We start from the raw sequence: 136,889 nt of genomic DNA, 5'->3' as shown, positions 1-136,889 counted from the left end.
CTCAAAAAAAATTTGCCCTTAAGGGACTAAAAAAAGCGACAAGCTTGTTTTATGGAACTAAAAACCCTATCCAAAGAAAAAAATCGGCAGTGCCAATTTTTGTATTTTTTAACAAATATGTCGAATTGGTGGAAATTATATAGAGTTAATACATAGAATTTCACTCTCTAAATTTACCTTTCACTCGTCTCCTTCTCTTGTACAATGATGCCCATGTTTACAATATATATATATATATATATATATATATATATATATATATATATATATATATATATATATATATATATATATATATATATATATATATATATATATATATATATATATATATATATATATATATATATATGTATATATATATATATATAAATACAATATTTTTTTAATATCACAAGATAAAAAAAATAAGTAGAAAATGCGTCACGTATTTTGGAGCTTGCCATCATGTAATTATGTTGTTCACGGATTCTGCCAATACTCCTATGGCTCATTCACAAAAGTTTCAAAATTGTAGATTTTTCAGTCCAATGGGTCCATATTTTTGGAGAGTGAACTTGTATTTGTAATTCTATATTATACTATCCAGATACTTATTAAAAATACAAAATTGACCCCACATATTTTTTTCTTTGAATTTTCTGATGAAAGTCTGGTCGGAAATTGGTTTAGGGTGGAAATTGCCAAAAATTTTGTATTTCAAGAATGCTAATTACCCGTCTCCCAAACACAATTATTTTCCGAACTAAATTTTGCATAAAATTTTCTTTGTAAGGCTTCCAACAGTGTCGTTTCGTCATTTTTATATTTCTATATATGGACATCAATTCATAGTTATATAATATATGGGTTTGATTGCATTTTGAGTTCCATATATATTTTAGCATTTCAGTCATGTAATTTGTTAGGATTGTGAATTGGTTCTTCATCTCTTTTAATTATACAATTTTAGGACAAATTTGGCTTTTCAAATTTAGCCAGAAAGTGACATAATAATTTTCGCCAACTTAAAAAGTTCTATCCAAATTTGTCCTAAAATGGTCGAATTAAAAAAAAAAAAAAGATAAAGGACCATTTTACAACCTTACACTACAAAAAATTGCGGGATTTGTACCGGATTTAGAAAGGAATGATTTTTTTTTTTTGCGCTTTTGGAACGGCCTGTTATAAGTGGAATTAATTTGAATTGATATTTGGAACGATTCCTCTTCCGTCCTTATAGACGGTGTTCCTAATATTTAGGAATGGTTGAGCGTGGACCATTCCAAGGGTGAAATGTGTTTTGTAGCACATTGTATATGACCGTTCCTAATTGTGTATTTTAATAGAAAAATATGATTTCTTTGCTTGGAACATACTTTATAGATTTTGGAACGGTTGCTTACAAGAATTCATAACTCGGAACGGTTGCTGGAATATGTTTCACATAAATTTGGAACGATTGTTGTGTCTGAAGGTGATATATTTTAGAATGGTCTTTGGAATTAAAGATTGGACATGCTTTGGAATAGCTTTAGGAATGATTTATTATTTATTTTATTCACATTGTTGTAACTCTTTTAGGATGATTGTTTGAAATGTATCGTTGAATATGCATTAATTTGAACTGGAATATGTTTAGGAATGATTTTCTCTTTTTAGAAATATTTTTTTAGAACTATTTTAGTAATGATGTTTAGAACGGTTTGTTTTTTGAAAATTATAATAGTTTTTAATAGTTACTAAGACCGTTTCTAAATTAGGTTTTTTAAAAATATTTATTATTAAATAATAATTGAATATTTATAATTATTTATTAAACTTAATTATGTATACTAGTTTAATTGATTGAATTAATCTTAATAATGAAATACAATGAACATTATGAAACATGGATAATTACGGAAAAAGTTACTATATTAATCTAAAAATTATCCAATTACAATAAAAAAAAAACTTAATACAACTCCCCTCTCAATCAGCAATATCCATATAGTTATTGTTTGGTGCAAGGGGTTCGGAAGTTGTGCTGGGGCGCTAGTGGACGCTGTCGACTGTGACGGTTTGTCAGTCGAGGAGCTAACCTGCATGGACTTCATCATGGTGACCATCATTATCTTCAGCCTCTCCATTCGATCCTCCATGTCCGGAAGGGGGGGCGAAGGTGACGTGTAGGTTCAGCTAGAGATGTGAGCCTTAGGACCAAGACAGAATGCCCAACCTTTATTCTTAACTCTCGATCGCTGTCAGCCACAACTGTTGCTCGGTCATCACTACCGAGGCCTCCGGTTCGGTCGGGGTATTGTGGTCATCGATCGTGGCCTAAAACTGATGATCCTCCATTAGCTTCTTGAACACCTCCTGCAAAACAAACAAAACTATCACAACTTTACCCAAAAATTATTTTAAACAAAAATAAAATTTTTATTATTATGTACTGCCACCTCAACTGCATTCTGGCCGCTGTTGGCCTTCTTTTTGTAGTGTCTGGCAAATAATTCCATCTCCTTAACAGGCCGACGAAGCTCTGCCTCTTGTACAAGAATCAAACAATTAGCATACTATTTGTTAAATAATGATAAAACTTTAAAATCAATCTAAATAGTATACGATTTTAGGCATCACGTTCGACCTTCTTTCATCCACCGCAAGCTTATATTACATATGATCTTTAGGTCCTTCGGCTTTCAAATTGTTTTTTATTTTTTCTTTTATGTCTATCACGATGTTGAATATATTGTCAAAAACTTCTTCTCAATGTGCATGATGTCAATATTGTGCCGTATTAGATAGATCATCCAATACTCGAGCTCCTAGAAGATGTTTTTCTTTATCCACTTATGCTTGCAACTGTAACTAGGTGGGAATGTTAATGGTACTTCAACTGTAGGACTTAACTCTCCTGTCAATCTCTGACGTGCAATCTTTTTTTTCTACTAGGTTCTTAGTGAATGGTTTCTTTTTTGTGCGGTACTGGTTTGGGGGGTGGAACTATCTGTGGCAATTAAAATAGTACGCATTCCTACCATTTTGCAAATGGATTGCACATGTGTCATCCATACAAATTGGACACCCCATAACACTAGCGGTACCATCCAGATATCATAGCATAAGTGGTTAGGTCGTTGACGGTCCACATCAATGTGCACACATCGTGAATGTCTCGTTTTTTGCATTGTCGTGCGTCAGTACACCCACATGCCACAAATTCTGCAACTCCTCGATTAGCGGCTCCAAGTAAACATCTATGATATATTTCAAATTGGAAGGACCAGGGATCACCATTATCAAGAACATGTACTCAAAATCATGCACATTCTTGGTGGGAGATTATACGGTTTAAGTATAACAGGCAATATGAATACGTACGACTGCACTACCCGTGTAGTGCGAACCCATCCGTGCACAAATCTAGTCTAACATTACAAGGCTCCGTAGCAAAATTATGATATATCAGGTCAAAATGTCTCCATGCCTCTGCATCAGACATATAACACATAGATCTCTCCTCCTTTCGATGCTTGGCATGCCACGTTATGTGCTTGTTAGTCACTTCTGAAGCTTACAACCTCTGCAGGTGAGGGGTAAGCGACAAGTTCCTCAAAATGGCATACAGGGCCTTCTTGCTGTTAGGATATCGCTCTCTGATCAGCTTGTACCTAGCTTCTCATAAAGCTTGTAGTAGTCCAGATCATTGTCGTCCTTCCAGTAAAACATGCAACCATTCTTACACACATCAATCTTCTCAATAGGTAAACACAAATCTCTTATCAACTTCTTCGTACTATACTAATTGAGGGGTAGGGTGTGATTGCGGGGCAATATATTATTAGCACATTGGGATATTTGATCATATACTCGCTTAGAAAAATTGGCATCGATTAGCAACCGATGCCAATTGAGATTTGGTGCAACCGTTTCATAATGGCTGAGGTAAGCAGCATGAACTACATCATATAAATAATTCGACAGCCTAGACACATAATCATAGGGGCCCCCGTCGTAATATGAATTAGGTCCAACATCAGTAGAATAAGAGCTCGTACCAACATCAGGAGCACCCTGCTGGTTATAATTAGACTAGAAAGCCTGCCTAATGGCATCGAAAATCATCCTATATGCCTGATCCATCTGCGCCGCATCACCCCAGTACGTACTAGTACCCTCCTCCTCATGAGTAGCGGGAGTTTGCTCCTTATGCAAAGGGGGCGTGGTGACAACCTCAAAGTACTTCTGCACCCTCTCCTTGCCATGGGAATCCCAATTATAATACTCCTGCAAAAAAACTTTCATAAATAAGTCAAACTTACCTCGTTCGGTGTTTCGAAAACTTAGTTTGCACTTTCGACATGGACACTTAATTTTCTTACTGTCCATGTATGTATATCGAGACTTGACCTATATATTTTATAAATGCAATAATACCATCCTCAAACTCCAGCGTAAGACCCGTCTTACCCAACAAGTTCTTATACATCTATCTTCTAAACTGTCTTAACATGATAAATCCTACACATGCATATAAATATATATATTGTAATATTAATTTTAATTGACAAAAGTACAACAAATATAACCAATTGACAAAGAAATGTTCAAGTTGTTACATGATCAAAATAACTTAAAAGATCAACAAAAATTCTAGAGATCTTGAGGAAAATGGAAGAAGATAGTGAAATTAAATGCAAATAAAGGAACATATAGATAGAAAAATTTGGAATAGGCTTTGAAACAAAAAAGTAGCCGTTATAATATAGTCATTGATGCATAATAAGGATTGGGCCTCGGAACACCATGAGGACGATAAAGTATCGGTTAAAATATAATCGTTGTATCATTGTTGCAACTGTTGTTGTAATACCATTTTATTAGTACAGGAAAACCATTCTAAGTTGTAACAGTCTTTTTCCACGACACTTGTAGCACATTCAAATTCTAAAAATCTTACAATTAGGAATGGTATTTGTAATATTCGTTAACCTAAGTACTAAAAGTGTCTCAAATTGTACCTCAGTTTGGAAAGGATTTCAATTGTCAGCTTTTCATCACGTTCTGGATCACGTGTAAGAAAAGTATTTTCTTGTCTATTCCTACTTTTCATAGAGTGTCCCAATATGAGTTACAATACTTTACCGTTACAAGTTTGGAATGAAATTAAGAATACAACTTGTAACACTAATATTGGAAAAGTATTGGTAAAGATCGTGTCATCCCAAAGTTACATAATGTAAAAAAAAAAATGAGGATCGTGATGTCGGTGACCTATCTCCATTCCTCAAGAGTGCCAATTATCAATTGCAATGAGGAATGATGTTTCTGACGGTCAATCAATCTGCCCCAAATTTCATTATTTGTTTTTGTAGTACTAATAAATTATAGAACTAAAATGCCAAATGACTGTAACTAATAAAGGACTAAAAATCCAATTAAGCTTAAATATGAATACATACATATATATATATTGATAAAAAAACTAGTATATATGCATTCTTGAAAATTGAAAAACCTTAATTTGAATATGTCTAGAAATTGTTGCATTTGGATTGAGAATTAGAATCCGAGATTTGTTGTTAATAATTTAAAATAATTTTAATGGATATAATATTTTTCTCTCCCTACATTTAGTTCTACAAAATTTTTCTCAAATGTTAAAACTGTACTAATTTGTCACTTTAATTTATTTTTAATATGTAATATTTACCTCAGTACAAAAAATATGATATTAATGACAAACTATTAAATGATGTGCAACTGATCATAGAATTTTTGATAAAGATGGTTGCAGATTGTGTTAGTAGTGAATTATTGATGATTAGTTGTTATACAATATTTTCAATGGATATGCAAAGTTGTGACAGATTGCATTATAAAGTTCACCAATAGATGTCGATTATTTTAAGAGACTACAATAATTAAGACAAGATAATTTGCAATTGATTTATTAAAACACACTGCTGAGACAACATGTCATAACCAACAATGAGTTCTCGATGTTTCACAATGAATAATATCTCTAAATACAAACTACTATATCCATCTCCATTTTCTTTGCACTAAATCATCAATGCATCATCTCAACGGCTTGTGCAAATTTTTTATGAATCATCTAGCAATTTTTGGCATATAACATCCACATTGGAGCTTGCCAAATTTGCATTAAGGTTAGGGTAAAAAACGTTGCAAGTGATTAATAGTAATGCAAACCACCTAAATTCCCTTTTAATGCACTATCATGATTCACTTAAGAAGATATTTGCTTAGTTTGGTTGCTAATGATCGGCCCTCTAATCCAATCTAATATTTTGTTTATATATTTATTAAGTCCTTGCCTACTTTTTGATTAGTCATATAATAACATTATTTGTGAGTTTGTCAATTACACCTCTATAATATGATACATCATGACAAAATCAATTCTTACCTAATTAAAATATTACCAAAGATAAAAAAAAAAAAAGATAATGGTTTGTTTGACCGAATTTTCTCCAAGTCTTTTATCTTCCAATTACATCTAAGATCTAACTATTTTTTTGTATCCTAATGGTTTCTCCTCTTTTTTGATTATCAAATACAAATTGTGCAAAAATAAATGATGATGGTCCCAACAGGACTCGAATCTGCGACCTTCGACTCATATGACCTAATGACAAAATCAACTCTTACCTAATTATAATATTATCAAAGAAAGAAAAAATAATGGTTTGTTTGACCGAATTTTCTCCAAGTAAGAATCTTTCAATTACATCAAGATCTAGCTATTTTTTTGTATCCTAATTATGTTTTCTCTTTTTATTGGTATCAAATACAAATTGTGCAAAAATAAATGATGATGGTCCCAGCGGGGCTCGAACCCGCGAATTTCGGCTCATAAGACCTAATGACAAAATCAATTCTTACCTAATTATAATATTATCAAAAACAAAAAAAATAATGATTTTTTGACCAAATTTTCTCTAAGTCTTTTACCTTCCAATTATATCTAAGATCTAGCTATTTTTTTGTATTCTTATCATGTTTTCTCCTATTTTTTTTAGTATCAAATGCAAATTGTGCAAAAAATAAATAATTATGGTCCCGGCGGGGCTCGAACCCGCGACCTTCGGCTCATAAGACCAACGCTCTAACCAACTGAGCTACGGGACCAAGTACATATTAATTTCTCATTAACATTATCTTGTCTCAAGTTCTTGTTTTTTTATTTTTTATTTTTAAAATTTGTCGTTAAATTGACCTTAAAGTTATCTTATTTGATTTAGTGTTGCATCTTGGCTTACATCAATTCTTTGGTTTTACAGTATTTAGTTGCAATAGTAACCTTAAAAGAATTTAATTTTATTTTACATCTGAATTAAAGTTTGTAGTATTTTATTTTTATTTTGTGCTACACTAATAATTTGATGTTTGTTTATATTTATACACTGATATAGCTCATTATTTTTCTAGTTGTGTAACTGCTTCGAAATTATTTCTTGTTGCATCATAATATTTAGAGAACCATTGTAGGTTACTCTATGTAGGAAATCTAGACATGCATTTCTTGATTTAGCCGTATAATTTGGCCTACTTCAAGTTTGTGATGCAACATTTCTTTTCATTTAACAATTATATGCTTCCAAATTCTTAAGAAAATCCTATTCACATATTTTTTTAATGATTTGAGCAAGGTGTGTTTTTTGTTAGAGATATAAATATATAACTATACAGAGGTCATGAAAACAAATGGGTGACATATAAATACGCTTCAGAAACTCACTTCACCATTTGATCAATTATCTTGCCCACGGGCTTGGAAAACACTTTGAATAGAGAAATAAAATAATTAAGATATTTATCATTATCTCATGTTGAGTGATGGATCTTATTATAGAACTCACTAAGGTCCATGCGTAATCTGATATTTGAGATATGTCTTTTTACAACTGCAGATGTAATATGGCATTTGAGATATGTCTCTTGGTATGAACAGTGCACATTATTTGTTTTTGTATTTTGTAGCAAAATAATTTTGATTATTTAGTCCGTCTTTGCGATGTCTGTTTGTTACAATGTTGTTTGGTCCAACAACATTTCATTTTTCACCATGTCATTTCTTTTGAGTTGTGTTGTGCATATAAACAAGATTGTTTTTGTTGACTGAGCGATATAATAGTGTGTTCCCAATCAATTTGACTTTTTTTTTTGTAATTTCACTGGTTAAATAAGTGGTAGGTATTACATTACTTTAAAGCAGTGCACTTCTCATTTTTATTTTCATTACTTTGCAATATAAATCTGATACCATTCGAAAATTAATTGGCAAAAGGAAGAGTTAAAAATCAAGGAAGTAGAAATTGTTTCGGTCACGATGATGTTTGGCTAGGAGAGCACATTTAGTGGGAAGAGAAAAAATCGAAGAGTGCCAACTAACCTCAGGTCGCATCCATATATCTGTGTCCTATTGATGATATTGAGAAATAATTAATGTGTTTGTGTTTGTAGATTAATACTTTTCTTGTGTGTTTTCGTGGTGGTAGTTATCAAATTGTTTCTTTGGTTGTATGGTGCATATGTGAGCATTGATTTATGTGTATGTTGTGTGTGTTTATGTATGTCGTATAGAAATCTCATTATTTTGTAGCTGTGCAGAAGTTCAAAGGCAGAAAGCTATAACTTAATGATAGTGCAAAGTATACCGATAATGGTGTACCAAGGTGTTGATGTTTTGAAATAAAGTGAAAAATCAAAAATATGATAAGGGAGTCCCACAGAGTTTTGGTATGTTGTTTAGTCTTCAAGCATCTATTGTTCAAAAATCCAAGATGATGTACATCCTCGGTATTTTGATCGACTTTAGAGTTTAGTAATTGAAACAAATTAAAAATGAATACTGTTGGCAATTATTTGTGTTTTTTCATCGCCGAGAATATTAATTTGGCATCGGGGATGTTATAGTTTTGTCAGTTTGGATTTGAAGATAATGACTAGGAATCATGAGTCTTTTCTTAGCGGGCGAGAGAAGTTGGTAAAATGTTCTCTTTCCCACGTGTGTTGTTGTTTCATTTTGGCTAAATTAGTTATCGAGAAGACTCCTATGTGTATTTTGTGTGTGTTTATATGTAGCATTTAGAAGTTTTATTATTTCATAACTATGTAGTGATAGGACGTGGGAAACCCATAACTTAATCATTGCGATGAAGGAGAGAAGTGCGTAGTCCACTAATAACAGTATACAAAGGCGTTGCTATGTGGAACGAAAAAAAATATTGAAAGTATGTCAGTGGAGTCCATAAGAGTTTCAACATATTTATTTGGTGTCTAAGCAGCCATTGATGAAAAGTTCAAGATGGTGAAGATTGATGTACTCGGTATCTAGGTGGGGTTTAGAGTTTAGTACTGTAGGACAAGCACAATTGAACATCGTCACCATTTGTTTGTGTTGTTCTCATTATGGAAATGGGAATTTGCTCTTGGAGAGTTGGGGAGATGGTAACATATGTTGGTTTATGTTAATGTTGTTTTCGGTTTATTGTGGATAGGTCGTGGCTCAAACGCACGCTGTTGTTTAACAATGATTGACCGGTTGTTGATTATTTTTCGATGCACCAATATTACCTTGTGGAATATATGGTGGTGCAAATGACACTGCTTAAATATTCTAGTAGTTGGGCAAAATTTTGACTGCAAAAAACCTAAAACTTAATCACTGCGATTTATGTACCTAGTGTCCAGGTGCGGTTTTTAGTTTAGTAAGCTTCGATAACTTTTCGCATTTTCAACGCACTCATGCGTCTTGTTTCTAGAAAAATAACCGCTTAAATTCCTTTGGTATGTTATTATTAATTTAATTATGTATAAATGAACACAAAGTTACTGTGGTTGCCACATGCGTTACTGCTCCAATTACTCAATTTTTTTAATTATTAGGATTTTCATTTGATTTATATATTATTTTCCTCTCAATAAATGGAGTATTGTTTTTATCACCACACTACCTACACTTTTTTTTTTGTTGGTCTACGAACCAATTTACGATGAACTCAAATAAATTTTAAGACTAGGCTAAGATAATTCGGTATTCATGGAGGCAATGTCGTGTCAATCTATGAATTTCTTTCTTGCTGCATTTATTTGTGGTCACTTCCTTTTCTTGATTCTTGGGGCTAAATTCTCATAGTTCGATTTGTTAGTTTTCACTGTAATTCAGACTGCATGGTCAATAAACCAAGTTCAATTTGTATTTTGCTCTCTCTATATTTTCATCATAAATAATCTAATTTATGAATGATAAGGCCTATTATTCATGTCAAGAATATATTTTCCTAATCAATTGGACTTGCAAATTCAAAATTATTTGTGTAGTCCAACACAACATAGTTCATTATGTCGTAGTAGTGATTATGTTGTGGAAAATGCATAATCTCGCTTAAATAAATCCTTATTAGAATTTGTTGATTATAATTAGGTCTTTATGATTCTTAATATTATTGGTAGATCAAATCTTGAAGGCGTTCCCATGGTAGATTAGCTCATTATTTTAACATAATTTAGTAATTGATTGATCTAATATATTAAAGGTTAATTATATTTTGCCATCCGAACTATGACCTTTTTACACTTTGCCATCTAATTTTTTTTTGTCCACTTACCATATCAATTTTACAAAATTTTGCACTTTACCATTTATATAACTATTTTTCAATCATTTTTTTTTATCGAAAAAACATCACATGCTCTATACATGTGCTATTTAATGGTTATGAGATGTGATATTTTTTATATATGCACAACATTTGATGTTTTTACGATAGAAATTCAACTAAAAAAATAATCATATATGTAAATTTTGCAAAGTTAAGACTGTAAGTTGATACAAAAAAAAGAATTATTACAATGTGTAAAATCGGGCATAGTTCGAAAGATAAAAGGTAATTTACCCCATGTTAAATATTCTTTCCTTTTTCTTGTTGTTGTTGCCTCTTCCTCGGTGCTTGTACCATCTTCATGCCTTTGTTGTTGACTCGTTTCTCTTGGGAAGGAACGAGAGCAATGAGAGAAAGAGAGAAAGAGAGAAAGAGAGCATAAATTGGAGTGTATAATTTTCAACAATGGCCCTCTATTTATACATCTTAATCAAAGGCAAAGTTCAACTTGTCTTCTTTTTCATGCTAAGAGGAAAACAAGTTTGATTCTTCTTCTTGCAAGAGGAAGACAAATTTGATTCTTCATTTTTGCAAAATGATAAAGTATTTTGTCATACTATGAAGAGAAATACAACTTTGCTTCTTCATCTTATGAAGAGGAAGTCAACTTAGCTTCTTTTTCTTATAAAGAGAAGTTCGACTTTGTTACCTCTTCTCAAGAAGACAAGTTTAAATTTGTTTGTTCATCTTAAAAGGAGAAGTTCAATTTTACTTTTTCATCTAACGAAAAGAAGTTCAACTTTGCTTTTCTATCTTATAAAGACAAGTTCAATTTTGTTTTTTCATCACATGTTCATCTTGTGGAAAGAAGTTTAAATTTGCTTATTTATCTCAAAAGGATTTGATTTTGCTTCTTCTTCTCAAGAAGACAAGTTCAACTTTGCTTCTCTATCTTCTCAATAACTAACCCAATTAATTATTTTCAAAATTTTCATCATGGATTTGTGTGTGACCCTTTTGGTTCACTACTCAATTAGACTTGGGCTTGTATCACATATACAATATAATTAGCAACTTATTTGCATTAGATTAATTAAATCATATCATAATTTATTATCCTCAATTAACTCCTTAATTGGAGGATAAGCGTTATCATGGGTGGTCATCTAGCAATGGTCTGTGACACTAAATAATCGGTGAATTTTTGTGAACCCACAAGTTGTGCATGTCGTACACACAGGCTCCCTTCATCAAGCCATCTATCTATCAAAGTTTAAGGCACAAAATTCAAACTCGGTTCCCATCCTAGACTTCGATATCTATCTATATATTTTATTGGTGTGTCTCTTCAATCAATATAGAAAACTCTTTTTTCTATTTGATTGATAGTTTCGGCTACAGACTTGTGGAGAGTACACAACATAGAATACAAAGAAGATCACCATCATCTTATGGTGGGCAACGGATCCTTTATTGGAAAATGATAACCTCCACGTACGTTATAAATGCACTAGTATAGGGTGTTTTGATAATTACATGTTTATGTAGCCACATCAGCCAACACCAAGACATAGTCGCCCTATACACAGGGCTACTGTGGCTCTTCAAGTCAAATGACTAATTCATGCACTATTACATCTAAGGAATTCTAGTCATACCAATCAATGCCTTATTATTGTTATCCTATGCGTGACCCAACCCCATATTATCATGATCTAAGGGTTTCAATCAAATGCATACAAATATTATATAAAAAATGATGAAGATGACCAAAGAACAATTCTCAATATTAACATTTTATTGAAAAAAATCATTTAGGATTAATGACAATAAACCAACAATTAACTTAACAGTCACTTATTTTAACAAAAGATGTATTTATAATTTTTCAAAAAATTATTGCATACTAAAAGCCAAAGAAGTTGCTCCTTTCTTTAGAAAATAGATTTCAAAAGTTTTGGGTGATTTCTTTTTCATATTTATAGATGTAATTTAAATTGAGATTTATTTTTGTGTTTTTGGGTAATTTTAATCCGAACTCATTCCAAATTGCAAAGTTTGGTAATTAAACCATTTTGATTAAGATTTCCGTTTCACTTAGGAAATTATGGAAAATACATTTTATCCCTAAATTATTCTTCATATAACATTTAATCTTTAAACTAACAAATGTAATATTTACCCTTTTCAATGAACAAAAGTACACCTCATGTCTTAAATAATTATATTATTTTTAGTATATTTAAGTATAAATTAATATATATATATATATATACATATAGTAGATACATAATAAATATAATAACCAACAACTCAAATATACTTCTTAAAAGAAATTGACAAATATATATATATATATATATATATGCTTTAACCAAAATTATAATATTTTTTAATAAATAAATAAATATATTTTATCATAATTTTAAAGAAAATATATTAAAAAACTGATATTTAAGTATTTATTTTTATCTAAAAATAAAATAGTTAATAACTTAATTTTATCACCAAATTAATAAATTCTTTTCATGAAAATTTCTTGTGTATTTATTGTATTCATTTATTAATTAACTTTGAATTGGTAAAAAAATAAATTCAAACTATTTAACTACTAATTATATTTTATTTTATTATAAATAAAAGATATTTTTTCAATTAAGAAAATTCTAATTAAACTTATAATAAAATATTACTAAAAAGAAGAAATTCTTTGAACTAAATATATATATATAATATAAGGATAATATTGTTACCTAACAGATAATTGAATGGGCAGAGTGTATTTTACACATAGATCATTTTTTTGGTTTGTGAGAGGTAACTGAACCAATCTAATATTCTATTTGTTTCACATTTTCAGGAAAACTGTCTTTTTCTTATCCCCATATGTAATAAACAATTTGTTGGATTAAGACGTCTCCTATGTATACGTCATTGTAAAATTAATTCTTAAGGTCAGTTTATTTTGATATATAAGTTTGTATGAAAAAAATTAGTATATATTTAAATTGATGTATGAGGGCTTGATATGAAATCTAAACCCTATACTAATTATTATTATATTTGAATAATTAATACCATATATGGAGGTGGTATAAAATAGTCCCAAACTTGTATTAAAAGAAAAAATGATCATTATACCCTTAATATTTGACTGAATAATAATAATAATAATATTTTTGTCTATTAAATTTTTGTAAACAACAGTTTAAAGGTTTTTGTCCTACAAAAAATATGTGAAGTCATTGAATAATTCTACTAGTTATTTAATTCGATGCTCGAAGTAAATGGGTCTAACTATATTATTTATAATATTATCAAAGAGGAAGAAAAACAATAATCAACGACGGGTTGACCGGATTCTGCTCGATGACATTCGCCTTCCAATGAAATCTAATTAGTTTTTTTCCTATGTATTTTATTTGAAAAAAATACCACTGTGCAAAATATAATTCGGTTATGATCCCGGCGAAGTTGAAACCCGTGACCCTTGATTCATAAAACTACGTTCTAACAAACTGAGATACTGCACTATGATAGTTTAAATTTAAAGTATTCTATAAATTTCAATACAACCTAAATAAATTTGAATATTGATGTAAGTTCGGACTCATATTTCTCATTATTTCTTCAAAGTGGGTAGTTCTCATGAAATCATCTTCCATTGCAGCGGAATATTTAAGGGAAAAAGAAAATTTTCTTCCTATAATTGTGATCTGAATTTCTTTTGGTCTTATAGCTTTGGTAATATTAAATTTAGTTTTTTATCTATTAATTTTTTGTAGATCTAGTCCATTAACCTAATTTCGGACTCTTTTGCTATTTTGAAAATAAAACTTAAGAATCCATCATTATTATGCTCTTAAAAGACCCAATATGCTTTCAAAATAAAATTAAGTCTCCATATATTCATACCTTCTAGTGAGCATTAGTTATGAAATGCAAAATGAATGAAAATGGACTAAATTTGCTCTTTAAAAAGTTCTGTAGAGGTAAAATTGTCCGAAATTAGGTTAGAGGACTAACACATTTCTAAAAGTTACAGACTAAAACTAAAATACATAGGCTAAAAAGGCTAAAATCAATAGTAGGCAAAGTTAAAGAACTATATAAACAAATAATTGTTTCGGATATTTAGAGACGTTCTCAGGTTTGTATATATGGATGCGGACATATATACAGTTATTTCTTGATTTTTATGATGTATTTGGCAAAGTTTATTTAAAATATCTTATAAGTTATTATATTTAATAAAAGATTTTAGAATCTTTTAAGACGTTGAATTTTATTTTAATAATAAACTCTTAAAATATTTTAATAGAATAAAATATTAAATCTTATAAGAAAAATTTCCCATTTTAGAAGATGCTGTGGTTTTTGGCATAACAAACTCTTACATTGGTAAAAAGTCAAATAGGATATTATATCATTAGAATCAGGTAAGTGGTCGTATCATGACATGTTTTGCCTCTAAATCTTTTAAAATACATTCATAAATATTACACAATTAATTTAATTCCCAAAAAAATTAAATGATAATCATTTTTACAATACATATGAAAAAATAGAATGATTATTACTAAACTTTTGCATCAAAATAATGTACATTCGCACTAGACAAATATATATTAATATAGATGAATAATTGATATTTTCTTTGTTAATTACAATAACTATTTTTAGTTATATACTAGTGTAATTAAGTCTAATTACAGAGTCAATGCATTTGTAAAATTACAGGTACACTCCCTAAAAGGTCTTAGTATAATATGCGTCTGCCCTATGTAAAATTAGAGGTGCACACATTGACGGGATGTTAGTATAATTTACTTTATAGGGTATTTGTGTAAAATTTTGTTAGTGAATATAGGAGTGTACTTGTAATTATAACTACAATCTCAAGAGAGTACTTGTAAATTTAGGATTAATTACATTTTCTCATCCGAATTATGATACTTTTTACACTTTGGCATCTAAACTTTTTTTGGTATTAACTTGTCATCTCAACTTTACGAAATTTTGGACTTTGTCATTTATAACTGTTTTCCGTCCAAGTTCTTTGTGAAAAAAAGATCACATACAGTGCACATGTGATATTTAAGGGTTATGTGATGTGATATTCTTTATGCACAACATATGATTTGTTGGGTATAAATGTCAACAAAAAACCCTCATACATGGCAAAATGCAATTTCAAAATATTTCACAAAAAAAATATATATTATGTAGCCTCGTATTCATCCTCGTCAGTCTCGTAGTCATCGAAGCTGTATTCATCATGCTCTTTATCTTCATTATTAGTTTGACCAGCTTGAGTTTGTGAAGTACCTGTACCTTGCTAAGGTGCAATCGAAAGATCGACCACAATTTGTAAACCATTGGGATCACGTAGATCGTACGACAGATTGTACTGAGAATGCAATTTTAGGGACTGGTACGACTTCCTCCGGCTGATATGCGATCACAGTCGACTTGGACTCATCAACAACTCTCCGAGCTTTGGTTTTGCAAACAACCATCCAATACGCTTTGTCACTCTTCATACTTGGGTACTTAGTGTAGTATACTTGAACTGCTTGTTGTGAAAATATGAATGGCTCATCCTTTTGGTACACCTTTTTTAAATTTATATCAACGAGGTGATAGCATTGACCTTCATGCCTCTTACTGGATGAACCGAATGACACTTAAACAGAACGAGATGCAAGTTCAGAATAAGTGGATATGTCAATTGAATGATCCCTTTGATGATTCCATAGAAGTCATTGTCTTCGTTTGTATACGATGAACTTTTAACACACCACACAATTCATTGTTGACTTGCTGATATTGTGACGTTCTGTGTGGAAGTTGTACTCGTTCACAAAGTAACAAGGCACCGACATCACTTCTGCACTTGGACCCCAATAATAACACTTGAGGAGCTCGTTGTCCGTGTATTTCAACTTGGGATGTACCTGCATGTTCATATATTAATTAGATATTTTGAACTTAGACACAACGTATTTTTAAAAATTCAAAACAAAAAACGTATTAACTTGCACGTCGTTTGAACCAAATTCTTGAACTCAGTCGATACAAGTCAATCAATAATTGTGTCGGTCGAATGGTGATGCAACTGTTTGTGGCAGTCAATCTAGCACGCCTTCTTACCATGCTGCAGATAGAATGCCCATATGTCATCCATACAAATCGGGCAACACATAACACCGGTGGCACCCAGGAGCCATCCTACAGGAGGATAGGTCGTTTAAAGTCCACATCAACGCTGCCCACATGATGAATACGTTGTCCGTGGCATTATCGTACGTTTGAACACCCACATACCCCAACTGTAGTAGCTCTTTGATCAACAATTTCAAGTACACATCGATCAGATGATTTGGATTAGAAGGGTCAGGGATCACCATCTTCAAGTATATGTACTTATAACTCGTGCAGATACCAGGAGGAGATTGTACGATGTAATAATAACGGGCTAACATGAATAAATACAATTGTACTGAGCGTAAAGCACAAAACCGTGTGCAAAGACCCAGTCAAGCATTATGCGGCTCTTTCACAAAATTGAGATATGCCTGGTCAAAATGCTTTAAAGCCTCAGCATCGGATGGATGACACATTGAACCCTCATCCATCTGATGTGTGGCATGTCACATTATGTGCTGGATAGTTTCCCTTGAAGAATATAATCTCTGCAGATGGGGAGTAAGCAACAGGTACCTAGGACGGCATACGGGGACTTCTTGTGGCGTGGGTTTTGCCCCTAGGTCGACTTATACATAGCGTCCCCACAAAACTTGTGTACTCTATATCGACATCGTCCTTCCAGTACAACATGCAACATTTTTACACGTATCGATCTTCTCAAAGGGTAAACCCAAATTCTTTATCAACTTTTTCGTGCTGTAGTAATCTCTCGGATGAGTGTGACCCGGGGCAATATTTTACTAGTCCACTGAAATATTTGGTGATATGATCACTCAGAAATATGGCTGTTCACCTTGATATCCACCAACTCATCAACAATTGTCAATTGAGATTGGGGGCAACCGTTCTGCAATGGTTTGTCGGCAGCATGCACTACATTATAATCATAGGGGCTACCACCATAATAACATAAAGAAGGACCAGCATCAACAAGGCAGGACCTCGTACCATCATCAGGCACAACATCGTGAGAAGAAGAAAAATAACTCGATCCAGCTGCATAAAAAACCATTCGTTGCACCAAATTCATATGTTGGTGTTGCTCCTCAGGCACTAGAGGGACAGTCACAGCGCCAAAGTACTCTTGCACCTTATTCTTGCATGAGAAGTTCAATTATAGTATTCTGGTATAAATCCTCGCATACACAAGTGATAACTAACATCGTCGGGTGCTCTAAACTTTGTGTTTTTGCATTTTTGGCTAGCGCATTTAATTTTATCTCCATTCATATATCCATACTGACCATTTGCCCATTCTATGAAAGTTTTAAGCCCATCCTCAAACTCCAGTGTCAGACTTACCCTCCTAGGAGATTCTTATTATATATCCATCTCCACAATTCTCGTAACATGATGATATATATATCACTGTATTAACACATAACTATATATATCTAACTAATTTTTTAATTTGACGACCTACATATTTATAAATATTACAGTATTACATACACTATTTAGGAGAATACATATAATTCGCATGATATAAAATTAATAAAAAATTATAATATTAAAATAAGTAAACTACAATTAATTTATTAAACACAAGATTAAATTAGTCTCTATTACCTGGTAAACCAACTTAAGCGATGATCAGCATTAGTTGACGGTCCAAAATTCAAGTAATAATCTACAAGCTAGTCAAATATATATGCACGAAAATCAGAGTGTTGAGAGAGTGTGTAGTTATTATAAGAATTTTCACAAATGAAATGAAATGAAAGCATATACCTTTGGAACGCCCTAGATAGCCGTTGAAAATAATTGTTAGAAATATACTCGTTATTTTGTAACGGCATTTGGAACAACTCTTATACAAAAAATTGTTTCTAATGTGACAGTTCTTGTAACAGCGTCTTTTCGTATACTTTGTAATGCTCTTAGCCATTGCCATTGTAACGGTTGATTATTTGACCAAATATTTATTATAAAAATAGATAACCATAGCAGAACAGTAACAACTTATAAATTATAATGGTTTTAGTCACACAAAAAATTTATAACGAGTTTTGGTTGTTACAAAAAAATTCATTTTTATTATCCTCTTAATAACATCAGCAAGTCTTCTCTGTTATAAAGTCGTTACAAAGGCCGTGTGTATTGAAATGACCGTTTTGTCATTCCAAAAAAAGCCGTTACAAATTTTGTCTATTTTTGTAGTGAGATTTTCTTACATTTAGTCCCATATATTTTAAAAAATTCTCAATATTAGTTTCAATTCACTTCCATTCAATTTTTAACGAAAAAGTCACTTGTTCATTCAATTCACGTCACTTTCCGTTAAAAATTGGACAAAAAAGTGATTTGGGATTAACATTGAGACTTTTATAAAATAAATGGGACTAAATGTGAGAAAAGTCTAGCAAATGGAATTAAATTAAAAATGAGCTTAATATATGGGACAAAAATTGAGATTTTTCCTTCTTTCTTTTCTTATAGTTTGTGGTCGAAATTGAAATACTTTAAGACAAAATAATAATTTAATCATAAAAAATAATAAAAAGATCATATAAATTATCTGACATATAAATAATATATTTTGAAGCTATTTTATTATATATATATTAATATAAAGTTTCTCTAATATTTTTATTTTTTTAAGAAATAATTATTTTTCCTTATAGTTGTGGTTAAAGTTGGTCAGAATATTGTTTGGTACCATTAAATAGGATTTTGAAGTCAAAAGTAGCCAAAGTGATGTTGACTAATGACAATTAATGGCAATTAATGGGTATATGCGACGCACATGACTTTTTGGGACTAAAAAAACGTATTTCATGTTTTATGGTATCAAAAGCGATACTCGCTAGAATAGCGGTACCAAAAGCGATAATAACCTTTTTTAATGGTACTAAAATACCATTTTACCCTATGAATAATGTAAAAAGTAATTAACAAGAGTAAATATGTGTAATGTGAAAAGTTGTTAATAAGAATTAATAAGTATATTATTTTACATTTTTATCCGTTAAAAATAATATTAGGATTAATTTAGTCCAATCAATAAAGAAACTTTTTTAGATGATTTGTACTTTTATAGATATTTAGATGTAGATAAACCTTAATTTTTATTTAATCATTCACAAAATAGTTGGTCATGCAAAGCATTTGTGTATCAACTCTTTTTATGTGAAATCTCCTGTGGCTGAAATAAATGTAATTTTTTCGTTATAATTAATTAATATGATAAAAAAAATTACGATTGTGGAATGATTATTAACTATTTTTTTTTTTACAAATGAGACCCAAAATTAATCTTAACTAACATTCATGACAAAAATTATTACAAATATTCATTAATTGTGGTCATAGCTAAAACTATGATAAACACCATTTAATTGTGGTCAAAATATAAGTTTTCACGTTCATATTTTCATATTATTTGACCTTGGAAAATACTATGAACTTATCGTAACCTTTACAATGTTGTTATTCTAATTTAGAAAATAATTTATTTTTTAATAATGAATCATCGTCACTTTATAATTGAGAATTTTTTTCCCCATTTTCCGTAAATCAAATTGAAAACACAAAACAAACATAAAGAAAACGATAAATAGCCAAGGAATTTTTGTTACTGGAAGATAACTTCCGCAAATTCAGCCATGTCAGTAAATCTGGATCTCCTGTTGTGGTCCAAAACCATAATTTGTCAGTATAAAATCCAGCCTTGTTAGGAGGAAAACGAACCACCAGGGGACGAAATAAAAGAGATCCCCGCTCAAGAATGAAGATTTCATCTACAACTAACTTGTTGAAATCTCTGGTTGTTCTGTCCCTCCTCTTCTACTATGCCACCGCCGATGAGGTGAGTCCCCACACCGTCAGCCGTTACCGGAGGAACAACCCGAAACATCGTTCCGAGAACAATGGCCACGAACCAGGCGCCACCAAGACTAGAGGTTCAAAGGCCAAGAAAGGGTTATTTGGCGGTATGGGATTGGGATTCTTGTTTGGCAATGACAGACAACAGACAATGGAAGGAAGCGATGAAGAACTGGACACCAGCGACATTGCCTCCACTGAATACCGCGGCTCGTGGAAGATCGACTCTGAAAATGCTGGAGTTTCTGCCATGCACGTACAGTTGATGCCCAATAACAAGGCTGTTTGGTTCGACTCGACGAGTAATGGTTTGTCAGAAATCCAGAACAACCCTCCTTTCTGCAAGCCAAGGTTCGGGGGAAGACAAACAGATCCTCCACAGGATTGCACAGCTCATGGAGTAGAGTATGACATTGAGACAGGTCAAGTCAGACCCCTCAAGGTTTGGCAATTGTTACTTTCAGTTCTATTTATCATTTTATTAAGGTATATATGTTCATGCATGGGATGAGTAAAGAGTTTATGGTTTTCTACTAATACAAAATAATGAACCACTAAAATCAAATCAAACAAATATGTGAGAAATCATGTGAAATTATAACTGTGGCGACATTTGTAAATTGTCCCAATACACTGTAAAAGTCTTCATGTATGCATTAATATGTGAAGCACGTCTACATCTAACAAAACCTATTCAATAATTGGTTTACTTGCCCCAATATTTTGCGATGAGGTTTGATAAATTCTAACCTAGCTAGGTTGGGTTTATCAGACGTAATTAACTACATCAACAAATGCAATACACGTGCATGCAATGTATAGGTGTATAGTTATAGAAAGTGACTAATGACATTGCAAGTTAATTTCACTTGCTCGGTGATTGATATGATTTAACCAAACTGGTTTCTTTAACAACTTTTGATTTTGTTGCTGGAAATAACCATGAATGAACCCGTTATTGATGACCAATGTATGCATATCTATAGTACCACTTCTGAAGGTCAACTTGAACTTTTAGGCTTTATATATAGCTAAAGTGATATGGTGGAAGGAGGTGGATTGCATTTTCTGACCATTCCCAATTTTCTAATTATTTCAGGTGGGTTCCAGCCCATGGTGCTCATCCGGAGGCCTGGGACAAAAAGGAAACCTTGTCTCCACAGGTGGCGATAAGGATGGCTTCAAAGCCGTAAGAAATTTGAATCTATGCCCAAACTGTGACTTCGAGGAAAATCCAAGAGCTCTCTTTGCCAATAGATGGTATGCTACTCAGCATACCCTGGAAGACGGCAGCTTCATTGTAGTGGGCGGCCGTAACGCATTCAACTATGAAATCATCCCCTCAGACAGCCTGCAATTCACGCCTAGAATGACAGAGCTTGCCCTCCTGGAAGATACTACAGATGATGGAGGAAGAGAGAACAATCTCTACCCCTTTGTCAACCTCCTTCCCGATGGAAACCTCTTCGTTTTCGCCAACTACAAGTCCATTGTTCTCAACCCTAATACAGGAGAGACCATTCGCAATCTCCCTGATTTACCTGGCGGCTCACGCAACTATCCAGCATCAGGGATGTCGGCCCTCCTCCCCATCAACCTCGATATTGATGAAAATTCTGTCCCTAAAATCGAAGTGCTCATTTGTGGAGGCAACACGCATGAGGCATACACATTCTCCGACTTACAGCAGCCAAAGAGAACTTTCCTCCCTGCGTTGAGAGATTGTGGAAAGCTCAATCTCAACGAAGAAAACGCTAAGTGGGAAATAGAACAGATGCCTTCAAGGCGTGTGATGGGGGACATGCTGCTTCTACCCACTGGAGATGTGCTAATGATCAATGGAGCACAGGCGGGTACTTCAGCCTGGAATTCTGCTGACATTCCCAATCTCACTCCGGTTCTCTACAGCCCCAACAAAAAGAGAGGTGAAAGGTTCCAGGAGTTGAACCCAACCACCATTCCCAGGATGTACCACTCAGTTTCCGTAGTTCTGCCCAATGGGCAAATTCTGGTGGCAGGCAGCAACACTAACGCCTTCTACATGTTGGAAAAATACAATGATGATTTTCGGTTTCCTACTGAACTTAGGGTTGAGAAATTTTCCCCTCCATACTTGGATCCGGCATTGGAGAAGTACCGCCTTGAGATATTGGAAGAAGAATCAGACAAGCAGTTGAAGTATGGAGGTGAATTCAATGTGGCGATTGGACAGACCGAAGAAAATGTTAAGCAGTCGAATATCAAGGTCACGATGTACTCCCCGCCCTTCACTACGCATGGATACTCTATGAACCAGAGATTGCTCGTTTTGAAGATGAAGGAAGTAGCGAAAGGGCATATTTCAGTGGTGGCTCCACCATCCGGGACGCTGGCACCGCCTGGCCATTATCTTCTGTTTGTTGTTCACCATGGTGTTCCAAGCCACGGGATGTGGGTGCACATTGCTCAGTAGAAAATCACTTGTTACATTTTGGGGGAGGTACATGATTTTAATAATAGGAGAGGATAGAAAGTTACCTTAATGTGATATGTATCACATGTGGTTGATCAATATATATTGTGACCCTCTTTATTAAACCTGTCTTATTAGCTATCATGTATCTTAAAATTAATTTTATTGTGTAGTTAATTATTTACTTCATTTCATTTTAATGGAAAAACAAAGCTATAATTATTTGGTATGTAAGGAAAAGAGTAAATATTAGACTAACATATCTTCTATTATCCAAATTTACATATACTGCAAAAAAGTTGTTTTATTGAGAAAAAAAAATATTACCATGGAAAACTTGTCATAATTGTGATGGAATTCGCCACAAGTACCCACAAGCGTACCAATATATACTGCAACAAAATATGTCTATTTCCACATCCATAATTTGAAAACTCGACTATTTTGGTCCTCTAATATACATGATAGCTAATAAGACATGTATAATAAAGAGGCGGTTAATATATATTTTTTCATTGGAATCCCAGCTCAACAGGCTGTCGAAATAGATGGAAGTCTTCTCCAAATGCTACAAAAATAAAGCGAACGACAACTAGAGCAACCTGAGGGCGGAACAGGTGGCAGTAAGTACCCGTGCCTACCATATAATTTTTATTTAAAAAATAATTTCATTAATTATTTTTTTAGTTTTTATTTTAGGAATATTCCAAAAACTGCTTGAGGACCAAGCTGCCCATGCCTTGGATTGGGGGATTGAGATCCCGTCATCAGTAGTCTCAATTGTTGAGACCTAGTTGTGGGTCATTGTAATTGGTAGCTGGAACAAGAGTTGAATCTTCGGTCTGGACACAAAGGTCCAACTCCACTATGGCTCCACTGCAAAGAATCGGGCCACCGACACCGACACTATCAGCTACACCAGATTTAAAGACCACTGGACTCAGACTGTGGATGGCGTAGATGGAGGGGATGATGATGTATATGATGTCTCATTTAAGCATCCCACAAGTACCCTTAATAGGCCCAACCTCGATTTTGATGAACCTACCCAGCCAACAATAACAATGTAATTAGTCAGTTGATGAGAATCAAGAAAACACTGCATTAGATTAGGAATTTTTTTTTGGTATTTTATACTTAATTTTTGTACAATTTTTTTACTAATATAATTTTAATTTATTACTTTTTTCTTTAATATAAATGAATTTAATTTTTTTAAGATTAAATTTTAAAAAATTAAAAACTATTAGAAAAAAATAAATTAAAAAAATTTGCGACTAATTTTTCGATGTCTCTTCCATTGTAAAGTAGAAAAAAAGAAGTAAGTCTCATTGGAAATCGACTCAACCATTGCAAGATTCTGCCTCATTTGCGACAAGGTTGGTTTTGTCGCTAAACCGGTCACAGAATTTGTAACGTCTCTCATCGCAAAAGTTCATCCCAAATGAGTCACATGATTTGTGGTAATTTCGATGGATATCCGTCGTGAAAATACATTCAATGTGGTAATCTTTCAAGGATGTTGGGACAGCATTTCCGTCTCAAATTTAATCCCAAAATATTTACATGAAGTATCATATAGTCATCCCAAATCCATTGAAGGGTCCATTGCAAACTTAATTAGAACGAATTTCGTCCATTTGACACAACTTGCAACATGTGTTTCAAAACCATCCCAAATCTTCAGAAGGGATGTCCTTGAGGAAATATTTTCTGACCCTACTATCTTGATGGTACTTGGCCCATCTCAAATGCGTTGTAAAATAAGAAGTATCGTTTAAATACTAGGCGATTCAGTTATAGTTTTCATTTGGAAAATAATTTTTTTTTTGTAATGATGTCTCATTTAATTTTTCTCATAATTTATTATAGAAGGGACAGGAACCCCAAAAGGTTCCTTCACTTCTTAGTAGTTCAAAACAAAAAAAGAAAGCACAAATATCAAATAGAGTAGGCTATAGTGTCAGGGATAGAAAATATGCAAGAAAATTCTACAACACTTCATTGTAGAACATGTTATTACCTAATATGAGATAATTGAATATTATGTTAGTAATGATCATCTGATGATGCTTATTATCTCTTGAAATTTTGTATTTATTTGATTGAATTGGATTGGACTCTTTATGTATATATAACATGATATTGGTTTGAATGTTTGATTTTCTGTTTCCAACAACCCCTTCAAGAGGATTTAAAAAGCTACTTAATGATTGAAGAACAATTTGAACAGAATTGCTAATGCATTTACCAATGGATAAATTATATTTTTGGTCCCATAAGTGGACCTGTTTTTAATTTTAGTAGCACACTCAGACCAATTCGTTCATTTAGTCCCATATGTGAATTTTTTTTTCAATTTCAAGACCAAAGGGGGGATTCCGTTAAAAACTTAACGCCACCCTCAATTTTTTAACGGAATCCCCCCTTTGATCCTGAACTTGAAAAAAATTTCCACATATGGGACTAAATGTGCAATTGGCCAGGACTAAAATTGAAAACAGATCTACTTATGGGACCGAAAATGTAATTTACCCTTATATATGTTAAAATTTAGTTTCCTCATATAAAATTAGTCACAAGAAAAGATACTATTTTTTAGTGACTCCAATTATAATATATTTTTATATTTAAACTATAAATTTTTTATATACTTTCTTAATTATACATATTTTAAAAATATAATATAAAATAAATAATTCAATTTATATATAAAAATAAAACACAAAATAAAAATAAAATAAGAGGATGTTGAAAGACGGTGGAATGATGGACCGAAAAAAGGAGGAGAAGTCACCAGAGGAAGGGAGGTTGAAGGTGGGTGATGGTGCAGAATGACCGCCTGAAGTTGGCTTTCAGAAGTGGTCAACTGGGAGCTAAAGCGCGGTGGCCGCGACGGAGACAAAAAAGTAGTAGAAGACCAGAGCGCAGGTTAGGAGATTGGTGAAAGAAAAAATGAAGATAACTCGCTGAAGGCTAAATGGTGGTGGGTGGGCTGTTAAAATACTCGTCATTGGACGGACTTTCCAATAGTCGTAGACCAACGTCTAGAGGTCATCAGACGGTGGAGAAAAGGTGACAGAAGATCGAGGCGCTAGTTAGGATTTTTTGAACAAAAAAAATAGAGATGACTCGCCGATGTCTAGGATATTGGCGATGGGTAGGGTATTAAAATACTCGTTGTTAAATAGGCTTTCTAATGGTGGTATATTGGCGTCGAGAGGTGATCAAACAATGGAGATATGGGAGGACAAAGAAACTAATTTAGAAATATACATATGGATATAAATATAATATATATTGAAACAATATATAATTTTCTATATATTAAAATAATATATTTTTAAATTATATTTTTGATCCATAAGTGGACCCATTTTCAATTTAGTCCCACACTCAAGCCAATTGCACATTTAGTTCCATATGTGGATTTTTTTTTTTAATTTCAGGACCAAAGGGGGGATTCCGTTAAAAAATTGAGGCTGACGTTAAGTTTTTAACAGAATCCCCCTTTGGTCCTGAAATTGAAAAAAAGATCCACATATGAGACTATATGTGCGAATTGATCTGAGTGTGGGACTAAAATTGGAAACAGGTACATTTATGGGACCAAAAATGTAATTTACCCTTTACCAACATCATAAGTAGTTGCAGTGCTACAGAAGTAATATACTCAAATTTGATAAAGAGTTTATGGTAAAAGTGTATTGTCGAACATTACAATTTTTATAGGGAATAGAAGGTAAGTGTTATTAATTATTGTAGCACCTACTAGCATACTGTACCTAATTATCACTAATTAATATACCATTTCTTTAATCACAACTCTTTTCTAGAATAATTTTTTATTTAATCCGTCAAATAAATTCTATTTTATCAATATAATATATAAATATTGCAAGTGATAATAGAAATTGTCAAAAACTTATATTTACTTTCCCAAAAATGTACACAACCTAAAAAGGAGATAACTAACCTCCAACTGTACAAAAACTTCAATGCAAACCCGACAAACACTGGGATGTGTAATATACATAGCCCAAAATTTTTGACTTCGGATGTCACGGTTGATCCACATATTCAGAGTATTTACAAATCCATATATATCCTGACGAAGGAGCAGAATAGGAGGATATGTGAATGGATTAGTCATCTTAAGTTTCTGATGGTTACGCATCTAATTTGGCCCGTTGTGTCAATATGAAAGAGTTGAGGATGCACGACATGAAGAGCCATGATTGTCATGTATTCTCGCGAAAGTTGATCCCGATTGTCTTTCATGAAATGCTTCCTAAGCATGTGTGGAGTGCGTTGAAGGAGGTTAGTCTTCTATTATAAATTCTATGTTAGACGACGCTAGGCAACCTCGAGAAAATATTTCCGCCAGCTTTTTTTGACTCAATAGAGCACGTAATTGTTCACCTGTCATATGAGGTGCACGTGGGAGGGCTCATGCAATATAGGTGAATGTACCCATTACAAAGGTAAATACACGACATATTTGGTGAATTTTTTTTAAGTAGTTCTATTGTCATCTGTTTTCTAATAACTATTCGTATAAATAGATTTCTCTGGACTTGAAGAGGAAGGTGAATAAAAGCACATGTTGAGCCGTCAATTGTGGAGGCATACCTTGAAGAAGAATCGGGCTATTCACTTCTGACTACTTTGAGCTGGAGATTCTTTGTAAGTGAAGCAGACCCTTAGAAACGACGATCTCACAACAACCGACAATCGTATCCAAGGGTCTTATTTCAACCATCCTGGCTAAGCAAAAGGTACCTTGAAGAAAAGGTGGCTCAGTGGTTCAGAGCGTCACATCATTGAGATATACATCTTGTGCAACTATGAAGTAGTCACACCATACTAGAGTATGTATATACATAGCAATAGTTTATAAAATTCTTATTTTGAGTTCGAACCTATATATTGATATGTATTCTTTATTTTTTAAATACAGGTCATTTTTTAATGAACTCTACGAGTACTACCATTCAGAGGACCCCAACATTGATCTACTAGTAGCAACTGAATTCAATGATTGGTTCAAATATCGTGTAAGTAGTGTCTTATGAATTGTGTTATAACTATGAACTGGTCAGTCATCAATTTTCTCTACTATGTGCATTACAGGTGAAATTAGAATTGAACTACACGGACAACAAGCTGTTGAAGTTGCATTGTTGGGGTCTTGGTGCGGAGGTCAGAACATTTTTTTTTTACTTTGTGAATGGTTACAATTTTCGCATTGAACGTTATAACATAGGCCAGTTAATTATGAATCGTGGGATGTGTGTTAAAAGCTCATCATATACATACATGGACAGTGACTTCTATTGGATGCTCGAAGAGATAATTCAGTTAGATTATCGTATCTGGAACAATTTTTCCTATTTTTATTTTTTTTAGTAAAAAATGAATATATATTTTTCAGTTAAATTGGAACAATTAGTTAATTATAGGAGCAGTCATTTAATTGTCCTCCATAAACGACGTTGTATTGGGATAAAACGACATCGTTTTGTATATGGTGGAACAGTTGTAAACCGTTTATTTAATTAATCACTGTGCCAATGTGACTCCAAGATGTTATCAATCCACACTACACGAAACGATCTGTTTTGTTAACTTAGGAACATTCTTGGTAATGGTTATTAAATTACTGGCCGTTCCAAAATTGTTCCAAAATTTTCATATATAAGTGACACTCATCAATTTTTTTCTTAACTTCTCTCCTCTCTCTCCCCCCCTCTCTCTCTCTCCCTAAACCCTAAACCCTAAACCGCTTGTAAGTTGTTCCACCCCCAGCAATCCCCCCACCATCACGCACTAGTATATCAATCTCGATGACACGAGGTAAATTTGTTTGAGTTTATTTTTATATTATTTTGTTTTGAAAATCAGTAATTAATATGCCATTTCATGTCTGACCACAAATTTCACAAGCACATCAATGTGGTGGTGCGAGCACACATTTCCCCATCCTTGGGGATGTTTGGAGCACCAACAGTTTTGGTTCGAGAGGCTGAAGGTAATGTATTTTCACAAAATTTTGTATTATATTATAATTTAAATTTTGTTTCAAATTTTACTAATTAATTGTTCTTTTTACTTGATATTATGTAGATGACCTATTGGTGTGACGACCAGTCTATGTTTTAGGTCTTTTACATGTGGGCGGACAAATTCATCTAGAAACGGTTCGCCATCACCCGGAAAGAGCTTGGTCAAGCCACTTTGGCTAGCCAATAAAGTACGGCTCTAGCTCCAGGCATACTGGGACAACACGGACTTCCAGGATGAATCCGCAAAGAATAAATTAAGCCGAGGCGGTCAACGCGGCGTTCTCTACTGTGTACCGCCGGAGATCTTCCTCTGTTGCCATGCACAAGAGAAGATGGTAAGTATTTTATATTATTTTTAAAATTTTGTCATTATTTTAATTTTATTTTGCTAATTGTTTGATTCTTGTACAGGAGCAAAGCTCGGTCGGTCAGTCAAGCAGATGGAATTATTTACCATATGCTAAAAGAAGAAGGCGGACGACGGCTAAAATGGCCCGAGGGCAGCTGAGGTAACAGTAAGCAAAAGTAACAATTTTATTTTTGTTTAAAATAATTTTTGGGTAAAATTGTAATATTTTTATTTGTTTTGCAGGAGACATTCAAGAAATTGATGGAGGATCATCAGCTTCAGGCCATGACCGAGGACCATGATACCCTAGCCAAATCGAAGGCCTAGGTTGCAATGCTCGAGCAGCAGTTGTGACTGGCTGTAGCAGAGGGCAAGAACAAGGACCGTGTATTCTGCGTTGGCTTTAAAACCCACGTCTCTAGCAGGACCTACATGTCACCATCGCTACCACCACCGCTATCCCAAATCCAAACATGGAGGATCGCATGGTCTGACCGGAGACTATGATGGTGATTGGGGGACCATCACAGTCGATCGCGTCCACTAGCGCCCCAACATAGCCTCCAACAAACCCCCTGTCCTGAACAATGACAATATGGGCGTTGCTGATGAGGGAAGTTTAGATTAGGTTTTATTTATTTTTTAAAATTTTTTAATTGGATAATTTTTATATTAATATAATAATTTTTTCGTAATTATTTATATTTCCTAATGTTCATTGCATACCATTATTTAATATTTATTCAATTAATTAAACTCATACATATAATCGAATTTAATAATTAATTATAAACATTAAATTATTATTTATATTATATATGTTTAAAAAAATTAAAACGGTCATAGGAAGTTTTAAAAAACTATTACAATTTTCACAAAAGAAACCGTTCCGAGCACCATTACAAAAACAGTTCTAAAACAATATTCTTAAAAAAAGGATAAAGTGTTCCTAGACATATTCCAATTCAATTTAATTCATATTCAACAATGTATTCCAAACAATAATTCTAAAACAATTACAACAATGTGTTCCAAATAAATGATACATTGTGCCTAATTTCAAATCATGAACAACATTCAATTCCAACGACAATTTCTAAATATATCACCAGCATAAATAACAATTGTTCCAAAATTTCAGCCAAACATATTCCAGCCACAATTTCAAAATTATTCCGAATTTTATTAGGCAACCGTTTGCAAACTTATCAAATTTCTTCCAATCAAAATAAATTAAATTTTCATATTGAAATACACTATTACGAACCGTCACCGACAATTGGGTACAATACCCCTTTCACTTCAGGAATGGTCCACACTTAATCGTTCCTAAATATTGGGAACACCGTCTATAATAACGAAAGTGGAACCATTCCAAATATCGGTTTAAAGTAATTTTATAATAATTGGCCATTTCAAAAGTCAAAAAAATGTATTTACATAACTTAGCCAGCAAAAGTGAACAAGTAAATCAATGAACAACAGAATCATGTATTTACATAACTTATTCAGTTACAATGTTGTTTAGCTTTAGAATTCTCATTTAAAAGAAATCTCTTACAATAATTTTAAAAAAAATATTGAAATATATTAAGCTTAATTCATATTTTTTCATATATAAAATACTAATTAAATTCAAAATTATATTTCTTAACTTATAAAATACCTTATATTTTTACTCAATTAAATTTAAAAATAATATCATCTTTCGATTTATATTTACATGCAACACTCGTGATTGCTACTAGTCCTGGGGGGAGTTTTTCCTGCGAATCCGACGCTGAAGGTGAAGAAGAAAGACTGAAACTGCGTTCAATGTCCTGGAGGAGTTTTTCCTCTTCAGCTATTTAATTATCTTAAGCAATTTATTAATTTAAGCAATTTATACATTTTCAGTCTTTCTTCTTAATCTTCAACTTCGGATTTGAAGGAGAGAGAAAGTCATTATCACTTTTATGCACACTGTGAGGAGGAAATGGAAAGAGGGGCCTTAATACTGACCCTACGTCCGCATAAGCTGCGATGTCAATTGGTCGAGAAAGATCCTAATACCCAATTACTCCCACTAATTTTTGAGTCATTTTTTGTTCACAAAATTGTCATTAAATTAAATTTTTTAAAACTATCAATACTTGGACTGCCACCCCTTGTATACAGGATCAATTTTGCAAATTTCCAATTGAAAAATATGCTGGTTGAAAAATAATACAGGACCAGATGATAATTCATAGTTAATGATGTCAGAACTCAGAACAGAACTTCAAAGGAAAGAAAGTAGTTTCCATTTTTAACGAAAGGAACCTTTTTATTTTGTTTAAACATTCACTAAAGAGTTGGTCATGCAAAGCATTCGCTAGTACGTATATAGAGATATCACATTATTAGTGCATGCATTTGAGTATAAAACATTTTCTCGGTGAAATATATCGCTCAAAGGAATGTATTTTTTTTTTTGTTATAAATAATTAATATGATAAAAAAAAATCCGGCTGCCCAATTGTTAGTAGCCATTATTTTTACAAACGAGATCCAAATATAAATTATAAATACAATTTATGGTAAAATTATTGTAGCCAAAACATAGCGAAGTAGTCTTGTTCATTGCGTTTGGCCTTGATAAATAGTATCAACTTATCATAATTTTACTGTGTTGTCATTTATATTCTAGAAAATAATTCCTATTTTTTATTTTTATAATGACTCATCATCACTTTATAATTTGAGAATTTTTTATCCTAGTTTCCAGAAATCAAATTATTAAAACAAAAAAAAAAACAGAAAAGAAACGAAAGGTAGCCGGGGAATTTTTGTTACTGGAAGATAACTTCCGCAAAATCAGCCATATCGGTCAATCTAGATCTCCTTTTGTGTTCCAAAACCACAATTTGTCAGTATAAAATCCAGCCTTGCGAAGAGGAAAAACGAACCACCAGGGATCGAAATAAAAGAGATCCCCATTCAAGAATGAGGATTTCATCTACGACTAACTTGTTGAAATCTCTGGTTGTTCTGTCCCTCCTCTTCTACTATGCCACGGGCGATGAGGTGAGTCCCCACACCGTCAGCCGTTACCGGAGGAGCAACCCGACCCATCGTTCCCAGAACAATGGCCACGAACCAGGCGCTACCAAGACTGCAGGTTCCAAGGGCAAGAAAGGGGCATTTGGCGGTACGAGATTCGGATTCTTGTTTGGCAATAACAGACAACAGCCAACGGATGAAACCGAAGAAGAACTGGAAATCAATGAGATTGCCACTACTAAATACCGAGGCTCGTGGAAGATCGACTCTGAAAATGCTGGAGTTTCTGCCATGCACGTACAGTTGATGCCCAATAACAAAGCTGTTTGGTTCGACTCGACGAGTAATGGTTTGTCAGAAATCCAGAATAATCCTCCTTTGTGCAAGCCGAGGTTTGGAGGCAGAAATACAGATCCTCCACAGGATTGCACAGCTCATGGAGTAGAATATGACATTGAGACAGCTCAAGTCAGACCCCTCAAGGTTAGAAAACTGTTTCTTTAAGTTATATTTATCATTTTGTTAGGGTATATGTGTTCATGCATACAACACTATCATTCATGCATGGGATGAGTTAAACAGTTTATGGCTTTCTACTAATACAAAATGATTAAACACTAAAATCAAATCCAGAGAAATATGTGAGAAATCCTGTGAGACAAATGTCTCAATACACATGTATGCATTAATCTGTGGAGCACGTTCACATCTAACAAAACCAATTAAATAATCCGATTTACTTGCCCAAATATTTTGCAATGAGAATTTAATACATTTTAACCTAGATCGGGTTTACCTGACCTAACTAATTATACGATAAATAGAATACATTTGTAGTGCGATTGGTGTATAATTAATGAAAAGTGATCATCATATCTCACTTATATGATGATTGATTTGGTTCCACCAAACTGACAACCAATATATGCATATCTACACCACCACTTCTAAAGGTCAACTTGAATTTTTAGGCTTTATATATAGCTAAATTGATATGGTGGAAAGAGGAGGACTACATTTTCTGACTATTCCCAATTTTCATATTATTTTAGGTGGGTTCCAGCCCATGGTGCTCATCTGGAGGCCTAGGACAAAATGGAAATCTTGTCTCCACAGGTGGCGATAAGGATGGCTTCAGAGCGGTAAGAAATTTGAATCCATGCCCAAATTGTGACTTCGAGGAAAATGCAAGAGCTCTCTTTGCCAATAGATGGTATGCTACTCAGCATACCCTAGAAGACGGTAGCTTCATTGTGGTGGGCGGTCGTAACGCATTCAACTATGAAATCGTCCCATCAGACAGCCTGCAATTCACGCCTAAAATGATAGAGTTGGCCCTCCTGGAAGATACTACGGATGATGGAGGAAGAGAGAACAATCTCTACCCCTTTGTCAACCTCCTTCCCGATGGAAACCTCTTCGTTTTCGCCAACTACAAGTCCATCGTTCTCAACCCTAATACTGGAGAGACCATTCGCAATCTCCCTGATTTACCTGGCGGCTCCCGCAACTATCCAGCATCAGGGATGTCGGCCCTCCTCCCCATCAACCTCGACATTGATGAAAATTCTGTCCCTAAAGTCGAAGTGCTCATTTGTGGAGGCAACACCCGTGAGGCATACACATTCTCCGATTTGCAGCAGCCAAAGAGAACTTTTCTCCCTGCATTGAAAGACTGTGGAAAGCTTAATCTCAATAAAGAAAACGCTAAGTGGGAAATTGAACAGATGCCTTCAAGGCGTGTGATGGGGGACATGCTGCTTCTACCCACTGGAGATGTGCTAATGATCAATGGAGCACAGGCAGGTACTTCAGCCTGGGATGCTGCTGACATTCCCAATCTCACTCCGGTTCTTTACAGCCCCAAGAAAAAGAAAGGCAAAAGGTTCCAGGAGTTGGCCCCAACCACCATTCCACGGATGTACCACTCAGTTTCCGTAGTTCTGCCCAATGGGCAAATTCTGGTGGCAGGCAGCAACACTAACGCCTTCTACAAGATGGAAAAATACAATGATGATTTTAGGTTTCCTACTGAACTTAGGGTTGAGAAATTTTCCCCACCATACTTGGATCCGGCACTGGAGAAATACCGCCTTGAGATATTGGAAGAACAATCAAACAAGCAGTTGAAGTATGGAGGTGAATTCAATGTAGCGATTGGACAGACAAAAGGAAAGATTAAGAAGTCGAATGTCAAGGTCACAATGTACTCCCCGCCCTTCACTACACATGGATACTCTATGAACCAGAGATTGCTGATTTTGAAGGTGAAGGAAGTAGCGAATAGGCATATTTCTGTGGTGGCTCCACCATCTGGGACGCTGGCACCGCCTGGCCATTATCTTCTGTTTGTTGTTCACCGTGGTGTTCCAAGCCAGGGGATGTGGGTGCACATTGCTCAGTAGAAAATCACTTGTTACATTTGGGGGTTGGTACATAATTTTAATAATAGGAGAGGAAGGGAAGTTACTTAATGTGATATGTATCACATGTGGTTGATCAATATAAATTGAGACCCTCTTTATTAAACCTGTCTTATTAGCTATCATGTATCTTAAAATTGATTTCATTGTGTAGTTAATAATTTACTTTAATTCAATTTAACGAAAAAACAAATCTATTATTTGGTATGTAAGGTAAAGAGTAAATATTAAACTAACATGTCTTCTAAACCAGTCAATAGGCCAATGTTGCGCAGGCCCCGACCCATTTTAATGGGCCTAAATTCAGATACAAATTCATAATTTCATGAGTTAATTACACTTAGGTTTTAAATTACACTTTTTAAAATAAAAAATTGAAATTATATTTACATCTTTTTTAAAAATTCTCAATTTACATTTGACTTTCTTTCGATATGGTCTGGACGAAAAATGCTGACGAAAGCAAAGAGAAATACATAACTTTTAATTTGTCACCTCATTTAATATTTTCATGTATATTTTTGCACTTATAAAGAGATTAATGTAATATATATATGGATTGATGATAATTAATATCATTATTTTTTTTTTCATAATTATAAAATTATTATATGAAAACATTGGATGATGTGTATAATTGAAAATTATGCATTTTTTTTTGCTAACGTCTGCATTTTTTGTTTAAGTTCTAGTAAAAAGAGTGTTAGGTGAATACAGTAAATTTTTTAAGAAGGTGTAAGTGTAATTTTAATTTTTTTTTAAACTTTCGTATTTTAAGCTTGATTTAACCCTGAGTTTAAATTAAGCCCAAACCCATTAAATTAAATTCATTGAATCTGTATCGGGTAAAATACCCATCGTTATCCGTTCATACCCAAAGCCTAGTTTTCATTCTTTCCCAATTCAAACACTAAATGCCGACCTATCGCTCCCAGACTTTCCTCTCTCGAGTCACAAGTCTCAACACTCCGTCAGTCTCACTCCGCTCTCCATTGCACCCATCTCAAGAAAGAAGTGTGTTATGTGTCCAGATGTGCTAATTCAATTTTCTTTTTTCTTTTTTTTCCCCTTGAAAATGGCATGTAAAATGGGGAAATACAGTCTTGTGCTGTTCTTCGGTATTCTCCTCCTCTTTGGTGGTGTCTGCTCTGTTTCTAATCTACCCTCACCTGTCACTAAGTGTCTATGCACATACACATGCGCTAATTCATTATGGGATTAACATTTAGTCTCATAATTTAAAAAAATTAACACTTTTGATCCTCATACATTATTTTTATTTATAATTTAACGATATAGATCACATGCCTAAAAACCTTGCTATTAACTATTTTTGGTTGGAGGAAAAATTGGCCCTTTTTCAATATAGCATACAGATGCTTCATTTGGCCTACTTGATTCACTTGTGGAAAATATAATTTTTTGTGTTGCTTCTACTTGGTTTCAACTTATAAAAAGGCAAAATTGTAAAATTAGTCCTATATGTATGGGGTGGTGAAATTGGTCCTGTAACTAGACTGGCAATTTTAGTCTTTTATATTTTTAATTTATAGCAATTTTGGTTCTTCCGGCCAAAAGTGAACAAAAATTAGCAAATCAAATCGGGGCTTAAGGTTTCGACAACAAATGGGCATTACTTATACAATGAACATCCTATGTGGATGCTGACATGGAAAGAATGGCTAGCTACCACCTAGCAACACCACTTCACGGCCGGTCGTCGAAATTTTTTTCCGGTGTGTCTTTGGCCACGCATAGCACTACTAAAATCGTCGTTTGACATTGATTTCAACCCTAAAATATGTGTCTCAATTGGAGTTCAAACATGTCCCCAATTACTGATTATACTTTTGCCCCTAAAACCTGGATCTATTTTCTCTCTCATCAAAGTTTGTGGCTATTTGACCTACCCATTGGTCGAGACCACCACCAATCAACTCTCCATCCTCCAGTGGGTTGATACACCCATGCCCTTCCATTTTTGTCCACTATCCGGTTTGTTCTCTCCCTTTTCATTTTCGCCACTTTTGTGCCTCACCCACAATTAGTTTTTCCGTTATATCTCCGCCACCAGCAATCATCTCGCAGGAGGACCAACACCCTTTTGTTCGCCTCCCCATGGCGCACACATCCATTCGATCAATTTCGGTCAATGGGACCATCCACATCGTGGCATCTTCATTGATTAACTTCTCCTATATATTTTAATTTAGTGACAATTTTAGTCAAATATATTTTAATTTAGTGGCAATTTTAGTCAAATATATTTTAATTTAGTGGCAATTTTGGTTCTTCTAGCGAAAATCACCCGTCAGAAGCCACGTAAGATGCCACGTGTTCAAGTTAACTGGAACTCTAAGCCCCAATTTTTTCGGTTAATTTTTGGGTAATTTTGGACGAATGACCAAATTTGGTACTAAATTAAAACATATAGGACTAAAATTGTCAGTTCAATAGTTATAGGATTAATTTTGCCACCCCCTACACTTACAGGATTAATTTTGAAATTTTGTCTTATGGGAAGGATAGTCAATTTTTTTAACAAAATAGAGAAATTGCTATACCTTTTGCCCTAATTTTCTTCTAAGTTTATTTTTTTTCCCTCAAATGTAGTTATATTTTTTTCTAAAAATGATCCCACACTTGAAAATAAATCAATATTTCTCCACAGCAAAAATATTTAACAATCACATACTAGGCATGTGCGCTACACAACTAAATTGTAGACAAAAAAGTGGTGAGGATCAAAAGTGCTAATTTTTGTAAGTTACAAGGCTAAATGTGTTAATCCCATAATGAATAGAACCAAAAGTGAAACGGGCCTAACTTATGGGACAAAAATTCTTTTCTTCCCCATACATAATTATAGAAGTTAATTATGGGAGCCAATTTAGAATTTTGTGCCCTAAACTTTGATCAGAAGATTGCTTGATGGAACTGGACTGTATCTATATGATATACACTGCTAAAGGTTCACATCAGTTTTACTTATTCTCTAGTTCCATGGGTCCTTGGTAGATGGTCACCTATGGTAATGGGTACTCTTGAATTATTGAGTTGATCAAGAAAAATTAATCAAATATGATTCAATTAACGTATAGCAAGATAGTTGTTGAATTAAATTGTATATGTGATGCAAGCTCATGTCTAGTTAATGTGGTATAAGGATCGCATACGAAATACTAATGATATTCTGAAGAATTAACTGAAAAATTAATTTTGATGGAAATTAACTACTGAAAATCCAAAAGATATAGATAAATTAATTTAAAAGAGTTTAAATTAATCATTTAATAATTGAATTTTTCAATTGAGGTCCTATGTGATAAAAAATCCAAAGTATTAATTAACTAAATTAATTAAATATTTAAATTTTGAGATTAATTAATCTAATTAATTAATCTTAGATCGAAAAATTAAATAAAAATTTGATATAGACTTGAAAGTAGTTGATTGGATCAATTAATTACTGCCTCAATAGACTCTCAACAGACCACGAGGACCTATCATTAATTTAAGGCCATTAATTAGGGACTTGCATCCTTATAAGTGAAGCTCACCTACCCTTGACTTGAAACAAGCTACACCCTGCAACTATAGAGGGAGTGGTTAGTTATTTGTGGGTTCTTGAAATGTGTGTTTATCTATAAATGTGTGTTAAATATACTTTTTCAAATGGTTGATATTCAAGTACATGGATAGCCCGATTGATATGTGATCTCGTATAATATTTTATTTATCGCTTTTGTTGCTCAATTTGAGTCTGAGCCTTGTACCAATTCCTTAGGGGGAGGGTTGTTGGTTGGGAAGGGAGATGAATTATTTCTTCATTTTTTATGTCTAAATATAATTATATTAGAAACTTAAACTTTCCTAATTGTACTTTGTTTAAATAATATAATTTTAAAATATGTTCCCCTCAAATATCTTTTTTCCCAAGTCCAAAATTAAGGAAGTGTGCCACCGCCAGGCAGTTCAACAGGCCTGACCATGATGACACATAAGCAAGGTATCCTATGGTATGTGTATTTTTTCTAACCTAGCAAGTCCAAAAATGGAATGAGATTTGGTACAATCGATCGATCTGTCCCAAATCTCGACTTTTTTGTAATGAAATATTTTACTTAATTTTTAGGAATATAAAGAGATAAATTATTATTTTATTTTTGACACGAAGATATATTGCTCATTCATTTAACCCACGGGTAAATTGCATTTTCCCCCTAAATTATTTATCAATCCGATCTAAACCCTGCAATCAAATATATATGATTTGTATTTTAGAATTAATTAGGCATGCACGTCTTGCTAACCTTCTTATTGTAATCAAAGTCCAATGACAAAATCTTATCACTCTCATTCATACCAGCTGGCGATACAGCCCTACGACATTAGTCTTACGCACGTCATCTTCCCACTCCCTCGATCCAGCCGAGTGAACGAAATATTTTATTTTCTCTGTATATAGTAAAAGACCGATTGATTAAGATCAGTTCTAATATATATGGGTTTTTCCTAACCAAATTATAATTATTTGTTAACTATAATTAACACCTTTCGGAAATACGGAATTACACATTATCCGAAGAAAGACTTTCGAACTTAAATTTGCACCTTATTCAAGAATTATCGCTTTACAAGTACTACACTCTCTCATTTTAGTGTAAACGAAAAATGTGGATATTAAACTTGAAATTCTATCTCTCATCCAGATAATCCATATAAATTATCGATAAAGATAGTCTAGTAATATATATTTTTATATTTGTCAGAAGACAAGTGTATTTTTTTTGTAAAGGGTGTAAGTGTAAGCTGCGAAAATTTTTCTTAGAAAGTGTAATTTAATATTTTTGAAAAGAGTTTAAGTGTAATAAATTGTTATAATATATATTTATTATAAAATTGAAATAATTCGATTCCAATCTTTTCTATTAAATATCAAAACCTAATAAATACAATTATAACAATCATACCCTCATCAACAATATAAATGAAATTTAAATAACACCTACTAACACCTCTCAGTGTTATTTGGTTGAGGACTCTCCCAATTCCTCCAGTCCTAAATCCTCATATGGGCTAAGGTTGGAATCTTGGCACATGATTTTTTCCATGGTTTTGTTCGACACTGTCATCCTAGAAAAGAATCATGACAGGTTTTCAGATGTTTGAAGCCTATCTGCTTCGTTATATTTATTCTGACTCGATTGAAAATCCATCCGTATCAGTTTCTATTTCTTCCTCATATATGCTTTCATCTAAAGAAAGATCTTCGAATTGGTATATATGTATCAAATCGTCATAGTGTCATCCGTGGCTTCCATTTTCGTAACTCACCACGTTTCTGCAGACAGACTGAAGATATATGACCTTTAGCTCCATAGGTCCAGTAGTTGCAGTACTTAAAACCTTCATTGGCTTGGGTATGGGCCTGTCTAAAAGTTCTCCTTGTAGGGGTTCTTTTAGATCTTGTATCTGTTCGTCTAGATCCTTGGAATGAAGGCTTTGTTGGTTCAATCTTCTATACAGATTTGTATATTCTGACTTTTGATTTGGATAACCACCCTCTTCTCCTAAAATAGGTTTGTTTGGAACTCATAGGGTAGGAGTCATTACTCTACTTCTTCCTCTTCCTTAGCTCGTTTGATTCTCCTATAATTGTAGGAAAATCATTATTATTTCAACAAAGAGGAGTTCTTTTGATCTTAGCTCTCAGCCTCTTCATGTTTTTTTGGATGGATGCACCAATCCTTCAGTTTGTCCTTGAGAAAAGACATCCTTCTTCTAACTGAATCCAGCTATCCTTCAAATACTTTGTATGACTGGATTAACATTTCTCTCCATGGACAGTAGATCTTTGCAAAGGACATTGGAGTTGTTATTTTTGTTACTACTCCACTCTGGAAGAATACTTGCGAAACCAATAGATATATTCATCTACTGGACAAATACTCCTTAGTTCAAGGCCAAAAAGAGCTTGTGGATATTCTCTAGCCTTTTATGTTGTACTTCCTTCAAAGTATCCATCTCCAATTAAGTGTTTCTTGATAAGCTTTCCTTGACAATCCATGGTTGTGCTTTTTGAATCCCCGATAAGGATATTGGCTTTGGTATCTTTTGGAGTATAGTCCATCCGATCTTTTTCTAAACCATTCAAGCTCAACTCCAGTAGTTTTATAAAGTTTTCTTTGTCGAGTTATAAGGTAGTTATTGCTATCTTTATAGCTACAACCCATTCATCTATCAGCTTCTCGATCTTTTGGAAGTCGATAACATTCAAGTTGACTATGGCACCGTATGGATGCAAGGCTGGAACATGGTCTTTGTTCAAGGTGTATTTTTAGGTGCCCACCTCGGCTTACTTCCTAGATTTTGTCTAAGTCTGGTTCCTGCATACATTGGTGTCACGTTGGCACAGAAACCCGTACTTTTCCTCATTGGATGAACTATGAAGGATCATTGGAACCTATGCTTCCCTCCTGCAGTACTAGTGCTGGAGTAATTTCATTAGTTTGAACATTAACTAAGTCTACAATCCCAAGTTGGGAAAAAGATTCAGCCAATTCCTATAAATTTGATATATCTGCCCTTGTAACTTCCATTATTTCATGGAGCTAATGACTTCTCAAATCATATTGTCTCTTGTCTTCGAATTTGGAATCTCCATTCCCTTTCCCTTTTTATTTAGAAGAGATACTATTCCAAGGGCATCCTTAATCCACTCCTGTTTGGATCTGGATGTCTCAAGACTCTCCCTTTGGTTTCGCTTTAGATTTGTAATTCATGACGTCGAATATGTAAGATTCTTGTGTAGATATAAAAGAATCTTAAGGATCTCGTCCACCTTTTGGCTCAAGATTTCTATTCTCAGAGATATATAAATTAACCTATGTCATACAGTCTTGAACTGTCATTTGAATTTCTCTCATCTTGCGTGATATTCGAGGTATCCGGCTCGAGTTCTTTCCAATCAACTCTATTAATCATAATTTATAGAATTGTGCTAGTAAAGGAAATCACCCGTTCCGTTGCATGTATGTTTCTCACCGTATTTCTTGGTAGCACTTTCTGATCAGTGGATTCTCCACCATTCTTCTTGTTCCTTCTCAGTAAGTAAGGTTCAAGATCCGGCTTTGTGGCTTTCTTTAGAATTCCTAGGACGAAATGCTTTCTTTATTTTTTCAAGATTTGAGAATATTCCTGATTGTCACTCGAACCCTCATTCGGTGTTTGGAGATAATCTTCTCCCTTTTCTAGAATTTCCATAAGAAATTTCATGTTCGATCTTTCAGAATCTGAAAGTATTCCCTATTGTAATTTGAACTTTCGTTCGCTTTTATTCTCTTAAAGAGTCTCTTCTGTTAGTGGAAAAAATATCTAAATACAATATAAACAAATATTTCTTCAATATACCTAAACTCTGATACCATTCTAGCCGAGCATGTGCAAGATTATGCATTAGGATGCAAAATAATTGCAAATGAATTAAAATGCTCATTTTAAAGCTGGGAAAGGGTAAAATTATCCATAATTCTGTCAGATTGGTGCAGAGGACTAAAATCACGATCCTTTTGGAACTTACGGAACTAAAATTGCTAATCATAGAGTTACAGGACCAATAACGCCACCCCCTGAGTTACAAGACTAATTTTGCAATTTTTCCATAAAAATAACCAAATAAATTCAAGTGTTGTGCGAATTGACCAATATTATTATTTTAGCTGTCAAGTTCATAACATAAGTACTGCACCATGAATGCACTTAAATTAAATTATAGTCCAAAGAATATTGAAGTATGTCTATCTGTCTATATATATTTCAACCACCCTATCACATTCATCTCGGTGAGGTGGTATTTGCTGGTCTTCAACTATATAATCTAGCTAGCTTGCAGGAATGTAACAAATATTCCAATTCCAAAGGAGAAGATTAGTTCTGTTTTCAGCTGGAAATGGAAAATATTCTTGCTTTATGCCTGCTGGTATTTTTCGTCTCGTTGCGTTCCAGTTTGGTTGAGGCCAATATCTTCAATAGCATGCTGTTGCAGTGGGGTGCTCAACATTCCGGATTCCTCGGCACTGGAGATGATGCGACGCTCATCCTGGATCAGATCACAGGTGTGTCTCGATAACGTTAAATCGCCGGAAATGAAACAGATATATAACATAGAAGAATGCTAATTCCTTCATTTCAATTTAAGAGACTCTTGTCAAAGTTGATACATTTTATAAGTCATTTTGAACTAAATATGGACTCCCATTAATTTTTTTTTTTCTCATATTTGCAAATTCTGTAAATTTTGGCCAACAGATAAATTTAGTTTTTAGACGAAAATAAACTTGATTTTTCAGACCATAACTGATATATGTGTAATTACACTAAAACTCAATAAAGGGATTTCGCAATTATCCCCTTTAAATTATGTCATGGGCTATAATTAATATTGATATGCAATTCTAAGTGCGAAATTCAATTAAGTTTGCTGATAGGCGGATCCATCTTTAATTCAGGATCTGGAATTGAATCAAAGGAATCATTTCTATTTGGGAGCTTTGAGATGCAAATCAAGCTGGTGCCTGGAAACTCTGCTGGAACGGTAACAGCATATTATGTAAGTGCATTAATACTAAGTTGATACTTTTGGAATATCATCAATCTATTTTCAAACACAGATAGTACAATAATACAAAAAATATATACTCGTGATAATTTTAAAATTATTATTAAAAATAAATATTAAGTGCTCATAATTTTTATTTTATCAAGATATAATTAATTCGGAAAATTTATTAGTGACAATAATTTTATGTAAATTATCGCTATTAAAAATTATTTTAAAATTAATTATCCCTTCTTTCCCAACCGGCCCCTCACCAACCCCACCACCATGCCGTCGTGTGCGGCACCCTCGCCCAACTCCACACCGCCTCGCCTCTGCTGCCATCTGCGCCCAGCCCCCCCTCCCCCTCCATCACCGCCCTCCGTTTCGTCGCCGTCATACCAAGTTCCAACATCGTCCCCCAACCCCGCGCCAGCCGTTCTCCCTCACCCCCTCCACGTCGGGCCGCCCGAAATTTCCCTAAGCCCCGTGTGTATACTCGTGTGTATATACATATAGTATGTATGCATGCTTGAACATATATTTTTTATAATAAATTATATACATCAATATACATATATGTGTATATACATTACATATTTATGTATACACATACATGTATATGTATAAAAGAGAAAAGGTGGGCAGGATGTTTTAGTTTGCAATTTTAATCAAAGGGCCGAAAAATGGTTTGTTGACTTTAGTTTAGTTTTACCTCACCAAAAAACTTAGTTTATTTTTAAGTGAATTTCTTTTTGGCCTTTCACCCGATAGGTAAATAAGGCCTTTTTTACGTGTGCCCACCACTTTTTCAATTGACAAGATTACTTTTTACAATAATGTAAAACATAAAGCTGATTTGTATAAATAAATCATATCTCATAAGATGTTATGATTTATATAAATAAATCATATCTCATAAGATGTTATTATAATTATTTCTAGAGTAAATCACAACGGGCTCTTTTAAAATTTGGTATAATTACAAACACCTCTTTACTATTTGAAAAATTACAAATACCTCCTAACATTACAAATACCCTCTTATGATGGTCTATTATAAAAAGGTATTTGTTAGGATATTTGCAATTTGAAAGGAAATTTATAATTTTTCAAACAATATTTAGGTATTTATAATTATGATAAATTTTAGAGAAGTCCATTGTAATTCACCCTTATTTCTATAATATTGTTATTTTTATTTTGAAAAGGCATGCAACTACACCTATGCAGCCGCTTAAAAAGCATAAATGAAGAAAAATTAATTTGGTATGAATCGAACAATGGCAGCTGTATTCAAATGGAGAGAAGCATGATGAGATCGACTTTGAGTTCCTAGGGAACGTTTCAGGACAGCCATACGTTATCCACACAAACATTTATACTGGAGGAGAAGGTGGCAGAGAACAGCAGTTCTACCCGTGGTTCGACCCAACCGCTGATTTCCACAATTACACAATCCATTGGAACCCTACACAAGTTGTGTAAGTCTCACCTTATTCATACGCTATGGATAAACTGTCATTTTACTGAAAAATTCCATCTTTTAATAATGAGTTTAATGCAAGATATTATAAATGAACAAATTACTCCCTATATAAAAATTATTGAGACGAAGGTAACTGAGTAATTATTATATATGTATTTACTTCAAGTTTTTAGAAAAAAAAAATAATTATTGTCTAACTTAATTTGTAATAAAAGAATAGTTCATTATAACAATAACTTGGATAAATTGCAATCTTAATTTCGTAATTATAGGGGTGAAAATTTTAATTCTGTTGCATTTGAATTGACAATTAAGCTCTCTAATTTAAAGAATTGGCAAATTAAAGAAAATCAGTCGAAAATTGCAATCTGATCAGAAGTTAGGGCCTTACATGAGGTGCACATGACGAATTCGGTTAGATTTGTAGTTTCCAGCAGATTGTGCCCTTAATGCACCTTTTTTTTTAAAGTCGCAGGGCATATTTGCAAAATTAAATTTCAATTGGACTAAAATTGTACTCAGTCCTATAATTACGATGTTGAAATTACAATTTTCTTCCTATTATATACATAATAAAAAGTTAAGTAAAACATATAATTACAAATAATCGCCAACAGAAAAGTCCACATTCTATTCCTAATATAACATTAGTGAAAATTCGATTATTGTTTTTGATAATATCCTAATAATACAATTGATAATATTATGGCATTTACTAGAGGTGTAAACAAGCAGACCTCGAGTCGAGCTCGGTAAAAAATTCTGGCTCGAGCTCCAGTTCAAGCTTTTGATTTTGAGTTCGAGCTTTTCCTTTTTTTAAAAGAAAAAATATTTATAATTAAAATAAAAAGTATTTAAAATATTTATTTATTTTGTTAGATTGACAAGCCGAATTATTTTCAATAAAAGTATATTCATAATTTTTAAAATTATTAAATAATTTAAAAAAGTAATAATTAATATGAAATAAAATATTTATAGTAATAATAATGCACTTACTAACTTTGATGATTAAGATTACTTTTGTATAGAGATTAAACATATAAATAAAATATCATATTTTATCAATATTAGCTAAATTTAAAAATGTGATATTACTTAATAATTATAATATATGATTAATTTTGAATATAAAGTATTTAAATATGGAGTTAAATATATAAAAAATAAAAAAATATAAATGTAAAAAAAAACTAAAAAGGTCGCGAGTTGGCTCTCGAGTTTATGAACAGAATGTTTTGAGCTCAAACACAAAATCGAGCCTCGCGAACCGGCTCAACTCATCTGTCACCTCTAGTCTTCACGGTGCGACCCAACATCAGTGAGACATATATATATATATATATATATATATATATATATATATATATATATATATATATATATATATATATATATATATATATATATATATATATATATATATATATATATATATATATATATATATATATATATATATATATATATATATATTGAATAACCATGGTATCATTAAATATTTTTAGATGACAAATACAAAAGAAGTGATACTTTAAACTGTGTACACATCCTAAAAGGGAAAAATTCAATCGATCTCTTATAATATTGTAAATGAGTATATCATCATCCTATAAAAAAAATATAACAATTTACATCCCTATATTTTTAAAAATACAGCAATTTTCCCCCTCTATTTTTTAAAATGGAGCAATTTACGTAAAGAGGTAAATTATTTTATTTTAAAAGACATAAGAAAATAATTTGCTCATTTACAATATCACAAGCAGGTAAATTGCATTGAACCCCATCCTAAAAACTGTATACTTGTTCCAGATGTTAGATCCACGAGCCAAAGACAATTGTATCCATTACAAGTTTCTATTGTTTCAGGTGGTATGTGGACAGCATCCCGATAAGAGTTTTCAGGAACTATCTGAGCAATGGGATTCCCTATCCGAACAAGCAGGCAATGCGAGTGTATTCCAGCATCTGGAACGCCGATAGCTGGGCAACGAGAGGTGGCCTAGATAAGATTGATTGGACAAAAGCACCCTTCATTGCCAGATTACGCCGTTTTACACCCATGGCTTGCCAATACAACGGGCCCGTCAGTATCCGACAATGCAGTGCACCTACACCTGGGAACTGGTGGAACTCTCCGGCAAACAGCAAATTGAGCAGCGTTCAACAACGCAAGATGGACTCAGTTAGAAACAAGTACATGATCTACGACTACTGCAAAAATTTCAAAAGATACAACGGGCTGATGCCGGGCGAATGTTTGATGCCGCAGTATTGATAAATGTTGATCAGTATCTCCAAGTCAGGAAAATGTTACAACCTAAGCTACAAGAAATAGGAAAAAAATACAAGTAACATCTTTGTAATATTGCAAATTCAGATTACTCCTCTATGAAAAAGGGAAAAAAGATTTTGGTCCATTAATTTTGTCTGCAATTAATTTTAGTATAGTAATTTCCATAATTCTCACATTTTAACCATTAATCTGAAAAAATATGTCAATTTGGTCCTCCAGCGTACGGACGTGCAAATGCTTTTCAATTTAGGAATTTTTAGTCCCATGTGGCACTATAGTATTACATGGCAATTGAGTTGACATTTTTAGAAGAAAAAATGTTAACTTTTTCCTCCTAAAGTCTTTTCCAATTTTCTTAAAATATTTTCCAATTAATTTTTTCCGTGGTTTAATTTGACACCACATGTGGCACTAAAGAGTATCTTAGCACTTAAAGTGGATATTTTTGTCCATGATTTAATTTTTGTCACATATAATAAATAATCTTACATATTTTAAAATATATTACAAAGTAGAATAAAATATATAATTTAATATATAAATTCAAAAAAGATAAACTATTGACCAAAAAAATATTAAACTCATAAAAATTGATTCAATTACAAAACTACACATATATCTATAATTTATCGGGATAATTAAATCAACACTTTCTGAACTACGACTTATTATAAATCACTTTTACTTTTAAAAACTATATATACCTATAAAAAAATTTGATATAATTTACACAAATTACTCTTATTTTTTAAAAAGTTACGTGTGCATCTCCTAAAAATGTCATTTTTGCTCGTCATAAATGATTTCTGTAATTAGATAAAAAAAAATCATGAAATTTATGTGAATAGATCATAAATCAGGAATATAAATATAAGGGTAAATTACAACCACCTCTCACAAGGTTTTGCATGATTACGAATGCCTCATGTTTGAAAAATTATTAATAACCCACTGATTTTAACGATCATCTAATAATTAGCCCAAATCGTTAGGTTTTCATTCATTTTTTTATGGTAAATTGACCAAAATGCCTTTGTGGACTAAACATTATAATTTTATTTATTTTTTAATTTTTTTATGGACTAAGTGTATAATTTCTACAAAAAATTCATCTACCTCGTTCGATTTTTTTATAATTTTTTAATTTAAAAAATAAAAAAATATAATAAGGGGAAAGTTGACAATTTCATAAGCTATCCAAAGATTATATAATTTTATCAAATATCAGGAAAATTTTTGTAATTTTTCAAATAATAAGGGGCTATTCATAATTATATCAAATCTAAAAAAATTATTGTAATTTACCTTAAATATAATCCTAATTTGTTTGGGGTTGGGGGGGGGGGGGGGGGGGTTCCTCCACGAGGTTGCCTTGTAGAATGCCCGGTGTACTTATCAGCCATGTCAGATAATGATATGGCTTATTTCGTTGGATAAATATGCAATTACCTAATTGACACATCTTTGCGAATTAGTGGTTAAAATGTGAGAACTATGAAAATTAGTATACTAAAATTAATTGTGGACAAAGTTAATAGACCAAAACAAAATTTTTTCAAAAAAATAGTAATTTACCTCCATGTGTTTTCTAAATACAATAATTTATCTCCTTAGACGCAACGGAATAAATTGCTCTTTTTTATTCATAAAGAGATAATTTGATCATTTACAATATCTCAAAGGGTAAATTGCTATTCACCCACGACAAATATCACTTGTTGCCATGACTAATTAAAAAGCTATGGCAAAGAATTAAATGGTGTGGCTACAGCCTAATAATGCAAAACCATTGCAAGAATGGGATATTGAAGCCATTGTCAAGAATGTGACATTAAAGCCATTTGTCAAGAATGGTATCACTTGTTGCCATGGCAAATTAGAAGCTATGGCAAAGAATTAAATGGTGTGGTTACAGCCTAATAATGCAAAACCATTGGAAGAATGGGATTATTATGCAAAACCATTGGAAGAATGGGACATTGAAGCCATTGTCAAGAATGTGACATTAAAGCCATTTGTCAAGAGTGGTATTACTTGTTGCCATGGCTAATTAGAAGCTATGGCAAAGAATCAAATGGTGTGGTTACAGCCTAATAATGCAAAACCATTGCAAGAACGGGACATTGAAGCCATTGTCAAGAATGAGACACTGAAGCCATTGTCGATGCTTATCTTTTCTTTTTTCAAAAATGAAAAACTTATGCAATTTTTTGTTTCATTTTCAGTTTTCACATTTTGAAATAGTAATAAAAAAATTAAATATATTTATTTATACGTACTCTTATTAAAAATATTTTACAATCATTCTTATTTCTATTATTTTATTTTTTATATAAGGTTAATTGCAATTTTTTTCCACTAAGTATAGGGGTTTGGCATTTTTGTCATTTAAGTATCCAGGGTAGCAAAATAGTCTTTTATCTTTTAAATTCTCATGAATTTAGTCCTCTAGTCACCGGATTGTTTTCACGTCGCCTGAAAAATGTCACATGGCACTCATATGTGGTATTTAATTTGGGGCATTTTATTCTATTGGTCTGCTTTTTTTATCGTGCCATCTAAGCATTTTTAAAAAATAAAAAATAGAAAACATGTTGGAAGTGGAGGAAAAAACATGGAGCGACGTGAGTCGTACAGACCAAAAGCCCTATTACGTAAACGAACAATCCCCCTAATTGCTAAATTCCTCTCCACAATCCTCATCTTCCCTGAATCCCTAAAACGTTTGGGAAAAAAATTGTTCGTTTGCTTTGCGGTTCCACGGAAGAATATACTGCAAAGATTCCAAGGAAAGAGTTCTATAATGGTGATGAAAAAGCCTTCGAGGCATCCCCACCACCCCAATATCGCAAGATCTCCATATTTTTGTTATTTTTTTGCCTTGTATGTTCGTATAATAAGTGTAGATGTAAATTGGGTTTGTTGTATTCCATTTCTTTATAGTGTATGTGGTCCCTTTTTAGAATAATATTCTTTTACTATTAATTTATGTGATATTGCCTTTTCCTCTTTAGTGACTGTATTTTTCTTTTTTTTATTATTGTACAAATTCAGATTATAAGTTTATAATAATTTGATAACAATCGCACGTTTTCACGAGGTACAAAAATCAAGTTGTATATGATCCTTTATCAGTAACATGTCTTTATCCATACCAACTTTTAGTAAAAAGAACAAGCAGTGATACCACTCACAGAACATGCTGGAGAACAACTAAATTATACCCGTATCTCATCAATAATATCTGGGTTGTGTGTGTAGTAGGTCCTTTCAGAATGTTAGGTGCCCAAAGTATACAAACTCTCATATATGTTCATAGCAATGCACACCATAACCAAACATTCTTTAGTTGATCTTAGATTACATCTATAGATATCCTATGGCGCCGATCAGGTCTAATTCAATTGGTGAAATTGAGATCTCATAAATTTTAAGGTCATGGGTTCAAACCTCACCAATGTATGAAATGCTATTCTATTTAATTGTAGATATTTGTTTAATTTCAATAATACGTGTTGATTGGATATAGTTACTTGTATTGATAATTAGTATACTATTGTTATCTAGTTGTTAGATATAAATAATATACTAATAATTGCAATCGACTTATTTAGAAAAAAAAATTATTAATTCACTTTAAAAAAAATTACTACTATTACAGTAAACTAATAATTAAGAATTTTAAAATAGATCAATACTTATATATTAGTAGAACTCAAACCCGTAATCTCTTGATCATGATCCTAAAAAAAAAAATCAAAACTAAATATTTCAGTGGATACAAATAACCTAGTAAACATAACAATTCCAAATAAAGCAATCCAGCACCAATGTCAATAGTCGCGATCCAAATTTATTGTTAATAAATAGGCTTGTGGGTGTAATAAATGGCATTGGAAATAGTGGGTGTGTTAACCGAATCATGCTACCAATTATTAGAATAGTGGGTATTTATTGCTCTAGAAGTTTCCTTGATATCCATGTAATTTATTATTATTCGATCTGAAGCAATGAAGAGCATACATAGTTATTTGTTGCTTCTACTATGTTTGAAGTGTTGATTTGATGGAAAGTTAATAAAATGAAATAATTACATATTTCGTTCTTAAAATTTGAGGTAATTATATATATATATATATATGTTGTGGTTTAAAAAAAATATATATATAAATAAATCAGGGGTTAATATAGATTTTGTTTCTCTAATTTTTTGGTTAATACTAGTAAATTTGGTGAATTTTGACAAATGAAGGGACTTATTTATTAGATAAAAGTAAACTATAGAGGTGTTAGATGTAATTTCTCAAATTACAAAATTAATTATGTGTAATTACACCAAACTTTTGAAGAAGTTAAAAAAAAAAACGGAAGAAGAAGAAAAGGTGAACTGTTGAACGGACGTTTGCAATTGTTGACTAGCAGCTACTTTAAAAAACATAATGATTAACTAATATAAGGAATACTTTTCAAAATTAATTCAATAATAATGGTAATACGCGGTTATCTTGTTAAGGTTGTAAGTAAATCGACCTCCAATGTATCTTAATGTTTTAGATAAATTCTTAATTCATTTTGTTAATTTAGGGTTTTTACAATTAGATTCAATTTCGACGTATAAAAATCCTAATATATATGGTTTTACCGTGTTTATCCAATCGTTTTGGTATATATAGTTATCGTACAGTTTAAGAAAATCAATAAATAGTTAGCTTCTTTCATGTTACGAGTACAATTTTTGCTACTCTAATAACATTGACGAGTTGATTCAAGTAAAGCAGGAATTGAAGCCTTCCTGATGTGATTCTGACGATGGTCCGTTTTATAGACTTTACAATCGTAAGATTCTACATACCTTGTGCATTGTACATAGTAATTCGCCATATTCCCTTTAGAATATTTTTATTCGAAAAATCGGTACAATAAACAGAGAACACTATATAATGTTTTTATGTCATTTATTGTGCTATAAAGTTGAAGTAAATGAAACTTGATTCCGACAATTATCATTTACGATATTAATAGGTTGCAATTAATCATGATATATTACATATATATTCCACATTTTGATTAGCTACACTCATTATTGCTCGTACAATTAACAAATAGTTGGACTAAGCAAACTATAATTTAAATATTTCAGTCACGCACAGCTTGTAATCCATCATACCCTTTTTTAATTACTTAATTAATATTCGGCCAATATATGATGATGATGACAGTGATGACGTAACCGAAATAAGTAGGATATGCCCAGATTATCTTTATATCTATACGGTATATATATATCATTTTTATTCATAAATAGTGGTTATTTATACGGCAACAATAATTTTTTAAATTATAAAAAATATCTTTATGTATTTTCAACCAACCTGATTCAAATTTTTTGTCTCATCTTTATAATCTATATTATCTATCTGTACTAATATGAAAATTTTTACTTACACCAATTTTTTTTACGTCGATAAATATTCTTAAATTAGTTTTATTTTATTTATTTATTAATTTTAAATGTGATGTATTAGTTTATATATCTTATTCTTATTTATAATATTTTTTAAAGTATAAATGGGGCGAATAATATTTATAATAGTTTATAAAACCCATGGCAAATGTTTTGGTCATTGCTCTTAATCGTGGCGAATAATCTTTTCATAGTGAAAAAGTTAATTTTTTGCATTAATTTTTTTTAATCGTACTTAATAGTAGTAATTTATCATAATTTTTAGTCATAACCACTAATATTATAGCCAATAGTAATATTTTTCAGTGTAAATATCAAACACACCATATAATTGAATAACATATAAAAAGTAAGTTTGAGATTTATAATGATTTGCAGAAAACGTATACGCTAATTAATTCAATGTTTATTCGTGTAAGTATATATAATGAAGTAATCATCTACCCTTACACTTCAGTCTAATCATTAAATATAAGATTATTGGTAATATTATATCCCAATCGGCAATTATGAATCAAGAAAATTAAGCTGATGAGGAGACAGCCATATCCAATCATATCCCGAATTCTCTCTTAATCAGAGCAAGAAAAATGGCCAAATTATACTGCTTTCTAGTTTTCAAAAGTCAGTTAAAACACGTTTTTGTAATAGGCAAAAAAACCCCTATATTTTTTAAAATTTTGTGCAAAATACTCCTTTCGTAAAAAACTAATGGAAGTTGAAGTGCACTCGCGGGTGGTGCCGATAAGCATGATTTTTTTTTGCGAATTTTGATATTTCTTTTACTGTAAATTGACAAATATGCTCTTATATTAATGTTTAAAATTACCATAATCAAATATACATATTTTAATTTTATTTTTAATTGATTTTCTTTGTATTTTCATCCCTTTTAATTTTAAAATACAAAAAAAATATTTTTTTATAAATTTATAATTTAAATAAAAAATTAAATTAAAATCGCAATACAACAATATTACACTAAGTTCGTTTTTTAAAATTTAAATATTATATCAATGTAAATGATAATGCAATAACAATAATATTTCATTAACTAATTTAAACTAATAAATAATTTAAATATATTTTAATAAATTATTTACTATAAATTATTAGTATATGAAATTTACATATAAATTAATTTTTCTTTTTCTTAAATTTATTAAAAAATTTGATGGTGAAGGGGGACAGGGGCCTGGTAGCGGGGGTGGGATTAATTTTAGTATTTTTTTTTATAAATAATAATTTATATTTTATATTTTATAATTATAAATATAACATATATAAAAATTGGTTAATCCTAACCCTTAGTAATATAGATTTAACGGTTGATATGTATTGATTAAATTCTATGGTATGCAATAAAAAAAAATTTAATGGTCATAAAAATAAGAAATAAATATAATTGATAAGGGCCTGACAGTCCTTCAACAAAAAAACTTAACACCATTAGTCTCAATAAACAGTGAGTGGCAAATGTACTATATTAAAGAAAATGAAGGGTTTTTTTTGCCTATTTCTAAAACACATGAGAATTTTTAGTTTACTTTTGAAAACACACGGGCTAGTATGCAATTTGGATCAAGAAAAAATGAAATTAAACCCAAAATAACAAGAAATAGTAAATGAAATGAAGAAGGTACAGTTGACCTCAAAAGCTTGCAGGCACAGACATCTATATAAAGAAGAGAAGGCAGAAGCAGCTTTCCTCACCTTCAAACAACGCTTACTGATCTTTTTGTAGATATATATACTTTGCTTATAATTATATTTATCGAATAATCGACAGATTTAGAGATGGGGTTAACTGGTAAGCTGGTGGCTGCAATAGAGTTCAAGGCTGGGGGAGACGTGTTTCATGAGCTGTTCAGGCACAAGCCCCACCATGTTTCCACAACCAGCCCTGGGAAAGTGCAAGGATGTGATTTGCATGAGGGTGAGTTTGGGCATGTTGGTTCCATCATTTGCTGGAAGTACACTCATGGTGAGTACTCTAACTACATATCCACCACGTCTTTGCTATCAATTTCTCATTGGAATTTTGTTATATTTCACTCCGAGAAATGATACTTTTCGTCTCGTAACATAGAATTTTCTAATTTTAGATCTATTAGTTATAGAATTATCGTTTTTGATCTCGTAACTTTTAAAAAAATAGCATTTTTTGTCCATAACACATTTCCTTTAAAATTTTAATGGAAAATGCCATGTGCTTAGCATATGTCTGTTAGAGCTTTTACACTTATGTTGTAAGATTCTCACTCTTGGTTCCACAACTTTAAAAAATTAGTATTTTTGGTCCTATGCACTTAACGACCACGTAGCCTTTTCCGTTAAACATCTAAACGGATAGGTGTCATAAGAATAAAATTGTTACTTTTATAAAGTTACGGAACCAAAAGTGAGAATCTCGTAACTATATTCTGAGTTAAGAGACGAAAATTGTTATTTTTCCATATTAATCCAAACATAATTATGATCATCCGTGGGGATGCGTTCTTCAAATTGTTACAGACGGGAAAGAGAAAATTGCGAAACAACTCATTCAAACCATCGACGAGGAGAAGAAGTTGATCGAATTCAAGATGCTGGAAGGAGATCTGATGGAGGAATACAAAACCTTCCTTATAACGCTGCACATCGAGACTAAGGACGGCATTGATTTGGTTACATGGACATTGGAATATGAGATGCTGAGTGAAGACGTGGACCATCCAATCTCCTTGCTCTCCTTCTTCATCGACCTCACTAAGGACATCGAAACTCATCATATTGGCAAACCCTAAATCATATGTTGTCTATCTTCGTTATGGATGATGAATTATTACCAATCAGTATTTGAACAATGTTATGGTGAGAGTTAATGGTGTCTTAAGAGCCCTTTGTTCAGAAAGTTATGTATGCGTGTGTGTGTTCTGTACTAATAAAGGAGATGAGCTGCTTGCTCCAGGTGGTTGTGCCTGGGACCATGTGCTGTGTGTCCATGTATTTGCATGAAATTTGAAGTATTTATTTTTTGTTTCAAATTATTGTTCGTTGCATGTTTTTTTTTTTGCCCCTCAAGAGTCAAGTGAATCAATTATATTGCAATTAACTAGTACTTTCACAATATTCATTCAGCCAAAAGATATGCATAATTTAATTTAATGAATTTAAAATAAAAGGCTATAATTTCTGAAAATGATATTTGGGAATGAATACTATTCTCCTTAATTTTTTTTCGTGTAAATTGCGATTCAAGAGGTAGAAGCTTGTTCTTGAATCGAATGTATAACCTCCTCCAGACTCATGGAGGGAGAAATTCATGGACCATGTACATTTAATTTGATATCAAGACCCTTAGTGTTTGATGCTAATTACGAAGAAAGATGTAGTTTAGATCTGATACGTTGTGTGTTTCTTGACTTGACTTTTTGTGTATAATATTAGGTCCTGAAGGCCTTTCCTATAGGCACGGACTAGAATTTTGGTCTGTAACTCATATCTATATATTGGGTTTGTTAAAGAGTTAGATCTTAATCATTATTCGAATTGGCTATGCTTAAACATGTATTGACCTATTAACAAACCTAAAAGAAAAGCATAATTATGTAATCTTTGAATCAATCTATGAAAAATGCAATAAACCCAAATTTTATGAGTTTATCATTCATTTTGAAAATTTATAAGGGTTGCTTTGGTATGGCCTTCAATCTGAGACTAATTATTAGTCAATTTATTTTGATTTTTTATTGGTAATTTACACTACAAATTTTGAAGTGACCAAATACTTCCACTTCAAGGCTAGCGAAGAACTTGACAAATATTTTCTAAATCGAAGATTTTTTTTATATTAGTACATTGGAGTTGGTGGTCAAGGATGGCTCAAGTTTGAACCAAGAACCCTCTCTGTCAGGGAGGAGAATAATATCAATTCAACCAATGAGTTGACGGCATTTATATCGGTGACTGAGTATATTCTTTTACAAGAATCTGACTTATAGGGTCAGTAAAATCATCGAAGGCCCAATTCCTCATGTGTGCACAACAAATCTCAACATATGTGGGTAACTTGCATTTTCTTTCAAACTAGGGCAGTAACACGCTCTTGCACCATAGACGGCAACAAGGTCGGACGGGAACTTCGGACCCAAATTTTTCTTTCTTTCTTGGCAAAAAGTATATGCACGCCCTTGCTTCAATGGAGATTAGTGATCAAAATTTCATCTTTCAATCCTTACTTCTCCAAGAGTTTAAGAAATATGTCGATTTTTTTTATTTTTAGCCGTGGAGAAATATTAAAAAAGAGTGATATTCGTAATCGTGTTTTCTCAAACTAGCGTGACTAGAGCAATTTTTTACTTCCTTCTTGCTTCCTTCCACGTAATTGGCTTGTGTTTCTGTTGGTTTTGCCACAAATTTGTAAGTTTACTTTCCTGCTTTTTCCACATGTATTATCGTTATTTATGTCTGTCATTTGTAAGGAAATTTGACTACGAGAATAAGCCTTAACTTTTTACCAGTGTTTCGAGCACACATGCATATGCACACCTACACAAGATATTTCAATGGTTTGTAGTGACTTTGGAAATTGAAATGCTAATATGTTTTTGCCATACTCACTTTTCATGTTTATGTGCAAGACATTGTTCCCAACTATAAATTCTTTAAGAACAGATTTAAAGATGGATTTTGAGACGGATATTATTTAAGTATATTTGCATAGAGAGACAGATTTATTTACGGACTCACTCCGTCTTAAATTTCACTTATGGATTTACAAATGGTATTAGCCATTAGGCTTTCAACTACTGCTTTCGGATGAAAATTTTCCGTCTCTGATTCTTTTAATTATAGGCTTCAGAGACGGAAAAATCCATCTATGAAACACTATTTTGTAGGGATCGTTAGTTGATTAAAAAAGTTCATTAATTCAGAGGGTCAATTAATGATAAGGATTAACTTTTATTCATTTTAAGAAACTTGAGGACCAGATGAGGTTGGAACTGGAGTACCAAAAGTGATTTATTGACGAACTTAGGGGGTCAAAAGTGAAATTATCTTGACCACGGAGTTATAATCCAGAATGCCGAAGAGTTAATGGGTCATATGCTATTTTTCGTAAAAATACTAATGAAATGTCATTAAGTGACTAAAAGTAATAAAAATTCTATTTCACTAATCACAAAAAAACTCTAGATGCCAAGTTTGATAACTTGAAAACTTGAGTACTCAAACTGAAAAGGAGTTACACTTTGAATACGAAAAGTGAAATTATCCCCTTATAAAATTATTAGTGATAATTTTGCAATTAACAAAACAAAACACATATCAGCTATATGACGAAAAATGCTAATTTCCCTACTTTTGCAACATAATTTCTTTTAATCGATTGATATTTTGCAACTGATTGTGCATTGATTAAATCATTTAAATTAGCCTAAATTAAATACAGTAGGACCATTATTTATACTAATATAAAAAATAAAAGCATTCCGCATTTATAAATGATGATTAATAATAATGATATTGCACTAATTTTTTTAAAATAAAAAAATATTTTTCAATTGATAAGATAATTAATATGTTTTACTTTTCAATTTTTACATTAACTAATAAATTTCTTTCTTTCTTTCTTTTTTTAATATAATATATTAATTTATATATTTTATTTTTATTAATTATAATATATTTTAAAATATAAAAATTATTCATTATACATGACTAAAAATAATATATTATATTGGCTAGTGATTATTAACATGAAGGACGTGACATGTTGCTTGTCGGAAAGTGCATTAAAAGCCAATAATTGCATCCTTAATAATGCGGCATGTGAATCATGTTGCGAGGCTGAGAGTAGGTCACCCTATCTCAACCACTGCAAAATGATTGGTATGTAAACAAATCGACTGGAGAAAAAAGAAAAATTATTATTGTTTAAATTATTATAAAAGTTAAAAATTTTATATGCAAATTTGTTTTGATCAATTATTGATTAAAAAATTAAATTTCGACGAATTTTAGTTGATTCAAACATGTATTGAGTTTGAATATTTTTTGTGTGTTCAAATCTGTTTTGTGATTTTTTTTTCCCTCTAATCAAATTAATGAGTTCGAATCGAGTTTGAAAATTTATTGAAATAATGAGGGAATTCTCTTATAAAAATCGTCTCACGACCTTCTTTGCAAAATAATTATGATCGTCAAACAAGCTCTAAATTCATTTTTTTTTATTCAATGTCTTTATGACTCGATCCTCGTTGCATCATAAATCCTAATATATACATATAAATTCATCGTGATCAATTGAATCACTTTGACGCCTACAGACTTGATTATCCTTTTTTTACAATCTATAGACTTAAATATCGAAGGATTGTAATTAGGGCCTTGTTAGTGTAGTTCTGACCGTGGTGCATTTTGTAGGGTTACTTCTTGAATAATGGAGGGGTATCTGTTCGTTTGAAATAGCAATTCCTATAAAATTATTTATAAAGACCTTATCCCATTTTTCCAACAGAACAAAAAAACACTGTTTAAGCTAAATTTGTTAAATTTAATAAATTGAAGTCAAATAAATTTTTATAGATCGATTTTAAATAAATATCAAGAAATTTAATTTATTTTTCAACCAAAATAATATATATATATATATATATATACATTTATTTTCCTGGTCGTCATGTCAGTTCTAATTAAATATTTAATGAAGATAAGACAAAGCAAATTGCATTTATCTTTATTATTATTTGAAGAAAAGTTTCTGGAGAATTCTATTCCAGAGCATAGTTAATTGACAGGATAGTTTGATTTGACATTGCACTATATAATAGGGTGTTGGAATATAATTTTAAATGGTATTTTTGTAAACTTTTATATTAAATATGGAGTTTATTTGTAATTATTATTATAATTTTAAATGATATATTTATAAGTTTATAAAAAGTATAATTTTTTGTATATTTGGACTTAAATCGTCAATGTCATTCAATGTTTAAAAATATATTTTAAATACATATTCAATGTTCAAACATAAAATACAGAGTATTGTTTCAAAATAAAGTATTGATTTTCAAAAGAAATACACATTATAATACTGAAAACTAGGGTATAGAATGTGAATATAGAATTAATTGTGTTGATGCTTCAGGAAAAAAAAAAACGATAGAAAAAAATCCCAGTGCCAAATATGTTAAAGAAATGAATTTATAATGACTTTTTGAATCTCTATTTTCTTTAATTCCTAGAAGTACATTATTCCGTATATTATAAGTTATTATAATTTAAAAATTATGAAAAATCAATGCTATCTACAATTAAAACGAAATTAGTGGAAAAATTTAAATTTTTTGGACCATGATTAATTAATTCTCATCATAATTTTATCATGGTCAAAATATTTATCATGGACCACTTATAGAAACAATGGCCAAATAACCGTTGCACAATTACAGTTAATTGATATTCAATATGTTTTTTTTTTAACTATATAATTGACCATAATGAAAAATCATAATTTTTTTAGAGAAAATTTCATAGGGGGTAATATGCAATTTTGCATTCTTCTAATGACTTTTGAAGTAAATTATATAATCAAATAAAATATTTCATTATTCAAAAATTATTATTCTTATTTAAGTGTTGATGGGAATCCGTAAACTCTGGTCCACCATTGTCTTTTTCTAAATTTCCAAAAATAGTACGTTTACGGATATCTTAAAATTTTAGTCTTTTCTAGTAAAGAAGTCTATTTTTTGATGACATTGTCGTTGCAATTTGATTACAGCGATGTGAATACTATTTGGATGACTGCTTTGCCCTTCAATTTTGGTACCATAATTTAATTAGGGTAGATTACATCTTATCACTCGAATTATAATTATTTTTATACTTTGATATCTAAATATCTTATTGTGTGAACTTACTATCTTAATTTTACGAAATTTACACTTTGATATAAGACTGTTTTTTTGTTGATTTTTTATTAAAAAATATCTCATGTTGTGCATAAGTAAAAAATATCACACTACATAACCCTTATATGGTTGAAAAAAAATTATAAATGGCAAATAATAAAATTTCGTGAAATTGAGATGGTAAGTTAATAAAAAAAAAAATTAGATGGTACTTTATGTTCTGATTTTATTAACTTTCTCTATTTTTTTAAAAAACATAATTAAAATTAGTCCTTTTTATTAGTTGACCGTCTGAATTAATGGAGGGATTGTAAATTTCATAGACAAAAAGAGGAACATATAGGGTACCAGAAGTGATTCAGTGCGTAATTTAAGAGTCCGGAATTGGATTTATTCCAGTAACGACTTTTTCCACTGCACTTTTTACCATTGGTTTAGATAGTTAACTAACAGAGATGACAGATATTGATCATTTTATAAAAAAATATGAACCAAAATTGATGAATTCGAAATATGAAGTATCAAAATTTATATTTTTTGTACCATAGTTGATGTGGTCGAGATTTTTTGCTAAAGGATGAAATTGAAATTTTACCACGACGCAATTACACACCAGGTGAAATGCAATTTCCGCAGAAGGTGCAGTTTTCAAGAGAATGGTGTCTAGTCAATGAATAGTAACCTGCATAAAAAATTAATATGTTGAAAATTTTGGTATCAAATTACTTTTTTACCCTTACAATTTAATATATATATTTTTTACTAATGTATATCAATAATGCAAAATTATATTTTTCATTTTATAATTTAGGTAACATATATTTTCAATTTCATAGTTTTTTCTGCCAACTTCCGTCGAGAATTGATGGAAAAAATTAAAGTGTAAATTGACAAAATTATATTTTTGATCCCATAAGTTAGGAGAGTTGATACACTTAGATCCCAAGCTTTATGAAATTGCAACATTTAATAGTTGGAAGGTAAAGTGTCCAGACGTCTATGAATATAATAAAAACATATCATAGCAATAAATATTATTAACATCATAAGATATGATCGATATGTACACTTCACATCCAAATGGATAATTATGAAATCAAGAATATTAGGATGATGAAAAAGACAAGCATATCAAACCATATCCCCAATTCTCCATTAAACAAAGGAAGAGAAAGGGCAAAGTGGTAATTTTTATCAGTAAGTATGGAGTGACATTTTCAGACCACTTGAATTCATTTTTGAAGGAATTATAATAATTTTAAAAAAATAACACATTGAGAACATTTGTCTTGGAACAATGCAAATTTGACGAGAATATAATCCTAATTTATAGTCGTCATGGGACACGCACATTATATTTTTTAGTGAAATTCATAATTTTTTTACGATAAATACCTTCAATTATTGTCATTCATTATTGAAATGAATTCTAATTAAGTGAATGAAAAGAACCACCCATCTATATTTACACCAAGATAATACAATTTTTCCTAACCCTAAAATATCAAGAAACAATAGAAGAAATATGAATTTTAACTATAGTTAATTACTAGATTCAAAAGAAAAAAAATTGGGTTGAACAAATTGACCACGGCTCAGCAATGATCATTAATCGTTGTTTTTGCAAATGTGGTCAAAACATTAACTATAGCTAAAACCTCAACAAACGTTTCAGTTATAGTGACTAATCATTGATTTTATCTGTATTTTTGTTACTGAAATAAAAAATGAAATGAAAACAATGCAGTCGACAGAATTGAGAAGGTGTCGGCAAGAGACATCTATATAAAGAAGAGAAGGCAGAAGCAGCTGTCCTCACCTTCAAACAACGCTTACTGATCTTTTTCTAGATATATATACTTTGCTTATAATTATATTTATCGAATAATCGACAGATTTGGAGATGGGGTTAACTGGTAAGCTGGTAGCTGCAATAGAGTTTAAGGCTGGGGGAGACGTGTTTCATGAGCTGTTCAGGCACAAGCCCCACCATGTTTCCACAACCAGCCCTGGGAAAATACAAGGATGTGATTTGCATGAGGGTGAGTTTGGGCATGTTGGTTCCATCATTTTCTGGAATTACACACATGGTGAGTAATCCATCTACCTACCTGTACCCGGTGTTTGCTATCAACTTCTTAGAGGAATTTGGCATAATTACATTTCCTCCCCTAAAAATTGAGAAATCTAGGTATATCTAGTAGGCCTTTGCTATCAATTTTACTTACAAGATTAATTGCACTTGAACCCTCAACTTTTAGAAAAGAAGTTCGTTATCTCGGGTTTCTCGGATCTTTGCCCTTTTCTATTGATGAAGTGGTTTTTCAGCCTAGAAATTAAAATTTTGACAGGAGGGATAATTACTTCATACTCTTGGTTTTTGTGAAGATATTATCAATATAAATACTAATGTGTATTCTGTAATATTAGCAATCGAACTTTGTAGTATTCTGGTAAAATCTTGTAATTATTTGTAAAATAAAACATTCATATAGATTTTATCAAATAATTTTATTTTAATACTTTGAGATGACTTTGGAAAATAGTATTTTGAAATTGTGAGTTAGTGATGCCAAACTGATGTTTCAATTCAGATAATAATTGATTATTGAAAAAGAACAGTAATAAAATATTTTCTTGAATGTAGTGAAAATGGAAATTAGAGCAATATAAAACAAAAAAATTCTATTAAATGCAAGTTACTCATGATCGTTAGACGTTTCTGCAAATAAAAGTAGAATATTAATTATAACTAAAATCATAACAAATATTTTGACTATATCTAAATTATGACAAATATCGATTAATCACGGTGAAAATTTAAAATCTCACAGTTGTTTTGTTTGATCATGGTTATAATAGTATTAATTTATCATGATTCTAATGTAGCAAATATTAGTCTTTTCCCTTTTATTGTTTTGAATTATGTTGCATTTAACCCTAACATTCACAATAGATGGGAAAGCGAAAACTGCAAAACAACTGATTCAAAAAATCGACGAGGAGAAGAAGTTGATCGAATTCAAGATGTTGGAAGGAGATCTGATGGAGGAATACAAAACCTTCCTTATAACGCTGCACATCGAGACTAAGAACGACATTGATTTGGTTACATGGACATTGGAGTATGAGATGCTGAACGACGATGTCGGGCACCCTATCTCCTTGCTATCCTTCATCATCGACCTCACTAAGGACATCGAAACCCATCACATCAAGAAACCCTAAATCAGATGGTTCCCATCCTAATGCATGAAACCCTAGTCGAACAATCTGTTAATTATGAACGAGAGTTGGTGTGTTAATAAAACTCTTTGTTCACAAAGGCACGTACACATGCGTGTGAGTGTTATGTACTAATAAAGGAGATCAGCTGCATGCTTGCTCTAGGTGGTGGTGCTTGGGACCCTGTACTGCTCGTATTTGTGACGTGTCTGTGTATTTGCATGAGTTTGAAATAATATGTTTTTATTTCTAATTACTATTCGTCATTTTTACTTTTTTTTTATTTTATAAATGGGCTCTTTTAAAATTGGCCTTAATTACAAGTATCTCCTTATTATTTGAAAAATTACAAATACTCCTATAAAATTATAAATATCCTAATGAAGACACCCCTCTAAAATGAGTTGTCACATGGGGGTATTTATAATTTCAATGAGGTATTTGTAAATTTTTTAACAATGAGAGGATAAGTGGACAAACAAAAGTATCTTATGGGAGCTCGAGTACTGGTCGACGCATTTGATACGACACAATTTTGATATCATATACATTGAGAAGAATGTATTTGACAATATATTTAATACCGTGATAGATATAAAGAAAAAAATAAAAGATAACCTGAATGTACGGAAAGACCTTAAGATCATATGTAATTGACCGGAGCTTGAGGTGGATGAAAAAAGACCGAATGTGATGCCTAAAGCCGTATATACCCTGACTAAGGAGCAGAAGAGGGGGTTATGTGAATAGATTAGTCATCTTAAGTTTCTTGATAGTTATGCATCTAATTTGGCTCGTTGTGTCGATATGATGGAGCTGAGGCTACACAGCATAAAGTGTCATGATTGTCACGTATTCATGTAGAAGTTGATCCCGATTTTCTTTCGTGAAATGCTTCCTGAACCTGTATGGGGTGCATTGACAGAAGTTAGCCTTCTATTCTAGATTTTATGTTCGACGACACTAGATGTAAATAAGGTACAAGAATTGGAAGTAGTGTTGCGACCATCTTGTGCAACCTTGAAAAAATATTTCCACTAGCTTTCTTCGACTCAATGGAGCACTTAATTGTTTACTTGTCATATGAAGTGCACGTAGGAGAGCCTGTGCAATATAGGTAGATGTATCCATTTGAGCGGTAAGTACACTGTGCAACACAGGTGAAATTTGAATTGAATTTCATAGACAACAAGCTTTTGAAGTTTCATTATTGGGGTCCTACAGTTGAGGTTACAATATTTTCGTGTCACTTTGTGAATGTTTACAATTTCCACACCGACTTTCACAGCGTAGGGAAGTCTACTATGAACTATGAGGTGTGTGTCAAAAACTTATCATATATAGACATGGACAGTACTTCTATGGGATTTTTGAAGAGATAATTCAGTTAGATTACCCACTATTCCAAAACATGCATATTGTTCTGTTTAAATGACGTTGGGTCGATCCCGTGAGAGGTATGAAGGTGCATTCTTATTATCACCTCGTTGATGTAAAGTTCAAGAAAGAATACTAAAAGAACAAACCATTCATCCCGGCACAACAAGCACTACAAGTCTACTACACGAGATACCCTAACACGAAAAAAAGCAAAGTGGACTGAATGACTGTCTGCTAAACAAAAGCTAAAAGAGTCATTGATGACTCTCGATGGACCGAAGTTGCATTTCAAGAATATGAGACAATACCTACTCCACAAGTGTGACGGACAACTATAATTATGGCATGAATGACTCAAATGGTATACAATTTGCCATGGAACTTTCTGTTGCTAATCAATATAGAGCAAGTATATTCCGATCGGAGAATTGTGAGCTGATCAAGAGTCTGACGAAAATAGCTTTGGTGAGAATTACGAGACTGAAGAAGATAATAATTTTGATTGAAAGTTCAGCGTTTCTATAATCAGACATCTATAAATAATCCTTATATAAATTACTAATTAACTATATATTTTTTTAAAAATATTTGTTCTATTTAGGAACGATTATAACTAGAAAAGATCGTTCTTAAACCAATCCAAATAGCCACGGTCAAAATAAAAATTATTTCTATTATAACTGTTCCTCATGGTACGTGCATATTATTAAATTTAACACTATGAACAGGCAAATAAATAAAATTGTTCCTGAAATTACTACAGAATTATTCAAAAAAAATGAGAAAAATTCAAAATTTAGGAACGGTTAGATTAAATTGACCGTTCCTAGAGTAATTTCAGACAATTTTCAATTGGTCCCATATGGAAAGTGGAAGAAAATTCAAATTTAGAAATGCTCATTGAATATTTGACCTTTACTAAGTTAGATTTAAAGTAGACGATTCCTAAAAGTATAAAGAAATCGTTACCTATATGAATAGTAATAAAATCATGCTTAATTTTGTAACAAAATCGTTTCTAACAAGTACAAATTATTCCTAATTCACTTTTCAATTTCGATATCTCTACATCCGCAAGCTCGATTAATTCCAAACTTAAATGTATATAAATACTATATATTTATGAATACATGTAGACGTCTAATGTAAAATCACATGATATCATTGACAATTATATCGTTTCGAACCTCGTTGTTGAGAATCATATATAATATTTTAGTATCCTTATAAGAAAAAGTTCCAAACTATGCAACTACAACAAAAAGTTCCAAATCTATTCAGACACCGAAATAGCCCAAACCTAATACTATATATAAAAGTCATATAGAACTTTCGTTCATTTTTATTCTAAAAAAATCATAATAGAATTCTTAATTAAAAAAAATACAAGAGAAGAGATATTTGTCAAATATTAAAATCTAAATAAAAATTAATGCAAAGGTCAATATTTTAAAAAAAGTGGGTATAGAAAGAGGAGTAAACATAAGAAGAATATTGTGCTTTTTTGTGACGTTATATCTTATTTAAAAAAATAGACAATAAGGTGTGAAATTCTAATTTTTAATCGGCACATGTAATATGCATGCCACTTTTCGATTGACATTAACTTTTCCGGCCAGATCTATTTTAAATCGAGAAATTAAAAAAGGTATATAACTATTATTTTTAATTCAAGTTAAATAAAATACTAAATATAAAAAAAATATAATCAAAACTAAAAATATATTTAACTCTAAAATATCATAATAGCAATTTTAATTGCTTAATAATGGAGAAGAGATATTGTCAAATGTTAAAATCGAAACAAAAAAGATGAAAGTCAAAAATCAAGATTTCAATAAAAGTATATATACAAGTAACTCATTAAAGATAAGCCATTGAATCCCTGCACAAATGCCATACTCCCGATACTACACATCATTGATTTATTGTGAATAAATAGGCATGTAAGCCAGTGAGTGTAATAAATGACATTGGAATGCGGAAGTAGATGGGTATGTTACACGAATCATCCTTTCTACCAAGTATTAATTGCTCCTGGAAAACTGAAGTGTTGATGGAGAAATTATAATTTTTTTAAAAAAATTATATTTTTTTGTACCATAATACAAAATTATATTTTTTATTCTATAATTTAGGTAACATATATCTTCAATTTCATAGTATCTTTTGCCAACTTCTGTCGAGAATTGATGGAAAAAATTAAAGTGTAAGACAAAAATTATATTTTTAGTCTCATAAGTTAGAAGAGTCGATACACTTATGTCCCAAACTTTATGAAAGTGCAACATTTAATTGTCCGAACGGTAAAGTGCCCAGACGTTATTAATAACATAAGATATGATCGATATGTACACTTCACATCCCTGTATATTGATACTACTTATCCAAATGGATAATTATGAAATCAAGAATAGTAAGATGATGACAAAGACAAGCATATCAAACCATCTCCCCAATTCTCCATTAAACAAAGGAAGAGAAAGGGCAAAGTGGTAATTTTCATCTGTAATTATGGAGTGACTTTTTTAGACCACTTGAATTTATTTTCGAAGGAATTATAATAATTTTAAGAAAATGACACATTGAGAACATTTGTCCTCGAAAAATACAAATCGAAGGAATTATAATAATTTTAAGAAAATGACACATTGAGAACATTTGTCTTCGAAAAATACAAATTTGACGAGAAAATAATCCTAATTTATAGTCGTCATGGGACACGCACGTTATATTTTTCAGTAAAATTCATAATTTTTTACGATAAATATCTTCAACATGAGATTTTTTTCTTTTATAAATTATTGTTATTCATTGTTGAAATGAATTCTAAGTGAATGAAAATAACCACCCATCTGTATTTACACCAAGATAATACAATTTTTCCTAACCCTAAAATATCAAGAAACAATAGAAGAAATATAAATTTTAACTATAGTTAATTACTAGATTCAAAAGAAAAAAAATTGGGTTTAGCAAATTGACCACGGCTCAAGAATTATCATCAATCGTTGTTTTGGCAAATGAGGTCAAAACATTAACCATAGCTAAAACCTCGACAAATGTTTCAGCTATAGTTAAAATCATTACAAATATTGACTATTCATTGATATTGTCTGACTGTATTAATAATATTAATTTACTATAATCTTGAAATTGCGGAGGTTTAGAATATAGTGAGAAAATTATTTTTTTTAATGAAATAAAAAATGAAATGAAAACAATGCAGTTGAGCCAGAGACATCTATATAAAGAAGATAAGCCAGAAGCAGCCCTCCTCACCTTCAAACAACACTTTGTTACAGATCCATTTCCAGTATTAATTTACGCATATATCTATCAAATAATCGACAGATTCAGAGATGGGGTTAACTGGTAAGCTGGTAGCTGCAATAGAGTTCAAGGCTGGAGGAGACGTGTTTCATGAGCTGTTCAGGCACAAGCCCCACCATGTTTCCACAACCAGCCCTGGGAAAGTGCAAGGATGTGATTTGCATGAGGGTGAGTTTGGGCATGTTGGTTCCATCATTTGCTGGAAGTACACTCATGGTGAGTAATCCATCTAACTACCCGTACCGGGTATTTGCTATCAATTTCTTGGAGGAATTCGGCATAATTATATTTTCTCCCTTAAAATTTGGTATAATTACACGTAAGTTTAATTGAGAAATCTTTGTATATCTAAGTAAGCCTTCACTATCAATTTTATTTTCAGGATTAATTGCACTTAAACCCTGAACTTTTAGAACTTTTCGAAAAGAAGTTCGTTATCTCGGGGGTCTTTGCCCTTTTCTATTGATGAAGAGGGTTTTTTAGCCTAGAAATTAAAATTTTCACAGGAAGGATAATTACTTCATACGCTTGGTTTTTGTGAAGAAATTATCAATATAAATACTAATGTGTATTCTGTAATATTAACAATCGAACTTTGTAGTATTCTTGTAAAATCTTATAATTATTTGTAAAATAAAACATTCATATAGATTTTATCAAATAATTCTATTTTAATACTTTTAGATGACTTTGAAAATTAGTATTTTGTAATTGTGAGTTAGTGATGCCAAACTGATGTTTCAATTCAGATAATAATTGATTATTGAAAAAGAACAGTAATAAAATATTTTCATAGTTAAAAGTATTAATTTATCATAATTCATAAATCATGATTATTTCTAATGTAGCAAAATATCAATCTTTTTCCTTTTATTCTTTTGAATTCTATTGCATTTAACCCTAACAATATTTACAACAGACGGAAAAAAGAAAACTGCGAAACAATTGATTCAAAAAATCGACGAGGGGAAGAAGTTGATCGAGTTCAAGATGCTGGAAGGAGATCTGATGGAGGAATACAAAACCTTTCTCATAACGCTGCACGTCGAGACTAAGGACAACATTGATTTGGTTACATGGACGTTGGAGTATGAGATGTTGAATGACGACGTTGGGCACCCTATCTCCCTGCTATCCTTCTTCATCGATCTCACTAAGGACATCGAAACTCATCACATCAACAAACCCTAAGTCAGATGGTTCCTTGCCTAATGCGTGAACCCCAATCGAACAATATGTTAATTATGAACGAGAGTTGGTGTGTAAATAAAGCCCTTTGTTCAGAAAGGCACGTATGTGTGCGTGTGTGTTATGTACTAATAAAGGAGATGAGCTGCATGCTTGCTCTAGGTGGTGGTGCTTGGGACCCTGTACTGCTCGTATTTATGGCGTGTCTGTGTATTTACATGAGTTTGAAATAATAGGTTTTTATTTCTAATACTTTTCTTCGTTTTTACTTTTTTTTTTCTTTTGGATAAATAGGCTATTTTAAAATTTGTCTTAATTATAAATACATCCTTATTATTTGAAAAATTACAAATACTCTCATGAAATTACAAATATCCTAATGAATACCCCTCTACAACGAGTTGTCGCAAGGTGATATTTATAATTTCAGGAAGGTATTTATAAATTTTTTAACAATGAGAAGATAAGTGGACAAAGAATGCATCTTCTAGGAGCTCAAGTATTGGTCGACGCATCTAATACGATACAATCTTGATGTCATATACATTGAGAAGAATGTATTTGGCAATATATTTAATATCGTGATGGATATAAAGAAAAAAACAAAGGATAATATGAATTCACGGAAAGACCTGAAAATCATATGTAATTGACCGGAGCATGAGATAGATGAAAAGAGGCCGCACGTGATGCCCAAAGTCGTATATACCCTGAACAAGGAGTAGATGAGGGGGATATGTGAATAAATTAGTCAGCTTAATTTCGCCCGTTGTATCAACATGAAGGAGCTGAGGCTACACAGCATGAGAGCCATAATTGTCACGTATTCTTGTAGAATTTGATCCTGATTGCCGTCTGTGAAATGGTTCCTGAACCTGTATGGAGTGCATTGATAGAAGTTAGCCTTCTATTCTAGATTCTATGTTCGACGACACTAAATGTAAACAAGGTACAAGAATTGGAAATAGTGTAGCAACCATCTTGTGCAGCCTTGAGAAAATATTTCTGCCAACTTTTTTCAACTCAATAGAGCACCTAATTATTCACTTGTCATATGAAGCACCGTAGGAGGGCCTATGCAATACAAGTGGATGTATCCATTTGAGAGGTAAGTACACGATGCAACACAGGTGAAATCTGAATTGAATTACACAGACAACGAGCTTTTGAAATTTCATTATTGGGATACTACAGCTGAGGTTACAACATTCCTGTGTTACTTTGTGAATGACTACAATTTCCACACTGAATTTCACAGCGTAGGCAAGTCTCCTATGAAATGTGATGTGTGTGTCAAAAACTTATTATATATAGACAAGACAGTGACTTCTATAGGATTCTCAAAGAGATAATTCAGTTAGATTACCCAAACATGAAGATCGTTCTGTTTAAATGCCATTGGGTCGATCCCGTGAGAGGTATGAAGGTACATCTTTGTTATCATCTCGTTGATGTAAACTTCAAAAAAGAATACTAAAAGAACCATTTGTCCTGGCACAACAAGCAGTACAAGTCTACTACACGAGATACCGTAGCATGAAAAGAGGCAAAGTGAATTGGATGACTGTCTGCAAAACAAAAGCCAGAAGAGTCATTGATAACTTTCGATGGACCAAAGTTGCATTTAAAAAATATGAGATAATACCTACTCTACAAGTGTGACGGAAAACTATAATTATGACATGCATTACTCAAATACAAGAGAGGAGATATTTATCAAATATTAAAATCTAAATAAAAATTAATGTCAAAAGTCGAGATTTTTAAAAAAGTGGATATAGAAAAAGGAGTAAGCATAACAAGAATATTGTGCTTTTTGGTGACGTGATATCTCATGGGAAAAAACAACAGACAATAAGGTGTGAAATTCTAATTTTGAATCAGCCACGTACAGTATACGTGCCACTTTTAAATTCAAATTAAATTTGCTGGCCAGATCTATTTTAAATCGAGAAATTAAAAAAGGTATATAACTATTTTTTAATTTTAGCTAAATAAAGGACTAAAATATAAAAAAGAATATGATCAAAACTAAAAATATATTTAAGTCTAAAAAATCATGATAGCAATTTTGATTACTTAATAATGGAGAAGAGATATTATGAAATGTTAAAATCGAATAAAAAAGATGAAAGTCAAAAATCAAGATTTCAATAAAAGTATATACAAATAACTCATTAAAGATAAGACCATTGAATCCCTGCACAAATGCCATACTCCCGATACTACACATCATTGACTTATTGTGAATAAATAGGCATGTAAGCCAGTGAGTGTAATAAATGGCATTGGAAGTCGGAAGTAGATGGGTATGTTACATGAATCATCCTTTCTACCAAGTATTAATTGCACCAGCAAAACTGAAAGTGTTCATGGAGAAATAATTATTCTTTTAAAAAAATTATATTTTTCATACCATAATGCGAAATTATATTTTTTATTCTATAATTTAGGTAACATATTTCAATTTCATAGTTTTCTTTGCCAACTTCTGTCGATAATTGATGGAAAAAACTAAAGTGCAAATTGACAAAAGTATACTTTTGATCTCATAAATTAAGAGTGCGGGCATATTTAGATTTTACGCTTTATGAAATCGCAACATTTAATAGTCCGAACAAAAAAGTGGACTTGTATGTATATAATAAAAAAATGTTATAATAATAAATATCAAACCATATCCCCAATTCTCCATTAAACAAAGGAAGAGAAAGGCAAAATTGCAATTTTCATCTGTAAGACATATTTAGACCATTTGAAATTATTTTTGAAGGAATTATAATAATTTTAAGAAAATGGCACATTGAGAACATTTGTATTCAAAAAATGCTAATAGGACGAGAAAATAATCCTAATTTGTAGTCGTCACGAGACACTCACGTTACATTTTTGGTGAAATTCATAATTTTTTATGATAAATATCTTCAACATGTAACTTTTTTCTTTTAAAAATTATTGTCATTCATTTTTTAAATGAATTCTAAGTGAATGAAAAGAAACACCCATCTATATTTACACCAAGATAATACAATTTTTCCTAACCCTAAAATATCAAGAAACAATAGAAGAAATATGAATTTTAACTATAGTTAATTACTAGATTGAAAAGAAAAAAATTAGGTTGAACAAATTGACCACGGCTTAATAATTAACATTAATCATTGTTTTTGCAAATGAGGTCAAAACATTAACCATAGCTAAAATCTGGGCAAATGTTTCAGCTATAGTTAAAATCCATTACAAATATTGACTAATCATTGATTTTGTCTGACTGTATTAATAATATTAATTTACTATAATTTTTAAATCGTGAAGGTATATAATATTGTGAGAAAAGTAATTTTTTTTTTACTGAAATAAAAAATTAAATGAAAACAATGCAGTTGACAGAAATGAGAAGGTCTCGGCCTGAGATATCTATATAAAGAAGCTATGCCAGAAGCAGCTCCTCCTCACCTTTAAACAACACTTTGTTACAGATCCATTTCCAGCATTAATTTACGCATATATCTATCAAATAATCGACAGATTTAGAGATGGGGTTAACTGGTAAGCTGGTAGCTGCAATAGAGTTCAAGGCTGGGGGAGACGTGTTTCATGAGCTGTTCAGGCACAAGCCCCACCATGTTTCCACAACCAGCCCTGGGAAAGTGCAAGGATGTGATTTGCATGAGGGTGAGTTTGGGCATGTTGGTTCCATCATACGCTGGAAGTACACACATGGTGAGTACTCTAACTACATATCCACCAGGTCTTTGCTATCAATTTCTCATTGGAATTTTGTTATCTTTATCTCTGAGAAATGATATTTTTCGTCTCATAATTTAGGATCTTTCCACTTTTAGTTCTATTGATTATAGAATTATCATTTTTTATCACGTAACTTTTAAAAAGTAATACTTTTGGTCCATGACACATTTCCTTTAAAATTTTAACGGAAAGTGCCATGTGTTTAGCACATGTCTGTTAGAGCCTTTACACTTATACTATAGGATTCTCACTTTTGTTTCATAACTTTAAGAAAACAGTACTTTTGATCCTATACACTTAACGGCCACCTGACCTTTTCCGTTAAACATCTAAAGAGGAATGTGTCATAAGACCAAAATTGTTACTTTTATAAAGTTACGACACCAAAAGTGAGAATCTCGTAACTATGGGATCAAAAAAGTGCAAAGATTCTAAATTACGAGACGAAAAATATTATTTCGCCTATCTAACCCAAACATAATATGATCATTTGTGGGGATACGTTCTTAAATTGATACAGACGGGAAAGAGAAAATTGCGAAACAACTGATTCAAACCATCAACGAAGAGAAGAAGTTGATCGAATTCAAGATGCTGGAAGGAGATCTGATGGAGGAATACAAAACCTTCCTTATAACACTGCACATCGAGACTAAGGACGGCATTGATTTGGTTACATGGACATTGGAGTATGAGATGCTGAACGACGATGTCGGGCACCCTATCTCCTTGCTATCCTTCATCATCGACCTCACTAAGGACATCGAAACTCATCACATCAACAAACCCTAAATTAGATGGTTCCCTTCCTAATGCGTGAAACCCTAATCGAACAATATGTTAATTATGAACGGGAATTGGTGTGTTAATAAAGCCCTTTTTTCAGAAAGGCACCTACGAATGCGTGTGTGTGTTATGTACTAATAAAGGAGATGAGCTGCATGCTTGCTCCAGGTGGTGGTGCCTGGGACCCTGTACTGTTCGTATTTGTGGCGTGTATGTGTATTTGCATGAGTCCAAAATAATAGGTTTTTATTTCTAATTACTGTTCGTCATTTTTTCTTATTTTTATATTGGATAGACGGGGTTCTTTTAAGATTTGTCTTAATTACAAATATTTCATCTAAATTACAAATATCCTAATAAATACCCCTCTACAATGAGTTGTTACAAGGATGTATTTATAATTTCAAGGAGGTATTTGTAAATTTTTTAACATCAAGAGCATATTTGTAATTATAGCAAACCTCACAAAGCACATTGCAATTTACGCTTTTATTTTTTACCTTAAGTGAAGCAGTTAAAGATTTTATTATATTCCAATCAGCAATATCACGATATTCATTAATTAATAATTTTTATAAAAACTAGTTATATAAGCTGAAACATTAATTCGGTCTGTATTAAGGAAATTATCGAAACACCTCCTCCTGTTAAATTTAACTCAGCATAAATCCCCCATCAGATTTTCAGTGGAAAACACTGAAAATTGAAAATGAAAATGAAACCAAACATGTAAAGTGTTTTGATCATTTTTTACGATCACATAGAAGGATGATGTCTTTTATACCCTTTATATATCGTTCCTAACTGTTCAATAGAATTAAAGTGTAATATTTCAAAGAGAAACATACATTACAAGAGAGGGTTTCAAAGATAGAAATTAGAGACGGAAAAAATATTCATCAATAATTTTCACCTTTCAAAGACGGATTCAGAGGTGTAAAATATTTTCATCTTAAAATTATAAATAAAATTACAAAATAAAGATGGAAATTTTGACATTTAAGAAAAACTAAGAAAATAAAATTAAAAAAACAATCCATCTTATAATCTCGAATTCTGAGATGGAATTAGAGATGGATTTTGAAAAAAAAAATAATACTAATTGGTTGACATTCTGAGATGCAATTACTGATTGATTTTGAAAATAACATTTTTTATTTAATCTGTCTTTGTTTCCGTTTCAAACACAAATTTCTGAGATGGAATTACAGAAGGATTCTTTAAATAGTTATTTTTTTTTATTCAGTCTGTTTTTATTTTTGGCTCCAATTTATAAGATTTTTTTTTCACTCCTGGATTTCTCTCTATCCAGACTCACCCTCCACCACCAATGCCAACATCGCAGTTTGCAGCAACCAACACCGTCATCACCACAACATTGCTGTCACCCCGTATGAAAAAAATATAGTAATTTACCCTCCTATACTTTTTAACATGAAGCAATTTAGGGAGGTAAATTGCTTCATTTTAAATTGTTGTATTTTAAAAAATATAAGAAGGTAAATCGCTATTTATTTTTTCATAAGGGTGTAATTGTATTTGCGATATTACAAGAAAGTTAGCTTGCATTTTTCCTCATTAAAAACTGGCCTTTCTTCCAACAAAAAAAACACATGAAGATAATTTATTAATATTAACGCAATGACTGATAACACCCTTTGCACGACATGGGGACTTACTTGTGAATCTTGTAAAAGATTGAGCAAATCTTTCTTTTACTTTGTGTGTGTGCGTGTGCGTGTGCACTATTCAACCAAGAATTCGATATCGCAACTATACATTCAGTAGAAAATTAAGAAATGCTGAAAGTAGATATTATGGAGAACTACTATATCTTTTTAAAGACAATTAGTTATTATTAATACTATTGTAAAAGAAAATCTTTTATCATATTAATTTTCGAATACTTAAATTTATCTTAAAATTTATTTTTTTTCCTTAAAAGAATTATATCAGAATAGTAATTTCAAAGTTTTTTAATATTAATCTCACAATTTTATAATTTTTTTTGTATGTCATCCACTGCTCCATGTTTCTCTCTTATCAAACTTTTCTATATTTGTTTTTCTTGCAAACTTCTATATTTATGATAAACTTATAATTACAATGTATTTTGTCTTTGTCATGCCACGCCACGTTTCTTTCTTCCATAGACCTTTTTTCTTTCTTATCGCAAATTACTTTTTCCTGTTCATCTCACATCACAGATCTTTTTTATATGCTCGTGGAGACCGCATGCAACAACTAGTATTATATAAAGAAAGAACCCAAATTAATGTTTCCGTGTGAAATAAAAGATCTACCATTTTCATTTTGAACTTCGTATTTCTTGTAATCGTGTTCATTAATTTTAGTGAAATGTTTGACAAAATATTTAATTACTAACTTTTAGATTTACTATTATCCATATTTAGATATTAAAATTTTATATATACATTACATATATATAAAACAAAAAAAGGTGAAGAAAGTATTTCACTGAACTAAAATCGAAAAGAAGCTTCACAAATATCACTAACCTAAAAAATGACAAATTAAGGTCTTTACACCCAAAAGTTGGTGCAAACACTCACTATCCAAATCATTTAGTTTGCTAAACAAGAAAGACTCAGATATTAAACTAATGAAGGAAGATTAGCAACTTGAATTGTGGCTCAACTATATAAGGACTAGATGTCACAGGTTTATTTCATCGACTAGCTGCCTTAGGATTTTTCAAATAATCTTTACATATATATCAGCAATCGATGGCTGGATTGCCCTGTAAGCTTATTGCCCAGGTAGCTTTTAAGGCTGGGGGCGACGTGTTTCATCACCTCATGGCCAAGAGGCCTTATCACTTGGCCAATGTCACCCCTGGAAAAATCCAGGCTTGTGATTTGCATCAGGGCGACTATGGAACTGATGGCTCCGTCGTCCAGTGGAAGTACACTCTTGGTAAGCTTATAGCTTTTTAACTATATATGACATGAACTGGGGAATTATTATGCTGTAGCTAATTCGAGTTTTCAGTTTTCTAACAAATAAATGATATGAAATTGTTAATTAGATGGATAAATTTATCGATATATATTTTCTGAAGTTAGATCTAATTATATAAGTATTTACTGCCTTTGTATCCTTGAGGGGCATTGAACTTTATAAAATTATAAGTATACCATCTTAGGGGTATCGATGTAGTGTAACTCAAGAGATTTCTGCCATAGACTAATTAGTTATCATGATTTTTCTATTTCTGTATTATGCAATTAATCATGACAAGAGATACCATATTTGCTGGCAGAGTATATTTTTAATCTTGTAAAATAAGGGTTTATTTTGGTATCACAAGTATGATAAGTGACGCTTTTAGTCCTATAAAATTCAAAATCACGTCTTTTTAGTCTCAAAATCACAATGCATTTTTAGTCCCAAACAAGCACTTTTTAGTCCAAAATCATAATGAACATGACTCTTTGGGACTAAAAATGCGTAATTATAAGTTTTATGGGACTAAAAGCGACACCTTCCATAGTTGGTACCAAAACGAATTCTATTCTTATTTTATGGGACTAAAAAGGTATTTTGCCCTATTCGCTATAGTGTTAGTTAAATAACTTGTGCTGACGAGTACGTTATAGAATTTTTTTTTGATCCCATAAACATGAAGGATTATTGAGTAGTTAGTGAGTCGAGCTAGTTAAGAACATTGAGCACAAGCAAAATGTATTAACACATCAACATTTTAAGAAGGGATATTTGATAGTCATGTAAGAGGTAGTTGGCTAATAGACAATTTATAAACTATATCTCATAAAATATACAATTTTATGTTTAAAAATGTTTTTGAACTATTTGGATGTAATACAATGAGTGAGCTCATCCGATATATTAATAATGATATTTTTTTATTTCATCTGAGTTTGTTGAAATTTAATTTGAAAGTAAGTTAAGAATACCTACTTTTTCCACAAATATATTAGATATAGGATTAAATGCGCATTTGGACATGTAACTTGAATTTTTTGGCGTTTTCATCCTTTAACTTTTTAGGATACCATTTTGATCCTATATCTTTTAATTTTTTATGATTTTAGTCCTTTTTCCGAATCATTTTTGGTATATATAAAAGCTTCTCATATTTTAATTTTTGATCTGTAAGTTCTTTTTCTCAAAAAAGGCGATTAAATATTTTAGAACACTTTTATAAGATAATTTAAAATACCTAAAAGTTCACTATAACACCACCTAATTAAGTTTAAGAAGACCCACATTAATTTTGGTTTCCGAACTACATACATTCTCACATTTCTTTTCATTGATTTATTATATAGATGGGAAAGAGCAAACCGCAAAACAACTAATTCATGATATAGACGAGACAAAAAAGCAAGTCGCTTACAAGATGCTCGAAGGCGATCTGCTGGAGTTGTACAAGAACATGATCATAACCATCCACGTCGAGACCAAAGGTGGAGTCGATTTCATCACTTGGACCATAGACTACAAGCTGATCAATCCCGATAATCCACACCCAATCTCACTCTTAAACTTCGTGATCGAATTCACTAAAGATATCGAGGCTCATATCTTCGGATGAAGAACGGCTGCTGCCTAAAATATGTTGCGATTTCAGTTCACCAAGTTATATATGTTTAATTTGTTGTTCTCCATCCAAATGAGACAAAGAGAAAATGAAAGAGAATAAAATCAGCAATCATAGGTTGTCTGGTGCTTGAAATAAGGAATATATATGTACTTGTGAAATAAGCGATAATTGGTGAAGTTTGTGATTGGGAGCTTCTGGAGTGGTACTTATTCTTCTATATATGTTATTTAAGTGTGATATACATATGTATTAATGTGATTTGCGAGACTCTTTTGGTCGATTAAATTGTGCAAGGTTTTGTTATTTGTTTACTTTCTTTAGTTCTGATGTGTGTAAAATATTTCTCAATGCTCTAATCATAAGAATACACTTAGAAATCACTACCAAAAAAAATTAAGATTAGTGAAAAAAAGATCAGGTGGCAATATTAATATTGTCACTTAATTATATATTTAGTGACAAAAATATTTATTTTGTCACAATAATGAATTTCATAATTTTAATAAATTACTATTGTTTTTCAAAAAAAGTGTTGGTAGCAAGAATTACTAAAAAAAATATACTCAAAGCTGTCATTAAATGTAATTAGTGACTCATCTATTGTGATGACCTAGTGACAATAAATATTAATTATCGTTATATTATGTTTTCACTAAGTTGTAAATTATATATGTCATTAATTGTATTTAGTGACAACTTTATATAAAATACTTGTCACTAATAATTATAAAGTGACAAAATAAAAATTATTGACACTTAATATTTAGTGATAACTTAAAAATTGTCACTTGATAATTTGTCACTAATATTATATTTTCTTGTAGTGAATATTGTGGTAATAGAATCTAAAACCACTTAATTAGTAGAACTTTTGTTCCAGTGCCCTGGCTAAGATTTCCCCATGTAGAATTTAGCCATTCTTACCAACAAGTAATTCAAAGGAAAACAAACAATTCGTAACTCGTAAATTAAATTAGATCGTAGCTTAAATAGTTTGTTCTTATGGAAAACAAACAAGGGATGTAGGGCCCCATACCACGCAACCCAATTGGAGCAATTGTGCTGACCCATGACCAAAGTATTTATCCTATAGTTCAAATCTTGGCATTTAACCTGGCAGGCTGAAAAACAAAGTCCAATATAGCAAAGAGACTTAACGGTCAACAATGATTCCACGTCACACATGGTTCTGACACCGTGAGACACAAAATACCAGAAAATTTCTAACAAACACCTCCTAGATTGATTGTAGCCGACTTGGCAATACCAGGTAAAGTAGAACCAACAGAATTGGGCTTGACTGGCATGACTCGTTCAAATATTCATAACTTCTTACTAGTGTATCACAAGTTGCAAAAACTTTAGAAGTTTGCTCCCACTGGCCTATAAATAAAGGTTATTGTGTAGTCATAAGGCACCAAGTATTATTCACTTTTACTCTTTTCTCTCGTTTGTCAACAAATTTATTGCACTATTTTGCATTGCGCACAATTAGTTTCACGTTATCTTGATACTTTGTCAAGATTCTTCAATTATTTCCTCATTGATCTTGCGTTATTTCAAGTTTTTTCATTATTCTTTCAGTAAATCCATTACTAATTTAAATATCAAAGTGCTAACATCTATTTTACATTTTAGTCTTACTTTGATTTAGAATCTTTATGAAGATCCTTTATACATTATGGTGTTGTTGGACTCGAGTACGCATCATTGGCGTCGTCTGTGTGAAACTTAAACTATAGATGTGAGAAATGGTCATTTTAGATAATGGAGATTACAATTGCTTTTCTTAGGAAAATACTTCCCTCCCCATTGCAGCACGTTCTGCAGTTCCACCTCCAAAACTAACAGTGGGGGATCTCAACGTTGGCTCCCACTTTTGATCCAGCAACCCTGCCTGCCGCAGCTCATGCGCTCTTCTATGAGCACCTCCACTAGTTCATTGTAGAGAGCATCCACATAAACCTCTAAGGTTCCCTTTCTAGTGGAGTTGGACAATCATCCTAGAAATACCGAAAATCAAGTACAACCTTTTCGGGGTAAAACATGAACATAATTAAAGGTATATGTCCAATGTTTCAACAACGCCATCTTGGATGCCCTAGATAATCACCAAGAGGTCCTGATCAGCGTTCTCACACAGGGATTTCGACTCACACATCTATTTGAATCTTTGGCTAAGAAGTATTTTGCCAACTTCAATGTCCTGCTAGTAAGGGTAGAGAAATACATGAAGCTAGAAGATGTCGGACTGGTGAAGAAGAGCGACAACCACAATAACAGAAGGGATTATGAAACTACCTCTTCTCATAGAAACCGGGGTAAGGGGGGATTGCAGGCCGGTTCATTCCACCTAACTCATCACTAGCCTAGCATGGATGTTGATGACCATAGACAGGCACCAAACTCTGCAGTGGCCTGAAAGTGTTGAGGGATGACCATAACTTTCTAAATCTAAATATTTCTGTAGGAATCATAAGGAGTAGAAGCAAGATACCAACAAGTATCGCCAGTTGAGATAAGATATAGAGAGTCTCATTCATATCGGCTATCGAAAGAACAACTTCGACAAGGATCAATGTCGTGAATGGTGTGTATGACGCTCCTAACATCAGGATTCCTGAATAAGTTAGGCCCGTTCTACTGACCCCTCTATAAGGGTGCAATGAAAAGAGAAGGCTATTGCTAAGGAGTAAAGCCCAAAAATAATACCTAGCAAAAGGGTAATTCACATGATAGTTAGAGAATCCACAGATCTACTTGGACCTGCCGATAGACAGGGAGTTCACTTACCCTATATTGATGCTCTTGTCATTTCTACCTCTTTAGCTAATCATATTGTTCAACATAATTTTTTGGACTTTGTCAGCTCCATCAATACTTTATTAAGTTTACCGGCAGATGGAGCTCAACGATACTCTACTGGACTAGACATATCATTGTATAGCTTTGTAGGGGAGGTAGTATATCCCCTGGAAAGTATCTTGTTCCCCTATCCTTGGGAATGGAGCCCAACAGGATGACCACGATGATATGCTTCCTCATAGTAGATATGCTTCAGCATATTATGTCATTTTAGGGCGACCTGTCCTGAATGCCTTCCAAGTTGTAGTCTCTACCTATAACATGAAGCTGAAATTCTCCATTGTAGCAGGAGGAGAGAGGTTATGGTGACCAGTACACAACACGAAAATGCTATATAGAGTCTGTAAAGGAGAGCAGCAGGAAGAACATGGAGATAGATCCCCATCAACGCAACAGAGTGAAAATATGAAACTTACGCTATATAATGAGAAAGAAAACGAGGTTCCCACTTGAGTACAACCCACTGAGGAGCTATTAAGCATCCATCTAGTCACAAAAGAGCTTAATAAGACCCCCAAAGTTGATTCCAAGTTGAGCCCTCAATTAGCAGGGCAACTAACTATTTTCTTGCAGCAAAATGTAGATAATTTTGCATGGTCAGTTTGCGACTTGGTGTAAATTAATCCCAATGTCGTGATGAACAGCTTGAACTTACATCCCCTGTTCCTTACGCTACATGGTTATTTAGAAAGACATTAAAGTCAAACCCAGATAAGATACATGCCATCAAGAAGATGAAGGTTCCCACCAACGTTAATGAAGTACAAAGACTAACTGGTGGCATAACTACCCTCAGCAGGTTCATATCTCGCTCTGTAGAGCTAGTCTGTCTTTCTTCTAGGTACTGAGGAAGGTCAATGATTTCATCTGGGATGAGACCTGTCAGCAAGCCTTCCAAGACTTGAAGGCTTACTTGGCTAAATTACCTTTGCTCGGAACCTTTCCAAAAGAACCATGTATCTTTATCTAGCTGTAAGTTAGCACGTTGTAAGCTCCATGCTCATCAAAGAGGAGGGCAAAACACCAAAACCAATCTACTATGTTAGCAAAGTATTGCATGGTGCTGAACAATGCTACTTAGAGGAAGAAAAGTTAGCTAGTGCTCTTGTAATAACATTAAGAAAATTGCGTTCTTATTTTTTATTACATTATATTATTTTAGGACTTCAAATAGAATGATCAACTAGGCTATAGAACTCAGCAAGTATGCTTTTTCAAATCAATCCAAGTTGGCTATCAAGGTCCAAGTGCTAGCAGAATTCATTCTCAAGCAATGTTTGCTGAAAAAGATGAAAGAAAATGGTTTCTCCAAGTAGATGTCTCCGCCACACATGAGGGCAATGCGATGGTATCATACTTTCTAGCCTAAAAGGAGATAAGTTAGAGTTTGCCTTAGCATTTGACTTCAAGGCCTCAAATAACGAGACTGAATACAAGACACTCATGACAGGTATCAAGATGGCCCTTGATGCAAGAGCAAGAAATTTGACAGCTTACCCCAATTCCCAACTAGTAACCAACTAGATGGAAGACACATACAACGTAAAGGAGAAATAACGGAGCTCAAAAGCAAGCCTAAGAGTTTCCAACTCCACCAAATCCCCCACACGAAAAATACCATGGTGGATTACCTAGCTTGGCTACCAGCTCCCTAGCCGATTGCAACACTCACAATATCATTGTAAGGATACTTACTTAGGTTTCTGATGATAATGATATAAACTTTTTGTAGATCCAAACTGAAAGACGTTCCTCCTTGACTACCTCCAAGAAGAAATCCTTCCTGCTAATAAGAGTGAAGCAGCTCACTTGAGAAACAAGGCACCTAAGTTTACCCTACTAGGAAAAATACTTTATAAACGTAGCTTCACTCAGCCTTACCTCCGATGCTTGTCAACAAAGGAGGAAAATGTTCTAATGCAGGAGATACATGAAGGCTCTTGTGGATCTCATACATGAGGGATGTCCCTTGCAAGTAAAACTTTATGAGCCAAATATTTCTGGCCTAGTCTCAAGAATTATGTTGTGGATTTGATAAGCAAAAGCCCATCGCTAGATGTTTCTTCTATGGACTTTTGTAATTTTATACTTACTAATTACTTTAGCTTTAAGTTTTCAATTATTTATTGTTTATTTATTTTTATATTTCAAATTTGAAATTATTAATACTTTTTATTAAAATATGATTCTCCCGCTCCTTGGCATGGGATAGTAACTAGATTATATTATATTATTCTAATATATATACATCACTAGAAAAAATGCGGCATTTTACTATAATTAATTATGATGGTTAAAAGTAAAAATTTTGATAAATATTAACTAATCACGATTGCATAACAACTATTAATCGTTCTTTTCGCAAGCGAGGTTAGAGCATTAGCTGGAGCTAAACTATGATTTAAAATTACACGCCCCTCCCTTGAGATTTAGTATAATTACATATAGACCCCGTATGATTTAAAAAATTATATTTAGCACCCCTGAGGTTTGCTTTCATCTAATAAATAAGTCCCTCTACCCTCACACATCTTCACGCGTTAATGTATATGAGAAGGTATATTTTCATCGTTATAAGGGTAGTTTAGATGGGTTTTTCTTTTTTACCTACAATAAGACAATAATAAGCCAATCGAGGATAAATATCAATTTTCATCCAAATTTTTCATTAATATCAGCAAATTTTGTGAATTTTGAATAATGGGGGACTTGTTTGATGGATAGAAGCAAATGTCAGGAATGCTTTATATAATTTTTTAAACCAAAGGAGGTCTATGTATAATTACACCACATTTTAGGGGAGGAGAGTATAATTATCCCGTTAAAAACTATTACAAATATTTTTGTTATAGGTAAAACCATAGAAAATATTGATTCACCATCGATCAAGTTAAATTCTTGAATCGATTTTATTTAATTGTTGTACATAGTATACTTTGCTATGATTTATAAGATGTAGTGATTATTGGCAATATCCATATTCTTGTAGTGCATCAAATCCAACAAAACTAAATTATACATTTTGCTGACATCTACCTCATCAAAATATCACTAAACTGAAAAATGACAGATATTTGCACGCAAAAGTTTGTGGAAACAATCACCATCCAAATCATTTACTAAACTGAACAAGAAAGACTCAGATATTAAACTAATGAAGGAAGATGTAGCAACTTGGGTTGTGGCTCAACTATATAAAGACTTGTTGGCACAGGTTTATTTCATCAACTATCTGCCTTAGGAATTTTCAAATAATTTTTACATATATATCAACAAGCAATGGCTGGATTGCCCTGTAAACTAATTGCCCAGGTAGCTTTCAAGGCTGGGGGCGATGTGTTTCATCAACTCTTAGGTAAGAAGCCTGGACACTTGGCCATTGTCACCCCTGGAAAAATCCAGGCTTGTGATCTGCATCACGGCACCTATGGGACTGATGGCGCAGTCATTCAGTGGAAGTACACTCTTGGTAAGCTCATAGTTATTGAATGATTGTCCCCATTTATATGGTATTATTTTTGGTCAACTGGATAGAACGATACCAACAATGCAAAGAACCCTTTATCATGGTAACTAAAATGCAATTAACTGCTTCAAATTTAACGGCCATGCACGTGCGCCATTCCATTAAAAAAATAATGGTGATATATATGTATTGTGCTAACAATCCCATTTATATAGTATCAAACTTGATCATTAGAAAAATATGGTACTGTAAAGTGCACTATAGTATAGTATCAAAAGCACAATTTTTTTAATTATTCACCATAATTTTTTTTTTTTTTGATCATATAATAAACTGTAACATTAAAAATATATTTCCGGTTAGTGTTAGAATTCAATGACTCCTTGTGTGCATGAGATGAGTACATGCTAGAATATTTGGAATTTTGTCTAAAAAGATCTAAGACTAAATTGAGACTATTTAAGAGCGTTGAGCACAAGCAAGATGCACGAACGCTTTTGAAAAATGGATATTTGACATGAATTTAAGAGGGCTGTTTGGCTAATAGTCCGTACATTTTACAAGATGTTAAATTTTATTTTATTTTTTGAAATATTTGAAAGAGATATAGGATGAGGGAGTTATAAGATATTAATAATATAAATTTTTGTAATTAATTTGAAAAGAATTGTTGAATTTTAATTTTATAAAATAAATTAATAAACTCTATGTTTCTAAAAAAAGAATTTAAAAAAAACTACTGATATTTTTTAATTTTATAAACTCCTTTTTAAAAAAAGAATTATCATACATGCACTTTGGAATATTGTAAAATATTTGAAAAAACTTATAAGTTCATCTAAATACCTCATCTATGTTCAAGAAGTACATGCATAAGCTTTACTTTTTCTACTACGTATACTCTTGATTTTTTTCGCTGATTATATGTACGTAGATGGGAAAGAACAAACTGCAAAACAACTACTTCATGACATAGACGAGACCAAAAAGCAAATCTCATTTAAGATGCTTGAAGGTGATCTGCTAGAGTTGTACAAGAACATGGTCATAACCTTCCACGTCGAGACCAAAGGTGGAGTCGATTTCATCACTTGGACCATAAGCTACGAGCTTATCAATCTCGATAATCCACACCCGCTTTCTCTATTGAACTTCTTCATCGAGTTCACTAAAGAAATCGAGGCTCATATCTTCGGATAAGGCCGATAAATATTTGGGGTCCAAATTCACCAAGCAATCGATATATATTTAGTATTGTTGTTCTGTATATCTATCTAAACGTAATAAAGAAGAAAATGAGACATAATAAAATCAGCATCCATAGGCTTGCTGGTGCCACAAATAAGGAATGTGTACTTGTTTGTGATTGAATGTTAGTACCTATTCTTCTACTCTAGTTAAGTGTGAATCAATATATGTAATGTGGATTTGAGCTACTTTTTCAGTAGATTATATTGTTCAAAGGTTTTAACTTCTAATTTGTTCCTCACGTCGTTAAGATATTAAATATTAAATAATTTTCGGTTCGAACAGTTTATGAAAGATGAGGTAGTTGTTTAATATTATATTATAGCCAAATCAAACAACATCATGTATTGGTTTGAATATCATTGTCGCTCATTTATAAAAGAGAGGTTCCATGTATATGCATGATATGCACATAAGAGAGTGTGTCATGATATTAAATATTAAATAATTTTTTCTCTAATTATTTAAATTTTTAAATAAAATGATGGTTTAATATTCATTAATTCCAAATGAATAAGGTATTGTAAAGATGTGGATCTCAACTTAAAAGGCTAAACAAAAAGCCCCTATTGCGACGGTTTTACCAACTATATTTGGGACGGCATTTTTTCAAATGATGACCTTTTTTAGATTGATTTTCTGATAAATTTTTGGCAGATTATCATTTATTTGAACGATGTTTTTTCTTTTTATGGTGGAAGCGGTTAGAAATGCCATTGGAATTTTTTGTAGGTTTTCTTCCACCGAAAGTGCCGTAAGAAAGTTCATTGAAAGAGTTTACAATTTTTCGATGACTGAATTCGTCCCAAAATATTCCAACGACTTCAGTCACTAACGCTGTCGAAAAATTTAATTATATTTTTAAAATATATATTTGTTGCATAAAATTTAAAAAAAAAAAAAAAACTTAAATTCATACTTAACACAACCTCCTCCACACGCAGGCCATTCCAGGAGCCATATGCCTACTTGTAGCAATCAGTAACACCTCCATCCACTGAGACAGTTGATAGAGCCGAGACTCCTGCAAAGACACTTTAAAAAAAAAAAGTGTCAAAAATTTATAAATAATTATTATTAAAATATAATTAAACTTGTAAATTAGTTACCAACTTTATTTTGTACATATCCATCGAATATTTTTGTTTACCTTTTTTGTAATGAATTTCTGATTTTCTTCTCCAAAAAAATAAAAAGGAAATCCGTTATCACCGTTTCTCCTTTTGTTGTGTGTAGAAGCCCTTAGTGCCCTTTTAAGCAAAGCCGAAGCCATAAAGTTGATAAACAGAGTTGCTATTTGATAAAGGGCGCTACAAATATAGCATCTAGATTTTGTTGATGAAACATTCATTTGTTGCCAACCGTCCTTCACATCGAGTTACCCTCGAGACTTATGCTGCAATGTCCGAGCAAACGATCAATTTGCGAAAAAGAATTGCATATTCATCAGCCCTCACAAAACCCGTTGCGAAGACATTGCAGATATATAAGAACTTCGGGACAGGCAATCTATCTCAAACGAATGATGAAACTGTGTCTCAAATCCATCGCAAAGGTGTTACGAAGACGTATTTGTCGCTAAATCAAGACAAAATTATTTTGAGTTTGCAATGAATGTCAATTGAACAAACCGTCTCAAATTTTGGTTGTGTCATAATACGCATGTGGCAATGTGCCGTTGCAAAATGTGTCCTTCGAAATTTTTCGAAGAAAACAAACATTGCAGTGGATTTGATTGTCAGTAGCGATATCCTTATGACCAATGACGTTTTTCGTTACAAAAAAATTACAACGAGATTTCTTGCAATTTCTTTCAAGTCTTGCATCCATCACGAAATATAATTTGCGGTGAGATTTTCTATCCTCAATAATGGTCGCAATAAACTGTTTAGTTTCTATTGTCTATTTTCTTTAACCCTTGCAACGGAAGTTGGCTTCTCATTACCATCAACCTCCACCCTAGAAGAAAACTGGAAAATTATTAAATTTGTATTATTTCCAACTCTCATCCAAAATTTTGTAACGTAAGTAATTACAAGTACATATACCCCATAACGTTTGGCCTAGTTATAAATAACCATAAATTATATATACATTTGTTAGAGTTTAAATAAATGATTTGTTTGGAGTGTCTATTTTCTTTAATTCTTACAACGGAAATTAGCTTGTCATTACTATCCTCTTAATTAAATGTATGGATAATTATTCTCCCATTCTCTGATATTTGGTGTAATTATACATAGATTTTTTGTGGTTTGAAAAATTATAATTAGGACCCTTGAGATTTACTTCTGTCTAACAAACAAGTCCCTTCGTGAGTGAAAATTCAACAAATTTGATGATGTTAACAAAAAAATTAAAAAAAATATATATTTACCCCGAATTGACTTATTATTGACTTATAGCAAGTCAAGTAAATCTTTTTATAACTAAATTATCCTCATACGTCTTCATTCGTTAATGCATGTGAGGATATATATATATATATATATTTACCGTTATAAGGGTAGTTTAGTTTAAAAAAAAAATATTCAACCTGCAATAAGTCATTTTTAAGTCAATAAGCGTCAATATCAATTTTCATTTATTTTTTTATTAATATCAATAAATTCAGTAAATTTTGTCTAACAGAAGGCTTATTTGTTAAACGGAAGCAAATCTCATGGGTGTTAGATGTAATTTTCCAAACCACATGAGGTTTTTAGGTATAATTACACTAAATTAGGGGAAGGGAGGGTAATTATCCCTTAAATGTATAATATAAACTACAAACTTTTAACCTCTAGTCTAAAAGAAAAGTGGAAAATTATTTAATTTATATTTTTTCCACTCTCATCCCAAATTTTGTAAGTAAATTATAAGTACATGTAATACCTCATAATGTTTGGCCTAGCTCTAAATAACCATAAATTGTATGTACTTTTTCTTGAAGTTATAAATAAACTGATCTGTTTGAAGGGTCTATTTTCTTTAATGATTGCAATGGAAATTAATTTGCTTGTCATTACTATCCTCTTGATTTAACGTATAATATAAACTACTAACTCCCAAACCTCTATCCTAAAACAAAAGTGGAAAATTTTAATTTATATTTTTTCAATACTCATTCAAAATTTTGTAAGGTATGCTCAGTTGGATGATCACGAGTGTAAAATGTTACGCTAATTATCAAATTATATTTTCTATTTATCTCGGAGTTCATCAAAGTTAATTTCAAATGTAAATACTTAAATTTAATTGATTATCTAATTAATATATATTTTGTCATTAAATTAAAGACCGACAAGTGTTAAAATTAAAGTATTGGTCTATCAAATCACGCTCTGCGGTTGAGGACTCAAGCCAATCAAATAGCGCAATATGGAAATATTACATTTACGTGTCAATCAAATCAGGATAAATTAATTATTATTTATTTTTTTTCGAGAATACAAATATTACAGCGATAATATCAAATTCGTGAATCATATAATGACGAAGATCAAATCGTTTGTCAAAGATGCACACAAATTATAGTATTTAATTTGGGATTATAGAAGGTAAACCCTCAAGTTAACATTATAAATTCAACTTTCAAGGAAATTCAAATGGCTATTCCACCTTCAAATCATCAAATCAAAAGCCAAGATTATAGAATTTAATTCGAAATTACATACATGAGCCCTCAAATAAACGTTATAGAAAGTCAAAAATAAATCTAATATTGGAGATTTACATTGAGATTTTACCTTCAAATTGTCAAATACCATATTTTTCATTCTTGGTGAGAAGAATACTACTAAATAGCACACACTCAGATACGAAAACCAGAGATGGAAAAATATCTATCAATAATTTTAATCTTCTGAGATGGATTCAGAGACGGTTTCCATCTTTAATTATAAAATAATTTATAGTATTTTTTACTAATTGGAATTTAAAAAAATTAAAAAAATAAAATTATAAAAAAAAAACGTTCTGCCTCTAATTCCATCTCTGATATGAAATTAATTACAAAAATTTAAGACGGAAATGTTCCATCTTTGTATCCATAATTTTGAGACGGAAATGGATTTTGAAAATAATTCTTTTTAAGTATCCCTCTTTGTTCCGTCTCAGAATTTAGGATTACAAGATGGAACTAGAGATGGATCTGAAAGTAAGTGTTTTTATTCTTCCTTTTGTTTCCGTCAAAATCCTAGATGGAGTTAACAAGAATTCTTTTATTAATTCCGTCTCTAAATTTTCAATATGAGATACACACAAAGACGAAAAATAATAAAAAATTATTTTCTACTAAAATTCTTTTTATTTATTTTTTTTTTTTTGAAATGTTGTTGTATTCTCCATGAGCTTTAATTTTCTCATGTGAAGTGGAGAAAGGTGAAAATTCTTCCTCGATCGCGTTCATCTCCTACGAATTGGACTCAATTAGTTTGCTGAAGGCCAGAAGTCATCTTGTTTGGCGGTTGCATTTCAACTGGTATATTTCAACTTTTTTGGGTATGTTTATGTAACTTGTGGTTCCATACTTGTGGGTATGTAGTTTCTAATTACATTCTGTCTGTTTGTGGTTATGTTCACTGAGAAAGATATATCGTCTATGGTCCTATTCCCATTTTCTGTGAAGTGAGGACGCAACCTTCAGGTAATCATGCCTGTTTTTTTGGGGTAAGCTACAAAGAAATAGAGAAAGCAAGAACAGAGAAAACGAGAAGGGAGAGAAGAAAAGGAGAAAGAAAACTAAAAGAAATAAAAGAAATGCAAATAAAAGTAATTCCAAATAAATATTACTTTCTATCGAGCGCTTGAATTAAGAATATTGTGTTATAGTAATTCTTAAGAGTAGACACCGATGAATATCACTGATTTTAGCTTTTGGAGTAAGAAGAGCAAAAGCACTTTTGGACCAAATTAACATGATTAGACTATGCATAAACTGGCTTAATCTGTCCATTGAGGAGCAAAATAGTTGATGGAAAACTGATGGAACGTTGTGAAATGAAAAACTATGGGGGAAATGGCATGATTATAGGGTAGATTAATAGTCATTGTCACTGCAATTTGTCTTTACATTTCTGGAACTGTAATCACACCCTTTAATTAGCTTGTTATATTCATATTATGCCTGAGATTGCATAATTGTTACTGTTTTACCTAAAAAGGAAAAGGGGTGAGGGGTTGAAGGTGTGGGTAAAGCATGTGTTTTTTCATCTATGCAGCAGCTGCTTTTGGGTGCTGTTTTGTCTCCAGGCTAATAGAAGAACGAATGGGACAAAGATTTCTCTTATGTTACTCATTGTCTTTTTACTACTAAAACATGAGTGTTGGATGTGGGTAGTTGACTAATGTTGTTAGAGTATTCAAGAAAACAAGTATTCATGTGGCTGTTGATTGATCACTGATGTGTGTGGATGGCATTTCATTCTTTAATTTTTGGTTCTTTGTGGGAATATTGCAGGAATGGCAGAGTTTAAGGATACTATTCGAGGGCTTTCATGTTTTGACTAAGGGGGAAAATGGGCATCAAGCTTTTCTTCTCAGTGATCTTAGTGTGTGCTACTCTAGTTGAACCTGTTGAAGATAAACGGGCTTTGTTCGATTCATCGACAACATTTTCCACTCAAGAAAGCTGAATGCTCACAATATTGGACTTGGATAACCTGCAATCATGATAATTCAAGAGTTATTGCTTGTCGTTGTATTTAGAGGCAGCACTCCTGCAAACACTCTTAGCCGCTTATCTGCGCTGCAGATCTTCAGTCTGAGATCCAATGGTCTTGGTGGTGTTTTTCCATCTGATGCTCTGAGGCTTGGGGACTTAATGGCCCTTTATCTTCAGAGCAACAATTTTCAGGGGCCATTACCATTGGAGTTGTCGGTTTGGAAGAATCTTTGTGTTGAATTTGCTGAACAATGGCTTCAACGAGAGCATACCTTCTTCAGTTTCAAATTTGACTTATTTGACAGTTCTGAACCTTGCTAATAACTCACTTTCTGGTGACATTCCTGATAGTGATATTCCTAGCCTGCAATGGTTGGATTTGTCCGACCACAACCTTAGTGGATTCTTGCCTCAGCCTCTTCTTAGGATTCCTAGTTGGGTGCAAATTGGAGCATGTGAATGAATCTGAGTTGTTTTCTAATTGGAAGACAATGTTTTTGGAGGGACATGCCACTGTATATCAAATTTGAGCAGGTGGGCAAAAATTATTGATTTCATCTATCAAATTAGAGATATATTGAGCCACTGAAATAGCCACAGGATCAGCGACCTCATTAGAGATGATTATCTATGGCTCATTTTCAAATTTAGAGACAGATTACCTTCAGAAATTCAAAGATGGCTGTTTATTAAACTTTTCTGCACTAGAAAAAGGATTTAGAGACGGAAAACAGCTACAGAATCGGCCATTGAACCTTTAGCTACAGATTTATTAATGAAAATTTTCCTATGTGATTTTCTTCGAAAACATTTGTAGGCTCCAGAGACGGAAAACCCGTCTCCAAAACCCTGAATTAACTCTCAACCTCTACACTTAAAGAAAAGTAAAAAAGTTATTTAATTTATATGTTTTCAACTCCAGTCAAAAATTTTATAAAGTAAATTACAAGAAATTACACCCCCATAATATTTGGACCAGCTATAAGTAACTATAAATGCATGTAGATTTTCTTGAAGTTATAGATAAATTGTGAAGGAAGTTTGCTTGTCATTACTATCCTCTTTATTAATCGTAAATAATAACTACAAACTCTCAACCTTACGGTAAAGAAAAGTTGAAAATTATTTAATTTATATATTTTCAACTCTGGTCCAAAATCTTGTAAGGTAGGTAGCATGACAAGTACGTTGACCCCATAATGTTGACATAATTATAAAGAAATACGGATAAATTATAATGAGTTTTTCTCAGTTTTGACTTAATTACAAATTATAATGGGTTTTTCTGAACTTTGCCTTAATTACAAATACTTCTTATTGTTCTAAAAGTTACAAATAGTCTAACAAATATTTTCCTACAATGAGCCATTATAAGGGGGTATTTGTCAAGGATTTGCAATTTTAGAAGGAAAATTTGTAATTTCTGATGTTTTTGAATTGCATCGTTCCCATTACTCAATTTTTGGGTAAAATTCATATTACCCCCTGTGATACTCAAAATATTCAAATAGACACCTGTGATAAACAAAATACAATATAATCTCTGTATAATTTTAAAAGGTACACACTATCCCCTAGTGCATTTAAACATGAATTTGATGTTGAAATGACAAAGTACCCTTTTCAAATCAATGGCCGATATTTAATGTGATCTAAAGTTGTGGCTCGAATTTAATCACACATATAAAAAATTAAAATATATTATTCTAATATATAGATAATTATATATTTTTATATATATAGATATGTATATATATTTGTATGTATACTCTAAATCTAGTTTTTATCTCCTCCCATATCTCTATCGTCCAACCACCTCTTGACGTGAGCTTACTACCGTTAGAAAGCCCATCCAACGGCGAGGATTTTGATACCCTAAATCTTCATCTGTTGGCGAGTTATCTCCATTTTTTTGGTCAAAAAACCCAAACCTGCGCCCCCATCTTCTATTATTTTTTTCTCCACCATCCGACCACCTCTCAACGCAATCTTAACACCGTTGGAAAGCTCTTATAGTGGCAAATATTTTGATACCTCACCCACTGAAAATCTCCAATCCATTGGCAAATATTATTTTTTTTTTCCTCAAAAAATCCTAACCCACGTCCCCATCTTCTATCGTTTTTTCCTCCGCCATCGACCACCTCTGTGACGCCCCAAAGATTATAATATATAATTGGGGGATTAATTGGTAAATTTTTATGAAACTTAGTTAATTAGTACATAAATTATGGGCCATAATTAGAATACAATAAATTTTGAACGGGTTAAATTGGAGCTCGTTATAATATTTGATAGCAAATTATATTAATTAAGAAATTAGGAAGGACGTAATTGGTATTTTGAGAAAAGTATAATTAAATAAATAAAGTAATAATAATATCATATATATAATGTATATATTACAAAATAATATATATATACTATATTACTAAATAATATATATATGTAAATGATATATATATATATATACATTAGTAAATAATATATATATACATACATATATGTGCAAGAAAGAGAAAAGCAAAGAAAAAAAAAGAAAGGAAGAAAAGGATTTTGGGGGTGGCCATCACCCACCGCCCCACTTCTACACATATATATAGATATGTGAGTTCAATCACATACACAAACCTTTCAATTGCAATTTCCTTTTTCTGCTTCACTAACCGCGCGGAAAAGGTAAGATTTTTACTTTAATTTTTATTAATTTATATAATTATATTATTTAATTAGTCTGTTTATTAAATGTCATTTATACTAAGCGGTGTACTATTTAACCGAAATATTTTATGAGTTTGACTATTTAAAATAGTGTCGAATTAAATATCAAATTGGATAGAAAAATGATATCGTTGGTTAATTAGATTATTAAATTTATTATATTTGAATATTATTATAGCTAATTTATACAATCCCATTGGAATTATTAACCAAATACGCAATCCTATGTATTATTGTTCAATTAAATTATATAATAGCGATAAATTGATAGAAAATTCATAGAAATATTCTGAAAATTATATTTAATAAATGGTATGTTAATAAAGAGGAAAAATGAAGATTTGTATTTTGAAAGAAATGAAATATTAAAGAATTATTAGAAATTGTACAAATGATATTCAATATTATATTTAAAAGAAATTACGATATTCTCAATATATTAATTGTGTGTGGTATAACTCATTATAGGATACGGGGGTAAAGTGAAAAGACTGAACTACTACCTATGGATAGATAAAAGCGTTCTAAGGTCAAGATAAGTAAATAATTAGTATTATCTATATATATCCCCTTTATTTGTGGTTTTACTGTTATATGAATTTGTGGTTCATGCTGACATTGATTTATCTGAAAGTATATGAGTGATGAAATAATTTAATTGATTGACGATATTGTGTACGTAGAATGAGGAAATGCGTTGAAATATTATGTTTGTTGTTTGATGCGTTGTAGATGTCTGGAATGAGAATAAGTTGATATATTGCTTTACGTTACTAGTTGCTTACAAGAATGGTGATATGTGAAAAGGAGGGAGTGGTGGAAATTGAATATAATTATAGTGTGAATACCCCTTGATGTGTTGAAAAGCCTATAAGGCGAAAACATGATATGAAAAAAGCTATGTGCGAAACATGATATGAAAAAAGCTATGTGCGAAATGAAAGAGCTATGTGCGAAATGAAAGAGCTATGTACGATATGAAAGAGCTATATGCGCAACGAGATTGATAAGCCGGCTGTCAAGGGGATTCACTTGAATTTATATAACAATGAGATTGAGTTGATGGGAAAAATATAATATCACTTTCTGGTAAGCAAACTAGGAAAAATGGAGTTTGGTTGATTGTCTTATTATGAGATAGTCATGTGGTGTAATAAAGCTGATTATTTTGGAATTAAATTGATTGTATTCCATGCGTGTTGCCTGTTTATCTTGTTTGGGTTGTGTTTCATATGCATATATAGATAGAGTTGGTTATTTACTTACTGAGTGGCAGACTCATCCCCCTGCTGACGTTTTATTTCAGGAGTAGACTTTGAGCTGTCTGACTGTTGAAGAATAGGTCTACGCACTATACTCAAGCAGGTCGGACCAGTATGCAGTTTTCTCCTTTTAGTCAGTTAGAGTACAAATCATATTTTGTTTGTACAGAGAGAATATAAGCGTACGATTTACTTGTGATGAATCACCTTGTGATGTTTGATATGTATATATATATAATGTTGTGGGTTGATAATACCTGCTATGACGTGTTGGGATTACGGATGCTAATTGATTAGATGATTATGTGCAAATTTATATATATGAACACAGGAATTACTTTAAGTAAGACGTTTGGGGAAGATATAGCCCTAGTAGCGTTAGGGGATGCTACAACCTCTCCACTCAACTCTAACATCGTTAGAAAGCCCGTCTGACGATGAGCATTTTGACACCCACCCACCATCAATCTCCTGTCTGTCAGCGAGTTATCTCCATTTTTCTATTTCATATTTTTTTAAGTTTCTTTACATATATATACATATAACTTAAATTAGTATTTTTTATATTATATTTTTTAAATATATATAATTTAAAAATAGCGATTTAGTCATTTAGGGGCAAAAAATATATACTCATTCTCATTTTACGCGTGTGAAACACAATTTTAGAGTGTAGGTGGTAAATTTTTTTAATTGTATAAAGGGTTATGTAGTAGGTTTTTTATCACAAGAACTTATTTAAATATTTTAAGTATAATGTGGGAATATAAATTTTACCCCTCAATTTCTGTCTAAAAATCAAAATTCCTACCAATATCAGTATCACATTCCATAAGTTCCACGGCTCCTGCAACACACCACCCCATCTTTTGGGTACGGATCCTATTAATTATGTAGATCCTCTTTGATTGGGGAAAAAAAAAACTATATTCATAATGTTGTTATATATATCGATTGAATTAATATAATTTTTCTGTAATAATTATTATCATATTTAAAAATAAAAAATTATGCCAAAGACATTAATTACTATTGCGAAATAACTAGCAACCACTTTTTACAAACAAAGTCAAAATATTAGTAACTACAAACTACGGTAAATATTTTGATCTTAGGTAGTAAAACTCATTTAAAATACTGGTTAATTGAATTATTATTGTTTTTTAAACCGTAGTGATGTATACTGCATCAAATTTGATTAAATTAAAATGGTATTTGGCTAAATTTATTTAAAACATCTTATTAGATATTTTAAGAGTATTATATTATAAGAATGTTGGATTTTATTTTTTTAAAAAAAAAAGCATTTAAAATGTTTAGATAAAATAAAATATTAAAATTTATAAGATTTTTCACATCTTGTAGTATGTTATGATGTTTGGTATAATAAAATCTTTATATTGGTAGGATGACCAAAAGTAATATGATATGATAGAAAAATAGATAGTGATTATCCCAATATTTTTCATCCCACATAATACGGGGGTTATACTTTTGGTTCGAAAATTGAATTTTTGAAATATTTAATCTCAAGAGCCAATTTTAATCAAAAAATAATGTCCACGTGCAAGATACGTGATTGTTCTGTCTATTTTTTTGGCAACATTTGATATAGACAAAGAGGCAAACATATATTGTAAGCATTTGGATAGATGAAAGTTAAAGATCTAACATATTTTAACTTTGTAATCTGATGGTGGAATTTCAAACAGTCATGACTTTTTATTCGAAAAGAGCTACGGCATAATCTACATATTGTTTGGTTGTTTTTAAGAGGAGAATCCAACCCCTCATCACTATTATTGGGAGGGGCTACCTTTCACGCGGTCATTTTCGACCATCTTATGGGCATAATTTCTTTATGTTCTTTTATTTTCCACTCGACTTTTTAGTTAATTTTCTGATTTTCTATATAGTTATTGTTTGGGCCTAATATTTTCTCTAGATTATTAGAAAAAATGCTTTTTCGGTCTCATGTGTTAGGGCTTTTTTCAATTTAATCTCATTTGTTACGATTTTCTCATATTACATCATAAGTTAAAAAATTTCTCAATTTTAGTCTTGAAATGCATTTTTCGTCCAATGACTAACAGATTCGTTAGCATTTTCCGTACACTTTTCATTAATTATTAGATGAAAAATGTAAGTAAAGACTAATGTTAAGAAAATTTTCAACTTATGGGATGTAATGTGAGTAACCCATAACAAATGGGATTAAATTGAAAAAAGATATAATATATGGGATTAAAAATATAATTTTTTTTCAAATTATTGATCGGGTGTCAAGATATTCTTCAGCCGATTTTATGGGCTTTTAAACCAGTTTAGTCCCTTCCAGTTCTGTTTTGCCTCGATTAAAACTCTTCATTTTAAATAGTTGCTAACTCTGTTAAGAGAGTCATGTAGTAATAAAATTCATTTACTTAAAATTCAAGTTTCCGGAGACGGCCTGTTCCTTTATTTTTTAATTTCTATTGCTTCCACTCTATCAGAATGTGTCGGAAAAATTCAATTATGGGACCATATTTACACATGCATAGAGCAAGGACCAAAAATATAGTATCCTTATCCTATGGACCCAAACTGCAATTTTTTCAATCACGATCATTTAGTAAACTGGACAGCAAGACTAAAATTAATGAAGGAAGATATTGAAACTTGTTGTGAGGCTCAACTATATAAACTAGTGCACACAGGTTCATCTCATCAACTATCTGCTTTTGAGTTTCAAATAAGAATATTAACATATATATCAGAAATCGATGGCTGAATTTCCCTGTAAGCTTATTGCCCAGGTAGCGTTCAAGGCTGGGGGCGACGTGTTTCATCAGCTCTTAGCTAAGAAGCCTCAACACTTGGCCAATGTCACCCCTGGAAAAATCCAGGCTTGTAATCTGCATCAGGGCAACTATGGAACTAATGGATCAGTCATTCAGTGGAACTACACTCTTGGTAAGCTTATAGCTTTTTAAAACTTTGACATGGAGTGGGAAATTGATTGTTATTGATTGCTTGTGGTTTAAGCTTTTTAAGAAAGAAATGACGTAAAAGTTTATGGAAAAATGTAATCAATCCCCTTGTGAGATTACAAATAAGTAAATTACTCTCTTATAAAAAAAATAATAACTTACCTCTCTGTATTTTTTAAAATACAGCAATTTACCACACTGTGTTTTTCATTTACCTCCTTAGATAGGGCGGTAAATTGTTTCATTTTAAAAAAAATTGTGTGCTTCAATTGTTTTTTATCATTTTTTTTAAATTTTAAATCGTATATCAAAAAACTATTCGATTTTATGTTAATCTAAGGTCCAAATTTGACTAACAGATAAATAGTTTAGATTTTACTTAATTCAAGTTAACAGTATATATTTAAATTGTATATATTTATCATATATTCTTATATTAAATTTAATTATAAATATATGTGTCTAATATTAATTATATTTATGTACTATTATAAAAAAAATCTTTTGCTGTAGCAATTTTTTAATAACCAAATTTATCCTTCATTTCATTTCTTCTCTTTAGAAAAATTTGATCAGATTAGTAATTTCAATATTTTTTAATAATTTCACAATTATATTTTTTTTTCTTAACTACCCACTATTCCACATTTCTGTCTCACCTTACTTCTCCATATTTATTATAATTTATTCTTTTCAAATTGTTTCTACCTGTATACGTAATAAATAATTTTGTATACTTTGAAATATATTATAAATTAAAGTAAAATATATTAATTGGACAGTTAAATTAATATAAAACTTGAAAAATTGAATAAGTTAATTATTTTATATATTGAAGAGCAATTTTAAAATTACAACCTCCGTAGTATAGATATTAAAACGGTATCAAAACCGCTATAATATATCTATATTTTATAAAAAAAAACACAACCTTAATTAGAGGCCGTTTGGCTAATAGTTTCATACATTTTTGTAAGATGAAACAAGCTGAAAGAGTTTATTAAGATATTATTAATAATGACAATATAATAATTTTTTTAAAAATAAATTCAAAAAAACACCTTACTTTTTTTCAAAAAAAAGACTTAACAAATTCCTTCCATTTTATTTTCCAATCTTATAAACTTTTTTTTTTAAAATAAAAATTACCATATATTCTATAATATTTTACAGTGTTTTAAAAGGTTTATAAACTAAGCCAAACACCATCCAACTTTCGAGAAGCACATGGGTGTTAGTTTTCATACTACATATATGTACTCTCGCATTTTTCTATTGACGATATATATATATAGATGGGAAAGCTTTAATTGCAAAACAATTGCTTCATGATATCGACGAAACCAAAAAGCAAATTAAATTTAAGATGCTTGAAGGCGATCTCCTAGAGTTGTACAAGAACATGGTCTTCACTGTCCACGTCGAGACCAAAGGTGGAGTCGACTTCATCACTTGGACCATAGACTACGAGCTGATCAATCCCGATAATCTACACCCGCTTTCCACCTTAAATTGGACCATCGAGTTCACTAAAGAGATCGAGGCTCATATCTTAGGATAAGGGATGATTGTTGCGCATATGATGGGGTTTCAAATTCACTAATATATATATTTCTATTGTTCCGCCTATTAAAATGAAATAAAGAAAAAGAGGAAATGGAATAATATCAGCATGCATATAGGTCTGCTGGTGCTAGAAATAAGGAATATGTACTTGTTGGTCATTGTGATTTGAGTGATCTGACAGTACCTATTCCTCTATTTTATTTAGGTATGATATTTGTAATGTGAATTTAAATCACTCTTTAGTTGATTATATTGTTCAAAGGTTTTGTTATTTCTCCGATTCTATTGCTACGATATTAAAAATTAAATGATTTTCAGTCACTACAAAAAAATATAATATAAGTGACAATTTAAAAATTTGTCATTAAAAATATTAAGTCACAATAATTTGAAACTTTGTCACTAAAAAAAAAATAGTGACAAAAGACTTAAAACCTTAAATTGTTCTTGAATTTTTTTTTTTTTAGTACGAGAGTCCTTCCTTTTAATAAGTAGCTTTACCTTTTGCACGAGAGTTATCCTAGGGTTTAGCTACCCGTCGCCAACTTTGGGCCTCCAGGAACGGTTTTAATGCATGTGATATCGAGGTGTTTATTTAGTTTTTTTTTTATTTTTAACTTAAGATTCTACATAATATCTTGTTTAGTTGTATTTCTTAATGTGATTTTTTTGTTTTGTTTTGATAGAGACAGAAAAAAAAAATAAAGATATTGCTTTTTAGTATTTTTAAAATATTTGATTTTGTATCTTATACTTATAATGTTAAGAAAAATAAAGATAAGTTAAATATTCATGAAGCGTCTAATTGTCTTTCAGGTCCAAATTTAGCCCACAGTGGTATAATTAATTATGAGAAAATTAATTTTGAAATAATTAATTTTTAAAAAAATGACTATAACGTCTGAACACACAATTTCATAATTTAATATAAAACTAAAAATTATATTCAAATCCCAAAACTAACATCATTCTTACGTCAAGAATCCAACCAAGTAATAAATTAAAACTGTAAGTTATAAAAAACAGTAAAATTCAATCAAGTATGCTTTCATGAAAGCAAACTATAGTCACTGATATGGCCCAAGAAGAATTGAGGTCTCATGGACCCTAGCCCAAGATTTTATGGCTCCTAAATTGATAGGCCCAATCCACAAACAACTAATCCCAACAGCAACACCCAATCGAGCTATAAAAAGGAAATGGGTGAATAGCAATTTTCCTCATGTGATATTGAAATTAGCAAATTATTCTCCTATAAAATAAATAACAGTTTATCCCCCTGTGTTTTGAAAATTAAAGCAATTTACCTCCCTACCTAAGTAGGTAAATTGCTTCATTTTTTAAAATATAAGGGGGTAAGTTGCTAAATTTTGAAAAATACAGAGGAATAAATTATTATTTTATTTTTTATGAGGACATTGTTTGCCTATTTTCTTAACACATATTGATAGACTGCAATTTACCCAAAAAAAAAAAAATGTTTTTATCCATAGACGTGCTGTGATATTATGAGGGAAGACAACGAGGGCTCTTATCTTTCTTTCTTATCCATAGACGTGTAGAGTTAAACAAAGTGGCCATAGAGTGGGATGATGGTAGTGCACCTTTATTGTCTCCAAAGACAATGTGGTCAAAAAATATTTTTTTAAAAAAATAAAAATGGTAGGATTATATTAATATTTTAATAAATAAAATATAATTCATCAATATATTGATTCGATCAATATCTATATTTATACTATATATACAGTGAGAGTACCTTTTTAATGTCTCACTTAATTTCAGTATGATTAATTAATTATTTCTTAACTTCTCCATTTATCATGGTTTTTCATAAGTACCTTTGAGTGGTTATTTTTTCTATACAAGTTTTTCATAACTTCTCCATTTACTATTTATCAATATTAGTTTTCGCACTACGTATATGCTTGCATTTTTCTCATTGACTATATATATGTAGATGGAAAAGCGCAAACTGCAAAACAAATACTTCATGACATTGACGACACCAAAAAGCAAATAAAATTTAAGATGCTTGAAGGCGATCCAGTAGAATTGTACAAGAATATGGTGATAACTGCCCACGTTGAGACCAAAGGTGGAGTCGACTTCATCACTTGGACCATGGACTACGAGCAAATCAATCCCGATAATCCACACCCACTCTCACTCTTAAACTTCTTGATCGAATTGATTAAAGATATCGAGGCTCATATCTTCGGATAAGGATGATTGTTGCATATATGATGGGGTTTCAAATTCACCAATATATATATATATGTATGTATTTGTGTTCGTCTATGTATTGAAATGAAATAGTGAAAGAGAGGAAACAGAATAAAATCAGCATGCATGTAGGTTTCATGGGTGCTAGAAATAAGGAATATGTACTTGTTCGTCATTGTGATTTGAGTGATATGATAGTACCTATTCTTCTATTTTATTTAGGGGTTAAATGCATTTTATCCCTATGTGATGTTTAATGTTCAAAGTGTAATCAACTGGTTTATAAAATAATACTTTATAAGTACTCTTCCAGCATAATACTAATGTAGGGAGTCTGTTGACTATGTATGCGTATAGCATCTGTCCAAAAATGAGAAGGAAGGCGAGATTGAAATATCAAAGCTCGTGCTATTTGTAAGAGATGATTGTGTTTCCTCACAACCACTCCATTTTGTTGAGGAGAATAAACACACATTTTATGATGCAATATTCCATGTTTCTGGAAGAAGCATTGACATTTATCACTCCAAAGTTCCGGCCCGTTATCAATCCTGTCTTAATCTTCTTATCAAATTGTGTGAGTACCATCTGTTAGAAATTTTCCAAGAAAGGCACAGTTTGGGACTTATGTTTCATGAGAAACGTCCATGTAGCTCTACTATAATCGTCTACCATAGTTAACATATATGTACAACCTGTGATAGAAAACTGATTGTAAGGACCCCAAATGTCCACATGTATCAAATCAAAAATATTACTTGAATTTGTTTCACTGGACAAAAACGGCAGCCTCATCAGCTGTTTAGTTAAAGGACACAGACTACAAACACTCAACTCATATCTATTGTCAGTGATTACATTTGCATGTTACCCAACCTCTTGTGCCACAAACCAGCATCACTCATTCAAGTATATAAGCAACACGTTCATAGAACATTGCTTTATTGTTTATGAACTAAAAGAGGAATCATCTAACACATATAGCTTCCCAAGTAACTTCCCCACAGCTAGAATTCTTCTAGTCCTCTGGTCCTACAGGGTACAATGATCATGTGAAAACACAAAACAAAGTTGAGATGACGCACTCAATCTGTTCACAGAAAGCAAATTGCATTGGAGACTGGGAACATATAAAACCGGAGTGAGTGTAATTCTTGATGATAGAATAACAGAACCACTGTGTGTGACGTGTTTCTTGGTTCCATTAGGAAGAAATATTGAAGAATCAGCATTGTATAGTCTGAAATTGTGGAATAGATTCTGTGTTTGAACACATATGAGCCGTAGCCCCACTGTCCACTATTCAGGAGTTTGGACCCAAAATTTCAGATGCAGAGTTCAAATATGTACCTGCAAACTCACCCATCTTGGCAAAATGTGCATGCGCCTGCTCTGCTTGTGTCTTCCCTTTCGTTATCTGCAACAACACACTCATCATAATAGAAATGGATTGAGTATTCGTTACCTCTTGTTGTGGTATTGAAGTAGTAACAAACACAGCAGTCAGAGCTTTTGCATCATTTCCAGATTTCTTCTTTTTTTTCAGTCATATCCTTGAACCAATCTGGATAGACATGCAATTCAAAACAAGTTTCTTTAGAGTGACCTGTTTTTGCACAACGTACACAGTATAGATTTCATTTCCCAGCACATTGTTTCCTTTGCTGAAATGCCTTGTTTCTAGTCTCTCTCTAAAAATCAGTAACCTTCACCATCATAGCAACATTATTATTAATCATTTTTAAGGTAGCACTACCCTATCTTTGGCTTTCAATTCTGAAAACCAATGAATACGCCTTGTCCATTGAAGGAAGTAGATCCATCACCCATCAAAGGAATCATTTAATCCCATTAAGAATTGCATTAATTGCGTAGACGCAAGTTTCGCTGCTACAGATTGCTGAGAAGAGCATAAACAATCTGGAGTGGAATCTATACATTCTAACTCATCCCATAGCATTGTAATTTTGTGAAATAAGACATAACATTCATATTTCCTTAAGAAATCGAAGCTATCTCTCTTGTCAATTGTAAATCATTAGTCCATTAGCTTGATCAACCTTGATTCTAACTGTAGCCACAAACTTCGAGCTGATTTTGCATAAGAAAAAAACCTTTGCAATATATTTGGAGATTGAGTTCTGAATCCAAGACATAACCGTACTATCGGTTCTAATCCACTGTTTACACTCCTCAGAATTTTCAGTAGGTTTCGGATATGTTCCATTAATAAACGATAGTTTCATCTTTGCAGTCAGTGCTACTCCTCACTTATCTACTCCACAATAGGTAATTATTTCTCACTAATGGAGTGGAAGCCAAAATCATACTTGGAAAATCCGAGGTATGAACCTTCAAGTCCTCTGATTCTCGAGTCGCATTCGATCCTGAAGTTGAACCCAAACAATAGAGAATAGTGGATATATGTTGGTAAACTTATTAAAGTGGAGTGTCCTTTCCTAGAAAAAATTCTTTGCAAACGTTTGGTTTTCATGAGTGGTTAAAATTAAGTTAGATATGTTGAGTGTATCTACAGTTACATATTCCTTCATCTTAAATGGATGCAATTTTGGCTTTTTCTTTTTAATCTCCAAGTGGAGGCCTTGTCAAGGAGATCCTTTATCATCCTTTCTCTTCTTCTTGTGTACAGGAGTCCTTAGTACCCTTCTAAACAATGTGAAGCGACAAAGCCGATAAATAGCGTTGCAAATTTTCAAAGGGCCTCTCAAATAACTCATCTATTTTTTTCCGATAATACATTCATCTATTGCTAGGCCATGATCCAAGCAGCCATCAAATTTTAGGTATCCTCAAAACCTATATGATGCAGCATCCAGGCAAATGATTAACCGTTGTCTTACTAAGCTGAAACACAACACATGACATACTTGAGGAAATATTTGATGTTCTAGCCAACATGCGAAATTCCTAGGATTACCCTCTATTATTGGTCCGTTAGAAAAGACGATGTTCACATTGCTACAAGATTGTGTATGAAGCAAGTTTCATGGATATAGTGAAAAATTCTTTCACAAGGCAGGCAAGGTGGCACAATTCTTGAATTTCAATAAATGATGGCGGACTTTTGGTTGCACATTAGTGGAGAAAAGATGAAAATTCTCTTGGTCGTTGTTGTGCAAATGGAGAGAGTAGGGAGGTATCGGATTTAGAGACGGAAACACCCTGTTGTCAGAGACGGAAAACAACTACAGAATCAATTATTGGACCTTTAGCTACAGATTTACTGATGCAAAGTTCCGTTCTAATTGTCTTTAGAAATTGATTTAAAGGCTTTCTGAAATCCTGTTTTCTTGTATATAGGATTACATAGGGATTATATCGATTTTTACAATATAAACTACTAATTAATTAACCCTCAACCTCTACTCTAATAGAAAAGTAAAAAATTATTTAATTTATATGTTTTCCACTCGGGTCAAAAATTTTGTAAAGTAAATTACAAGCAATTACACCTCCATAATGTTAATTTGGCCCAGTTATAAATAACCATAAATGCATGTAGATTTTCTTGAAATTACCATAAATCATGATGGAAATTTGCTTGTCATTACTATCCTCTTTATTAATCGTTAATATAAACTACTAACTCTCAACCTCTCTATACTGTAAAAGAAAAGTCGAAAATTATTTAATTTATATATTTTCAACTCTCGTCCAAAATTTTGTGAGGTAGGTACATAACTAGTATGTAAATCCCATAACGTTCGATATTGTTACAAATAATAAAAGGTAATTATAATGTGTTTTTCTGAACTTTGTTTTAATTAAAAATATTTTTTATTTTTTAAAAAATTACAAATACTCATCTGAAATTATAAATACTCTGATAAATATCTCCTGCAATAAGTTGTGATCATAAGGGAGTATCTGCTAATGAATTCAATTTTATGTGGTACTTATAATTTTTCAAATAACGATTGAATATTGGTTATTATGTCAAAATTTAGGGGAATTCGTTGCAATTTATTCAAACAATAATAATATTAATAGACCTTGTGTTCAAATTTAAGTTGTATCAGCCACCATCATATCAAATTTTATTTCAGAAAAAAAATAATAATAACGTTGATGTTTTTGAACTGCATAATTCTCATTATGATTTTTTTATAATTAATTATCATATTTAGAAATAAAAATTACGGCAAATGCTAATTAATCGTTGACGCACGACTGTTAGTATCCATTGTTTTTGTAAACAAAGTCAAAATATTAATAACAACTAAAAATTATGGTAAATATTTTGACCATAAATAATAAAACCCATTTAAAGTTTTGGTTAACTGTATCATAGTTTTTAAGCCATAATGATTTATAGTGTCTCAAATTTGACTAAACTAAGATGGTGCTTGGCTAAACTTATTTAAAACATTTTGTAAACTCTTACATCTTATTAGATATTTTAGGAGTATTATATCATAAAATATTGGATTTTATTTTAAAAATAAGTGTTCAAAATGTTTGGATAAAAAAAACATTGAAGTTTATAAAAATTTTCACATCTTGTAAGATATAATGGTGTTTGACATAATAAGATCTTTATATTGGTATGATATGATAAAAAAATAACGTGATTGTAGAAAAATAGATACTAATTACCCCAATATTCTTCATCCCACATAATATGGGGATCTATACTTTTGGTTCGAAAATTGAATTTGTGACATATTTAGTCTCAAGTGCCAATTTTCATAAAAAAAAATAACGTCCATGTGCAAGATACATGAATGTCCCATCTATTCCTTTTTATAAAATTTGAGGTGTAGGACTAAAAGTAATGTAGAGTAAGAGGCAAATATATTTTGGGAGCATTTGGATAGACGGGAAGTTAAAGATCTAGCATGTCTTAATTTTGTAGTTTGACGGTGGAGTTTCAAACAGCCATCGGCTTTTGATTCAAAAAGAGTTACAACGTAATCTATATATCGTTTCAGTTGTCTTTGGGAGGAGAGTCCAACCTCTCATCTCTATTATTGGGAGGGGCCACCTATCATCGCGATCATTTCAACCATCATATGGGCGTTAATTTCTTTAGATTCTTCATTTTTCCATTGGACTTTAGTTGATCTTTTGATTTTCTATATAGTTATTGTTTGGGCTTGATATTTTTTCTAAATTATTGGAAAAAATGTATTTTTTGTCTCATATGTTAGGCTTTTTTTCAATTTAATTCCATTTGTTACGATTTTCTCACATTGCATCATAAGTTAAAAAATTTATCAATTTTATTCTTGAAATGCATTTTTCGTCCAATAAAGAGCTCGGATAAAAATGTACTTACTAACGATACAAAAATTTTCAACTTATGAGATACAATGTGAGAAAACAGTAACAAACGTGACTAAATTGTGAAAGACTATAACATAGGGGACAAAAAATTCAATTTTCAGCAAATTATTGATATGGTCATTAGGATATTTTCTGACAACGGCCAAGGGCTCAAAATTTAGCCCGTTTCAGTTCTATTTTACTTAGATTAAGACTCTTTGTTTTAAATAGTTTGTAACTCTGTTAAGAGATTCATAAAGTAATAAAATATTTTTACTTAAAATTCAAGTTTCTCGGGAGACGTGTTCCATTACTTTTCAATTTCTATTTCTTCCACTCTATCAAAATGTGTCGGAAAAATTCAATTTTGGGACCATTTTTTTTCATATTTATAAAGCAAGGACAAAAAATAGACTCCTTATCCGGTGGGACGACAAATGCAATTTTTTCAATCACAATCATTTAGTAAACTGGACAGCAAGACTAAAATTAATGAAGGAAGATATTGAAACTTGCTGTGTGGCTCAACTATATAAACTAGTGCACACAGGTTCATCTCATCAACTATCTGCTTTTGAGTTTCAAATAAGAATATTAACATATATATTAGAAATCAATGGCTGAATTTCCCTGTAAGCTTATTGCCCAGGTAGCGTTCAAGGCTGGGGGCGACGTGTTTCATCAGCTCTTAGCTAAGAAGCCTCAACACTTGGCCAATGTCACCCCTGGAAAAATCCAGGCTTGTAATCTGCATCAGGGCAACTATGGAACTAATGGATCAGTCATTCAGTGGAACTACACTCTTGGTAAGCTTATAGCTTTTTTAAACTTTGACATGGAGTGGGAAATTGATTGTTATTGAATTGCTTGTGGTTTAAGCTTTTTAAGAAAGAAATGACGTAAAAGTTTATGAAAAAATGTAATCAATCCCCTTGTGAGATTACAAATAAACAAATTACTCTCTTATAAAAATAACTAATAATTTAACTCTCTGTATTTTTTAAAATACAGCAATTTACCACACTGTGTTTTCCATTTACCTCCTTAGACAGGACGGTAAATTGTTTCATTTTAAAAATTTTGTGTGTTTCAATTATTTTTTATCATTTTTTTTAAATTTTAAATCGTATATCAAAAAACTATTCAATTTTATGTTAATCTAAGGTCCAAATTTGACTAACAGATAAATAGTTTAGATTTTACTTAATTCAAGTTAACAGTATAGATTTAAATGGTATATTTTTTTCATATATTCTTATATTAAATTTAATTATAAATATATGTGTAATATTAATTATATATATATACTATTATAAAAAAAATATTTTATTGTACCAATTTTTGAATAATCAAATTTATCCTTCATTTCGTTTCTTCTCTTTAGAAAAATTTGATCAGATTAGTAATTTCAATATTTTTTAATAATCTCACAATTATACTTTTTTTCTTAACTACCCACTATTCCACATTTTTGTCTCACCTTACTTCTCCATACTTATTATAATTTATAATTATAATTTATTCTTTTCAAATTGTTTCTACGTGTGTACGTAATAAATAATTTTTACACTTTGAAATATATTATAAATAAAAATAAAATACATAAAATATATTAATTGGATAGTTAAGTTAATTTAAAACTTAAAAAATTAAATAAGTTAATTATCTTATAGGTTGAAGGGTAATTTTAAAATTACAACCGCCATAGTATAGATATTAAAACGGTATCAAAACCGCCACAGTATATCTATATTTTATATATATAAAAAAAAAGAAAAAACAACCTTAATTAGAGGCGGTTTGGCTAATAGTTTCATACATTTTTGTAAGATGAAACAAGCTGAAAAAGTTTATTAAGATATTATTAATAATGACAATTTATTAATTTATTTAAAAAATTATTCAAAATTTAAAAATAAATTCAAAAAAACACCTTAATTTTTTTCAAAAAAAGGCTTTACAAACACCTTCCATTTTATTTTCCAATCTTATAAAAAAAAATTTAAAAAAACCATTTACCGTACACTCTGTAATATTTTATGATTTTTTAAAAAGTTTATAAACTCAACCAAACACTATTTAACTTTCAAGAAGTACATGGGTGTTAGTTTTCGTACTACATATATGTACTCTCGCATTTTTCTAATGACGATATATATATAGATGGGAAAGCGCAAACTGCAAAACAATTACTTCATGACATCGACGAAACCAAAAAGCAAATCAAATTTAAGATGCTTGAAGGCGATCTCCTAGAGTTGTACAAGAACATGGTCTTAACTGTCCACGTTGAGACCAAAGGTGGAGTCGACTTCATCACTTGGACCATAGACTACGAGCTGATCAATCCCGATAATCCACACCCGCTTTCCATCTTAAATTGGACCATCGAGTTCACTAAAGACGTTGAGGCTCATATCTTCGGATAAGGGATGATTGTTGAGCATATGATGGGGTTTCAAATTCGCTAATATATATATTTCTATTGTTCCGCCTATTAAAATGAAATAAAGAAAAAGAGGAAATGGAATAATATCAGCATGCATATAGGTCTGCTGGTGCTAGAAATAAGGAATATGTACTTGTTCGTCATTGTGATTTGAGTGATCTGACAGTACCTATTCTTCTATTTTATTTATGTGTGATATTTGTAATGCGAATTTAAACCACTCTTTAGTTGATTATATTGTTCAAAGGTTTTATTATTTATCTGATTCTATTGTTACGATATTAAAAATTAAATGATTTTCAGTCACTACAAAAAAATATAATATAGGTGACAATTTAAAAATTTGTTATTAAAAATATTAAGTCACAATAATTTGAAACTTTGTCACTTAAAAAAAAAAGTGACAAAAGACTTAAAACCTTAAATTGTTCTTGAATATTTTTTTTTTTTTAGTACGAGAGTCCTTCCTTTTAATAAGTAGCTTTACCTTTTGCACGAGAGTTATCCTAGGGTTTAGCTACCCGTCGCCAACTTTGGTCCTCCAGGAACGGTTTTAATGCATGTAATATCGAGGTATTTATTTAGTTTTTTTTTTTTTTCGTTTTGAACTTAAGACATAATATCTTGTTTAGTTGTATTTCTTAATGTGATTTTTTTTATTTTGTTTTGATAGAGAAAGAGAAAAATAAAGATATTGCTTTTTAGTATTTTTAAAATATTTAAATTTTATATCTTATACTTATAATGTTAAGAAAAATAAAGATAAGTTAAATATTCATGATGTGTCTAATTGTCTTTTAGGTCCAAATTTAGCGCACAGTGGTATAATTGATTATAAAAAAATTAATTTTGAAATAATTAATTTTAGAAAAAGTGATTATAACGTATGAACACACAATTTCATAATTAAATATTAAACTAAAAATTATATTCAAATCCCAAAACTAACATCATTCTTACGTCAAGAATCCAACCAAGTAATAAATTAAAAACTGTAAGTTATAAAAAACAGTAAAATTCAATCAAGTAAATTGCTTTCATGAAAGTAAAACTATAGTCACTGACATGGCCCAAGAAGAATCTGAGGTCTCATAGACCCTAGCCCAAGATTTTATGTCTCCTAAATTGATAGGCCCAGTCCACAAACAACTAATCCCAACAGCAACGCCCAACCGAGCTATAAAAAGAAAATAGGTGAATAGCAATTTCGTTATAATATTGAAAATGAGCAAATTATTCTCTTATAAAAAATAAATAGCAGTTTACTCTCTGTGTTTTGAAAATTAAAGCAATTTACCTCCCTACCTAAGTAGGTAAATTGCTTCATTTTTTAAAATATAAGGGGGTAAGTTGCTAAATTTTGAAAATATAGAGAAATAAATTATTATTTATTTTTTATGAGGACATTGTTTGCCTATTTTTTTAACACATATTGATAGATTGCAATTTACCCAAAAAAAAAAAAAAATGTTTTTATCCATAGACGTGCTGGGATATTATGAGGGAAGACAAAGAAGAGGGCTCTTATCTTCCTTTCTTATCCATAGACGTGTAGAGTTAAACAAAGTGGCCATAGAGTGGGATGATGGTAGTGCACCTTTAATTATTGTCTCCAAAGACAATGTGGCCAAAAAATATTTTTTTAAAAAAATAAAAATGGTAGGATTATATTAATATATTAATAAATGAAATACAATTGATCAATATATCGATTCGATCAAAATCTATATTTATACTATATATAAAGTGAGAGTACTTTTTTAATGTCTCACTTAATTTCGGTATGATTAATTAATTATTTCTTAATTTCTCCATTTATCATGGTTTTTCATAAGTACCTTTGAGTGGTTATTTTTTTTATACAAGTTTTTTTTTTTTGTTTTTTTATATTATTTATAATAAATGTATGTGCCTGAGGTGGCCCAACACAAAATGACATGGATGCTTGGGGTAGCTTAGCCCACAGTCTAAGTAGACCAGCCCTAAAAGCCCATGAAGAAGGAAGAAGACCCAAGACACCCTATGGCTTGGATCATGATTAAATCCCAACAAGACGTTCAGCCCAAAAAGCTTACATACATGGCAGCACACTGGCAGCCCACACTCCATCGTGGCATCCAGTCGGCTTAAGTGTCTACAGTCACCTCGTATCAAATCAACTCAAGGAGTACTACGTTAGAAAAAAGGGACTCCACGCAGGCGTGGGGTCTCCCAAGTCGAAGAAGGTATCTATTAAGACATATCCTGTCACGAATAAGGATGATTTATCCCTTATCAATCATCCCAACCAACTTTCGTGAGATTACCGAAAATAGGATAGACCCCCCTGCAGATGGGGGCTCTCCCCCTATAAATACAAGTTTGGTCCTTCCATGCGGAGGACGACTTCTTCACTCTCTAAGTTATCTTTTAAGCACTTTACAAAAATATTATCACATGTTCTTGCATTTTGCATCAATTTTATTCATCATACCTCCATTTTCAATCAAATCTATTAACTCTTTGACTTTATTCTATCTTAAATCTAATACTAACTTGGGGGTTGGAGTGCTAATGTTCTTTTTGCAGGTCCTCTCCCCAGAGCCGCAAACACTTTGGTCCAAACTTTGTATGATAATCCATACCGGCCCGTTGCACATGTGCTATTTTCGCACGCATCAATTATCTTTATTTGTCAATTTTTATAGTAAATCAAAATATTTATATTAATTTATTATCTTAATATATATTTTTACATACCTTTTTAAACCACACCCCATTATCTTTTTATAGTTATTTCTTTTGTTTTAAATATTCCTTTCATCTTTTTTTGTCACTATTTTTTTTTACAAATTTAAAGTTAACTTATTATTTTGTATATAGTTTATCAAATAATAAATATTTTATAAATATTTCATTTAAATAATATTTGTAAAAGTTGCACACACATAGGGTGTGCCACACATTACTAATTATATATAATTGAAAATGGATCAATAGATGTCTCAATTATTTTGGTATGTCATATTAATTTATTTGTTAACTTCCCACCCACCCATCTAACTTCTCACTCCCCCTTTTTTTTATAAATTTTAATATTAACTTATTCAAATTTGAGCTGCTCAATCGAAGAATCAAACGAACAATTATAAATAAAGAATGCCTTAAGAATTTAAGGTGTGGGATAAATGGAAAATGAATGAATGATAAATATTGAAAAAGGTTTTCTGTTAATACCAAAAAATGGCGATTTTTCGGTGGAAAAAAATTGTGCAACAGATGACGGAGTCTTAGACTGTTACTTCACTGACTCTCAGCCACAGTCTCCTCCACCTAAAAAGCGAGCACCGAAACAGTAGAAAAATAGAAACACGTGCAAAATTAAGGCCACTGAAAATATATATATAAATTGAAACAAAATTTCAGGGTCTTTCTTATTCGCCTTGTGCTTGCTCGCGGCTCAATTCTTTCTTCCCACGCTACAGAATACCCCTAATTCGCTCGTGCTTTTATCTTTAATCAGCTCCACCATCAGGTGATGCGAAATTTATCTGGGTTCTGTAATTTCAGTGTTTTCCCCCTAAATTTGAGGTTCTTTTCGTTGTTTCTGCGTGTTTAAGCTTGTGGGTTGCAATTTGTTTCAGGTATGATTGGAATTGGAGGGGGCTGTGTTTCTTTCGTTATCGTTTCTTTTGTGGGTTTCTTTTTCGTTGTTTTGCTTAGTTCGTGAGAAGTATAGAGCTCTGTCTGATCTTAAATATGAAAGTATTACTTGGTTGTGTTAATTAATTCTTAGATGCTGCTAATCTGGGGACTATTTGAATTGGTTTTGTTTGGGGTGTAGATTTAGCTAACAATGAATTTTTTGGAGTAGTAATTTAGCAAGATATTTGTTCTATAATATGTCATAACGAGGTGGGAGTGTTTTTCTTCGAGTTAAATAAGGTTAGTCTTGATGAGTTCTATTGCTCAATCAATATCATGAGATTGTGTTGTTGAGACTGATTAAGATTCGTTTTTATTTCATCATGGATTTGGTTGTGAAATGCTATTCATTTTTCAACTTTTATTAAATGTTTCAGCCACTTGTGTGAATAAGGAGAATAGTAATAAATTTAGTTGCTATTTTTAGTGAGTCACTGACTATGATTTCATGAAATTTGTAAACTAGGAGGGAATCTAATATGCTGTTTATTGAATGGTGCTTTTCCTTATAAGCTTATTTACTTTCTTATAAGTGATAATTATGCTTTTTCCTTTTTCTCTGGGATTTAGATGTTGCGGCATGGTTTTTGCTCTATGTTCCGATGTAAGGTGGATTGTATTATTCAGATGGTTGCTCAATGAACCTTCTGATTGTTTTTTGCTAGGCATCAGTACACTGCTGAAGGAGAGGTTGAAGGTTGGAATGCGTGAGCATTTGTTAGAACTTTTGGTTCCATAAAAATGGAGGATGAGAAAGGTCTTGATCTGAGTCTGGGTTTACCTTGTGGTGGAAATAGTTCCTCACAGAAAGGTAAATATGGCAGCACATCTGATGTTAGATCGGATGAAGATGATAGAGGTAGCAAATTGATCAACGAGTTCAAAAACTTTCTAGAAGGTGGAACCCAACAGCATCCCTTGAAAGTAGAAGATAACTTTTATAACAACTTTCCTAAAGCTGCTGTGGATTTGGAAACTTCTAAGAACTCAAACACTGGAGGAATATGGTTGACAAATGATAGCAGGTCCACTGAAGTTGAAGAAGAAAGGAGATCTGGTGTTGGTGAAAAGCGCAAGAACTTGTTTGTTGAGACTAACCAGCAAAAGAAGCATGAGAGAGAAACCAATCATCCCGATTTGACTGATAAGGCCAAGGTATCCCACATTTCCATAACCACAGATGAGGGATCAACTGCAGAAAATGAGGACGTAGCAGATTCCGAAGTGGATGGTTCAACTTCAAGGCACATTTCTCAGCATGATGATGTTTCAAAACGATTTGTATCAAGTGGTAGCCTATCCAGGTCTCAAAAGGAGTCTCATGCATTTGGCGATTCAAGTGGTGCAGAAATTTTAGGACAGAAGAGATTTACCATTTCATCAGAAAAGGATCTTAATGTGATGAGTATGCCGATGCACTATGGTGTTTCATTCCCAGCTCAAGCAGTGAATATGAACATGTCTTACTCACAACCTGTTAAGGATTCTAACCCTAGTGGTACACCTTGTCTTCCTAGCTATCCACTACCCGGCATGATGCATTCAATTAATGCCCAAAATGGTGATAGACCAGGTATCCAGCCAGTGATGCCGGCTAATATCCCATTAATGTTTGGTTACACTGCTGTCCAGCTTCCACAGCTAGACAGGGATAATCCTCAGGGCATTGTTTCTCATCATCAGCAAATTCACCCATACTCTGGAAGGAATTCAGTAAACCCAGACACTCACAATGACAGCCGGAAGCTGAATCAAGGTTTTTCTTTAATTCTTTCTACATTTTCTCTCTTCCTCTAGTTTATTCCTTGCAGTAAATTATGGAACATGCTAAAAGGGCTTTGCTCAAGAGCATGAGGGGCATAAATGTTCAACCAGCATTTGTTAGTGCATGGTCAGCAATGAGTAGTAGACTGGTAGTTGGTATGAGGACATAACTTGCATATGTCAGCAATTCAGTATTTGCTCCCCGCTTGTTGTATTGCACTGCTATTCTGCACCATGAATCTTTAGAGACTAATTTGCTGCCTTACCAGTGAATACATTTTCCTTTTCATCACTTGGCTGGCTTATGGATTAATAAACTACATCTGAATGAAAAACTACCTTGTTGACATTATGTATTTTCTTCGACCTGATCTTTTTTAATTTGAGAGGCACATCCACTATATGGGAAGACTTTTGTGAAACACAGATCTTCTCGGTATCAATAGAGAATCACATTATGTAGTCAGAACTAAGAATTTAATGTTATGAAATTAAATGAGCACATCAGCTGGTGCCAAAAGTCAGAAGCTATATGCTTATCAACATCTTCATTCTCACACTATCTACACTTTATTCCATTTTTTATGACAATGTGCAAGTTTCTTTGTCATTATGAGTTAGCCTTCATTTTAGAAATCAAGGGACGTGCAAAACTGCCTAAAGAGACTAGCAGAGTGCATTGACACTTCCCGTCTCATTCTAGTCTTTCCAGTTACAATCTTTATTGTTGAGACTTCTCATTTCCTCTTATCGTTGTGTGAATATTGGTTTATTTTCTCTTTATGTTAGTGAACATTTAGACTTCAGCCTTATGTGAAGTATTTGAGAAAGTAATTTCTTTAGTTTCTTCAATAAGAGTCTTTATAATAAAGTGTCTCTTCCTTGTCATGACGAATACAAAAGCAGATTCATGATTTCTACAGAAAAATGCCTCTTGATGCATTTAATGTTGACTCAAGGATCTACCTTCCCGGTCCCTGTCTCTACCTCTTCCTCTCCCTGTCCCTCTTCTCTCTCCCCATCTCTTTCTGAGTTCTCAAGCATTAAAGTTTGTAAAAACTTTTACACTCTATTGCGTGTCATCTGGAGCAGGTTAAAATCCAAATCTACAATGTCCTGACACCCCCTGAAATATGGCGAAATTATGCCAACTGCCCCTCAATTTTGAAAAGTTATACATATACCCACCAAAACCGTCATACACCTTACACTGTCTCCTCTGCCCGTAATTTGCAGCCCGAAAAATACATAAGCCAGCCAAAAATTGCATCGAACATGTTGCGTTGTTGATCTGTTCTTTACTATTTCATATTTTTTTATGGACTACACTGCTCTTATGGGGTTTATCTATAATTACGAAATATGAGAAAGGGTGCTTGTGAGTTTCATGTTTAAGAAACTTTGAAGAAATTTTTATTAAATTTACTTTTATCTAGAACATATATATTTTTATTTATTAAACCATTTATAATTTAACTTGAAATATGATAATAACATACTTTTTAATTTAAAAAAAGTCATATTAAAAGAGATTAGTTGCTAATTTATGATTTAATAGTTGAAGTTCTAATAATATTATTTAGTAATTCAAACATATATATTCTTATCTATTTTAATTTTTTATTTAAAGAGAATTTTAAGTTACTAATTTTTATTTAAGAAAATTTTAAAATAGAATTATACTTTATATTAATTAAAATTTTTGATTAAAAGTTTCTCATACACTAAGATGAAGTTATTATTTTAATTTTCTATACACCAAAATGAGATTAATATTTTAAAAGGATTTCTTATTGTTATATTTAATATTTATTTGTTATTTATTGTCCTCTGATTCTTTGCTTTTGCTCATAATTTACTAAAATTTGTATAGTTAATTTAAATGATCTCTGTTTGAAAGACTAATTTTTTGATTGACATCATGTTCTTTTCTTGTGTAATAACATTTTATTAAAATAATAAATTTTAATTTAAATACAAAATTTAATTTTTGACTTAATCTATTAAAAAATACTTTTCGGTTTATTTCTTTAGTTGTTCCTTGAATAAGAATCTCTGTGAGTAGGTGATTCTTGCTTGTTGTAACAGCACAACATCATGCTATATCAATAGAATAATGCACCCTGGTGCATTTGAATGTTGATTAAGTATCCAGCTATCATGTATGTTTTTGGATTATGGAGTTACCCATGCTGCAGGCTGGTTTTCTTAGTTGAAAGAATATACTAATGCATGGCCTAATTTTTTGTTTTCGCACATCAAGATTCCTTTAGATGACCATATTGAAAACCTGATGTAGTAATGTGCATCTTTTCCTGTTTCTAAGAGTGGTTTGTTTTATATTATATACATATAGGTATATATATGTATCATGAATGTATAGAACATGCATGTGCAACAGCCTCACCGAAAAATATTCTGTTTTTCATGGTTATTCAGTAACAAACTGCACTACTACTTTTGACCTGATCGAGTTCTATATATTTCCTCTGGGTTTAACTAATTATGAATCATCAGTATCTTTCACTCGTCAGTATAGATGGCAACTGAGGTTCCTGATGCTTACTCTGTTTATTTGGAAAACATGGCAGTGATTCCACATAAGTCACCTGAATCTACACAATATGATGGGAGGGCTGCAGAACATGGAAAAAGTTGCGGAAAGCAGCAAGTTGCTGAAGAAGGCTCCTCTTCTCACACAGAGGGTGATTTGAAAGGAAGCAATGCAATTCATCAGGGAAAAGATGCATCTGATCAGCCTAGAGCCGAATCAACTCCTTCTGAATTTCCAGCTATAAGACCTGGTATTGCGGCCGACCTCAAATTTGGAGGTTGTGGTTCCTATCCGAATCTACCATGGGTTTCTACAACAGGCCCAGGTCCCAATGGCAGGACGATATCTGGTGTAACGTACAGGTATAGCCCAACTCAGATAAGGATCGTTTGTGCTTGCCATGGTTCTCACATGTCTCCTGAGGAATTTGTACGTCATGCTGGTGAAGAAAACAGCACTCCAGATGCTGCTGGTGCTGGTTTAGCTTCAATCCCAAGTAGCAATCCTGCAGCCTCAGCTCAAAGCTGATCTTGGGAATCAAGAAGTTCAGGTTTTACAATTTTGCTTTGGTCAATAAACTTTGGCATCTCATGCAATTGAGAAGCCTTCATATATGTATGCTTTGCATCTATTGTATATTTATGTCATGCATTCTTAATTATGTTGTTGTAACTTTTCAAGAAGTGTCTTAATAATTTATCAGCGTGTTCTTTTGTCCATCATTTCTGCTTTAGTAGGTATACCCCTCTATGTGTATTTTACATGATTGGTTTGGTTGCTTAACTAGATGAGAATTGCTATGAAGATTAATCTGGCTTCAGACATGGGCTGGTATTTTGGAATTTGTACTTTATTGGGTATACAATGGAACATCCTCGCTTGTTGCGTGCGACAATTGCTGTTTATACAAGTCTGTGTTTATGAGAGGTCTGGAGTTTTTACTCTGTGCAGAACACAGGTGTCCTGTTAGTCATAGGAGAAAATAAAACATACAGTGACACTGGTGCTGTTTTTTTGCTGTAGATTTGGTGCTTTAATATCTTCTATTTGGTTTATTTGGGAATTGGAGCTCAACATTCAAATTTTAATGAGAAAAAGCAAAGGGCACTTAGTGTGTACAAACATTCACATTACCACTGAAATAGTGTCAGGCTCTGCCATGGACGCATGTTGCTTTCATGTCTATGATGTTAAAATAACCTCATTGCCTCTACTTGCTTCATGTTGCCTTAGAGGTTGAATGTAATCGTTGCTTTTTCATGTCTTTGATGTCGAATGTAACATAAGTACTAGCTTTCATGTCTTTGATGTTGAATATAACATAAATAGTACCCGTCTGTGTCTTCTAGAACTGGAAATGAAACGGGCTTGTTTGGGTTTTGATTCATTGAGTGTATGAAATTTGATGTTTCCCGTTCAGTAGTATATATAAAGTTTAATACCACCTAGCTCGATTACAACCCAATCAGATCCTATAAAACTAGCTCATGAGCCAACATTTGCTGGCTTAGTTTGTCCATAGTTGGTGAGGACGGACAACTTCAGTCTTATGGCTATGAGATCTTTTCAGTCTGCTAATGTTGATGGTTATGGCGGTGGTCAATTTCATGATTTCATATATGATATATATATATATGAAATCGTTATAATCCAACACTCCTAGAGTACGAGGGGAGCACAATTCCATGTGCTACCATTTCCCCTAAATACATTTTGCACTAATAAAGCGTGCATTGTCCCTGCACGCTTCTGGCATTCAATTTCTTTGTTTGGGATGGGTCAGAGAGAATCCCTTTCCTGTCACTTCTTCCATATGCATCTTGAGGAAATTAGCATTGCATATTGTGTGTGGTGGTGCTTTGATCTAAGGCCAAACTGGTTTCCGTATGGAGTGTTAAAGCATTAATGCTTTAAAAGCATCTGACCATGTACAATGAGTGTTTATAAAAATTCCTATTTTTAAAGAAGTGATTCGTAAATAAATTGAAAGTTGTAGCAGAATTAAAAGTAGAAAGTTGTAGTAGAATTAAAAGTAGATAATGCTTGTAAAATTAAGTATTTTCTAGCAAGATATGTACTAAATGAGGTTTTTTTTTTCTAAAAAAAATGATAATCTTCAATTGTAAAGTCAAAATCAAGAGGACCAAATGCGCCACTTTCCTATAGTTACATGACAAAATTTATAGTTTTCCCAACTTTTGGAAGATATATATAAGCAATTTAGACAAAGAATCAATGATGAGGACAACCCACTTGAATAAATAGATAGAGATGTGAAATAAAATTAACATTAACAATTATATCAATTAATATATCAATAATCAACATCAAGTATGTATAACCAATCATTAACTACTAAAAGTAGAAACAACATCCACACATATGTGGGAGTCAAACGCATAATCTTAATATCATGGGGCATTAATTTCTCCAATTAAAGTAGACCTTATTGGGTAACAAGGGCACAAGGTTTAAATATCCAAAAGATGTAGAAAATAACCACAAAACATTATGGATAGTTTTCAATTCCATTTACCCAAAAGTGCAATCACAAATACCTAGGATATACAAACTAAGAATTTCCATAAACAGCAGCATGCCCTATTTAACTATTTATCAAGAAATCCAACTCATTTTAAGAGGTGCAGAAAGCAAATATAAACAGAGTGCTCATTCATCTAGATATTAACTATTTACATAGTCAAAATGTAGTAGGGGAGCATTTACCAAGTGTAGCAAACGACAGATAAATTTTCTCCATGGCTATCATTGAGCTGTAATCCGGAAGCTTGCCTCTTTATCCCAAACTTTCCAGCAAACCAACAAGCAAAAATGCTGAGCTGAAAAAACTCCACAAAAGAGAGAAAAACACAAAATTATGAAGTGCTTTTCTACCAATCCTCAAGCCATTCTGGGGTGTTAAGTTCTTCAATATCCCGAACTGGGGAATGTGTTGAAGTTACTATATCCGCCGAATGGCTATCCATGTGTACTTTTATGCGCGAGATAATATCATGAGGGACAGGAACCGCACGTTCTGCTAATCCTTTCCAATCAATACCATCAAACCACGGATGGGCTTTAACGGAGTCTATGCCTTGGCTTCCAAGTCTAGCACTTTCATCTACTTCAAGCAACTGAATAACATGACATGTTAGGTTCCATATCATTGTGGTTTTACTTCAAAAAATAAGAAAATAAGTTGATGCTTTGAACCTTGGTAATGAGATCAACAGCTTCAATGCTAAAATGTTGTGGGAGAGTTAGCTGACCTTTCACTATTCTAGCGAAAGTGAGCTCACTTTCTCTCCAAGATCCGAAAGGCATTTCAGCTTGTAGCATGAAATAGATCAAAGCTCCCAAAGCCCACCTGCACAACTAGAGCAACTGAGGCAAAAAATATGGGGTTGCGAATATCTTAAATGAGACATTGCATGAGAAACAAAAATCAGCCATTAGCCAAGTGAAAGAATGTCATTGCATCCATCCAAGTTCATGAATACCAAAGTGGTCTTGAAGTATAGATAAAGAATACCAAAATCAGGAAAGTAAAATACTATAAACATCCATAAGGAGGCAATAGTAGGGGGCACAATGTTTTGAGAAAAACTCTCTTTAAGAGATAGAAAACCTAAAATTCATGTAGTTGAACATATGATAATGCCTCTCATAGAAAAAGAAAAGGCCAACATTCTAATATGTTTGTACAATTCTAATATTATAATGTTTATATTATTCATTCTAATATTTAAATATGTTGGAAGTAGCAAATATAACTCCAAGTATAGTTAATCTAATTGATCTTCTAATACGTATTTTATAATAAATCAAATGCAGACAAGCGTCAAATGCAATAGTCAATTGAATTATGTTTTTTTGCAGACTGGCAATCAGGCCAATCAAGTTGTGCCACATGGAACACTCATATGTGTGCCAATCACACCAAGACTAATAATGGAAATTTATCTCTCTAAATAATACAAATTTAAGGGATAATATCAAACGAGCCACTCATATCATGACAAATATTTGATGTATTTCTCTTTTTAGATCAAACCAAAAAGAGACGATACCAAATGTGTTTAAGTAAAGTAAGACCATCCTCTTTAAAACACTTATATAGAATGGTCCTTGAAATTCATTTTGACACGCCAAAGATAAAAGCTCGAGAAGGTCTCAAGAAGAGCTCTTGAAGTTTATCAAACTCACGAATATTCAAAAGGCGTTAAGGCAGAGATCAAGAATTCATCGAAAAACTGTGTACCGAGTTATAGCCTTTAATTCGAAATTACAACAGTATGCCTCAAATCAACATTATAAGTATTCACAGTTAACCTTCAAGGAGATTTAAGCAGCGACTCACCTTCAGCTCCCCAACTCTAAGTCAAGACTATAATGTTTTATTTAGGATTCGGGCGTTAAGTCATCAAATTAAGTTTATAAAAAGTCAAATTCAAGTTCAAATGAGATCAAGTGGAGATTTCACTTTCAAATTGTCAAAATCGAAGTTTGTTATTTTTTAATAGAAGAATCGTAGATTCAATAGGGATTGTACACAACTTATTTATCAAATTATGTATATTTTATTTTGGAGAAAAATGCAATTTACCCCCCTATGATATGAGAAATGAGCAAAAGACCCTGTGAAAAATAAACCATTAATAGAGGGGTAATTTGTTTTAATTTTTGGAACACAGAAGGTAATTTGCTAATTCTTTTTTCACAGTGGTTTATTTGCTCATTTCACATATCAGAGGGGGGTAAGTTGCATTTAATCCTTTTGTTTTGTTATACTTTTGATGTGTTTTGATTTTCAAACGCAAAAATATTGTGTGCAACATAAAAAGAAATCACATGGTTCGAAAAGCCTTCAGCAATTTTGGTTGTTAGAGGTTAATTAGGAGCAGTGATAATACATGTCAAAAGGGGTTTTTGGTTGCTCAAGATAACAAAGAACAATGAAATAGAAAAAGACTTGGACGAGGAAAAAGACAAACCAACATTATCATATCACTAACGAAATCACTTAGCTATGTTTACTAAAATGTGTAGTTGACCATCTGAATCTAATGGACATACCAGTCAGCAGGGAAGCCATGGCCTTTTCCTTGGATGATTTCAGGAGCCAATGAATCAGTTGTACCGCATATAGTGTATGTTCTCTCAGAACAATCACCGGATAATTTCTTCCCAAATCTGAAGTCGACTAGCTACAATGAATTAAGGAACTCATTTATAACTTCCATGTATATCCAAGCTACCATTTCTAACCAAAGAAACAAATATTACTGGATCTAGGAACAGAAAATATCATCTAACCTGTATATATCCTGTCCGATCAAACACTAGAACATCAGGGGACACACCTCGATAAAGAATGCCACTCTAAATTGTTGATTCCAAAAACAGCAAAAACTTTATGAAATAATTATTAGCATATAGAAAATGAATTTGATCATGGATTTAAGCTACCTTGTGCAAACCTTCTAAGGCAATAACAATGCAGGCAGCACAAAATTGTGCAGATGCTTCATCCAGTGCACTATGAATTACTGATGTCATAGAGCAAGCAATACGTGTGTCCAGAAGTAAGCCAGCATATGATTGATCAGCACAAGTACATATAACTCGTGGCACAAAAGCAGAGTGGCTTATGGACTTAAACAGGTTCTTCTCCTTCAGTACTAATGATTCTTTCCCAAGTCTTTTAACCTTCTGCTTTGAAAATCTCTTTAGACTAAGCAAAGTTTCTGCAGATAGAGAAAAAAGAAAAACGAAATGAATGACTTAAGTGCATTCGTATAAAAGTTCTTCCTCTGAATCTTAGCATTCTGTATAGGGTAAATCAGACATAAGTAAACTAGTAGAGAAAGAGGAATAGTGGGAACTCTTCACTGATACACTGAACACACACACAAAAAAAAAAAAAAAACTAGTAAATTTATGTAGATGTTATGCATAAAATAGTTGAAAGAACAAACCTGAATCTATAAGACGTACAAGGATAATCTCACTGCAGTCAGTGGAATACAAACAAGTTCTCCACTCCTTGGAAAAAATACTGTACAATTATTTTCTCTCTTAAAGGTCATTAGAGATTAAGTTTGAAATAAGAATATCTGTCTCTTACCAAATCAGTAAGCTGAATCTTCTTAATAGTTGAAGCATCAAAATCTTCTATAGATTCTGTGGGTAAGCTGGTAGGACAGTTCTTTGACCTAAGAAAATAAACAGGAAAACACACTTTAGTCAAGGATTATTGAGATACATACATAAATATACATGGAGATCAAAAGCTGAAGGGGCCCGTGTATCTATTGAGATTTAGATGTTATCTACAGAAACATATTAGACATAAGCTGACTAGGTTTTGGCAAGCAGAAACCTGGACATACTTATGGTCATCTTGTGCAAGCTTTGCCAGAGGGCCTACAACTGAATCAAGCTTCTCCTTTGTTAGGACGGAGCAGATCACATCGCCCACAGCAATGGCACTAAAGGAAGAGATACGCTCACCAAGAAGTGTCCATTCTCCAAAATAGCCACCCTTAGTCTTTTCCACTGAAAAGCTCTTGCTAGACATATTATCATCCTGCTTCTCAACTTCAGACATGAGACTTGATGCATTAACATTTTTAATAGAATCTAAGTCACAGGTAATTTTTACGACTCCCTTCTGTATGACGTACAAACCCTGGAGGTTCTCATTCTGCAAAGGTGGATAACAGAGAATAAGACAAAATCAACTAAAAAGCACATTCATTCAAATATATAAACCAAGTATACCTTATCAATTATTTTCTGTCCATCAATGAAAGACACTTCTGATAGCGAATCTGCAATATGACTCAGTTGTAAGATTGTCAACCTTGAAAGAAGATCAACTGATCGAAGTAACTTCAATGAGGATAAATTAGAAAACTCAGACATGAGAATTCCTCTAAAATCTTCTCTTTTAAGTTCCCAGAGAGTTCCATTGGTCACAGCTCGAACAGAAGCTTGGAGTGGCTTGTTATACCTATAGTTTAACAAGTTGAGAATTTGAAAAGATAGTTGATGAAATTAAGTCAAGTATATGCATAAAACAAATGAATGTTGGACATCAATAGCCATAAAACATGAGTTAATAACAACTGTCGTAACTCAAAAACTAATCTGCCGAGAAAAAGTAAAGGGAAAATTCCCAACTAAATGACTACTTTCATCCTTACCTTATCAAGTCCTTACTATCCTAATATTTACAGAAATTTGAGTGTCATGTTCCATATAGAAGTAGCTTTGTTATTTCAATTGATTTTATGATATCAAGTTCAGACATGTATCAATATATAAATCCAGTCATTACAATTCAACATTTGAGCTAAGCAAATTATTAAAAAATAAAAAGAAATTAAAAATGTATATTCTGAAACAGGAAAAGGTAGGATATCTCACATCAGTGCTAACTCGCCAAAGGAAGATAACTTTTCAGCAGTATATCGTTGTAGTACCCTGGGCACTTCTCCATCTTTTTCTTCCTGGCACATAAGCTCATAGTGAGAGACTTTACAAAACATATTGAAGAAATATAATTAGAATAAAACTTCAATTTTTTCAACTTAAAACTAGTTTCTTTAGAAGTGGGGAAAAGTCTAATAAAATAAACATTTAAGTGCTTCAGTGTTTCAACTAAAAACAAGTTTCTCTTGAGATAGGGAAGTCTAATATACTGTAAAAATCAAAACCACCTGAGTTGCCAAGACCTCGAACTCCCCGTTCCCAACAACATAAAAACAGTCACCTTCTCCACCCTGAAAAATCCATAAAAATAAATTATACCAGTAGAAATATTTATATATGCCAGGCATCCTCTAAGACCTAGAAACATAGTACCAAAACCGAATATATAACTGCCAAATTATGAAAGATAAGCATACGGAAAATGGAAGCAAATGTCACCATTGAGCAGAGATTCCTTGAGCCCAATTTATTGAAGATCTAAGTTCAAAGGAGTGACTTGCAAGGCTAGATGTCCACAAAAATAATTTCTTAGTGACGTTAAAGTTAAATGTTTCCACATGCAAATAAGGGCCTGTCCTGGAAAGTACCCATGGACCATCTTTTAGTGTTTATCTTTAAACATATGCTAGTTGCTACATTCATAGACGTGAAATATAGCTCCAATCCTGAGTTCAGTTCAATAACAATTTTGCATTAAGTTCATCTATCATCCTTTTAGAGGGCCATTACTTGTTGGCAGGTAGGCTTGCGTACCAGGGCACATGGAGTGTCAGCACAGGATTATCTCTCACATTTTCGTAGTGTTCAACATGATTAAGGCAGATAATTCGTCAGTTATAGTGATGATTGGCCATGCAAGGGTTCAGCCAGATGTTATGGACCCGTTGAGATGTGGTGCATGACTCTTGGTTACCCAAGCTTGTTGCGCACGTAGTGTGGGCTTTGTATGTAACATTGCAGGTAGTGCCAAATGCACAAATCCAGGGAGCACAAGCAGGCAACATTCATGTGCGGAAGGCAGGATACCCACGTACAAGCAGCACCAAATGTGAAAACAATAGGATATGTGTGAATAGTAGGATTCCACATATGCACTAAGCATCCTGCTTGCAGTAGTTGGCTGGAAGATGGACCAGCTCAACAGGGAACTTGCTGATCCCCAGCTTGCACGATCATATTGGTAGGTGGAAGGCAAATTGATGATGAGCAAGGTGTTGTAGTTGTGTGGAAACCCTTGTGGCCTATGCAGTGCATGTGATACCGATTGTGCCTATCTCCCTCAAGGCAACCGCAGGCACTCGGGAAATGCTGGTGTCCTTTGCTAGACAAATGTTGCCAAGTCATTGGCTAATAATTCCCAGCAATTGGAGATGTCCTCTACAATTCTATATTGCTCGAAACACGTTCATGGCCAAGTTGCATGTATGAGTGTTGTGTGCAACCCTTAGACAGATTTCATTGTACTGTGTTTGGCGACTAATGTAAGATTGAGTTGTCCTTTAAACTGTAATGATCTCTTATGCTTATGCAATTTTGCATGTTCTGTGTGTGCATTATTGGCTTGAAAACTAAGTTTCATACTATATCAAATATGAGGGCTTGAGTGTGCGTGAAAGTTTTGGCTAACTGGTTGTGTCGAAACCAAGACACACATCAGGCAAAAGTTTAATTCATTGTCTTACCCATGTGATACCAGCACAACATCCTTCGACCAAGTTCAAAATTTTACTGAAGTTATAACTGTGTCACATCTATTAAGTAGTACTTTTTCAAGTGGTGCACTATGTATATTATATCTTATTTATGATGATGTAAGCTTATGTAACCATCATAATGCGAGCTACTGATGATGCATTATTCAAATTACATTTTCATCTTTCAGAAAGTGTATGTGAAACAATCTGGAAAAGATTATCTTTCCCAATGACAAGCAGTCTATACGCCGAACCTCATTGTTTGCTACAGCCAGTCAACACATTCTAAAGCATTTGAGACATAACTGAAAAAGATTGTATTCTAGCAGCCGATGATCAGAAATTAGATAATTTTTTACCTGTTTTACTACTATGTCTCCTGCTTGGACCTCAACTCTTTGCATGCAGTCCAACAAAACATGACACTGAGAATCAGTAAGCTTTCTGAAAAGAAAATGATCGCGCAAGGCCCGTTCAATTTGAGCCTGCCAGGTATTGATTATATATCAACAGGGATCAATTGGTGTGTAGTTTAGGAAGATGACTATTTAGAAAACGAAAAAGATGAGAATTAATGAGAGGTGTTTACTTCTTCTTCCCATGTCTTTCTATTGGCTGGAGATGAAGGAACCCAAGCTTGCCCATTCTCAAGAGAACTTTCAATTGCACGGAGTCGTGCACGAGATAAATCATTCCTTGCACGATTATGTCTAGATCTCCAGTTTGGAATAGATGGAGACTCTGATCCTGATACTTCAATCACTTGGGGTAAAGGGGGTCTTAAAACTGCATCAAAATTTTCTGACTGACCAAATGCAGCCTATCATTGTAGATGAAACCACTAATTTAAGTATTTGAAGGAATAAGGTAAAAAAAATAAAATCAAACACATAAAAATTACATGTGAAAATGAGCATATAAAATCACTTACATCATTTAACCCATTTAGATGCACAACTATCACAGTAATGTCATCAGTACGAGTTTCATATTGTAGCCAGAGACGGTATGATTCAGCAACAATTGCAGCACAAGCATCACGTGGGTCCTTATATCTTGCAACCTGAAAAATGAATGGCACAAAAGGAGCGTCAATGGTCGATTGAGAGGATGCAAGATCGGTGACAGTGCTAATAAGAGAAAATTCAAATAATTGATAATAAATTACTTCTTAAGATGATCTTACCCTTATAATCAACAATAAGCCATTTCTTATCTTGGCTATTCTCGTCAAAACCATATGAGCATAGAATAGGGGCAACAGGAAATATTTGGCAACATAGTTTTGGCTCCCCTCTAATTTGACAACTGATTGAAATGGATTGGAATGCTATTCCAATTGACCTTTCAGAGAGAGGGAAAACGAATCTTCCTCCCCATGATACTTATATTAAAAATATTATTGTCTATATTTTCCTTGCAATTTTACTAGTTTCACCATTTCGATTATTCTTTCTTTGCTATTGCGGCTTTTCCCCAGTCAAAAGTAGAGAAGAAAATGGGCAAAATATTAGTAGAAGAGGAAACTGATGTAGACTTGATATCTATACAGATTTGTAAAGAAACTCATATCATAATAAACCCTTCAAATAAGAAAAAATTAGAACGTCTTTTGGATATTGAATTCTTCCTGTTTTGGTAGAACAGGATGATGCACTATCCATACCTAAACCCCACCCTGTTCCACTGCTAATTCCATGAGATAGATTGAAGAAATATATAAATACTTTTGATTAAGAAGTTTATTCTCTTCTCTCTCTATTGTATTTCCATGATTACATTAAGTTCTTTTAGTTTATGCTTTTATGGTTAAAAGATGGCTTCGGACCAAGGAAATTCAACATAAAATTGCCGCACAATTTTGAGGGCATAACTATCTGAAGTAACTCAAACTTTACTTTTATGTGCTACATGCTCCAGCAAAATTCTAATCTTGCCCTAATTACTAACAAGAAGTCTATACTGACTATAGAACTAGTGTTGCTGGCATCTAAAACAAGTGAAACGTACATTAAAAGTGGTAAATTGTCAGTTAACCCAAGAATATGTACACTATTGAAACTCAAAACCCAAAGGGTATTTGGCGCCTTTGGTTTACTTCACAGAATATAAAGCATGATTATTACTTCATACCTTTACTTCAAACAACAACAGCAAGCCTGTCAAAGCACTTGGACAAGGCACTGGAGAGCCCATCATTCAGCCTAGTCAAGATACATTATTACTTTATTTTGATGTTAATGTCTTACCACTCATCAGGTTCTCCATAAAATTAGTCATATAGCGCCTAACTTCAAAGGATTGGAATTCCAAAATTCGTGGTGAAACACAAAGTTTTTTGAAGTTTAAAAAGATGCCTCACTACAGTAGATATCTTTAGTTGTTAGGCTGTTTCATTAGTTTAACCTGTATTCATATGAATTATTTCATGGGTCATATTGTTTTCTTTTATGTTCCTCTTTCTAATTTGATTTTCAATTATTTCACTTTTCCTGACTGCAACTTACTCAAAAAATAAAAAATCCATTATCAACTTTTAGATAAAGAGTCATGGCCTTCTAGCATTTGACCGTGCTTGTCGAGGAGCAAAAGTGATGATTTAGGTTGCAACTTCAAAACACTATTTCCGACCGCGTCTGATGGAGGAAGTGGAAGCAAATATATTAACTGACTAGCTCTCATTTTACCCATGTAGATTGAATAATATCATGATATATTGTTTGAAGTGAATCACAGTAGCAATATGTGGAAAGACGAATTACCATGTCCACCACAGTTTGGCTGGAAAGAAACTCAAAGACACCATCACTTGCAATCACAAAGAAAGGATGATTCTGCGTCAGCTCCAGAACAACAATTTCCGGGTTTGCAACAACCCCTATAGACTCAGCAATAGAATCGCCAATGCTTCTTGTGAAAGCTGTACCAGGATACATACCATTTTGCACCCACAGTCTCGGCGGATCACCATCATCGCTTTCTTCAGTGCCCCAGCATTGCACATCTGGATTCTTTAGCCCTTCAATTTGATCCAATGTGAGAACTCTTGCTCCACAGAGCTTCACCCGTTCAAGTTCATCAGGCCGAAAAGGTGTTTGATCAATTGACAGGTCAACAGCTACAATATCCTGCCCTCTTTTCTCAGCTAAAACAGCCCTAGAATCTCCTGAATTGGCAACATAAAGTGTCCTACCCCGAACCAGCACTGTAATTGCAGTTGTTCCGCTCATGCTATCATCTAGCTCATCAGCATGCAATTGCGCATTTGTTGTCAAGAAAGCAACATGACATGCTTCAACTGCATCTATGTGAAACCGATTATGTCGCAACAAATTCTCACATAACTTCTGTTTCACAAACTGCGAGCATTGAGCTCCAAATTCACCATGGCCATCAAAAACCCCAAAGAAATGATCGTCCAGACTTGTTCCAAATGGAGTGTGAATGCAGAAACTATCTTGGTTGGCCTTATCAAGGGCATCAGGGTAGTAACCTCTCTGAGATAGAAAAGAGTACCGTAATTCATAACTCTCTGATGGAACTTTCACAACCTTCGAGCCATCAGGAGGTAAAAACTGAGCTGACACCCTAGACAATCTATTAATACCCACTTCAGGATCAGTAATAGAACTCAATTGATACAATTGATCTCCATTTTCCCCTTCCTCGCTGTCAGACTTGGCAGGTGAGAAGACTGCAATCTCACTTGTAGCTGTTTTGGCATCTCCACTTTCGTTCACTTTAACATTTCGGGGAGCACATAACTCACCAATACATGTCTTGGAATAAACACAACCCATCACTTGAACGCCAGAACAAGACCAACCCAGATCTCCAAATTGCCAAAGAGTGGTGCATTAGGTTTCCCAATAACTATGCTCTGTCACAGAAACACTACAAATCCTCAATCCAAGAATTGCAACGAATGCATTAAACCAGCTTTTTCTTTAGTCCAGTTGAAATTCAAACTTGATTACAACCTAAATCAGGGAAAAAAGTAAGTGGAGCAACCAATTAAATTTCCACTATCTATAAACGTATCTTGCACAGAGATCTAAATAAAATTCCCATCATACAAACCACAAAAAATAAAAGATCCACACCACAAAATTCTAAAAGATCAACATTCATGACTGATAGCTGATACTAATAGAATGAACAGCATTCAAACTTCCACCAAATTTTTTCGATCCAATATTCCACACAAGAAGTTAGGTACCAACTCAAACCATTTACACCATAAACAACAACAAACAATCTTCACACACCAACAGAAATCACACAAACAACAGCGGAAACACACGTCTCAAAAGCATAATCAAACAAACTCTAATATGCGAAAGCCAAATGTTCAGTTCAAATAGCAATCGGACACATACATTCCAAACTTAAGTGGGATTTTACTGAGCAATGGACGTAGAGCACAGACGAAGAGAACGGGAGTATGTAATGGTAGCTATTAGGATGAAGAGAGTGTTAGATGTAGAGTGGAAACGTAGCAGTGCATGTGTGTGGAACGGAAAGTTGGGGGGTTGGGCCCATTCTCTTTATCTATTGCTGGCTTTTCGGATGCGCTTATTCCGCACGAGCCGCCATTAATTTGGTTACTGACTGTGCTAGCGCTAGATGATATCGCTGGACCCGCCGCCAGCCCGTCTCAGCACACCGCACACAACTTGCGTCATTTTGAGTGTGCTAAACAAAATTCTAATTGAGATCAATTTGATCAAATGAATATAATATTTATTTGTGAGGACAAAACACCAAATAATTATTTAATAAAAATATAACATTTCTAGTTACGTTTGATTAAATTTGAATTTCATATTAATTTCGACACATATTTCACATTTATTGCACATGACCAGTTTGTGACAAATCTCAAGACCTTTTTGTAATAAATTTTTTTTTTAAAGACAAACATATGAAACTCCAACTAAGAAGGTGTTTGGCTAAGCTTATTTCAAATATCTTATAAGCTTTAATATCTTATAAAATAATTTAAAATTTTAAATATATTGAATTTTATTCTAAAAATAAAACTTTATAAAATATTTAAATAAATAAAAGGTCAAATCTTATAAAATGTTACAGTGTTTCGCGTAATAAGTTAAAGTGCTTCGATTGGAATGCTACAAATCAAACTTTGGACACTATATCACTTGTTATAGCACTCCATATAAACCAGACAATAGTTTATATTATAGATACCAGTCAAGTTGTACACTGCATCACATGTTATTATTTGTTAGTTTAGTTTTAGAGGAATATTTATTTTTTTATGCATAAAATTACTTATATCTAATTAATTTTTATACTTTCATATATTGAATAATGGAATAAATATTAAAAATTAAAAAAAATAAATTGAGACAAATCTCAAAAGAGTTCATTATAATTTATTTTTATTATAATAAATGCAGTTGAATTAATGTCAGTATATTAATTATTATATATGATGAACAGTGACTATATTAATTATTAATATCAAATATTTTATAATTAACAAGCAATTATTATTATAAAAAATTATGATTAAAGTAGACACGTGAACTCCAATTTTACCAATTAAGGGTGTCAAATAATTATCTGGTAAATTTTTAAATGTCTACCGAATAGGGTTATCTTTAAATGTCTATCTGGTAAATTTTTTAAATAAAGAGATCGTAAGATCAAGAGCTAAGATGTCAAGAGCCTATTATTAATTAAACTCCTTTTAGAGAAAAGTGAGGAGATCGCGACTTATTTTCAAAATTTTAACAAAATTCTTTAAATTTGACTTTATGAATACGAAATTATCATTATTAACATCTGATAAGTTCTATAGTTTTTTTTTATCCAATCGAGCACTTCAAAACTTTATTTTTAAAAATAAAATCTAATAGCTTATAAATTTCAAAACCATCGCTTAAAATGTATAGCTTATAAAATATTTTAAATAAACTTAGTCAAACACCCTCTGAATCTCGATAGCACAAAAATTATGTAGCTTACCAATTTTTTTAAAGAAAATGAAGAAAAAAAGTGTTCATAACACCCGTTCGTAATTACATTTTATCTCATAAAAAATTCATATTTAACCAAATAAAATGAATCTTAATTTACTTGATTTATTATGTAGACATCAGAGAATGACATACGTCATCAAAATTTTGTACATAATCCTCAACATTAGCATAGCAGTTTCTAGTTATTGTAAAATTTAAAATACAAATCCACTAAAAGTTTAACATATATGCAATTATTACTACAAGAAAAATGATCAATAGCTATGAAAAAATTGATGCTAAAATCATTTCGAGCTAAGTAGCATTAAAATTTTCGTTGCTAATCTATATTATTTAGTATATCTTTTAAAATAGTTCGTTGGTAAATTTGTAGCAAGTTCATTTCTCTTGCTAAATTTATTAGCAACTAAATTTCTTGTATTAGATAATATAGATTAGCAACGAGAGTTTTACTAACTAATTATCTCGACACTAATTTTTTTTTGTTGCTATTTGACAATTTTCTTATAGTGTATGTAGCTAGGGATGCCAACTCAAGATATCACTGCTGACCCACCTATTAATATTGATGATCGACTTATAATTTAATTCGTCGAGTCACTCTGACCTCCACAAAAGACGTGGCAAGAAATGAGTTGTTAACTCAGTAAGTATAGCTAATTAGCCTATAGATGAACACATACAGAGAAGACCAAGTTCATGCAATGGCACTAATCAACCAATATTGGTTATGCAATTTCCACAAAATCACCGAAGTAACCATATCATGCAAAAACCAACACCGGAGTCACGGATCAACCACAATATCATAGACACAAAACTATTGTTTTATTTCTTAGGCCCCGACTTAATTAGTCTAGCTGCAACATATCATTTTGTCGGCTATCATCATACAATCACTATCATATAATATATAGCACATGATACCCGTCAAATGTGACATCCCCACACCACCTCAGTGTGCAGCAATATGAGTACAAGACGTCATAACAAACATGGTCTAACACCACCCCAATGTTCACCTACCAATACAGGATATTCCCACTACACGGAGTATCTCGGTACCCTATACTCCATGTAGAAACAGGACAACAGAAGTTACCCACTGAAATGAATGATTTAGCTTATACTAAAAATTATAAAGTTTTAAAATTTTTATAAACGTAAGAATCACTAAATTTGGACTGACATAAAGCAAGCAAATTGGACAATACAATCTCAAATAAAACTTTTATTATTTCTCTAATATAATGTTATAATATATTTGTAAATTTTCCATAAATCTCTCACTACTACAACAATTAGTTAAACACCTGCACATATAATTAAGTATTTAATTAACAGATCCGATTAAATTGAATAAATCAATATAATAATGACTAAACTTATTGAAGTAATTAAATAACTTAACTAACTGACTATAATAACCCGAATTCAAATTAAATATTTACACAATTAAAAATCTATAAATAATCAAACTCGTAAAAATTTTCAATTAAACGTTAAATCAAGTAACATAACACAATCACAAAAATTAATAATAAATCAAATCAAAATTTCTCTTACCTGTTTCTCGTCTTCCCCGAGTGTGTCTGTGTGATGAATTGTTGGTGTGTGGGTGTGAATAATTGTGGGTATGTGGATGCATGATTGCTTTGATATGTACCTATATATATAAGTGGAGATAGGGTGATAGCTCACTGGAGCCTCATCCACTCTCATTTCATTTTTTCAAAAAAAAATATATTAAAATTTCAATTATCTTTCATAATTTTTTTAGTTTATATAATTTACTCTAAAATTTTATAAATTTCAATTTAATCCTTTTGAATATTAATATATTCGAATTTCAATCTATAATTTATTTATCAATTAATTTAAAATTTCTTCAGCATTTAAAAAAAAAAAAAAAGTGTTTGCCAGTGAGTTGGCTTTCTCCTATCAAATTACATTTTTGATGAGACAAATCAAGCGGCTGAGAATGGCTGTGTCCCTATTAATTCCGTACTTTGGTTCTTCCACAATTTTTTTTTCTTTTTTTTTTAAAAAATGACAAATATTAAAGAAAAGAAAAGGTCTATTTCTACGCATTTAAATGCAATAATTATTCCATATAATTTCTAGTAAGTAGAAGTGGAGCCATAAATGTACAACCCACACGAAAACAACCTCCACGAGTAGAAGTTAGGATACAGTGACGAAAATGGTCCCTTCTGACCCAAGTTCATCTACACTTCCAACTCATCATAATTCAGTTTGATTCGGTGTATTTTAGGTTTAGATTGTGCACCTCTTTCTAAAAGTTATAGTAATAATTATTAAAAAAAAAAAAAAAAACAGTGTGAGTGATAGCAAAGTGAATGAGATGCATATGGACTGATGTTTGTACCAACACCCCAAGAAATATGATCCTTTGTTAACGTTTATATTATAGTCGATAGTGAAAAATTATGGCGAATACTAATTAATCATGACTGCGCAATGGTTATTAGATGTTATTTCTGCATGCCGCGGATGATGATTAACCATAAATGGTGAAAAGTATTCATTTGTTCTTAAGTTGTTGTCATTTATAATGAAGAAAATAATTCATATTTTTTTTTTGTAGGTAATAAAAATATGAACGTAAAATAGTTATTTGGAGTCAAATTTAACTTATTTTTATATTATTTTAATGAGCATTGTACTTGTATTTTTTTTTAAAATTATGTGGATTTTATTTTATATTATATTTATTATTAAGATACAACTTTGAAATATTTATTTTTAACAATTAAGTATCATAAAGTATTAAGATTATTATTTCTTTTTTGTAGATATCAAGCTAATATTTAAAAATAATTTTGACATAATAATTAATATAAATAAATAAATTTGATTTTGTTATTAAAATGGTGTTATTTGTCTAATATTTGACACGACTTGCGATTCAATCGGTCCCCTATTCTGCAATGTATTATCTGCTTATATGAGTTTAACATTTTTGTCCTGAAAAAGTGGATAAGACATTCAAATTTATAAACTCCTCGTACTCTTCACTT

The 136,889-nt window shown here is 32.2% G+C and overlaps 10 protein-coding genes and 1 non-coding gene across 26 annotated transcripts; 9 read left to right on the top strand and 2 right to left on the bottom strand.

Moving 5' to 3' along the window:
* Positions 7,049 to 7,122, bottom strand: TRNAI-UAU. Its single transcript has one exon. It is a non-coding gene; the product is annotated as a tRNA-Ile (tRNA).
* LOC105162074 (aldehyde oxidase GLOX1-like) lies at positions 20,505 to 23,279 on the top strand. The gene is made up of 2 exons (XM_011079993.2): positions 20,505 to 21,075; positions 21,733 to 23,279. The coding sequence occupies exons 1-2, from the start codon at positions 20,536 to 20,538 to the stop codon at positions 23,083 to 23,085; spliced, it is 1,893 nt and encodes a 630-aa protein (XP_011078295.1). The 5' UTR covers positions 20,505 to 20,535; the 3' UTR covers positions 23,086 to 23,279.
* Positions 32,421 to 35,063, top strand: LOC105162073 (aldehyde oxidase GLOX1-like). The gene is made up of 2 exons (XM_011079991.2): positions 32,421 to 33,003; positions 33,573 to 35,063. Exons 1-2 carry the CDS (start codon positions 32,464 to 32,466, stop codon positions 34,923 to 34,925), a joined length of 1,893 nt encoding a protein of 630 aa, XP_011078293.1. The 5' UTR covers positions 32,421 to 32,463; the 3' UTR covers positions 34,926 to 35,063.
* LOC105162072 (probable xyloglucan endotransglucosylase/hydrolase protein 26) lies at positions 42,874 to 47,673 on the top strand. The gene is made up of 4 exons (XM_011079990.2): positions 42,874 to 43,060; positions 43,454 to 43,554; positions 44,833 to 45,026; positions 46,904 to 47,673. The coding sequence occupies exons 1-4, from the start codon at positions 42,895 to 42,897 to the stop codon at positions 47,310 to 47,312; spliced, it is 870 nt and encodes a 289-aa protein (XP_011078292.2). The 5' UTR covers positions 42,874 to 42,894; the 3' UTR covers positions 47,313 to 47,673.
* Positions 54,506 to 64,163, top strand: LOC105162168 (MLP-like protein 28). The gene is made up of 4 exons (XM_020693902.1): positions 54,506 to 54,778; positions 55,309 to 55,577; positions 62,584 to 62,782; positions 63,649 to 64,163. Exons 1-4 carry the CDS (start codon positions 54,592 to 54,594, stop codon positions 63,918 to 63,920), a joined length of 927 nt encoding a protein of 308 aa, XP_020549561.1. The 5' UTR covers positions 54,506 to 54,591; the 3' UTR covers positions 63,921 to 64,163.
* On the top strand, positions 68,569 to 74,615 carry LOC105162070 (kirola-like). 3 transcript variants are annotated; one of them, XM_011079989.2, is made up of 2 exons: positions 68,569 to 68,846; positions 69,550 to 70,070. In XM_011079989.2, the coding sequence occupies exons 1-2, from the start codon at positions 68,660 to 68,662 to the stop codon at positions 69,819 to 69,821; spliced, it is 459 nt and encodes a 152-aa protein (XP_011078291.1). In that variant the 5' UTR covers positions 68,569 to 68,659; the 3' UTR covers positions 69,822 to 70,070. The 3 variants fall into 3 exon arrangements, with proteins under 3 accessions (XP_011078291.1, XP_011078290.1, XP_020549289.1); XM_011079988.2 differs by lacking the exon at positions 69,550 to 70,070 and adding an exon at positions 74,089 to 74,615 and having other exon boundaries at positions 68,571 to 68,846; XM_020693630.1 differs by lacking the exons at positions 68,569 to 68,846; positions 69,550 to 70,070 and adding exons at positions 73,270 to 73,541; positions 74,089 to 74,615.
* Positions 77,052 to 86,744, top strand: LOC105162167 (MLP-like protein 34). The gene is made up of 8 exons (XM_020693901.1): positions 77,052 to 77,291; positions 78,668 to 78,930; positions 82,097 to 82,204; positions 82,452 to 82,547; positions 82,649 to 82,763; positions 83,049 to 83,155; positions 85,063 to 85,276; positions 86,208 to 86,744. Exons 1-8 carry the CDS (start codon positions 77,102 to 77,104, stop codon positions 86,471 to 86,473), a joined length of 1,359 nt encoding a protein of 452 aa, XP_020549560.1. The 5' UTR covers positions 77,052 to 77,101; the 3' UTR covers positions 86,474 to 86,744.
* On the top strand, positions 98,879 to 103,105 carry LOC105162069 (kirola-like). Of its 2 annotated transcripts, none has more exons than XM_011079986.2 (2): positions 98,879 to 99,100; positions 102,644 to 103,105. In XM_011079986.2, exons 1-2 carry the CDS (start codon positions 98,911 to 98,913, stop codon positions 102,907 to 102,909), a joined length of 456 nt encoding a protein of 151 aa, XP_011078288.1. In that variant the 5' UTR covers positions 98,879 to 98,910; the 3' UTR covers positions 102,910 to 103,105. The 2 variants fall into 2 exon arrangements, with proteins under 2 accessions (XP_011078288.1, XP_011078289.1); XM_011079987.2 differs by lacking the exon at positions 102,644 to 103,105 and adding an exon at positions 100,413 to 100,938.
* LOC105162068 (kirola-like) lies at positions 108,780 to 110,854 on the top strand. The gene is made up of 2 exons (XM_011079985.2): positions 108,780 to 109,001; positions 110,359 to 110,854. Exons 1-2 carry the CDS (start codon positions 108,812 to 108,814, stop codon positions 110,622 to 110,624), a joined length of 456 nt encoding a protein of 151 aa, XP_011078287.1. The 5' UTR covers positions 108,780 to 108,811; the 3' UTR covers positions 110,625 to 110,854.
* On the top strand, positions 113,926 to 119,368 carry LOC105162067 (ninja-family protein mc410). 3 transcript variants are annotated; one of them, XM_011079983.2, is made up of 3 exons: positions 113,926 to 114,158; positions 114,994 to 116,084; positions 118,684 to 119,368. In XM_011079983.2, the coding sequence occupies exons 2-3, from the start codon at positions 115,070 to 115,072 to the stop codon at positions 119,172 to 119,174; spliced, it is 1,506 nt and encodes a 501-aa protein (XP_011078285.1). In that variant the 5' UTR covers positions 113,926 to 114,158; positions 114,994 to 115,069; the 3' UTR covers positions 119,175 to 119,368. The 3 variants fall into 3 exon arrangements, with proteins under 3 accessions (XP_011078285.1, XP_020549572.1, XP_011078286.1); XM_020693913.1 differs by having other exon boundaries at positions 114,899 to 116,084; XM_011079984.2 differs by having other exon boundaries at positions 113,926 to 114,267.
* Positions 121,143 to 135,548, bottom strand: LOC105162065 (protein phosphatase 2C and cyclic nucleotide-binding/kinase domain-containing protein). Of its 11 annotated transcripts, none has more exons than XM_011079975.2 (17): positions 135,415 to 135,478; positions 132,220 to 132,535; positions 130,603 to 131,820; positions 128,772 to 128,903; positions 128,430 to 128,660; positions 128,200 to 128,325; positions 126,374 to 126,436; positions 126,081 to 126,163; positions 125,433 to 125,664; positions 125,042 to 125,355; positions 124,777 to 124,864; positions 124,628 to 124,694; positions 124,119 to 124,396; positions 123,966 to 124,031; positions 123,726 to 123,856; positions 121,863 to 122,016; positions 121,538 to 121,783 (listed from the first exon to the last, which is right to left on the bottom strand). In XM_011079975.2, exons 3-17 carry the CDS (start codon positions 131,638 to 131,640, stop codon positions 121,538 to 121,540), a joined length of 3,249 nt encoding a protein of 1,082 aa, XP_011078277.1. In that variant the 5' UTR covers positions 131,641 to 131,820; positions 132,220 to 132,535; positions 135,415 to 135,478. The 11 variants fall into 11 exon arrangements, with proteins under 11 accessions (XP_020549479.1, XP_011078277.1, XP_011078276.1 ...); XM_011079974.2 differs by having other exon boundaries at positions 132,220 to 132,547; positions 135,415 to 135,472; XM_011079977.2 differs by having other exon boundaries at positions 130,603 to 131,720; positions 132,220 to 132,547; positions 135,415 to 135,472.

This window comes from Sesamum indicum, linkage group LG5 (genome assembly GCF_000512975.1).
Source record: "Sesamum indicum cultivar Zhongzhi No. 13 linkage group LG5, S_indicum_v1.0, whole genome shotgun sequence".
Classification (NCBI taxonomy): Eukaryota; Viridiplantae; Streptophyta; class Magnoliopsida; order Lamiales; family Pedaliaceae; genus Sesamum; species Sesamum indicum.
The sequence above is the reverse complement of the archived record's forward strand: the minus strand, read 5'-3'. Positions and strand labels throughout refer to the sequence as shown.

Excerpts from the sequence above, each read along its gene's own strand:
- LOC105162074 (XM_011079993.2), top strand. The coding sequence starts at position 20,536 with ATGAAGATTTCATCTACAACTAACTTGTTGAAATCTCTGGTTGTTCTG. Across the intron at positions 21,076-21,732 it reads GTCAAGTCAGACCCCTCAAG|GTGGGTTCCAGCCCATGGTG; the intron begins GTTTGGCAATTG and ends TAATTATTTCAG.
- LOC105162073 (XM_011079991.2), top strand. The coding sequence starts at position 32,464 with ATGAGGATTTCATCTACGACTAACTTGTTGAAATCTCTGGTTGTTCTG. Across the intron at positions 33,004-33,572 it reads CTCAAGTCAGACCCCTCAAG|GTGGGTTCCAGCCCATGGTG; the intron begins GTTAGAAAACTG and ends ATATTATTTTAG.
- LOC105162072 (XM_011079990.2), top strand. The coding sequence starts at position 42,895 with ATGGAAAATATTCTTGCTTTATGCCTGCTGGTATTTTTCGTCTCGTTG. Across the intron at positions 43,061-43,453 it reads CATCCTGGATCAGATCACAG|GATCTGGAATTGAATCAAAG; the intron begins GTGTGTCTCGAT and ends TCTTTAATTCAG. Across the intron at positions 45,027-46,903 it reads TGGAACCCTACACAAGTTGT|GTGGTATGTGGACAGCATCC; the intron begins GTAAGTCTCACC and ends CTATTGTTTCAG.
- LOC105162168 (XM_020693902.1), top strand. The coding sequence starts at position 54,592 with ATGGGGTTAACTGGTAAGCTGGTGGCTGCAATAGAGTTCAAGGCTGGG. Across the intron at positions 55,578-62,583 it reads CTCATCATATTGGCAAACCC|ACAGATTTGGAGATGGGGTT; the intron begins TAAATCATATGT and ends ATCGAATAATCG. Across the intron at positions 62,783-63,648 it reads TTTCTGGAATTACACACATG|ATGGGAAAGCGAAAACTGCA; the intron begins GTGAGTAATCCA and ends CATTCACAATAG.
- LOC105162070 (XM_011079988.2), top strand. The coding sequence starts at position 68,660 with ATGGGGTTAACTGGTAAGCTGGTAGCTGCAATAGAGTTCAAGGCTGGA. Across the intron at positions 68,847-74,088 it reads TTGCTGGAAGTACACTCATG|ACGGGAAAGAGAAAATTGCG; the intron begins GTGAGTAATCCA and ends AAATTGATACAG.
- LOC105162167 (XM_020693901.1), top strand. The coding sequence starts at position 77,102 with ATGGCTGGATTGCCCTGTAAGCTTATTGCCCAGGTAGCTTTTAAGGCT. Across the intron at positions 82,548-82,648 it reads ATGCCATCAAGAAGATGAAG|GTACTGAGGAAGGTCAATGA; the intron begins GTTCCCACCAAC and ends TCTTTCTTCTAG. Across the intron at positions 82,764-83,048 it reads AACCTTTCCAAAAGAACCAT|GTCCAAGTGCTAGCAGAATT; the intron begins GTATCTTTATCT and ends TTGGCTATCAAG.
- LOC105162069 (XM_011079986.2), top strand. The coding sequence starts at position 98,911 with ATGGCTGAATTTCCCTGTAAGCTTATTGCCCAGGTAGCGTTCAAGGCT. Across the intron at positions 99,101-102,643 it reads TCAGTGGAACTACACTCTTG|ATGGAAAAGCGCAAACTGCA; the intron begins GTAAGCTTATAG and ends ATATATATGTAG.
- LOC105162068 (XM_011079985.2), top strand. The coding sequence starts at position 108,812 with ATGGCTGAATTTCCCTGTAAGCTTATTGCCCAGGTAGCGTTCAAGGCT. Across the intron at positions 109,002-110,358 it reads TCAGTGGAACTACACTCTTG|ATGGGAAAGCGCAAACTGCA; the intron begins GTAAGCTTATAG and ends ATATATATATAG.
- LOC105162067 (XM_011079983.2), top strand. The coding sequence starts at position 115,070 with ATGGAGGATGAGAAAGGTCTTGATCTGAGTCTGGGTTTACCTTGTGGT. Across the intron at positions 116,085-118,683 it reads CAGCCGGAAGCTGAATCAAG|TGATTCCACATAAGTCACCT; the intron begins GTTTTTCTTTAA and ends AAAACATGGCAG.
- LOC105162065 (XM_011079973.2), bottom strand. The coding sequence starts at position 131,640 with ATGGGTTGTGTTTATTCCAAGACATGTATTGGTGAGTTATGTGCTCCC. Across the intron at positions 126,164-126,373 it reads TCGAGGTCTTGGCAACTCAG|GAAGAAAAAGATGGAGAAGT; the intron begins GTGGTTTTGATT and ends CTTATGTGCCAG. Across the intron at positions 124,695-124,776 it reads AGATTCAGCTTACTGATTTG|GAGTGGAGAACTTGTTTGTA; the intron begins GTAAGAGACAGA and ends ATTTTTTCCAAG.